Source organism: Equus asinus, chromosome 24 (genome assembly GCF_041296235.1).
Source record: "Equus asinus isolate D_3611 breed Donkey chromosome 24, EquAss-T2T_v2, whole genome shotgun sequence".
Lineage (NCBI taxonomy): Eukaryota > Metazoa > Chordata > Mammalia > Perissodactyla > Equidae > Equus > Equus asinus.
In genome coordinates, this window is record NC_091813.1 from 50,375,551 (window position 1) to 50,519,729 (window position 144,179).

A 144,179-nucleotide genomic window follows, 5' to 3' on the forward strand; every position below is an offset into this window, starting at 1 on the left:
GGTAAATAAAAATAGATTAAACACAAAACTAATTTTTTAAATGTTGATAAGATAAAAGGATCCCTAAGAATTAAACTGAATCTTTGATGAACTAAAAGGGTCAAAAGCTAAAGATGTAAAACTAAGTTCTTTCACGTCTTAAGAGAGGGGTCACAAGTTGAAAACCCTAATTAGAATTTCTTGGACAAAGATCTCCTGAGCTTAAAACTCAGGCTAGAAGCCTATACATTGTGTACCAATATTTTTTCAGACTAGAATATAGGCCCTTGGCTTAGCATGCAATTCCCTTCAAAACCTGGTGTTGGTATCCTCTTCCAACTTGGTCCAACCCTCCAGTCTGACCTCAGTGTATCTCCTGAGCCCTCATAATGGCCCATGCATGTCTGGGTAAGAGCACATACTATACTATGTTACAATGATTGGTTACTTATCCGTACTCCTCATTCATGACCATCTTGGAGGACAGAGACTGGATCTTCACAGCTAACATGGATTTAGTGCATAGCCATGCGCCAGATACTGTCCAAAGTGCTTTTATCATCTAATTCTCAAAGCAAGTCTGGTAATATCCCCATTTTACAGATAAGAAAACAGGTCAAAGAGGTTAAGTAACGTGCTCAAAGCTAACAACTAGTAACCTATATAGAGAATTCAAATCCAATAAGTCTAGCTCCAAAGCCTGACCACATAAGCACACCGGGCTTCCTCTATTATTCGTATTTTCATTCTGAGACCCTAACCCAGTGCCTGGCACAGAGCAAATGCTCCATAACTGTTGATGGATGACTGAATGAAAGCCAAAAGCAGTTCCTCCTCCACCATTCCCCACCTCCTTCTAGCTCAACCTCCATAGCAGGAGATTTACTGCAGAGACTAAAATTAAATTAGATTGCTTTCCCTAACTACACACTGACTAACTTGTGAAGGGAGACAGCTCAGAAATATATTACGTGGCAAGAAGATATCAGCCCAGAACTAAGTTCTCCACATAACCCACTAAGTAGTATTTGAGAGCTGGCTGTATTTGATAACACACACTTGGATCCAAATAGCTCAAGATCTTCATGAAATATTCATGGCTCTATGTTTATGAAACCCTCATTGCAATTCATAAATATTAACAATAATATTTTACCAAGAGCAAAAGAAGAAGGCTGATAGAATTAAGTGATTTGATTTGGCAAAGATCTATCAGTAAATCTCTGGCCAAGACGGAAATAGATACTATAAATCTGACTATGTAGTCTCAAGAGCGAAGAACTAGTTTTCTCCCACTAGCTCAGCATCTTGCTGTTTAACTACATTTTTTGCTTCTTCTTAGTTCCCTTTTTTCTCCTTTACCTCTTATCTCATTCCCACCCTCTGCCAAACCTAGGGAGTATGAAGTAGGAAAAGTACATCAACCCTGTGTGGAATGTGTAAGGAAGAAATTTCCTAAATTCCACAGAGAAAGATCCACTCTTTCATTTTCTGCTGCCCTTCTCTTTTCCTGAAACTACTTACTAGTTATAACAGGATTACTGAAAGCTGGCTGTGTAGGTAAATCAAGTGTTCTCTTAAGGGGGCCCAAAGGCAAAATTTTCTCTTAGCACAGCAGTCTGTCAGAACCATACTGAAATTCTAACATTCTGTATTTTCTCATCCATCTTACCCAAGAAACAGTAAGATCAACAAGATGTGAAGTCAACCCTCCACTGGCATTTTTCCAGCATGAACCAAGTAGTGTTTTCTTTCCTTAAAACCCTCTATGTAAGACACTGCCAGAATTTAAGCAAATCATGTCAAAAATGAAAAAGAAAATATAATTGTATCACTTATGCAGGAAAAGTACATGAATCTTTCTAAGTCTTCTTCACAATATTCGAAATTTGATTATCGTAGTAGAATGAACCTGAAGGACATAATTATTCTTTAGTCAACAAATTATCTTAAAATCATAATATTGAGCAGATAATAAAGTACAGATAGATCAACTGGTTTTCAGATCCACCAAGAAGCATCCATGTGATTTAGGTAACATTAAAATGTTAACATAAAATCAATATTTGACATATTAATATATTTAAATTTTATGCTGAAAATACATTAAATATTTAATGGAAGAAAATGAAAATATTCTGAAGTTCCAAATTAGGTAGAGTTAATACCACAAACAACATATCATTTTCACTGTTCCCTGAACTAAAAGTTCTAAAGCACAATGGGGAAAAAATTGTGTAATTTTTCACTGGTATGGTAATAATTTAACTCTCCTGTGATTGAAAAAATGAATTATGGTTAGTAGTTAGTTTTGTGAGTTAGTATTGAAAATGTTTTACTTTTTGTATTAATAACAATCCAAACACCTGTAATTTTTAAAAATTAATTTCACAGAAGTCTGTTCATACTTCTTTGTTAAAAAAGTCAATAAGCAAAGAAAGCAAGCAGAGATATATAAAAGTATTTCAATGCTTTTGAAATATAATTGGGCATGTGGAAAGATATTTAGTGGCAACATAAAAATACATACAAAAATAAGAGCTGAAATATTAGAATCTACATTTCAAAACAGGAACATTCGTGAGGGCTTTATGCCATTAACTCTACTTTGGTGAGAAGCACTCAAAGTCACTTGGATAATTACGGTTTGGTGAGAAGTGAACTATGTGATTTTGCATTTCTCTGAAACTGTAGGCACTGTGTTGTAATCTGTAATCAATGTCTTCACTGCAGGTCTGAGCATAGGTACTTACGACCAAGTGAGCTTCCTTTTAGTATTTTTTTTAACATGAACTGAATATTATATGAGAATTTCAGGTTATTTTTAAGGTTCTTTTCTTTGTTTCTTATAATCATAAGCCCTTTGGCAGCAATCTGGGACCCATCTGCTGGTTAGCTTGAGAACTCATGAAATTAATTTACCCTGTTGCTTTGATTTTGCTGTTACTCAATGTTGGCACCCATTCTCATTTGCACAACATTGCACATCTTGCACGATTTAAAATATTTTTAATGTACAGAGACAAAATCACATCTTTGATTTTATCTTTGTTTTTCTCCAAACTGAGTGCCATAAGTTTCTCTAAAATACAGGGAAAAGACAATTAACTTGAGACAATCTTATTTATGCCAAGTCTTTTCTTGAAGATTTGCAAATAATTCTGCAAGGATTTAAAGAGTTTATGAAGCAGTTTCATTTGAAGGAAAATATCTCTCAAATAACTAAATATCCCTTGCTTTTTATTATTTTTGCTTCTGAGTTTTCATTGCAAAAGAAGGGGAAGAGCTCCTGAGAAATCAACTAGGAGAGGATCTCCAGGGTTCCTACCAGCTCTAAAATTCTGTGGTTCTGTGAAAATAGATTGATGAAGATAATGCCCAAGAAAGATTTTATTGTAAAATCACTTCTGTCTGACTCAGGTCCTAAAAATTTGAACTAAGGATACTTTAAAGCCAAATAAGAAAGTTTCTGCATTATTCATAAGCCGATTAACCAGATAAAGGAAGAAACATTTCTGCTAAGACTTTGATAATATGTTTTCTTAAAATAGCTTTGTCTTTGTTTTCACTTTTCTTTCTTTTTCCCTTTTATTCTTTTTTACTGCTATATTCTTTGGGGGTGGTTCAGATGTCTTCCCCTGAAATATTAAAACTCAAGCTTCTTATCACCTCCTTGACACTTTTTTAACATGCTTTTAAATGGATTTCATAATTCATCTGCAATGAGCCATATTGTTTCATTTTGAACAATTAGACCTGACATCCATATTCAGGGAAAATGAACAGATATTTTACTTGGAATGCTTGAATTTTTTTCTTTCTTTTTTTTTTTTTTTTTTTTTTTTTTACTGTTTCTCTAGTCCAGGTTAAACTTATATTTCTAAAGAAAAGCTACCTATCAACTCACAGAATATTAGCAAACTAGATCAATCTTAGGGAAACAGGTAAGAAAATTCCACCATGAAGTTTTCACTAAAACAAGGTAAATGGTCCTGGAATAAGAGTGGATCAGTTCAAAATATGTTTTTACTGCATTCCAGACTTTGGTTCCCCAATAGACACAAATTCAATGAGCAAGATAGCAGTTATTCTTTCAAATTTGAGTCACAAAATGTTCCTACACTACATATTCCAGCTGAAATAACTTGCAACAGCCATCCTAACAGCACTCAAACAAAATCTAGTCTCTCTGATTTTTAGAAACACACACACACCCCTCTGCGTGCCACATTCACTGTTACCTGTTGCCTGTCCTCTTACACTCACAACCACATGTGGGGAAAAGCTGCCAGGCCGTGGATGTTGTCCCCATTCACCTCTTGCTCGTGCCTCACACTACTACAGTCTCACTTTTCATCCCACTTTGGTGAAAATGCACTCTTAAGGACCACTATGTTGCTAAAAGTAATGGAAAACTTTCACTTTCCAAGGTCTTTGCCCTCTCATTAACAAGCAATACAATTGGAGGCTCCTTAATTCTTAGCTTCCATGATAACACTCTCCTGATTTCCCACCCACTTCCCTGGCTGCTTCTTCTCTGCCCCAATTTAAGCGCTCCATGTCCTCAGGGACTAATGTTGGGCCCTCTTTGTTTCTCATTCTCCACTCTCTTTCAGCAGTCCCCTTTCCTCATGTGGTTCCCTTATGCCAATTTCTCCTAAACTTTCAGTTGGTTTCATACTTCTCTTCCGAGCTCCAGGTACAGATATTCAACTGCTTAATTAACACCTCAAGTTGGATCTTTCATAGCAACTGATTAGCTAAATGACACCTATGATCATCATTCCCCTTACCTGCTTCTTTTCCGTTGTTCCATATCTAGTTGCTCCTAGAGGACACATGAGGTCATCCTTGATACCTAATTATTCCTCATCCACATAACCAAACACTTATTGAGTGCTGCTGATTCTACCTCCAGATGTCTCACATGTGTTCATTGTTTTCTATATCTCCAGCCGGCCACTAATCTGACCCATCTCATCTCTCCCCCAGACAAGTGGTCCTCCTAAATTGTCTTCTCATATCCTTCTCCATACATTAGTAAAAATAATATTTTAAAAATTCAAATTAAATCATGCTACCAATTTTTAAACTTTCAATGTCTTCCCATTAGGATTAAGAATAAGATTACTAACCTAGACTACACAGCCCTCATGATTGGGACAGGACTTGGCTGGCCAATGTTAACTTGTGCCTTTCCCCCTTATTCCGCACACTCTAGGTGACACTCTAGATCGAGTGGATCTCTTTCAGGTCTTCATCTGTGCCATTCTCTTTGTCTTTGCAGACTCTTTATCTTTGTCATGCCTCCTTCACCCTGGAGTTAGTGAACATCTTCTCATCCTTCAGACCACAGTTAAACATCACTTTCTCCATTTCTCCCCAACTCCTGGACCTGGTTATGGGTACTTGTTATTCACTGCCACAGTACCACACATTTCTACTCCATAATACTCAGTGCAACCGTAGTTATGTAATTATTTGGTAATTTTTGTGGAATTTCCATGTGTGGTATGATACTATTTTAAGATGTTCATCGATGTTTTTCTCAGGTATTTTCTATTACACTTTGGTCCTTCCACATCAGGCTAGTAGTCAATGAGGCTTTTATTATCTAAAGGAAGGATTATTACAGTAGAAAATAGGAAAACAAGAGTCAAATTCTTGTTTTTTAAAATTCAAGGCTTTTGAAATGTAGTCATCAGTCTTCTGGTCTACCCTGTTCAACCCTACCATCCTAAAAGATGTAATATTCCAATGACAGGGGCAGAATGGAGCCAAAGGGATACATAAGAGGTCAATAGGGCCTTATTCTGAAATGTGAGGAGGAAGAATGTAAGGATTTCCAGATGGTTTGGAGAAACTGAGGGCAGTATTCCCAAGTAGAGTCTGAAAAGGAGGAACTCTTCAAGGTCCTTCCTGACACATGGTCTGGTGCGGTGTACAGCAGCTCCTGGCCATGGAAGCATCTAGGCAGAGGGGTCAAATGCTTCTTTTGGACCCAAGAAGAATGAGGAAATAGATGATAAAGAGCTAAGACCCATAAGTCACTTCGGATGGAACAGAAGATATCTCAGTGATGGCCACAGGGACAGCTAATAACCTGATATCAGCACTAGACAATTCCAACTCCTACAAAACTTTAACATAAAGTAAGCACTGGGTACTTAGGAAAAACTCCTAGAAATAACTGAGTCTTATTTTCCAACACCTGGTGGAATGGAAGTTTCAAGTAGACAATGAGCCATTCAGAAATTGAGTGTTCTGAGCCAGCCCTGGTAGTCTAGGGGTTCAGATTTGGCTCTCTCACTGCCACGGCCCAGGTTCGTTTCCTGGTTGTGGAGCCACACCACCTGTCTGTCAGTTGTCATACTGTGACAGTGGCTCACACAGAGAACTAAAACTAGCAACTAGGATACACAACGCTGTACCGAAGCTTCAAAAAAAGAAAAAGGAAATTGCTCCAATCTCTATCGCTAGAGATCGGAAATAATAGTTGCTTAAACAGCACAATGTTTCTCTCCTGTAGTAGAATTTCTGAGGTCAGCAGTCCAAGGCAGGTGTGGCAGCTTTCCTGTCATCAAGGACCCAGACCCTCCTGAGAAGTGACTTCCATCTATAAGATTTCTTCACTATCTAAGATGGCCACTGAGTTCCAGAACTAAAACATAACAAAAGGGGAGAAGACAAGAAAAGGTCCATGCCAGTTCTCTGTCCACCTCTTATGGAACAGTCCTAGAAGTGCTGCCAAACAACTTTTTCTTACATCTCTTTGGTAACCCCTAGCTGCAAAAGAGGCTAAGAACTGTGATCTTTTAGCTGGGCTCCAATAAAATAGGTTCTATTATTAAGGAGCAAGAAGAAAATGGGTACTGGATAGCAGCTGGCACACAGTAAATTAATTCTTAGCAAGAAAACAAGAAGGTAAAATTGGACTCTTAGGTTTATGAGCTAAGATTCATATACTCCAAACTGCCTCCCCTGATAGATGGTAAACTTACAGAAAGCAGGGTCTGTTTCTCTCTTGTTCACAATTTTATCCAAGCATCTCGCCCAATGTCTGCTACTCATAGGCAATCAATTATATTTGCTTAATGAATGGATAAAATAACTAAGGAAAAGGAATGGATAAATAAGGATACAGGCCTTCCACCACTCAGCATCACTTAAAATTTACTTGACACTATAATGTGCTGAGATAGCGTTAGTGCTGCTTACTGGATATTTCTGGCGCCCTACCTCTGGGTGCATAGTTGGCCTGCACTTCCCACACTCCTTGTGTCTGGGTAAGGCTATGTGATTGTGGCCATAGAGTTGTAAGTTGAAGGGACACGTCTATCTTCTGGGCCGGAGGACTTAATTGCCAACATAGACCCACTGAGCTCTCATTCCCACTGCCAGAGTAACTGACAACATAAGAGCTGGTGGATTCTCCATCAGCTTGGGTCTCTGAGAAAGGTGACAAGAAGCAGCCGACCTGCAGTGAGTATGTGGCACAGGCAAGATCATATTCCCTGGACTCACAGACTTACCTTCTCCAACATACAAATGCAACCTCTTTAATTTAGCCAACTGAGGAAACATTTTACTTTCTATGAAACACATTAAATTCATGATGTGGGTCTGCAAACAACTTGACCTCCAAAAGAGCGATGTCAACTTTTAAAGGTCAAGTTAAAAATAACCAGTTTGAAATAACTAGCATAATGAATAAATCCAGTGTGAATAAAGATAGAACACTTTGGGTAAAATATATTTTCAAGAAAAGGCTTTGCCTTAGTATTTTAAAGAACACAGAAAGAGAAACTTTTAAAAAAATTAAATAGTTGCATTTGAGCCAAGGTAAGTAATTGCATTACAATAAGTGGTACAATTAAAAGAGGTTTTTTTGAAATCCTTTTAGCTACATATATAAATTAATCATGTGTAATATACGTCCACATGCAATTGTGCAATATAAATATTATTAAAACGTATAATATAGAAATAAACATTTTTTAGAGACAAAAATCTCACTGTGGTACCTTTAAAGTATACTAATCTGGCTAATCAGCTTTGTTTCCCACTTTCTGAATCTACAATTAAATGTCTATTTTGAAGAAGGATTAAAAGCTGTGATATCTTTTACCCTGAAATTACGTGGACCATAAAAATTAAACGGAATTTGGTTATTATCAAGCAACTTTATCTTTCACAAATAGTTCAACCAAAGCCTTTATTCTAAAATCTCCGGAAATTATTACTAGACAATGTTTAGCTTCTTCCAAATCAAGCAATTTTAGTTGCTTTTAACCATTTTTCCCTAACATATGATTTCATGGTTGTTATGTTATATGCCTTGAACCCCCTGCACAGCAATAGACATAATGAGATACTTAGTCATGTTTCAGATTTGCTGCCCTTTTCTGGAGGGACTGACTGTTTTCCATGAGGGTGAAAAAGATGTTACATTGAAGTCTGTTGCTTTAGATGACTAATGGATAAACTAACCACCCAGGCAAGAAGACTAAATGGAAATAATTAAGGGTCTCTTTCCTTATAACTTAATCTTCTCACTCCTATGTAGACAGTGTCACGTGAGTGCAGACTGAAGTTAAACTTGTTAAGGGTTCTGAATTCAGGGTCTGCATACAACTTTTATTCTCCAGTTTATTTCTAAATGTAATAAACAATTTAAGAGATTTACCATCACTTCCTTAACATAAAAAGAGAAAAATCCGAAGGAGTTTAATGGTGCAATGTAGGCTGTGAAAATTAAAATATTACTGGGGTCATGGATTTAAAAGATTTGTAAGTGTTCTCTACCAAAATTCCCAGCTTTTTTTAAAATCTTATGACACTGAATTTTTGGATCATGTTGAAGATTACAGACCAAAACTTCTCTATGATGATACAACAAAAGACAATACATTTCCAGATGAGCCCACTGGCAATTCAAATGCCCATCCATACAAACCTCATTTACTTATCTTTTAAAGCAGCCTTTCTCAAAGGGAGAACACAACGACACAATTTGAATAAGTACACAAATTATTACCATTCTAGTTCACATAATGTGTCTTTGCAAAGAGTCCTGGAAAGTCACCACAGACACACTACTAGCCAGGGCATTTGGTCCAGAAACCACATACTCAACGACACCACGAAAGACGTTATTGCAGGTAGGGCATATTCTTGGCAAAGCCATGGATCACCAGCTGAGCCCACTTTCTCCAGGAAGCTCCAGCTGGGTGACAGTCGGCATTCTTCCAAGGGCCATGGTTTCCTTTGGGCCATCAGAGAATCAAAAGAGTTTGGGCCCCTTATGGTTCAGTCAATCCGTGCAGTCACCATGCAGACACAAGCTGGAGTAGAATGAGTGAATGAAGGGGCCCAGTGTGCTATTTCCCCATGGCTCGTTCTTTGTCGTCCTTTAAGATTACCCACTCTCACAGTCTACTTTGCAGATGGCTGGTCACCTTGACTTTATCTTTGTTTTTGATGACACAATATTCAGGTTCCACAACTATCAGGAGCACATTCTCTTTCTCTTTTGACCATAGGTAATGTAGACCTATTTCCTTCCTAACCTTCTTAAAAGAGGCTTAATGGAATTTTGAATTTTTCCTACTGCAAAAATTCTTAGGTTTTTGTCAAAAGAGATTTGAAATACCACATGAAATGATCTACTCCCATCCCTCACCACCGCCTCCAAATAACTGAATTACATAAATAAAACATTACATAGAAAGTGCTTTGCTACAATTTATGGGAGGTAAATTTAACAAGAGCTGACTCATTGTAAGAAAATTCAACTTATCTTTTCCTGATCCTTTTATTCTATACAGGGAAAGAAATTTATGTCAGTTTAAAAAAAATCTATTACTGCTTCTCATAACTGAATCCATTATTTTTCTCCATGATTCATCAGGTAAAAACAAGAATAATAGATTGCTTTGACAGAATCTTGAACATAAATGTCTCCAAGAATCAAACGTAGTAAGTTAAATGGGTTTCAGGTGATATTCAAACAAGAAAGGATAACCTTCCTTTTACATTTCAAAATCAAATCTTACTAAAAAATTTATTATTATTAGCTACCACAAAAAGACAATTATAGTAGTTGAATTTTCACAACAAAATGGCAATATTTCAATTCATTTCTATATACGTTCAAGCATTATTGAACTCCAAGCAGTGAACTTGTAGAAAATGAGCTATTTTCTTTGAATTTTTAATAACTGGTTATTTATAATTTGCTCCTTGATTGCATTAGACTCGATGACTTTAAATAAATAATTGAAGTTGTCCTATACATGGTCAACTAATTAAAAAGATTAGTGTTGACCTTATCTTACAAATATTTGCTGTTTATAAATGAATCAAGGGACTTTATAATCATTAGCTCCACATGACCCATTTTAGTTTCAGGACAGTTTGAGTGATGTATACACACCTACCTACTATATATATATATAATAGGGGATTTTCTCCTTAATAGACACCATCCAGCATCTAATCTTCTCTAATTTTATTCAGATAAGGCTACCTCCCAACTTGTCTCCAAGAAAGGTGAGCACATTCTCAGCTTCAGTGGCAAAATTTACTCTAAGCCAATCAGCACCTAACATTCACATTGTCTATAATTAGGACTGGGCATTTGACCCAATTTACCTGAACAGAAAAAGAATGATTTTTATGCAAGCTGAAAATGCAGAGAGAGAGGTTTCCCATTTTCTCCCATTAGATAAAGAGAAGAGGGTGTCCCAGTTGCTACTGATGGCCATCTGCAACCACGGGAATGAGGACAATGCTGATGGCAGAGGGGAGGGGAGGAAAGGACTGGGGTGTTGGTTAACATCATCCAACTGCTAATGGATTGTGCCTGGAGCCCGCTCTACCTCCTGTCTTCCAGTTAGAGAGTTTACAAATTTACTTAGTGCTTAATCCACGTTGGATTAGGGTTTTTATAACTGTTTAGATATGCTCTTCTTCCCCTTTAAAGAAAGATGACAGAATATACTCAAAATCTTGTTTTCTTCTGACTTGTTTCATTCATCTTGCTGAGCTTCAGAAGATCTTTGAACCATCTTTGAGAACTTTGTCTAATCATCTAATGAGACACAGAATGTGATACACCCTTTGCTTAAGGGGGCAGTCACATTCTTACAAAGTTTAATGCAAACTTAAGATGAGTAAAAATCCTCTTGTCCTACCAGACAAAAAATACAGTTTCATAACCAAAGTTAGACACTTTTCCTCCTCTCTAGATGGAAAGAGAGCTTGACCTGTTTTGTAATCAACTTAAAACTCTTGCTTTTATGCCAAAGGTACATTGTTTTAATTATTCAGAAATCCTAGGCCGTAACATCCTACTGCTCTCCTCTCATTTTCCGAAACTATTTTGATACCTATTTCTCAGATCCTGTGGGCTATTATATGTTTCTTGCATATTTCCATAGATAATAACTCATCAGCTTTACAATCTGATTCTTAACATTAAGAGATTAAAACGAATTTAGATGATTCTCAGATGACACATACTGAGGTATAGAAAAATTCCATCATTTCCTTCTACAAAATGAAAGAGATTTTAATTCTTTTTCTCAACAGCTGCTTCATTTGTTTCTGCATAGGAGAAAAAATATGTGCAATTACTCCAAGTACAATCAAGTCATTTAACATGGCTTTACCATCATTGTAGTTACAGGATATTTTAAAAGAGAAAAAAAATCTCAAAGCACAGGTCCTGCTGTGCAGCAAAGCAATCAAATTCCTTCATAATAACAGGCTGATGGGATTCAGCAATCCGAGGAATAATGAATAACCACTTTAATCAGTAAACAGGAAAATGCTACAACAGTCACTGAGTAAAAATTGACTATCATCTGTTGATCCTCTTGATCGGCATTTCAAACAATAAATAGAATTGTAAGTATCTTTTAAAAAGAAAAATAACTTTGTTTAGTGCCTTTCATCTTGTCAGGCAGTGAGGAGATGATGTATCATCTTAGATAGCCTGTCGTGTTGCCCAGTTAATAAAATGTACATATAATCTTTTTTATAATTCATGGCCAAATTACCCCATCACTTGAATATGTCAAGATAAACTCATTTTACAATTGGTTAACAGGGTCGTATTTCTGGACTGATTATTGAACTTTATTGCTACTTCATTATTTGATGTTCTTCTTCTGTGTTCATCTTACGAAGTTTTCCGTATCTGAATATGAAGAAGAGTCTGTTTCAAAATAATCCTCAAGTTTCCAATGCAGTGTCTCAAATGTTGGCCGCTCCTTGGGCTCTGCATTCCAACACTCCAACATGATGTTGTAGAATTGCAGTGGGCAGTTAGATGGTTGAGGGAGTCTGTAGTTTTGACCCAACATCTGGATGACCTGAGCACCTGTCATACCTGAAAAATATCAGGTGAAACCAACAAGAAACAAGTTAGAGCTCAGAGTCTTGAATTCATAGACACTTATGCTCTAGATTACAAAGCAAACTGATCTCTTTGGCTGACCTATTAGGTCTACCACCCCCTTCCCAGGCTGCAGAGATTAAACTAAATCCAGAGGCAAGTCATGTCTATAAGACTGTGATTCAGGAGCAAAGGAGAAGGAGGCAATAAAACACCTCATTAATGCAAATTATCATCATCAAATTTTATCTATTATGCTCCCACAGGCACACGGTGTGGTCAGCCTCATAACTCTGCCCTCCAAGTCTGGGCAAAGCAGTTAAAGTCACACCTAAGTAAGTGACCTGCAGCAGAAAGGCCCACTCCAGAATTAATTACTCACCACTATAAGGCATTTTGCCATAAGTAATGATTTCATAAAGAAGGATTCCGAACGACCACACATCGGACTTAATGCTGAATTTATTAGAACGAATGGCTTCAGGCGCGGTCCACTTCACCGGCAGCTTTATTTCGTGTTTAGATTCATAGATGTCTTCATTATCAACCTGTTAATGCATTAAGGAATCAGGCCAAGCTAAAGAGATTTTTTTTTTTTTACCACCCTCGTTCATCTGTAACCTGTTTCACATTAAAATTTAGAGGGAAAAGTTTCAAAATGAGCTTAGTTCAATTGATAATTACAGTAGGAAATTCCAAGTCTGGCACACAAGACTGAAAAATCCATGGGAAGTCATTAATAAAATATTATTTGAGAGGCTACTATGTGCTAAAAATAGCACTGGAAGGAGCACTCTACTAGATATGGGAGAATTCATGTGTGATGATATTGGCTTTACATCTGGTCTTTAGCAAATAAAATACTGAAAGTAAAGTCTGTTTTCTGATTTACTGCTGGTATTGAAGAGCCACTGACTTTGATAATTACTGTGTAACCACTTTCTAATATTGAAAAGTAGGACCGTATGATTTAAATTAATATATCGACTCACTGTTGTTCTAATTGATTTACAAAAAGAAAAGATGATGAATTCATGGAGATCAAAAGAGAATCATTTATTTGTTGTGTTTCATGTCCCAATCTTTATTTTTAGGGTACAATGTAGAAATAAAAAATTAAATTAGAGAAAAATACCTAATATTATATCTTCTATATCAGTTTCTTTTGGCCTGATGCCAAAAAGGCAGGAGAGGGGTGCAGGCAAGAATTAAAAAGCCAATGATTGCTGAAGAATTGCAACAGTATGCATATGAGCCTGGCATAAAGTGAGCAGAGGTGGGTAGGGTAACTGTAGAAAGTGTGCTGTTTTTTATAAGGGAAATAGCCGGACAAACCAAAGCTCCTGGTGCTGAAAAACAGATCAATAATTCAACTACAAACTTAGTTATATACTTTCCCACCTGGTTAGTCATCATTTTCTCTGTTTGTTTCTCTTTGGTGAAGAAATAGAAACAGCTGGTAGTTTGTCTATAAGGCCTTGGGCTCCTGAAGTGGTCTATGGACCACAGAACTTGGAGAAACATTGTTTTGAAAAATAACAGTAAATCTCTTAGTCTACTGTCTGTTAGGCTTTTGACCCATTACAAACCAATTAAAACGAAACCAAATCTACCTTAAAAACTCTTGCAAGTCCAAAATCTGCCACTTTGTAGATATTATGTTCACCAACAAGGACATTTCTGGCAGCCAGATCTCTATGGATGTAGTTCTGGGACTCCAGATAGGCCATTCCAGAGGCAACCTGTGCCGCCATGTCTACCTGCTGAGGCAGATGGATTTTTGATCCAGCATCATCTAGGGAAAAAGAGAAAATAAGAGATTTACTTTGGAGAACATTCAAACTATTGAAGTGAATTCTGAGAATTTTGATAACAAGCTATCAATGAGATTAAGCACCATAGCACTGATCTGTTTAGCAAAGAAATATAACCAATGTAAACCATTTCATTTCTTGTGAAGGGTTAAGGAGGTGACAATTTTCAGAGTCTAAACACATTCCAAGGCTGTGGCCTTCTCTTCTCTGAATGAGTATCAAACAGAGAAAGAAGCAATAGTGTCACATGATCCAAACACAGCTATAAATATCTGAAAGAGTCCAGCCACTGCCCTTTTCAATACCACATATTATTGACTCATCGCTTCATGGAAATTGTTACTTGGTTGCCTCTGGATTTCTTTCAAACACTGCATAGTTTGTTTTAGTCTTTGAATCTATAAAATAATGCTAATTTGCATGGCTGAGTCAATGAAAAGTTCTCATTCTTCCATCATATTGGTCTTAAAAACTAGCTCACTAACAAAATGAAAGGTCTATCAGTAGTTATAAAATGTGTATATTACATTTGTACTCCATTAAGCTTGATAACATTTTTTTAAATTTCTCTTTCTTAGCCTGTTATTCTCAGAATAGGTTGCTCATCACTCCAGGCAATGGACATACCTTTAATAGACATAGTTTCTCCTACTGCTGATCCTGTGTAATTAAGTACAAGAAAATTTATGTAGTAGGGTCAGTTTGATCATTAGTAGAGAGGTTAGTGTTATTTTATGGTGACTTTGTGAAATGAGGTCAGCCATCCTAGATAGTGTTTAGCCGCCATACTGTTAGTAGATACCTTCAGGTTTCTGGAGAATTAAAAAGATCTCACATAAATCCAAACTATTATTATCTCTGTCTGAATAAGCCAAATATTATGAAAAGTGCATTGGACTCATGTTCAAGAGTCTTAGACACAACTACCGACTTGAGAGGCAGCTATATATAGTTCAGGGGTTAGGAAGACTGGTTTGAAGCTAGAGTGCCAGAATGTGGACCAGGGCTCTTCCTCACATTTCTTCCTGACCTTGGGCAAGTTGCTTAACACTTCTGTGCCTCATTTTCCTCATCTATATAGTGATAATTGCAATTATCTTATGGTAGTAGTTGTTAAAATGAGAAATAATCAAATGGACATTAAAATGAGTCAATACATGTCAAGCACTTAACACAGTGCCTGGCTCCAAGGAGAACTCAGTAAACTCTACCTGTTACGATTACCATTGCTGCTGTTTAGTTAGAATTAAACAGTTTAGGATTTGTTAAACTAGAGATACATATGGATTACGCAAATAGAAATGCTGAAAAGAAGACAAGCTTACGGGTCTGGAGCTCATGGGAAAGACGCAGCTACAGATATGGATTTGACAGTCATAGTTTATGAATGGGAGTTAAAGTGGCAGAGACTACTAAAAAGTGACAGAATCATGAGAAACACCAATATTTAGGGTGGGCAGAGGAAGATAAACCTGCAAGAAAACTGAGAAGAATCAGCCAGAAGAAAAACATGAGAACCAGGAAAAAATATCATAACAGTTAAAGGTTTTGAGAAGAGAAAGGGCTGAATGGGAGTTGAGGACCTGAAGACAGCAAGAGGGGAGACATGAATTTTCAAAAACCTAGTCAAGAAGAGAAGACAACAGTGAGCTGATAGAGGAAAATGTAAGTCAAGGGAAAGCAATTATCATGAAATTCACAAAAGAAAGGAGTTGTCATTGACAATGTGACTCAGGGGGTTTCCGGTGCTGGCTGGTGCTGGCCATGTTCTCATTTTTTATTTGTGCAGTGGCTGCACAGTTGTTTATGCTCACTTTATAATTACTGTACTATATGATTTATGTACTTTCTACATGTATGCTTTTTTAATTAAAAAATGAAATAAATAAATAGAGTCAAGGGAAGTTTTTAAATGAGAAAGACCTAAGCACAGTGTGTATGTGTACATACATATATATATATATTTTAATCAAGCTGAATATTTAAATAGGATGTGAGGCAAAACTAACAGCTGAATGATCCGTTTGTCGTTTTCTTCCTGGGCATACACAGAAGACTATATTCCCCATTTTCCCTTGCGGTTAAGTTGGGCCACATCAGTAGTTTTGTGCACTGCAATGTGCGCAGAGATGTTCATCACTCCAGGCCTGATCCTTATATTATATCCCACATCTTTGTAGTTAGAAAGGATGAATTTTGAATCAGCAGAGTCACATGATGAAAGGAGTCTAAATCCCTGTGTCAGTGTTTAAAGAAAGCCACCTAGAAGACCAGTCTGACACATGTCAAAAATGCGTATTTTTAGTTACGTCACTGAGATTTTTGAAGTGTACGTTATAGCAGCTAACATTAATTATTCAGGCTAAAATGAGATATAAGCAAAAAGACAAAATATAATTTAGTGTGCAGCATAACGGCAAAGCATCGCTGCTGTGATGACCAAAACAGCTATGCCTTTTGATATCAAATTCACTCAATAAGAAAAGAAACGGGGGCCGCCAAGCAGCACAGTGGTTAAGTGTGTGCACTCTACTTTAGTGGCCCGGGGTTCACAGGTTTGGATCTGAAAATGAACCTATGCACTGTTCATCAAGCAATGCTGTGGCAGCATCCCATATACAAAATAGAGGAAGATTGGCACAAATGCTGGCTCACAGACAATCTTCCTCAAGCAAAAAGAAGAAGATTGGCAACAGATGTTAGCTTATGGCCAATCTTCCTCACAAAAAAAAAGAAAGAAAGAAAAGAAATGTAAAAAAGTTATGATAAACTGGTGACTTGTCCTGGGCTGTGTGGTAAGCACTTTCTAAAATGGTTCCCAATGATCTCCGCCTCCTGGTATTCATGCCGCATGAAATCCCCTTCTGTTAAGTGTGATCTGGACCTACTGACACTCTCTTTTTTTTAAACTTTTTATTAAGGTTATGATAGTTTACAACCTTGTGAAATTTCAGTTGTACATTATTGTTAGCTACTGACTCACTTTTAACAAATAGAATAAGGCAAAAGTGATGGGGTATCACTTCCAAGATAAGTTATCAAAGATTGTGACCTCGTCTTGTTGGAACTGTCCACTGTCTTGCTCTCTCATTTGCTCACTCTCATGAAGCCAGCCGCCATGCTGCAAGTTGCTCTGCAGAGACATCCAGGTAACAAGGAACATAGGGCAGCTTCTGGCCAACAACGAGCAAGGAACTGACTTCCTCAATCAACAGCCCCAAGGGGCCAACTTCTGCCAACAATCACATCAGGGAGCTTGGAAGTAGGTCAACCTCCCCTAGAGCCTTCAGATGAGTGGAGCACCTGCCAACACCATGGTTGCAGCCTTGTGGGAAACCCCGAGCTGGAAGATCCAGCTCAGCCATCCAGCTCAGCCACACCCGGATTCCTGACTACAAACGCCGTGAGATAATAAATGCTTGCCACTTCTAGCCACTAAGCTTGGGGGTAATTTGTTGTGCTGTGACAGATAATAGATACAGGTTGATGTTAGGAAAATAACATCCGTGCTATGCATATGGTTAAAAGCATAGCACTGTGGAGCCAGATTTCCTGGGTTTGAATTCCTGTCAACCACCTTGGATGAGTTCCATAACTTCTTCATACCTCAGTTTCTTCAACTGTAAAATGAGGACCATAATCACAATACTTACTTCATGGAGTTGTTAGAAGAATGAACTAAGTTAATATTTGTACAGGATATCTCAGTGAAAACATTAAGTGAACTGTCCATGAGAATGATGAACAACATGCTAGGACTTGATTTAGTAAGAAAACGAAAATACGCTGACATATATTAGATGTTCTATAAGTATTTATTGGAAAGAAAACAAGCCCAACTAAACTAAAAAAAAAAAAAAAATGCAGATATTTATCCTCTTTAAATTTCCATAAGAAATACCAGTCATCAGTTAACCTCAATGCTAAAGTTGTTTGACAAGCTTCTTCCATTTTGGAGAAATTTCCTACAAAAAAATATTCAGCCAAGCTTAGGGACTACACAGATGGTTCTATAGAAAAATATGTGTATTATTTCAACTATCAAATACAACATCTAATCTTATTATAGCGGCTATAAAAAGGTTTTCACTGACAGGCACAATGGTGAAGGAAATTGAATAACACATTTCCTACCCTGAAAGAATACAGTGGCCTAGGAACTGCCTAAATAAACCTCAGAGCAGACTTCTAATACAACGGCCAGATGTCAAAACTGATAGAAAGGTTCACAGACCTGTGACAACTTACATCCGGAGCAAGAAAATATTTTCAATTATGTTCCATTACTCAAGAGTCTTTCAGCTTAATAATATTTATCATGATGGGCTGTTTAAGAGTGGCAGATTCAGTTAGTGATAACTGCATTGAATTTAAACCCTCTTGATTGGGAAGGGATTGTCTGTAATGAGCATATCTTCATTACTCCTCCTGGCTACTAAGGATCCTGGCTAATGAAGGCCTTGGTAAACTTCACCCTGATGACCCAATCCAGAAGATGACAGGATTCATGCTCGGCCCTGAGTAAAACACATCAACAAGCCATGGAAATCCTCAGCACCAAAGGAGTTTGCAATGTGATAAGTGGATCTTTTCAAGCTGATACCAAGAGTCTCAAAACAAGCTCAACCCCAAGGCCCAACTGTATTAGGTTCAGGATGGCCCCAACTTAATCTCTCCATTAATATATTCATTCAGTCAACACATAATTAGTGCACACTTTCTATGTGACAGACGCTGTTTTAGTACTAAAACAAAGAAAAATCTCTGTCCTCATGGAGTTGTATTTTTCTTCTTGTTGTTAGTACCTTCAATTCAGACTCCTGGTGACCCTGTGTACAGCAGAGCAGAACCCTGCCCAGTCTTTTTGCACCATCCTCTCACTTTGCAGGGATATATTAGACAATAATCAGCTGTTATTCATAGGGTTTTCACAACCAATTTTTTCAGAAGTGGGTGGCCAGGTCCTTGTTCCTAGTCTGTCTTAGTCTGGAAGCTCTGTTGAAACCTGCCCACCATGGGTGACCCTGCTGGTAATTAAAATACCAGTGGCATAGCTTTCAGCAACACACAGCCACCACAGTATGACAACTGACAGATGGGTGGTATGGTCCCCTGAGCATGAAACAAACCCAGGCCATGGCAGTGAGAGCACTGAATCTCAATCACTAGAACACCAGGGCTGGCTAATTGTATTTTAGAAAATACTAAAAAGAAGCTAAATAAATAAGTCATGCAGTATAAGATGATTAACAGCTAAGAAAAGAAAACAAAAGGTAGGAAAGAATAATATAATGAGTCAGCGAAGGGAGATTAAATTTTAGAATTTAGAAGTGACCAGTGAAGGACTCACCATGAGAGGGACACCTGAATAAAGACTTTTGGGAAGTGAGGAAGTGAGCTATGTGGATAAGTAACAGGAAAAACTTCAGATAGAGGAAACAGCAACTGCAAAGGGCCTGAAGCAAAGTCCATCTGGCAAATACAGAGAGCAGCAAAAAGCAGTGTAGCTGACAGAGAATGAACAAGGGGAAAGCTGTGGGAGATGTGGTCAGAGAGGCAACGGAGAGCCAGGTCATGCAGGACTTTATAGGTGCTACAGAGAGAACCAATGGAAGGCATTGAAGCTTTTGAGCTGACGAGGGACATGATCTGATGTACACATTTTTGTGTGTGTGTCTGTGAGGAAGATTGCCCTGAGCTAATATCTGTGGCAATCTTCCTCTATTTCATGTGGGATGCTGCCACAGCATGGATAACAAGTGGTGCTATGTCCTCACCCAGGATCTGGAACTGTGAACCCCGGGCCGCCAAAGCAGAGAGCATGAACCCAACGACTATGCCACTGGGCTAGCCCCCTTGATTTACATTTTAACAGGACTTCTCCAGCTACTGTGTTGAGAAGAGACTGAAGAATCAAAAGAGAGAGACCAATTAGGAGGCTACTCAGAATCCAGGAGTTTATGGCAGCTTGGACCAAGATGAGAGTGTTGAGAAGTGGTAAAATCTTGGATATATTTGGAAAACAAGCCAAGGAGATTTGCTTGTTGGTCAGATATAGGACGTGAGAAGAAGGAGAGAGGACTCCAAGATATTAGGCTTGTGTGGTGATGTTATCAAAGATGGGAAGACCACAAGAGTAGCAGATTACTGGGGATAAGAAGAGATCAGGTTTTGGACATGTTGCTTTGAGAGGTCTAATAGACATATGTGATATAAATCAGGGTGGTTCATAAACATTTATTTTTTCCTCCCTTCAAGCATGTTAGAGGATTGTACTCCCCTACTCCCTTTGACTTGGTTTGGCCAAATGAAAAGGGCACAGAAGTTACCTCTGTCACCCTGGTCAGAAGCTGTAAGAGCCAGAATGAGATTAGTCACATCTGCTCCTGCCAAGGTGATCACAAGACCTGAGCCACCAGCCAATCTATTTTGCATATGTAGCAGGAGCAAGAAATAGACACTTGTGCTAAGCCTCTAGGATTTAGAGAGGTTTGTTACTGCATCATAGCTACATTACCCAGACTGATACAGTGTTCAAGTGGAGAAGTAAAGAAGGCAGTTGGATATATGACCGAAGAAATGGAGGTATATAATTTGGGGAATTGCTAATACATAAATGTTATTAAACAATAAGACTGGTTGAGATTGGCAAGGGAACTAGTGATGTTGTAAAAGAGTCCTGGAAAATTCCAAGATATTGAGAGATTTGGAGATGAGGGAAATCACGTAGATCGAGAAAAACCCACAGGAAAGATAGGAGGAAAAGCTGCGGACTGAAGCATCCTGGAAGCCAAATGGAGAAAATGTTTCCAGAAGGAAAGAGTGTCTATTGAATTAAATACTGCTGACAGATCTAAGGATTGAGAATTGACTATTCGATTTAACAGTGTGAATGTTATAAGTGACCTTGACAAAGCATTTTTGTTAGAGATGACCATGATGGCTTCTGTACTTTTCTCCCTGGGAATAAAGCAAAAGGGGTCAATGGCTGAGGTTGGTCTTTCTATGGTGGGTGAAATATTCAGATGCTGTTAAATGTGATGTCTTTATGCAAGGGAGCTAGGCATTTAACAGGCCTTATGTTTTTTGCTCTTCTTATCTAGTTTTGCAATTCAATATCACCAGCTTCACAAGCCACCCTGAAATCAGAGAATACTTTTATCTTTCTGATATCTTTGTTTATTATTCTCACCTCTCTTTACCTATACACATTCTATCGATCCCACTTTCAAATTTCAAGAAAATTTAGAAAAAGTCTCTTTTTTAAGCACGAATTATTCTCTCAGTACTTGATCTCCACTACTTTGAACATCTCATTTTAATGCTTATTACGTTGTTGCTTATTAAATTATTCATTTGTAATAAACATCAAAATTTCACAATGCCCTTAAGTCTTCTCTGGCTGTATGAAACAGATGTAGAAATAAAGCAGTACTTTATCTCTGCTTTTTAGTCTGAAAATTCTAATGTAACCTAGCAGTGGAAGTATTTTAAACACTAACAAGTACACTGTTGCCAAACACTAGCAAAGACATTCTCCTAAAGTATTCCACGCCTCCCAATTCTGGGCCATCGAAAATATTGGTCCATGACTGATAATGTTCAATTAGTTATCGTAGGAAACAAAGCACCATGCAAAACCTCTATTCTTCAATTTTCCACATTACACTTAAGTACTCCAATGTGCCTTCTGTGAACAATTTGTTCTTCCACTACATAAATATTTCCCCCCTTTGAGTACGTAGTGTATATTCTATTAAAGAGTAGTTGAGCAATTCAATGTTAAGACACTCATTCTCACAGATATCCACATAGTAAATATCTTTTGGGTTATAGAAGGCCTGCTAAACTGGCATTTATAGGAGTAGCTAGACCAAATTCCTCTTTTTTTTCCTTTTATTAAGTCTTTAGCTTACTTTGGAGATATTCTTGCAGACTTCCATGTCTCATCAACTCTGTAATAATATAAATTGGATCTTCTAAAGTGCAAACGGCATAAAGCTGGATAAGCTTTGGATGTCTCAGGTTCTTCATTATCTGTGCCTCCCTCAGGAAGTCATTTGGATCCATTGAACCTGAAACAAAAAGAGGGAGAAATCACTTTCTGTTATTGAAGCATTTCTATCCTCACAGCAGCCTGGTGGGAATCACCAAGATTGCTTCCTGCCTCTCAGTGAAGTAAGAGCATCAGTGTCACAAATCTCCAGATTTATCAAAGAAGAGAATCAGTTCAGCCAGGACAACCTAATTACTGACATGTTGGTGCATTGGGGGTGTGCAGCTTATGTGTTATGACCTGTAGGTGAAAAGAGGTTGATTCAGGTCCATACGAAAAATGAAGAAAAAGGAGAGACTGACATTCTAATTGATAAAGCAAGGCAGGCATCTTAAGAACACACAGAGAAGACATTCTATTGACATGAACACGGGAAGACACTGAGTGTTTAATTACTGCAGCCAGAGCTTTTTGGTCCAGGATCAAGGGAAGGCTGATAGCTGCCCTGTCCTTGGTACCCACTGTGGAAAGAGCTGGATGACAATCCTAAAGCAATGAAATTCTCCCATATTTGCATCCTTAATTCTGTAGGGACATACAGTATAGGCCAAGCAGAAAACGTTCAAGGGCCACCCCTCAAACTTAGTGTTTTTCTCACCAGTCTTATATGTCTAACTTGAAGCTAATATTCAACATATTCTCCTGTATTAATACTTCTGCAGTCAGAGTCCTAATAACTTGACCAAACGATAAGGGAGGCAGCCTTGAAGCCTATTTTAAAGGCTCATCTATAATTGAATTGTATGTAAATGGCTAAACTCTGACTCACCATGCAAAGTGCCAAGTAGTTAACATCAAATAAAACTAACAGGAGGAAGGATACCTGGACTTTACATTTCATCAGTAATTTTAAAATCTTTCACTTCTTTTAGGATATGATGTTTCAGAGGCATTACTGTAATTGAAGAAATACTCTCAGTTCACAGGTCAGTATTCACTATGGATAATGCAAATACCATTTCCACTGATGCTCAGAGACATTTGCATTCATCACCCTCTCGTTTTGAAGACTTCACAAATAATATTTGAACCCAGGCATGGATAAGCTTTGTCATTCCAAGCTAATACTCTGATTTGTTTATTAACATGCAGTTAAGACAAGTTACATGTGACCTGTAGATCATTTCATGTAAAGCATTTAGGCAGTTTAGCCTTTGGTAAGCCCTTCAAGAGTCTAGAAGTTCAGAATCCAGGCTTGATCAAATAGTGGATTCTGGACAAATCCTAGCTCGTTGTGTGATCTTGAACAAGTTAGCAAATGTTTCTGAACTTCAGTTTCTTCATCTGTAAAACATGGCTAATAATCCTACTGACATCACAAAATCATTATCAAGATAATAGCATTACCTGGCACATAAATATTCAATGACTTAACCATGATTTGTACTATTATTCATATGCATACTCTTAGGAAAACCAAACAGAGCAACAATAAGTATTTTTTCGCGGGCTGAGGGGAAGGGGCAAGGACTTAAAGAGAGAGAATAGAGGGAAATGGTCCATTCTCTTCTCCATCACTTTATGCTGAGCTCCTTCAACTCCATCTCAACCACTGGTTCGCTCCACATAATCAAATAGGATTAAAATCTTGGATCATAGTGGCAAAATGGAGCTGAGAATAAAAGAGGCCCAGAAACCATAATAAAGGACTGTTCTTGGCTGTTACAATTAGTTTGGCTTATGGTCAAACGTGGATATAATGAGATTCTCTCCACTCCTAAAAAAAATTATAATTCATGAAGCTTCCAGTCATAGCATCAATTATGATCATCATTCAGACAATTTATATGTACAATATGTTTCTGTGTTGATGCTTTGGGTGGCCATCAAACTCGTGGGATGCAGGACACTCAAATCATTGCCAAATCAGACTATCCATAAGAGCTGAAGCCACCGTACAGCAGGATCCTCTGCAGGTAAAGGCTGCTCAGAGCGCTCTGCGGCCACACAGGTTGCAGCTGACCAGCTGCACAGCGAAGGAGACCAATCTCAACTTGGCCAGTAATGCAACATTAAATATTAATTTTTGCCTGTCAAAGCTACTGTGGGAGATGATTTCAGGTTTGTCTTTATTGCATGGTAGTCTGCTAAGCAATAAATAGCTGCTAAGATTGATTAATGGCCCCAGTGAAGTGAAGACATTTAACCAATCACCGAGGCTGTTTGCTGCTATTACACTGTAAATCAATAATAATTATTCCTGTTGGAGAGAAAACTATCATGGCACTTTTTTTTTTAATATAAGAAATCTAATTTTTTGTTTTCTTTTGACCTCCAGAAGGCTTTCCTTAGAGAGCAATGTTAGGATGGATAGCTAGCTCCTTCTTTTTTGGAAAAGAATGATTAGATTGGACAATAAAGTTTAGTCTCAATTGTCAACAAGCTTCAGATTTAAAATCATGCAGATGCAGTGACTGTGCAAATCTCAGGTGCTGGAATAGATTGTCCCCCCCAGAGAACTCATGTGGCCTCTGGCCACTTAAAAGTGTTTCTCCATTGTTTCATGTGGCAGGAGTAAATGCCAAGACTGGACTCCTGAACTATCAAATATGCACTTCAGTAGACATATGTCAGCAGCCTGTTGAAGCTAACATTTATTAAAAACTCACTGCAGATGTTCTTGATTCAATTTGTCCTTATAAAACCCTATGAAGTAAGAACTAATATAATTCCCACTTCCAGAGGAGGAGATCCAAAAAGGTTAATACATTGTCTGAAGTCATAGAAGGCAGAACCAAATTTGGACTCAAGTTTATTTCACACCAAGCTTTGTGCTCTTACCTATTACACCAGAGAGTCTCAAACCTTCTCAGTTCACGGCACCCTCACTGTCTCAGTAACATTTTTCACGATGCCCCTAAGCCAAAATGAATACCTAACAATTCTACTGATTACTTGGTTAAATCCAAACAATTTAAGAAGAATTCCTGTCCTAACAATGTATCCATTTAAAAAAGTAATGCAGATAGAGTGAAAGCAAAAATAATATTTTATTTCATTCTTAACCACAATTACTTACTAAAGAGATGTAAGCATCTGCTGGGCACTGCACAATTTCCCAAGTCTTAGAAGCAGACAGAACACTGCGACCTATACTTCCTGCTCCACGTTGATTTTTGTGTGGACCTTACATGTGATCACAGCAGCCACCAAAAACCCAGCTCCACAAAGATATGGTGTCAGCAAAAGGAATGTAACATGATCTAATCCTGAAACTGCAAACTACCTTACTGTGTAGCAGTTTGTGCACTATTTAAGATGTTTACCTCAAAACGTTTAAATATCCTGCAGCATCCCTGTGAATTCACTGTGGTGCCCCAAGGTGCCCTGGCACACAGTTTGGGAATTGTGACGCTACATTCTAAGACCAGCCAGTAGCATCCAGGTGCTCAAGTTCTGCCACCAGGAGACTTTCTAAATCTCTAAGACTTCGGGACTAGGTAGATAATGGAGGTCCCCCAGAGAACTATATTCTAGCCTCTGGTTATTATTCTTATCTATGTTATTAGAAGTAGATATGAGGCTACTACCATAACATTGCACTTTCATAGAATGTCACTTCGCTGGCATGTGATGCAACAGTAATAGATGTGAGTTCAAATTCTAGCTCTGCCATTTACTGACTTTGTAATAATAATAATAGTCATAGTTTTTATTGGTGACTTACTATGAACCAGATATTATTCAAAGCATTTCCACTAAGGAGCTTATTTAATCTTCATAATAACTCTGCTTGTTTGGCCTTATTAGTATCTCTATTTTGCAAATGACAAAACTGAGGCATAGAGTAGTTTAAGAATTTACTCAAGATCATATGATTACAAAGCCTTAGGAAAGTTACTTAATCTCTCTAAATTCTCTTATCCCACCTTTGAAATGGAGGGAATAATGCCTGGCTGAATAAATATGGATTTTAGCATACTTTTCATTTCTACTACAGGAAAAAGGAAGATGGAAGAAAAAATAGTTCCTACATTTTCAAATATGAAGTCTTTTCGATGGGCCATTTTACCTTTAACCATACACAGTTAGTATTTAATAAAATAGTCATTCCCTGAATAGCTCCAAGGTTCTACTGATTTCTTTTTAAGTTTTTTCAGTAAAGACAGTATTTTTTGCCTAAGGCTAGAGGAAAAGAAGAGGAGAGGAACATTGAAGAATTGAATTCTAACTTTAGAGAAGAGATGCCTTTTTGAAAACTTGCATTGGAGACATTTTAAGACCTACCTGATTCCAGGAGCATACTCTTGCCTTATATTCTGAAGCCATGGCCACAGGTTATGGTTACCTGGGCCAGGGAGAGTGATTACAATACTTGCTTGCTGCCCATTGGCTGTCCCATGACCTCTTGGACAGTGGCAAGTTGAGCGTATAAAAACCAACATGTACCTTTTAGTCTTCGACATTCTCATTCTCATACCTGGTTTCAATGTTTTTACTGCTACTGGAGTGGTATTGTTCCACAGGCCTTCCCACACTTCGCCAAACTGACCGGATCCTAATCGCTTCAGAAGCTGTACAGAGTTGCGGTCTATCTCCCACTGGTCCACAGTTTTATATGACAAATCAAAGGGAGCTGGGACTTCTACCTGTTTCACAGAATAATGAGAATACTTGTAAGAAAAAAGTTAGATTTAACAAATTTAGAAGTGGAAAATAATAGTCTGGGTACTTTTAAAGAGAGACATCGTTTTTAAAAACAAAATACTGTAAATTTTATTCTAATTACTTTAAAATGTAAAGCAATTGTGGCAGAATCTGTGTCATTACCTTTCCAACCTGATCTCCTCCCAAATCCTGATAAGTCCGGCACTGTGCTGTCCATCTGTCCCACGTCACATCCAATGCCTCCCTTACACAGGTCTGGTATGGTTTCTCCCTGCCTCTTAGCCTAGCTAAGTCCTCCCAATTTCAAGGCCCAGTTGAAGTTGTACTTCATCCACAATTATTTCCCAAACTCTTGGACCTATAGCATCTACTATATGTATCATATATTTTCACATAGTTAAAATTTTCATCATTTTTCAAATTCATTTATTTGTTCATTCATTCATTTGGTAAATAAATATTTTTCAAGCACCAACTCTGTGCCATTCTGTAAACAAAACAGGCAATGCTTCTGCCCTCCTAGAGCTTATAGTCTAGTTTACCGTCTACTATTGGAAATTTATCTTATCTCCTCCAGCAAGTCATCAACATCTTGAGTGCACAGAACGTTGCCTAAACTTCTTTATAAACCCTTTTCACCACCAGAATTCAACAATATTGGTTAAACTGAGTATTTTTAAGTGACATATTTGTATCAGGTAAGCTACTTCCAATCATCTGGGTATAAAACATAGGACTGGTGGTCCCATTGACAGTATGTGAGACCTGAACCCTGACCAGGAGCTGAGGGCTTGTCCCACTGCACTGTATGACAACTACATAATTTTAAATACATTTAAGTAAAACATGCACACAACTGAATAACAATAGATGTCGATAAATTCTATTAATGTTATTTCCTCCCACCAAATAGGCCAGGTGAAGCAATCCAACTATTAGAACAGTTAGTTAAATGATATCTAGATGCAGACAAGTCAACCAGATAATGAACCTGGTAATTTAATACCATATTCTTGAACACAGATCTAAGTAAGAATTATATTCTGGCACTTTTTTTTCCTTCTGCCATATCATTAAGTGCACCCCAGGCAAGATACCAAATCAATGTCTTAGTGCAAAGGATGAATATTGTCTGTCTTCAGTGACTGCCTTAGGTCAGAGTTTGGCAAATTTTTTCTGAAAAGAATGAGATAGTAAATATTTTAAGCTTTGTGAGCCATATAGTTTCTGTTGTAACTACTAAGCTCTGTTATTACAGTGCAAAAGCAACCAAAGACAATTTGTAAACGAATGAGCATGTCTATGTTCAAATAAAATTTACTTATAAAAACAAGGGTGAGACAGTATTGGCCCATGGGCCGTAGTTTTCCTATCCATGACTTAGGTAATCAAATGATGTTTTTTCTGAACTGATATGTCGCATACAAATACTCCAATATCTGAAAGAAAAAAGTTAGCTTCAAAAATAAATGAACATAGTTTGAAAGCAGTTCACCTTTAAGCATGGTTTTCCCAGTTTCACGCATAGGCCATCACTTGTTTTCATGTAATGACTCACGAATTCATTCAGTGTTGAGAAGGTCTGTCTTCGGGTAAGGAAAAAGCCCCCTTCATCCAGCCTTCTGATTCTGTAGTGTTTCACAACCCTGCCATGTAAAACTGGAACCCAGAATAAGTCCTGTTAATAAACTTCTTGCCAAAGTCAAGCAGATTTATTTTGTGGTGATAGTTTCAATCCATGGAATAAAATTTTAACAAAGTCTATTTATTTCTCAACATTGTTTCAGAAAAGACTTCAGGAAGTTTACAGAGGACATATAACAAAATAAAAAAAAAAGAACTGGGAAATGACGTTAAAGAAAAGATAAAAATAAAGGAGTGAGGTTAGCACTAAAAAAACCTGTGCTTTGAGGCCTTAGTATACTTGATTAACACAAGACATAAAATTGACTCCATCTAGCACTGCAAAGAATGAAACAGTATCAGTTTCACATCAGAAATCACAGCATCCATGTGATAAAATCACAAGAGGTGTTTAGAAACAGTTCAACTCTTCCTGGTACAGAAACCAGGGACAATTTTCTCCCATGAAATCCTATAATGTGGACACTGAAATAGAATAAATAGTGTCCTCAGTACTTCCCTACAATAATATAAAGAATTTTAGAAGGCCATTCATGATACTGTCTCTCATGGCAGGCTGATAACAGAATGTCCTAGTGTAGTCCAATAAAAGCAATTCCACAGGGCCTAAAACCAGGCAGTCCATGTATACAGCTTTCCAGCAGAATTGCTTAATCCAAGGGTAAGTCCTGTAGCATCTAGAGGAATAAATGGACTGCATACCTTTTTTTCAAATTGTCTGACTTGTAGTAGATATTTTGTTGCTTTTGCCTGCCACTATAACCATTGTCCCTTCTTCTGTTAATGGCACCCAAATTTTCCTCAGAAAATTGTTGTTACTCTAAGAGTAGGTGGCCCAGAGGAACCTGGTGCCAATGCTAGGCCAAGGAAGGCAGAGTCAGAGCCAAGAAGACTTAATTCCATGGCTTGTTTTAGATATGCTGAATTCCTTGCTAAATACAGAAACTTATGCTTCGATGATCAGTCAAGTTGGAGCAATGCTCTCATGAAAAGAAAGGAGATGGAGTAGAAGACATCTCAATCCCAGCGTGGAGGTTAACTGAAGGCATGCCAATGGCTAAGACAACATTTTCCTCAAAAAATAATTGGCACACACCAGAATAGCTAAAAAGAAAAAAGACAGTATCAAGTGTTGACAGGAAATGGAATAATTGGAACTCTCATACACAGCTGATGGAAGTATAATTTTTAAAACCTCTTTGGAAAACTATTTGTCATAATCTACTACAGTTGAACACAGTCATACATAGAATATAGTAATTCGACTCCAAAGTTCATAATCAACAGACATGCACAATACATTCACCAAAACACATGTATAAGAATGCTTTTAGCAGCATTATTTGTAACAGCCTAAACATGGAAACAATCCAAATCTCCCTCACTATAGAAAGGACTGAAAGTGTTGTGTAATTGTCCAGTGGAACACTACACAGATTCATAAATAAACTGTAAATACACTCATTGACAGGAATGAATCTCACAAACACAGAAATACGGTTTCATTATTTAAAAGTTTAAATAAAACTATTGATATTAGGGATCAGATTAGGGTGTTGGTAATATTCCATTTCTTGACTGGGTGTGGGTTACATGAGTGTATTTCCTTTGTGAATGTTCATCAAACGAAACTCTTATGAAATGTGCACTTTCACTATGTGTGTCATACATCGATTTAAAAGAATATCAAAAAAAGGTTATTTGCTCCACTTCATGGACAAATGGAAATTCAAGTCCCCCAAATACTACATCATGGTGCATGATGAATTATTTCAGTCTGGAAGTTTTTAATGGAAGTGCTACCCAATTCTCCCTTGGATACTAAAATTTCTCAGTACTCATACAGTATTAAACTTTAAGCAAAGTAATTTTCTGATAAGCATTGTGAAAAATCTGGTTAGAAAACGTCCTCTAAAATAACTGAGTGAGTTGATCGCTGGTTTAGGGGTATTTATTATAAGCCAGAAAAATCCAGTGAAATATCAAGCAAAAATGAAGACTTTGAATGTGCGATATAAATTTAAAGGTAAGCCTTTCTATAACAGCATCAACAAATGTAATGTAACCAATAAACCAGACAAGCACAATAATGCAATAACACCTTTCCCCTTCTTCCCAATGCTCTTTGAATTGTACTCAGTGAGGATAACACACTCCTGCCCGTATATGAAAGCTCCAGCAAAGCTTTTCTTCTCACTTTTTGCTATCAGATAGCCCTACTTTCGCTTAAAATCACAAACATAATCTCAACTCAAACTTAGAATGTCCAGCCCAAGATATTGATCAAACACTCTACTACCTGATTTAATCTCAGATTTTCTCCCCTTCCACAGCTCAGGCCTGCTTCAGACTGAAAGGCAGCAGAGGGAAATGTGGGTGTGGGTGGCTTCCTCTGTTTCTCTGCCTAGGGTTCTTCCCTCCCTATCCCTTTGCCAGCCAGGTTTTGAGTATCCAGGTAAGAGCAGAGAGAGGAGGGGATAAAGGACGGGGAAGGCCTTACTTGGACCGGCAGCAACCTAGATCAGCTTCAGACTCCCAGCCTGGAAGATGTTCAAGCTGGCTCTTCTCTCAAGGAGACTCATGCAGGTAGCTTGGAGCTTTCCCATCTCTGCAGGACCTCCCCCTGCACTTCCCAAGATGCAGGTGTTTCCTAGGCTGCCTACACCCAATTGCCTCTCAGCTTCTGTTTCTGTGGCAGTTCACCCACCACTCTCTCCCCTATAGGTCTCTCTTGATTCTCTGGCAGAATCCCTCTTAGGCAGAACCCCAAACTCCTCCAGACCATTTATTTCTGGCCCCTTGGCACTTTTGCTCATGTAGGAGCTCCACTTATGGTCCTGAGATAATACTCACACCTCCCTTGTCCTAATCATTGCTGGGAGGACAGGTGGATGCCACAAAGAGCCTATATCCTACTGTTGCAGGCTGTGTTAGCCTTCTCTCACCCTGAGTCAGGCTCCAGGGTTCTATCTTCTCAAGTGCAGAGAGCAGAGAGCAGACTCTCAGCGTGGCCTTCCTGAAACTCCCTTCATTAAATCTAGAGTCCCACTCCTCCCGCTCAGAAGAAAGGAGAGATTCATAATGTGCCAATAGCTGTCTCTAAAAGCAAAACGCCCTCCCAAATCCTTCCTCCTTTCTACTGCTAGCACCTTTGTAAAATCCTTAACAAGTGAGGGATCCAAGAGCTGCAGTACCTGTCTTTGTAAGCTCTAGGTATGGGGACCTGGCTTTGGAATTTTACGTCTATAATATCTTGATAGCCTCAGTCAAAAATTCCATTTAAGGGCTGGCCCCATGGCCGAGTGGTTAAGTTCGCGCGCTCCGCTGCAGGCGGCCCAGTGTTTCGTTGGTTCGAGTCCTGGGCGCGGACATGGCACTGCTCATCAGACCACGCTGGGGCAGCGTCCCACATGCCACAACTAGAAGAACCCACAGCGAAGAATACACAACTATGTACCGGGGGGCTTTGGGGAGAAAAAGGAAAAAATAAAAAATCTTTAAAAAAAAAAAAAATTCCATTTAAGATTCTGTTATACTCACTTTTCTTGAACCAAACACTATGCTAAGCACTATATTACATTATCTCTTTTTATCCTCATAATAGTCACATAAGGTAAGTATTAATAAGCCCATTTTATAACTTGTAAAAGCAAGTAGGTGGTACTGCCAGGATTCAAGCTTGAGGATTTGTGAATCTAAGATTCCCTATAACCAGAGGGTTTCAGACAGTAGATCCAGTTGTCTAATAAGACATCTCCAGTTCACGACAATAAAATCATGTCATCTGTTGATATTATACATAGAAGACCCAAAAGACTCCACCAAAAAACTGTTAGAACTAGTAAACAAATTCAGTAAATTTGCAGGATAAAAAATTAATATACAAAAATTGCATTTCCAAACACCAACAACAAACTATCAGAAAGAGAAATTAAGAAAATAATCCCATTTACAACATCATCAAAAAGAATAAAATGCTTAGGAATAAATTTAACCAAGAGGTGAAAGATCTGTACACTGAAAACTATAAAACATTGATGAAAGAATTTGAAGAAGACAAACATAAATGGAAAGACATTCCATGATCAAGGGTTGGAAGAATTAATATTATTAAAGTTTCCCAACTACCCAAAGTGACCTATAAATTCAATGCAATCCTTATCAAAATTCCAATGGCATTTTTCACAGAAGTAGAACAAACAATCCTAAAACTCCCGTGGAATCACAAAAGACCCTGAATAGCCAAAGCAATATTGAGAAAGAAGAGAGCTTGAGGCATCACACTCCCTGATTTCAAACTATACTACAAAACTATAGCAATCAAACCAGTATGGTACTTGCATAACAACAAACACAAAGATCAACGGAACAGAATAGAGAGCACAGAAATAAACCCAAAAATATATGACCAATTAATTTATGACAAAGGATCCAAAAATATACAATAGGAAAGGAAAGGCTCTTCAATAAATGATGTTGGGAAAATGATGTTGCATGTGATGTTCAGCCACATGCAAAAGAATGAAACTAGATACTATCTTGCACCACTAACAAAAATTAACTCAAAATGGATTGAAAACTTGAACATAAAACCATAATACTGGGAGAAAACATATGGGGGAAGCTCCTTGACATCAGTCTTGGCAATGATTTTTGGATTTGACACCAAAAGCAAAGGTGACAAAAGTAAAAATAAACAAGTGGGACTATATCAAACTAAAAAGCTTCTGCATAGCAAAGAAAACCATCAACAAAATTAAAAAGCAGCCTATGGAATGGGAGAAAATATTTGCAAACTACATATCCAATAAGGGGTTAATATCCAAAATATACAAGGAACTCATACAACTTAAATAGCAAACAACACAATTAGAAAATGGGCAAAGGATCTGAATAGACATTTTTCAAAAAAGGCATACAAATGTCCAACAAGCACATGAAAAGGTGCTCAACATCACTAATCATCAGGGTAATGCAAATCAGAACCACAATGAGCTAGCACCTCACACCTGTTAGGGTAGCTGTCATCAAAACAACAAGAGACAACAAATGCTGGCAAGATTGTGGAGAAAGGGGAACCCTTGCACACTGTTGGCAGGAATGCAAACTAGTACAGCCACTATGGAAAACAGCATGGAGACTCCTAAAGAAATATAAAATAGAACTATCATATAATCTACAATTCCACTTCTGGGTATACATCCAAAGGGAATAAAATCACCATCTCAAAGAGATATCTGCACTTCCATATTCATTGCAGCATTATTCACAATAGTCAAGGTATGGAAACATCCTAAGTGCCCACTGACAGACAACTGGATAAAGAAAACATGATACAGTGGAATATTACTCAGCCTTAAAAAAGAAGGAAATCCTGTAATTTGCAACTACATGGATGAACCTGGAGGGTATTATGCTCAGTGAAATAAGCCAGACAGAGAAAGACAAATACTATATGGTATCCCTTATACATAGAATCTACTTTTTAAAAAAATGAATTCATAGAAACAGAGAGTAGAAAAGTGGTTGCCGGGGCCGGTGGGGACTGGGGTGGGGAGGACGTTGGTGAGCAAAATAGGGAAAGGTTAGTAAAAGGGTACAAATTTTCAATTACAAGATGATTAAGGTCTGATGATCTAATGTATAACACATGACTACAGTTGATAACACTTTTCATTCTCAGCAAGAAAAAAAGGTAAATATGTGAGGTGATAGAAGTTTTAATTAATTCAGTGGGAAATCCTTTCACAATGTACACAAATATGAAATCACAACATTGTACACTTTAAATGTCTTACAATTTTGTCAATTATTCCTCAAGAAAACCAAAAAAAAAAAATCATGTCACCTGCATACAGGAAAATATTTCACTTTCAGTTTTTGATATTAAAATACAAAGGACAGGAGCACATTTAACTCCTCCAAAATCAATATAACTTTCTTAAACTATAATATTTAAAGTATCTGGAACACATTCTTGTCATCTCTGATCTGTCAAGTTACAATTCCCACTGACTATGACTCTTGGGGCAATGTTAATTGCCCTCTATAATCATCACCAAATAGAGGGGTTTTATTAGAATATATAACTAAGCTCATAACAGATCCCTGTATGTGGATCAAAAGGCTAACAAAAAATCAAAGAGAGCTATAAACAATATTTGCCCCAATTCATTTCTCCATTAAGTAATAAAAATATTACAAGGAGGGGCTGGACCTGTGGCATAGTGGTTAAGTTTGGAGTGCTCCTCTTTGGCAGCCCAGGTTGGCAGGTTCGGACCCCAGGCACAGACCCACACCACTTGTCAGCCATGCTGTAGTGGCAACCCACATATAAAGTGGAGGAAGATTGGCACAGATGTTAGCTCAGGGCTAACTTTGCTCAAGCAAAAAAAGAGGAAGACTGGCAACAAATGTTAGCTCAGGGCTAATCTTCCTCAGCAAAAATATATATATATATGTATTCTTCTACATATATATTAGAAGTATATACATATATTAGAAGTATAAAGTTAGCTACATATAAAGTACACTTACAATTTATCTAAATTATTGGCCTGAAAATTCAAGCCTTGCCATTTATCAAAAAGAAAATTGCATAAATTATAGCTGAGTTGTCTAGCAAATTGATAGGTCTATAATTGGAAATGATGGGAAGCAATAAAAAAATTCCCCTTTTTTGACAAGATGGACCATATCAGTTCCAAATTGAAGTGGACTACATGGAAATTAAACAGCCTTAGGAATGCCTTTTTTGTTTTAAAGATTTTATTTTTTTCTTTTTCTCCCCAAAGCCCCCCGTACATAGTTGTATATTCTTCGCTGTGGGTCCCTCCACTGTGTCATGTGGGACGCTGCCCCAGCATGGCCCGATGAGCAGTGCCATGTCCGCGCCCAGGACTCAAACCAACGAAACACTGGGCCGCCTGCAGCGGAGCACGCGAACTCAACCACTTGGCCATGGGGCCAGGCCCAGGAATTCCTTTTTAATGCATCACAAAAGATCAAATGATTTCTAAGCTAGAGACTAAAGTCAATAGATGACTGAAGAGTTAAAGAACTCCCTGTGATTTTCTTAATAAGGGATGCAAATCACAATGATTGATATGGCTTTGGCAGTCACTATCGATTACAAAGAAAGCCTAAACAAATGTTTGCCAAGTATTTGTAGATAAAGGCTTAAACTCTCAACTGTAAAAACCAGTACTTTGCAATATATCTAGAGTTGTCAAGCACAATAAAAGTGATTTTGTTTAATAGAAAAAGCTATAGACTAGGGTATGAGAGATCCAGGTTACAACTTAACTAGTATATGACCAAAAACATGTCAATCTCACTGGGCCTCAGTTTCTTCATCATGAAAACAAGAGAGCAGGCATTAAGAAATCTCCAAATTTCCAAATGTTTCCACCTTAGTGGTCAAACATTTCTCATAGCTGTTGCTTTCTCTCCCTGAAGTTCCATTTCTTTTGTAGTCTTCACAAAAGTTAAGTAACTCTTATCGCAGGGCCTTGAGTATCACTTCAGTGTGTTTCCTATGAATCTTCTAGTAGCTAGAACTTTCCTTCAGGTCTCAGTTTAGATCCTCAGACCCAGTCTTCCCCAACTACCGTTTTGAATGTACCCCCTCCCCAGCTTCTTTCTTGATCAATACCTAGTCAGAGCTTGGCATAGAGTAACAACTAATAAACATCTGCTAACTGAGTGAATGATGTCACTAATTCTTGGATTTGCAGTGAAATATAAGCTTGCAAAATGTCTGCTGCAAAATTAAATAGGTAATTATACAAATACTTTCCAGACAAGACTTCCCTGGAATTTTGTTTTTAAAGAGAGGAAAACAAACTTAGCCACAGGATATAAATACTATTAGAGGACAATCATTCATGTTTATATTTGATTTTGTTATTTTTGCAACATAACACAAAAATAACTACTCCCTCTCTAACTGGCATCATGATTATTTATATGTAGTTCACTCAAGTTTTCAATCTAAACAAGACTGAAAGATATATCTAATTGAAAAACTAGACCACAGAAGCTACATCAAGGAAATTCAAGACATTACAGTCATGATGAAGGCACTTTCAGTATTGTAAACCTGAGTAATCAAATCCAAAATACATGATTGTTTTTTAAAAGTGGTTTTAATTTGTTAGTGGTGAGTCCACACATTTGAAAATTGTCATTCCTAATAAAGATTGAATTCAGGGGGTCTCAGAACTAGGGAGAAATGAATTTTCTATTTCTTTTCTGGTTCACTGTGATCTCAATTATTGAACCAAACCTATTCCAAATTCTACAGACTAGAAGTGAGTGATAATGCTTGCGTTATTCTTATTGTGAATTACTCTAAATTCAGATTAGTTAAGCCTTTTTGTAGTTGAACTACAAGAAATATAAGGCTAACTATAAAATATAATGGAATCATCCATCAACAAACTGAGTAGCATCATGATTGAATGAATTGAGCTAAAAGGCCAGGCATCCTCAGTGTCCACCTTGACTCTCATTTCTGCCGTTTGACCTAGGGGAAAATGCTTCACCCGTCAGCTGATTAATCTGCCAGAACATGTCCGAGAATTAAATGCTTCACCTGTCAGCTGATTAATCTGCCAGAACATGTCCGAGAATTAGGATATGATGCAGAGATGTAGGTAAGCCTGTGTGAGGAGTACAGTAAAGGCTCGTTGAATGTTGAAAGAATCCAACTATTTCTGCCCATCAACTTCTATAACGACCGTCTCATGGATCACCTGATTTTTTGGCCATCTTCACATCCAGAGTAACTGATTCTGGGGGAATCCATGTGATATCGATTGAGTCTCATGATTCCAGTCCTATTAGCCAGGCCCAAGTGCTTTTTAAAGGAGTTGATGGCAGATGTAGAAGCACAGCTTCTCCCCATGGCGAGATCTTATTCCACATCATCTCTGATGGTAGAAAAGAGTTTGTCTGCTCTGCACAAAGGAGTGCTGGGAGATTTTATCAAAAGGCTCTTTCAGAGAGTTTTGTCCCCATCTACCACACTGGTAACATGATATTCAGAACATAGTAAATAATTATGAAACCCAGGATATTCTAAAATTAGGTTTTAAAAAGACAGAACCTCCAGAAATTAGCTTTAGAATACAATATAAACATAAAGTTAGAGGCTGTGTCTGTGAGACACAAAGACAAGCTAGTAGGCTCAGTGAAAAACATCCGTATAATGAGCAGTTTGGCATTTTATAGGTAAATAAATGGTTGATTGAGCAGATTTTCATTTTTCAGCTGGTCTTCCAGCATCATCTGGGCATAGCCTTACTCCTACTGACTGATAATAATCTGTCCCCGTACTGAGTAAAACAATATGACTTAGATGATTGAGCAAAGGATGGAAAATCAAGAACTCCGTGCCCTAATCTTATTCTGCCAGTGATTTGTTCTTTGACCTTAGGCAAGGAATTTCATTTCAGTTTCCTTATCTAGAAAATGAGAATAATGATCTTATCTATATACCCCCCAGGGATAGTTTACGTGTCGTTATTCATAAAGGATGATAGATATTTCTAAATGTGCAATGTGTGAGTACTATATTAGAATATCAGTATTATCAAATAGCATTGTCAACAAAAGAGAGCCACTTGCAAAGTAAGATTTTCCACTCTTTACACAATAATGGCTACATAACATAGTAGCTGCCAAACATATTGAGTGAAGAAATTTCTATTAATTTTGTGTGAGAGAACTCTTGCACTCGTAAACTCCTGTTTATTTGGTTTCTCTTTGGAAAGTTTATTTGTATTTTCAAATATTCAATATTTTCAAAACTATTACAAAGATAATCATGATAACTCCTCCTATACCATTGCCTCAGAAATCATGCTAAGATAGGTCTACACCCATAAGTAAATAACATTTAACGGAGTTATTGTATTGTATCCCCCATTAAAACAGAATTCAAGACAACACTCACTGTATTTTGTTCTACAAAAAATAGTGTAAGATTCTAGTATGAGTAGTTTTGACCGGAGAAGGTACAACTGTCATAAAATATTGAAGTGGTATCATGTTGAAGAGTTGTTCTCTCCTTTCCTTGGAAAAAAAAGTCCACTACACCAAAGGGAACAAACTGAACTGACTCTTTTTATACATGCAACTTACCTAGTGGGTCCCCAAGGGCACCCGCCTCCCAGCCCAGCATATTCAGTGTGCGGTGGACACCGTCAGTAAGTTTGACTATTAAAACGTTAGGCTGAGGGGCCGGCTCTGTGGCCGAGTGGTTAAGTTCGCGTGCTCCGCTGCGGCAGCCCAGGGTTCGGATCCTGGGCGCGGACATGGCACCACTGGTCAGGCCACGTTGAAGCGGCGTCCCACATCCCACAACTAGAAGGACATGCAACTAAGATATACAACTGTGTACAGGTGGGGTTTGGGGAGATAAAGCAGGAAAAAAAAAAAAAGATTGGTAACAGTTGTCAGCCCAGGTGCCAATCCTTAAAAAAAAAAAAGTTAGGCTGAGTTAAGTGAAGAGCCACAAAGAGGATGCCTATTTCACGTGACTTAAAAAAACTTATTAAAAACGCTATTTGAGGATACATCTGAGAGCTCTCATGGCCTGAGGTCTTTTGGGATTGTTCCTGGTCCAGGAGACCAGCTGAGGTAACTTTATAGTCAAAGATGACATAATCGATTACCCTTACACACAAAACTCAACCATCTCTTCCATATTATATAGCACAGAAATCATGAGCCTGAACCATATATCTGTTCAAATATCTCGGATATTTTTGAGAGAAATATTGATCTTATCCTCAAGACCCTTATGGTCTAACTCATAAAAATAGGCCAACCCCTTATCAAAGCTGGCTCTCAAATTTTCAGAACAGATAACAGTTTTATTTTTTATACATATGATATCTTAAGAAGATGAGTATCACTTTAATCAACATTACTTAATTGTAACATTCAATATTTCGTCAGATAATTTAATTGAAAAGCATACCATAATTTCACATGAAAATAGCTTTTGCAGCATCTGATGTTACAAAGTCTCTGGGAAACAATTTCACTCTTTATTCCTCTTGGGACTTGAACTTCTCATTCAAGATTATATTTGCAATAAATCACCAGGAATTTACATACTTGGATTATATTATCTCAGTTTCCTACAGAAAATCCTTCCCTGGGTTAATATTTAATGTGACTTGAGAGCCAGTGCTTCTACTTTTCAAAACTTACCCTAAGGAAATAATCCAAATATTTACATGCATTTATTGAGTTATATTCCCACTTTATTCCAGAAAGATCCAAAGGTTTGCATAAATTATCAAAATAAAATAAAATTTAAAATAAATGGATGAAAGAAATAGGACTAAAAGGAAAGGAAAGGAAGATGCCTCCAGGAACAAGACTGAGATGCTTTATGGAAGGTAGTCTTTAGATTGTAATCCATGTTTGCTAGATGTGGGCCAAAGATTTGGCTCTCCGCTTTTCTGGCAGCCCATAGCCATGAGGGAAATACATTCAGTTACCTGATTGCCTGAAGAAAATATTAACAAACTGTTACTCAAAAAAAAAAAAAAAGAACCTACAATGAGAGAGAAATTTCTCACATAGGTCCTCGTAAAGAAATCACACCAAACGTAATGAGCAATATCATCATCAACATTCTTAATAGTAAATACACCAACACACTGTAAAGGGCTGGATCTTATAATATCCATTAATGTGGGCCCATTTCCAACACGAAATTCAATAAAAGCATTTGTATCGGATCCTAACCACGGTTCATCATCCAAAATAGGAAAAGCAATATGTATAAGGATGTTCGCTGCAGCATTTTTACGGCACTAAAAGTCTGTTAAATTGCAGTAAATCTGAAAATTGAGAGTTAAAAATATAATCATAAAAATTATGTTGTAACAAGAAAAAACATAAAATGTGTTAAGTGAAACAAGAGGGGTGCAAAATTAAGAGAATACTATAATTGCGAACATGAGGATATGTCTGGCAGCTCACATGCCCTGGAGCCCTTTACTGCGAAAGGAACCCTGCTGAGGTTCCTTGTGAAAACCTTAATTGCATAAGGGCAAAGATGATTAAATTTGCCAACATGAAAAGAGTTGCATTCGACTGGCAGATTTGCGAGTATTTTACTCCCTCTGTTTTCCAAACCAACTGTTATAAAGGTAGAGTGACTTTAAAATAAGAACATATACACAAAGCTTTCAGCGTTTTTAGAGGCAATATAAGAATTAACCACCTAAGACAATGTCTCCACATATTGCTCAAGACATTGTCTATTATGATACTTGATAGTCTTATATAAAGACACCCATGAAGTTATTTCTCTTTGAACTTAATGCTTGAAAGCATAATGCATCTCTTCTTACATAAACCAGTGAGAGAAGCACAGTGTGTCTCCCTTTTTGCCTTATCTGCCAGAGAACCCCTGGCTAAACTGATTTCTAAACTGCGATAATTATCTCCCATTAGAGGCTCAGCAAGATCTATTTCTCTGTTCTTTTTCATTGATTTTGTCTTTTTTTATGTTTAGCTTTATTTTATCCTCTGTTTCAGCAATGTAAGCCAACCTAAAACCTTTGTGGAAGTCAATAAACACATGCACAAATGAAATGATAAATAATCAAATAAAATGGCACATCCACCAAACATAAAAAAGATTTTTTTATTGAAATGGACGGCCCAACAAAGGAATAGGCTGGTTCACTGGGGTTTCTGTTTATGGGAGTTTTGATGTTCCTCTTAGGAGCTTCAAATTATAAAAGATCCCTCAGAAAGAACAATGTTAGACTAGACATTCTTTGCAAAGTCTATTATTCTATCAACAAAAAATGAATATGACATGTAAACGACACGAAATTTTAAAGATGAGTTAGTCCAAATCTCTCTTTTACTGATGAAGTCTGAAATAAACTGCTAGTTGTTTGCAAGGCTGGAATCCAAGTCTAGCTATCTAGGATGTCATATGAATGACAGTACGAACAGTAAACTCCTTTAACTATTTACTTCCTGTTTCCTGTTTTATAAAAACAGAAAGTAATAATTTACTAATTTTCCAGTACAATGTTTTAGGTCTCAGAGCTTTCTGAATGCCACATTTCCCCTCCCTCTCAACACTCTCCCACAACTCTCAGGAAGGCTTCTCCACGATGAAGGAGAACCTGGGGCCTGAATCCTCTCCTTCCTCCAGCCAGTTTCAATAATTACCTGACATGTTAAACAGAGTGAACTTGAAAGTCACTGAGAAATGTAATGCATGATAATTTAAATACCTTGAAATTCATTTTTATCTCCTTGTGAAAATACAAAGGACATTCTCATGTATTAGCTAAATTATTTTCACAGCAGAATATTGTCTCCTCTCATCTTTTTTTCATTGTTTTTACCTATGCAAGACAACTATTGGAAATTTGCTAATTATTCATTCACACTCCCAAAAGCAGATAGCTCTCCTTTTTGAAAATTTCTTCATATTAAGTGAGGACCCATGATATAAGATATGTTCCTGCTGTTTATTTCAGACATGTATTACATGAAGCTTACACAAGGCGGGGTCTGTTTATTTGGATTTAATTTCATTTGTCATAGCTCACTGCAAACATAGTTCAGGTCACGTTCAGGTAAACACTCCACATAAAGACAAACCATCTCCTAGTCACAGCTGGCACTTCAAAGGCTGGCCAATCATCTTCCTAATGACTCTGACTAGTTCAAGGGTGAACCAGGAGAAGTGCGAATACTCAGCATGACTCATCACTACCCCCAGAAAAACAGTTCAAAGTACATGTTCCAATGCAAGGTGGGCCAACGTCTCCATCTTTCCGTGCAAAAGGTAGCACTCCTTGTACATCATAATAAAAACTACTGGATTTTCATTGAGCACCTGCCTTAAAGTAAGCACTGTGCTAAGTGCTTTGCTATGTAATATTTCACTTAATTTTCATAACAACCCTATGGGATATGGATATTATTTTCACCATTTTACAGAGGAGAACCTAAATTGTATAGAGAGATTAAGTAATTTGCCCCTAGATACAAAGCGGGTAAACTTTGATTCAAAACCAGGCACTGAGACGGATTCCCCTACACCTACCATCTCCCTCCATCGCCAACCAGCAAGTGTTTTCAGGCAGCTCTCACAAGGCCCTGCTCACGGATCTGGAAGTAAACTTATCGCTACTATTTAATAATGACCTGATGATAATGCCATGGATAAGGTCTGTTTCTGCAACTGCAACCTTTTCAAGGGAAAAATAGGTTGAACATTCCCTCCTGGAAATATTTTACTCCATCTAATACCATGATTCCTCTTAGGCTTGCTCCTTTTCAGCTTCTCCCCCTCCATCTGCTCCTTCAATGTCAGTTCTGACCTGGGACATCATGTAATTCTCACAACCTGTTCTTGGTATCCTTGCAGACCTTCAGCTTCAATGACTGTAAGGAACATGTGCTGACTCCCCAGCCTCTCTCTGCAATGCCGCCTTCCTCTTGCCTTCTAGATCCCTGCAAGCACCTCAAATGTACCAGGTCAAAATTTTAATTCACACTATCTTATTCCCCAAGTTTCCTCCCCAGCTTAAATTCTTTATCTCAGTGAATGGCAACGCCGTCCTGAAACTCAGAGAGTAAAACCAGAGAACTGGAGGGAGGTGGGGGTCACCCTCAATTCGGCTGTCTTCTGGACTTTTCATCTCTGACTGGGCATTATGTTCCATTGATCTGTCATCCTCATTGCCACTATCTTGTGGAGTGCCCCCTCAGTTTCTCTTTCCTGGAATATTGTGGTAAACTTGTATGCTTCTTTCCCTGTCTCCAGTGTCACTGTCCTTCTTCCACAGTCACTGGAGTAGTCTTCAAAAGCACAAATTTGAACTCGTTATTTCCTAATTAAAGCTCTTCAAGTGTTTCCCATTGCCTAAAGTTCAGATGCCTTAACAGCGTTCTCTGCTGCATCCTATCCTCAAAGTTTAAATGCTTACCTGTAGTTCCCTGATTTCTGCGCACTCGTACAAATGCTCTTCCCTCTTTCTGTGCATTTGAAAAAACTATTAAATCCAACTACAATGCCATTTTATTTACATATTATAGACAAATTCTTTTTTCAAGGTCCAGCTCAGGCATCTTCTCCTCTATGTAGCCTCCTGGCTTAAGCAAGCAAAGAAGCTCTCTTGCTCCTTTGTATCCCACATACATGACTTCTGCTATCAAATTCATTCCACAGTATTGCTCCTACATATTTACACTGTATCTCTCCTACTGGACTTCAAGCCCTTTGATTGCATTTATTTATATAAGACATGAGGTCAATGAACCCTTCTCTCTTGGCCTTTGCCATGGCTTCCAATAGGTGGAAAATCCTTTCTCATCCCACTCAGGATATGGCCATGTGACTTGCTTTGGAGTGGGCGCAAACATAAAATATGGCACATCCTAGCAGAAGCTTTAAATAGTCTTAATAGTGTACTCCACCCACACGCCATCTTCTGCTCTCCACCATGAGAGCGCAATACGCCAGACAGCAGCTGCTCCTTTGACCTGAGTCCCAGAAGGAAAGACACATGGAGATGAGCCTAGGCCTGCCTACCCCAGGCAGAGCCAGCTGAGCACAACTAACCAACAGCCCTCATGTCACGTGAGTAAACTGCTGAGATCTAGGGGCAAAAGCTTACTTATAAAGTTCTTTTTAAAGAAAGCAGTGTGACTTCTGAGTAACATTTAAAAGAGCTAGCTGTGCTCACATCTCATGGTGTTACCTCAGGTGAGTAACTTATCCTATCAGGCCTTCAATTCCCCCGGTTACAAAATGAGTATTTTGACTGGATGATCTAAAAGTCTTTTCCAGTTCAAATTCCCTAATTCTACTAGTGAGCAAGGAACTTTACAGAAATAAATATAGGCATCATAACATTCGAATGTGGTAGAGAAAAATTATGATTTCTACTCTCCGAAAGATAAAGCTAAGACAAATTTAAGTATTTATAGATGAAACCTGAAAATCCTGGAGACTCATCATTAAGGCAGAGGCACATCCAGGGAAACCTGGTGGGTTAAACGTGGAGTGAGGTGCCTGACATTGGGATTCTGCTCTGTCCACTGGGCAGTCCTCCCACCCATAACAGCAGCTCCATTAATGTACCTAATCCTGTTGTTTACAACCTAAATTACCAAAACAAACCAAAAAAATGAAGCTATACCACAATTTTCAAATAGCAAAGAACAAAACCAGTGTCTTCTTCCTTCTACCCCACACAGCAATTATCATAGTTCCACAGTCCCTTCATTATGCCGTGACACCAAGCTAGGATCCTGGGACGAGCTCCTTAAAGGCTCATTATTGCTCAGGTTTGCATCCGAATGACAATAGCAAATATTCTTATTGCTTGTTTTGTGCCAGACAGTGCTCTAAGCACTTTTCATGTATTAACTCATCTAATCCAAACAACATCACTGAGGGGTAAACACTATTTTGAATCTCCACCTCGCTGGAGAGGCTAAGTGATTTGCCCGAACTCACACTGCTAGCAAAGGGAAGAACCCAAACCTAAGCAACCAGGCTGCAGGGTCCCCTATCTTAAACTTCAATACTGTTCACAGAAGCATCCAGCTGAAGCTCTGAGGACCTCATCTTCACAACCAGCATAATCTTAGCATAAAATTCTGCTTCCAGATTTCTTTCGAACTCCCAATGTAAGAAAGCTCTCCTCATTGCTACTCCGATGTATCATCATTCTGCATAGACAAAATGTTTTCCTTGATTTCAATTATTTGCTCACTCTTATAAAAACCAGAGTAACACAACAAATAAATAGGTATCTTGCCTATATAATGTGTCTTTTCTAATTAATTGGCATCTCCCCTCCACTGCCAACTAGAATGTACACTTCATGAGGGCACAGACTGTCTTGTTGGCCATTGCAGCCCAGTTCTCTGAATATTAACTGTGCATAATAGACATTAAATAAATATTTGATGAATGAATGAATGAATCACAAGTTCTTTAAGCCCTGGATCATCACTTTGTTCAGGATTATGCACATACAAGATACATAAAAAATGATGCTCACTATAATTACGTGGAAGCAGGAATATAATTTTTTGCTTTTTTCTTTTATGCTTTTCCTCCCTCCATATTTTCTCACAAAACCTTTTTAAAAGCACCTATAGGTGATAAGGAGATAGCTTTGCAGGGAGAGGAGATTTAAAGAAAGTCCTTGCCCTGATGAAACAAATAGGAAAATAAATTTAGTCCCTGCCAGGCATACACTTTTAAGACAACAGAATACCTTCTCAAATTGTAGTTCCCGTGCCAAAGTTTCTAATAACTTAATGCAAAGCACATTGTGAAAATGCATGAGAAATGACTTCATGATTGATGCGATGCTGATAAATAGTTATAAAGTAGCTAATATGCATATATCATTTTAAATACATAGTTTAAAATTAGAGCTACTAATTTATTAAATTGGATTGTATTCATTTCATTCACTTTTTACATCGTGAACGCGTTTTGTGTAACTATCACCACCACATAGAAACTAGATGCCTGAATCATTAAGAAAATTTAAATCTTGATCAATTTTTTGATATTAACAAAGTAAAACTACTGCCAGTTTGATGTGTTTTCATTTATACACAAGCTGCTTGAGATATTTTTAAACTGTACACTTATGTTCAACTAAAATCACATATCCTTTTGCTTCCTATAAATTAATGAGTCATGAAAACTAAAAACAAAACAAACAAAAACCTGTATTTTGTTTTCATATGGCATGTTATTTCCTGACATGCCACACGGGGGAGCAAGTGCCTGATTGGAAGCCCTCCAAAGGCTCCCAGTTGTAAAGAAAGAATAGGGAGCAGAAAGTAGAAGCCAGCTTGGTGTTTTGGTTTTAAAACAGAGGTATACATATAACATTCAGCATGAAGACACCGTCCCTGTTTGTGTAAATACCATATGAAATATGCTAGTTAGCCTGAATTTTACAGTATTTTTTCAATAATACATTTTTGCCACTTAGAGTAGCAAAAGAAATTGCTTAGATACCTTATTTGATCTAAGAATCAGGCAGCCTTGAGATGCAAATGTTTATTTAGTTATTATTTCCCCAAAGTATAAACTGACTAAATTGCTCACAACCAGTGGGAAGGGGGAACTGGAATATCTGTAGGGTCACTGACTTTCACTTCCAGAGCTAAGATGTCTTAATTTCTTGTTCAATCCAAAACTCAGCACCACGCCTTCTCAAATGTTCCCCCCTTCTTTTTTTTGCCTCCCTCTGTCTTCCACTGTTCAATTCTTCCTCTAATCCTTCCCCTTTTTCCGAGTTTGAGATCATGAACTTTATATGTTATCTTGGCCCAAGATCCAGAGAGACCCATGTTCAAATCTCAGTTCTGGCACTGTCTTGCTATCCAAAAATATAACCCATATTGAATTTATCATGATCACATTTATAATATATACAACTGAGTATCTTTGTTAGTTGTTCGAGCATATAGGTGGGAATGGATGAACAATATACAGATCTCTGTTTTACTTCTTAAAAGGTTCAAAAGTTCATAACAGAAAATAATTCCCCATTTTTAATCTAAACAGCAACATCTAATTTTTCAAAGAAATGTTCTTAAGAAGGGACATTATCTGAACAAAATGAAAAGGATTTTGTTCACACTATTTTCCATTTACTTTCATTCACTCTTAGGTACAGTGTTGATCCTTGTCTCATTTCCCTGTAATGACCTCCCTTATTAATCCCTTCCAGAAAATTAATTGTTCTCTTTCCGGGGTTCTTAAAGCACTTTGCATATATTGTCATAGTATGAGCTAGTTAGTCACTCACACAATTATGCCACATAGCAAACACAAATGAAAGTTCTATCATGAATGGTGGAATGAATGTATCTATGAATAAATGATTGTTAAAAAATAGTTCAAAATATTCCCCCCAATATTTTTGAAAATTGCTTTTGTATATAAAGACAAGGTGAGGCAAGATAAAAAATCAGAAGTGTTCTATTAAAACAATTCAAGTTTCAGTAAACAAACATTCATCAAACAAAATTTCTACATGCAAGACACTATGTTAAGTCCTGAGTACCGCACTCAAAGAAAGTAAAAACGAAGGTACTGAAGAGCGGCAGTGCAAGGCGTGATCATGTAAGAGCTGATGTTCATCTTGCAGGAAGCTTAGTTTGACTTAAGGGAGTAGAAAAGATTAGCTTGGAAAATGGGTTTTGGCAAGACTATGAAGGGCTGAAATGTCCATGTTGATAGGAATTTACGTGGTTTGCAAGGGAGAGTTATTAAAGGTTTTTGACCCTTGAAAATAAAAGAAATTAATGAGAAATAGTAACAAAATGCAATGCATAATCCTTTAGTGAATCAAAAATAAAGAGCTAGCAAAGATGTTTGGAGAGATTTGAGCATGAACTCTATTTCTTGGGTTTAATAATGGTATTGTGGTAATGTAGGAGAATGTTTTATCCGTAGGATTTATATACTAATGCTAAAGTTTTTACAGGTGAAGTGACATGTTATCTGCAACTTACATATTGATGTCTATAGAGAGACCTATATAGATGCATGAATGATGGAGAGAAAGAGAAAGTAAATGTCAGAAAGTGCTAACAATTGGTGAATTTAGGTGAAGGTATACAGTTATCTTTTCAACTGTATCTACAAGTTAGGGGAAAAAAGAAGAACACCACCCTATATGTTTATATTGAGTTTGGGTATTTCATGGTATGGAGAAGAATTCTGAGACCAACTCAATTTTCATTCTTTTGGAATTAATTTTTTTTCTGGATGCTCACAGAATTTTTTCACTTATCCTTGATACTGAAAAGATACCGTAGGTATCAATCCTTTCATTTATTTTGTTTGGAACATTGTGAATCATTTCAATCTGAAACACTGATTTTCTTTCTAAGCTCAGGAAAATTTTCTCCTACTATATATTTAACAATTGCTTGCATTTAATTATTCCAATAAATTTCAAATAAATGTTTTTCTCTCTCTCCAGAGAGCATTCAAGTTTGCTCTTTATATCCCCGAAGTAGCAATTTTATTGTGTGCTGTCTCCCATCTATTATCTTTTCATGTTGCTTTTACTAACTGATTTCACAGAATTTACGTTTCCTGATATTTTATCATTTCAAATCAAATGCTTTTAAAATTTTTCATCTGTTCCTTTTAGGGAATAGTTCTCAAAAGTATGAGATTTCTCTACATTTTAAGATTATTGTCTATCATCTCATGCTATTATTTTTTCCAAAACCATGTTTTCTAGAAAAAGAAATGGTTCTATGATCAAGTAGCTTGTGTTGAAAAGGTTAAATTTCTTTGCTGTAGGATCTCAGAGATTTTAATGTACTTTATCAAGTCAGGGCAGAGAGAAGGAATATGAGGTGTTCTTAAAATGCATTTAACTCCTGAACCCTCTGTTCTATGGAACACTTTTGGCTTATCAAAGGAGTTCTGTTCTAGAACATAAGTTGGGAAATTCTTTTACTGCATTTCCAGAATCTCCTGACATCTTCTTTTCATTATACTGATCCTTAAATGAAAAGCAATTTAGTGTTTAGGAAAAAACCATATGCACCTGTCCTCCTATCAATCTACTTGGATGAATGTGCATCTCCCTCTCTTAGCTCATACACAGCAGGGCTGCTAACACACCAAGCCTCTAAACACACTGCCAATGTCTAGCAAATGTTCGGCCCCCGTGGCTTTGCTGGAGGAGTGGTGGATCTTCTCATGCTCCTCTGGTACACCTGCTGACAGCGAGAAACAGAATTCAGTCCCTTGTAACTGCTATGGGCTGGACATTTGTGTCTCCCCCAAATTCATATGTTGAAGCTCTAATCCCCACTGTGATGGTATTTGGACACGGGACACTGAAGGTAATTAGGTTTAGATGAGGTCATGAGGGTGGAGGCCCCAAGATAGGACCAGTGCCCTTCTAAGAAGAAGAAGAGACCAGAGTTTTCTCTCTCTGCCATATGAGGATATTGCAAGAAGGCAGCCATCTGCAAGCCAGGTAGGGAGTCCTCACCAGACATGGAATCTGCTGGCACCTTCTTCTTGGACTTCCTAGGCTCTAGAACTGTGAGAAATGTTTGTTGTTTGAAGCCACCCAGTCTATGGTATTTATTATAGCAGCCAGAACAAAGACAGTAATGCTGTGTTGTTAACCAGAAGCATGTGTGAAAAACACAATCATAAGAGAGCAGTGCTCTTATTTCCTCCTTTCTATATGGTCAGCTTCACCCAGTTTACAACATAGTATCATTGCCTGTCATCCTCCACCCTCATAACGGTTGCTGTGCTGGTAGTTGCTGTTCCACTTGGATGTAAAAAAGAAGGGGCAACACCCAGATGCCTAGGGAAGGCCCGGATCACTGTGTCAGTTCCACACAGGAGGGCAGGGGCTGCTTGGTTTCCTGGTAGCTGCACCTCTCGCCTCTGTAAGATAGGCGCACACACTGAACACAGGCCAAAGCATCCTCCCACCTTCTTCATGACTAGCCTTGATCTGACGCAAAGGTCAAAATCTGTTCCAGCCATTTATATGTCAGTTCACCTACATTCACACTGAAGTTAGGCCCAGAGTCTAACAAATCACTGACAGATAGACTCAGTTCACAGGGCCACTCTGATTCTGTAACTCTGACGTATGTTCTTGAATAGAAAATAGAAGGATGCTAAGTCAAGTGATTGTTAGCTAGCCACTATCTTCATCTAGAAATACAACATGGAACAAAAATGTACATAAAGGATCAATTTAATTTGGCAAGTAATAAAATGAAAAGAAATAGATGGAATATGCCATGAATTACAAAAAGGTAGCAATTTCACCAACCTCCACATGACTTATCAACTTCCCACTTATTTGTTTCATATCCGGAATTGATTATTAAAAAGTTACATTCAAAGGGCATTTATATGCATCATTTCTTTGTTGTACTTTCCTCAAAGTAGCTCAGAATATTCATACAAAAAAGATTTTTTTAAATAAAACAAAGCAAGCAAAACCAGAAGAGAAAATTTAGATGAGGCAATATATGGTGTTCACAGACAAGCGAAAGAAGAAAAAAAACAGAATGCAAACTCCCTATAGGTTACTGTGGGTTCCAGAGATGCTAGTCACGGATTTTCGATAAGATGGTAGATTTCTCCATGAGCCAGTGCCCTAGAGAAAAAAGGTTCTTTGCCTGTGCATCTGTGTGTGTACGTGTGTATGCAGACACAAACACAGATATATGTATTACATAATAAAATGTTAATTTAACTTTATAGAGTATTTAAAACATTTGAAATATAATTTGTCAGTAGTAATGCTAAGAAAAGGCGGCATATACCATAACTCATGAAAAAGTCACTTACTATTATAGGCAATGATATTTGCAATTAAGCTGAACACAACTAAATTATGACTTTAATTAAAAGGCATTTTCTAAGATGGTACCAACATGTTTAAAATTTAATACATTTTATATGAGATACTGGAGTTATTAACATAAAAATTTCTTTCTGCAGCATGTGCACTTTTTAAAAAGCAAAACATCTTTAACCAATATCAAAATGCTCCCAGAATCCGTAGAAGTTTCACTGCATAATAAATTCAAGGAGCAATTTTTTCCAGCCATTAAATACTTGCCCTTACTTGGGATGTACAATTGTATTTACATTCATGGTTAATGGTAATAGAATTACTGACACACTCCTGTGGCCACTATGTCCACATGAATTTTAAATGAAGAATGAATGGTTGGCTCAGGGGACTGATAATGAAACACACAGCCTTTTGCCATTGGGCCAGCATCAGATTAGAATGAGTCAGCAGAGCTTGAAAAGTGTGGAGCAATAATGGTATCTCAGCGGTCGGTGGAAAGTGAGTTTGGGTGTGAACCCCACGCCAAGCAGAGACAGAGAGCCACACTGCAAATGTTACCCTTTTCCAATTTTGTCTCCTCTACAAAAGTCTTATTATCTGGAAACAACTAACCTGTCAAGGTAAGAAGTTGTCTTTCTAAAATAAATCTGAAACACAGCAAATAGGAGGATCATTTGTGATCTTAGATGGTCCAGACTTCAGAGGTTTAAGAGACAGTGGTCTTGTTTATCTTTCCTCCTGGTAGACTCCAGGGTAAAGAGATGTGTGCTTGAGCATCTACTGTTTTTCCAAAACTATACTGGAAACAATGGAGGTAGAGAAGAAGCATGAAACAAAAGCAATAAAATTATGTTTCTTCTGCTCAAGGAGTTAATAATCTAGTTTGAGGAGCACATTTTTACCTACAGTGAAAGAGCTACTTGTAAATATAAATGAAACTTTGAATATGTAAGTTCAACATGACGGATACTCACAAGGTCAACATGAAAGGGTGCACACCTTCCCTAATGAAGCTGCTGTTATTTGCATTACTTTCTGAATTGCCTTCAGAATTAATTTACAAGGCATGCAGAAATATTTGCAAAGCTGTAAGTCTGAGGTATTACTCAGGTTAATCATCCATATTATTCAGAAGGTTGCTTCAGATAATTCTGGCCACTTTCAAGTATCAAAGCGGCCCTTCATGAGCACGTAAGTGCCCCAGCTAAGGGCCTTTAACAGAAAGTGATATCCTTTCTGTAAAGACACTTCTACCACTTGTGCAATACTGAGCAATGGCAATCTCTTAACTTTGAAGTGTAAAACATTTATTTGGTTCTAAAAATGCTAGTATATTTTAAAATTAAATTATGTGGCTATAGAGTCATATCTTATATTCTCAAAAAGGAACTTCATAGCAATCCCAAAGAATTATTACAAAAGTTGTGCCCATTCCATGGGATCTACATTTTCACTGTGATGGAAATTTGTCATAGTAAGTACTCTGCCCCAAATCAGCACAAACCAGTCAAAAAAGAGGTAATGACTACCTGTATGTCCGCCCATAATTGCCTCAAACAAGTCTGAGCTTACTTCCTTTGGTCCTCTCCCCTCTCTCCCTGTGAATCATCTCCTCCTATACCTCATCTTGGCTAAAGTCACCACTGCCCCGCCATCTCTCAAGTCAGACGTCTGAGAGTCATTCTAGATTCTGCATTCTCTCTTATTTTACCCCATTTCTGATCAGCCACAAATTCTGGTTGGTTCTATCTTCTAAGTGTTTCTTATCTCCATTCCCTACTCTATTTGCCATGCCTCTGCCCCGATTCAGGCCATCATCTGTGGAGATGAGAGGGCTGTCTAGTAAGGAACCCCAGGAGCTCTTTCTGGACTGCATGGCAAAGGGCCCACTGAGCTTGCTCCAACATCATCCCCTAAGTCCAGCAAGGGCTTCCCTGAACTCAACTTCCCTCAGGTTCCATGGGTTTCCTCTTCCACAAAAGAGAAGCTACAATTTCCCACAGTGCCCAAAGTGCATAGGTGCTGGGCTTTCCAAACAACTCTGCAAATAGTTGATATCCAGACTCAGACTGCTTAGCACCAAAGCAAAGATTGCTATCCTTCTCCCAAGATCACTACCACACCTTCCCCATAAAAGAAAGAGCAACGCATGGGACTGTGGCTTTCTGGGGACAACCTGTGCTGGAGCAGAGCCTCAGTGGAGCCAGTTGAGCATGGGTCCCGTAGCCCATCTCTGCAGAATGCCGACCAACTTGCCTCCTTGCACCTGTGATTTCAGACAGCAGTGAGTGATGCCACTGTGTCTGTCCCTGTCACCCCTCCCCAGACTATTCTCTATAAATCTCTCATCAGTTCTCCATACTGCTGTCAAAGCTCAGACCAGGTCACTTTCTGCTTAAACTTTCCTTTGTAGAATAAGGTCCAAATTCCTCAGGATGATATGCAAGGCCCTGAAAAGTCTAGCTCCGACTTTCCTTTCCAGACTCATTTTCTGCCATTCTTCCCTTCCTCCATCCCTGATCCCCATGGACATACACACATACACACACCCCACACACACACCCCCTGTGCTATCTTTCATCTTTTCCACCCTCCACTCCACAAAACACTAGAAACTCACAACTCTGTGCACTTGTCTTACCAAGAATAATCCCTCCCATGTTCCCACGTTGCTACCTTGTAACACAAACTGGTACAGAACACAAATGCTCCCTCCTCTGTGGAACCTTCCTGACTCCCCCTCGGAGACGTGGCCCTGCCCTCTATTGTCTCCCAACAAGACAGCTGCATTATAATTCTCCTGCAAACCCAGCTCAGGAACAGTGCCTTGTTGCCTTTTCTAGTCTTCACCTAGCAAAGGCCTGGCACAAAGTAGGCACTTTGAATGTTGAAGAAATAAACAAACATGTAAATAAATGATATCATTTCCTAGATACATCATCCCGAATATTGTTGTTGAGTTTTTTTGCCTCATGTCCTCAATGTAGGCATTTTTCAACTATCTTCAATATGTCATCATTTGCTCTTGAAAGGGTTTCACTGAAGATGAGTCTGGAATTCTCTCTACCGCTCTGGAGGTTTTTATATGGAATTGCCTACAGTTAAATTACCATGTGCAGTGCAGGATCTCTTCTGAAAAACTCACCGGCAGCTCAATGTTAGTCCTCAAAGGGCATTTTCCTTAAAGTGTGGTTTAAACGATAATAAAAGTGCTTATGGGACATCGAGCATCAAACTAACATCAAAGGCAAAAACAATAATAATTTCCTTTAAAGTAATTGATTGAAGTCAAGAAATAGCCAAACAAGTTGACATGCAGTCAGAATTTTATAGTTTCCATCAGAAAAACAATTCACTACCAATGACAAATAACAGTAGGGCCACTAAAACTACCTGTCATGCATCTAATGAAGACAGATTCTCTGGCTCCCACATATAATATGTAATATCCAAAAGCGCTCCTGTAATTCACAGCTAATTAGTGTCTTGCCGTTATGAGAGGTGTCACGGCCCTAACTCTCTTTCCAGATCTACTCAGACCTCACAAGAGCCGACAGCCGTGCAAGGATCACAACAAGCCAATTAGCACCACCCAAACCTTGGGCTGCTGCTTCTCGAAGCCCATCCCAGCATCAATAAATCATGCTCCCTCATGAAGCTCTTCTGACAGCTGCAAGCCATTGCCACCCAAGGAATAAAGACAATACTTCTAAGGAAAACTCACATGGGAAAGACAGAGACAGAAAAGGGATATTATTTGCCTTCCTCTGGCAGCACAGCATTCAGCACAATTGAAGACCATCAATTCTGACTGATTAAGGAGACAACTACTCTAAGAAATAAATCTGTGAGTGGTGTATCTAAGGATCCTTAGTGGTAATCAACGGTCAGCAATTGGGTTGTTTGTTTGTTTGTTTTAATGTAGATATATTGAAAACCTCTTCCTTTCCATTTTCCTCCTGTATAGCCAGCCCTCCTTCGGGCTAATAAGCAAATTTTCCTTTCAGTTGAACATAATGGTCTGTGTTTACTTTGTCCCCCAGTGAATACACAGCAATCAGATAATTTGTTCGAAAGACTCTAAATTGTTTGACTCATTGAAAAAGAATCTATAATGATATGCTGCTTTCCAAGTAAGGCCTACAAATCTTCCTAAATCCACAAGCAAGCAGTAGAGTATTCTCAGTACTTAACAGCCAATATCCTTAGAATTTTGTTCCAAGCTTGTAAAGCTATTTTGTTCCATAATATTCTTCTTAGAGAAGGTTCAGAATAGTCACTGTAGCCCGGACGTTATTGAAAGATGTGACTCAGGTAATTCTACTTTCAGTTTGTTTTCCTTATGGAAATATTCTCCTTGCATATTTTTAACGCTAATCTAAAACATTTAATCTAGTTTTTGGCTAAATAATGACTACTAAATTTGATATGTAAATATTGGCAAAGTGAAACAAACATGGATTTATTTAATCAAGGAATTCTCTTACATCTCTTCTTATCATTAAGCATAGAGATTTCCAAAAGATTCATTTTTCTTCCTGAATATAATATTCTTATGGAAATCTTCAAATATTTATCTACAAGAATGTCCACTGCATCACATTGTGTATCAGCAAAATTACTAAAGATAATGAAAATATATAGAATATGAAACAGGTTAAATAAATGATGACACACCCATACAATGGAAAGTTATGTGGCTTTTAAAAATAATGATATAGAAGAATATTAAAGGACATGCAAAAATGTTCACAGGTTGTAAGAGACAGAAATAAAAATGGAGCCTAGATCCATATAATACATACATATATATTTATATTTATTTTTTATTTACAAGATGATCTCAATTTTGTTTTTCGTTTATGGGGGTGTGTGTGTGTTTGTTTAAATAAATGTACTTATAGGTTAAGCAAAGAAAAAAGCTTGCCAGGAAAGGTACTTCAATATTAAAAATGCATCTTCAGAAGGTAATATTCTAGATTACTCTTCTTTGAGCTTTTCTGTTTATATAAAAATATTCATATTACTTTGACAGTCAGAAAAAAGCTAATGTACATAATACAATATTCACTTATGTCACCTAGGTGTATTCAGGTGTGAAGGCACAGCCTGCTGGGGCATCAATTCTGAGTGGCTAGCACTCATCCTATATCAAATCATTAAATATTTTGGTTATCACCCTGGGTATAAACAAGATTAGAAAGGTCAGTGGCACATAATACTCAAGCACATTTCAAGAATGGCAATCAGAACAGCCTTTTCTAACTAGGTAGAGGTGGCGTTGAAGCCAAACAATTCTAGAATACCATACTGACTTGGTGCCAGAATAGGCTGAAGGAAGGACCCTCTGAAAAACCTGCCTCAACACCACTCCCCTTGATTCTCTCCAGCTCCAATCCATCTGCCCTGATATTTGGGACCACCAGGTGTGAGGAAGGAAAATGGGCACCAGATACACACTGTCTGGGTAGTTCAGGTCAGGTCAGAGTCCCCAGTACATGTGGGCTCAGGGTCTGCTTCAATATCACACTCTGGAGGCTGTCCTGACTGCTAGCAAGTGAGCCAGGCAGACACAATGAGGCTCAGGGGCATCGTGTATAACAGACATTATTGCAGGACAACAGGGATAAAGGGAGGCAAAACCTCTTCCTCCAAAGTGTTTACATCTAGTTGGAGAAACAGAGTACGTGTGTTTAAGGACATAACACACATGATGGGCCTGGACGACACAGAAAGCAGAACAGGGCAAGGAGAGAGCAGGTCTGACATGAGAGATGGACTGGAGCAGAGACTTTCTAAAGGACATTCTGCAGCACTGCAACACACCCCGAGAAACATCGATTCCCGAAAGCAGAGACATGCATATAAGTACCTGTAACTCAAAGATTATCTCAGGTCCCCTGTGCAGCTTCTTTCCTAGGACAGTGTAAACACCTACTTGCCTCTTAGCTGGAAAGCTACATTCAACCAAATTTTACGTGTCATGGCATTAATTAAATGCATTTGCATGCAGCATTTCAATTCACTTATCAGGCAAAAACAAACAAAATGCAAAAAAAGATATTGTATTGTGGCAAGATCAATTTTGACCACAATGTAGTTTTTGCTTCTTGCTTATCGTTTCCCTAGAAGCCAGGTTCCTAGGTAATGCAAAAGTGAGAAATCGCAGCCAATCCATGTGTTTTTCATTTCATATCTAGAGTGCATGTATTTGTTTATAAAGACTTCTAGCTATAGATAGAAATGTTTTGCTAATTTCTGTATTACTCTTGGGTAGTTCATTAGATTTAATTTGGGTACTATTTTGAAGATAAGAAATAAGACAAATTTAAATTAACATGTCCATGTTCACACAGCAGGTTCATGACTATAGACTCTCAAACCCACACTTAGATCATACAAAATAATGCCCATACCTGAGAGGGAGAATTCTCCTTTCTGGCTTTCGCTTTCTCTGATTAGAAAAGCACCCGTCTGATTTTCTGAATATAATAGCTGTTTTTCTGCATCTGCTCTCTTGATTGCTCCAAAGAACCACCTAAAAAGAGAGAGATGTAAACTCTAATTAACCAATCAACACTCATTTCTTAAGGAGCAGGAAATTTGGCGAGAACGTGTTCTAACATCAGAAATCTTTGATATTCTTTAGGGAAACTATTACTGGTATAAATGGTACTTTTGATAATCGAGATGATTTTTATGGATGTCTGTAACCCTTACCAGGAGTCTTTAAAAATGAAAAAATAGGAATTTGGCTGATGCCTGCTGCCACATCCCTTCTGAGCCCTGCATTCTGTCTGAGAGGTCCTTTGTCCTCCTTCTGTCAAATCCAAAGCCTCCGTGGTGGGCCTGCCACATAAGCCTGCCATGTTCCATGCTCTAAAATTGCTCATCATCACCATCCAACTGCCCACTGCCTCACCCACACCTCCTAGGTGTTAGGAGGCAAATGTTCCAATCAAAGCATTCATATATTTCACATTAAAGTAAAAATGTAGTTCTCTCAACACTAATTCCCTTCTTTCCCCACCTCCATCACTGGCCAACCCCACCATAATATGAGATGATCTTTCATGTTTAGGAAGAACTTATCAATATAAAGAACATTTTCATCAGTGGAGAGATTATGTGAAAAAGATACTTCTTCCTGGGAAGCATCTTCTTAGTGCCACCTCCACTTCTTACCTTTACCTCCTTATCCTTAACAGTCCAGAAATATAAGAGTCAGATACCAAACATGCAAGTTCGTGAATGTAATTAACCCAAACAAGAATTATGGATTTTAGTATCAGAACCAGTCTGAAATGGGTATCAAGTTGGTAGACAACAATGTGATAAGAAGAGGAAGCTGAGAAAGCCTGCTCTTCACTAAGGACCCCTCATGACAGGGTCATAAAGTTGATCTTTATCATTAAAGATGTTAGGTAAAACATTTATCTTTTCAGGTATCATCTCTTAAAACGTAGATACTCAAAGAGAGGAAATGTCAGCTTGAGGGAAGAAATACAGGCTGAGGGAGCAAATGCAGGCTGGGAGAGGAAATACAGGTCATCAAAAATTGTCTCTAGGGGCTAGCCTGGTGGCTTAGTGGTTAAGTTCAGGGTGCTCTGCATCAGCAGCTGGGGTCCACAGGTTCACCATTCATCAGCCATGCTGTGGTGGCAACCCACATATAAAGTGGAGGAAGACTGGCACAGGTGTTAGCTCAGGGCTAATCTTCCTCAGCAAAAAAAAAAAAAAAAAAAAAGGCTTCAATTGGTTTGACAGGTCATGGGTATTAGGGAATATGAGTCTCACTAAAGGTGACACAATTGGAAGGAAGAGGGGGAAGGAATTGAAAAGAAAGAAAGACAGAAAGACATTAAAATGTAAATATTACCTTCTAACAAATGCAAGGTGTTTGTTTACCATTTTCCCAATCATCAAACTGCAAATTACATGATATTAACTATGTTACTTGGGATATGCTAGGTTATGTTGGAGTAATGAACAACTCCAAATATCTCAGTGGTTTAAGACAGCAAAGATTTGTTTTTCACTCAGCTGCACGTCCATTGAAGGTCATCTGGGAGTCGGCTCTATGTCTATCTCTGTGTCTACCAGGGACTTCCCATCTCCATGCTTACATGATTGCCAAAGCAGGATTGGAAAATGTGGCAAATCACAGGATGATTTCTGGAGCTTCTATTCAAAACTTCTACTCAAGAATGAACCCATTGGCAAATAAGTCATATGTTTGTGCCTAAACGCAAAGAGAGAAGAAAATGCAATCCCACTATTGCCCAGAAGGTAGATAACTGGAAACATTTGGTAGACTACACTAATGACTACCAAGTTGATTCAATATCAGGGGCCAAACTGATGTCCATAGACTATTGTTTGTCCAGCTGAAATTGTGGAAGACATGGAGACATTCCAAAGTGGCCATGTAATGAATTCACAGAAAAATAGAAATGCATGTTTTCTACTACTGTAGAAAAAAGTCAGTAGAATAATGGAACATAATGAAAAACTCAGACAGACCCAAACATGCAAATTAGCGATGAAAGGATGGATTATTCAATAAATGATGCTGGTACCCCATTATAATACATATGAAAAAAATTAATTGATGCTACCTACAGCATACCCAATAACTCTACATTGATTAGAGACCCAATGTAAAACACAAACTTTAAAACTTTCTGATATTGGACAAAGGAAGATTTATTCGAGAAGACAAAAAAAAAGAAAAAGAAAAGACATACAAACCATAAACGAAAAGATTGATAACCACAATTAAAAGCTTCTGAAATAGCAAGAGTGCCATAAAATAAAATTAAAATACAAGCCACAGACCTGGAAAAAATATTTCCAAAGTATGTAACTCACAATAGAATTAGTATTCAGATTATATAGAAACCTATAATCAATTAAAAAAAGAACACAACACACTAGGAAACTTGGCATAGTATTTAATTGGACAGTTTACAGAAAAGGAAAACTCAATAACTAAAAAAAATAAGGAAAGAAGCACAGCCTCTATCTGTGCCAGTAATTAGGAATATTAAATATAAAAACAATCAAATACAATTTCACACTTTTCAGGCAGGACAAAATTTTAAACTCTCACTGTCAGATATTGGGCCAAATGTGAAAAAAGAACCTTTATATATTACTAACGGCAATATAACTTGGTACAACTAATTCAGAGAGAAATTTGGCAATATCTGGTAAAGCTGAATATTTGTATATGACTCAATTTCACTTCTAGATTATACACTATATGTGCTCAAGGAAACATACCACAAGAACATTCACTGAAGAATTCTAGCATTGGAAAATTGGAAACAACCTAAATGCCCATCACAGGGGAATAGATAAACCAATTTAGCTATGAATATAAAATGGAATACTATACAGGAGTTAAAACAAATAAATTGTTGACAGACAAAAGGAAGTTGAAGAATGATACATACCATTGTTAAGCCATTTATATGACGTTTAAGCAAATACATAAAAAATACTATACATTTTTTAGGGGCTGGCCTGGTGGCGCAGTGGTTAAGCACGCACGTTCCACTTTGGCGGCCCAGGGTTCACCGGTTCGGATCCCAGGTGCAGTTATGGACTGCTTGGCAAGCCATACTGTGGTAGGTGTCCCACATATAAAGTAGAGGAACATGGGCACGGATGTTAGCTCAGGGCCGGTCTTCCTCAGCAAAAAGAGGAGGATTGGCATCAGATATTAGCCCAGGGCTGATCTTCCTCAAAAAAAAATACTATATATTTTTTAGATACATGCATGCTTAGTGAAAGCTAACAGTTAAAATACTCGGGAATTTTTTTTTTAGACTTCATTTCTAGAAGTGGCAAAATTTCTTCACACAAATATTTCAAGTAAAGAAGCAACATGGACCAAATATCCTGATCAACCTCACACATTTTCCTGATTCTGAGTACATTGAGTATGCATCACCACTAAAATGTTTGATCAAAATGTAAATATGTAAACCATTACAAGACTTACAATTTACCTAGAAGACTAAATTCTTAGTAATATGATTACATCTCCCATATCATTATTCTCAAGAACAAATACTCCATTATATAAGTTTTATGTATATACACTATATTTGTATTTTGGATAATCAAGCCTATAAATGATGTATTTTCTCTGCCCAATATATATATAAGCAAGCAGTTTTTATAAATCGAAATTACTATATGTCTAATAAATGAATAGTAATTTTTTTTTTTTTTAAAGATTTTATTATTTCCTTTTTCTCCCCAAAGCCCCCCGGTACAAAGTTGTATATTCTTCGTTGTGGGTCCTTCTAGTTGTGGCATGTGGGACGCTGCCTCAGCGTGGTTTGATGAGCAGTGCCATGTCCGCGCCCAGGATTCGAACCAACGAAACACTGGGCCGCCTGCTGCCGAGCGCGCGAACTTAACCACTCGGCCACGGGGCCAGCCCCTAAATGAATAGTAATTTTGCTACATTTGTAGAGAGAAGCACTATGACAATTTTTTTAATCCTTTTCTGTCTTACCAATTCTGGATACTTGTACAAAGGATTGGTACAATCACTTTACAAGGCAAATCACGTGAGTAATGAATCCACACTAATGATGAAATGGATGTAAATATTTGACTGGATGCATCAGCTCACTTAATACCTGGAAGTTTGCTTGGCTGAGCTCCCACTAGGGAGTGAAGAATATAAATAAAAAATGTTTTCTGGATGCAGTGGCATTATAATGCCCTCTTTCATACTCAAAGATGATGCAACTGCTATAGACGGCCATCGCTAGCACATGTGCTGCTGTAGAGACTAACGGCAAATGATAGTTCTTTCCACCCTCGGTACATGTGAAAATTGTTCCCTAATGTGTGGCTGAGCCTCTGGTAGAACTGTCATTCTCTTCAGTTCTGCCTTTTCGAGCAACCCCTGCTGGCCGCATTCTGGAAGGACAGGCACACCCCAGGCCTGGTTGTCCACCACAGCCACTTTCAATGCTCTCTATGAGCTGTGATTCTGGTGTGCAGCACACAGTGAGTGCTGTGAAGGGAGCAGGAATTCCTAGGAGGGATGAAGCATCAGGGGAGAGTCACAAACACCAGTGATCCTCAAAGTGTGGTCCCTAGGCCAGAAGCATCAGCAGCACATGGAAATTTGTTAAAAATGGAAATTTGCAGGCTTCACTCCGTAAACACTGAATCAGAAAACCTGGGGGCTGGGCCCAGCAACCTGGGTTTTAATAAGCTCCAGGGTGAGTCTGGTGTATGCTAAAATTTGAGAACTACTGAGGTAGAAAAATAGTAAAAAAATTAGAAATTTATATAAGACAGCTGAGAATAAGTTAGAGTTTGGCACTTAATATGTGAAAAATTATCCAACAAAATGATACCACACACAGACACACACACACATACACATTTTATTGATATTTAATGGAAAAAATCTTTATTGCTATTCCATACTTGCCGTGAAAAGGATCTAGATTAAGAATAACCAAAAAAGAGAGAAGACCCATAAAAACCTGCAGTCTGCGAGAAGGAAATGCTTCAATTAGATGAAAATGGAGCAAAAAGTATAGTGTCTGTTTTGGATGAAAGGAGTATGTGATTGAAGTCGAAGACTTATTTTGCAAACATTTGAGTGTCTACTGTGTGTAAATTCTGTGGAACTGACTTAGAAAGATCTGCCAGACAATGTTGGATCAAAAAGGGTAAATTTCAGGAATATTATAGTTTCATTTATATTTTTAAAAAACAAAAATTGCATGTTCTTACTTCTCCGGAGATTAGTGAGAGATGACAAACATGATGACAAAGGATTTTCACTTTTCACTCTGCATTCTTCTCTATAATTCAGATGTTTACAATAAGATGTAGTTTTCTATCATTTTACAGTTTAAACATAAAAAAATAGAAAGAAGTCAATCAGGAATATGCTACAAAAACCTACATGTTGTAAAGATCTGGACTAGAAACTTTGGCAGTTAGAATTGAGAGATACAAGAAAAATCTTTAAGAAATGTGAGACACGTGATTATGAATGAGCGAGGAAACAGATGGAAGATCAAACACGCCATCGGGGTTTCAAATCTGGACGACTGAAGGACAACATACCCGGCAACACATTAGAAGGCAGAGAATAACCACGGTTATTCAGCATCTCATTGGGAAAGTGATTTATTCTCCCTGTGCCTGGATTTCCTCATTTGTTTACCGGAATAATAATAATTGCCCTGTAGACTTGTTTTGAGATCAAGAAAAATAAAACATGGGAAGTGTTTGATACCTGGCCACATTCATGCTCGATAAATAGCACCTATTTAAGAGAAGTAATTTAAGGAATAAATTACATATTTGCTTTTAAACATGTTGGACTTGAAGTCAATGACGGAACATGAGTGAATATGTGAATATGATCTCATTTCTCTGTGTTTATATTCAAAGTTTCCTCCTGAGCGACTTTTCTGTCCTGTATGCCCATTCTTGACTAGGACATGCTGCCACCAGGTGGCAGTAGGCCATTTTACTAACTCAAAAAAGGCTAACGAAAGCTATACTGTGATTAACTGGAAGTTCTTTCTTTTACAAAAAAGACAAAATGAGTCTTTTAAAAAATGACAGAATTTATGCAATGTTACTGAATAGGAACATTTAAATAATGCATATGATGAGGACTTTTAGGCTGGTTACTTTTAAAACTACAGATGAGAAGCAGGCTCCGAGGACTGGAATTTTGCTTGCCCTTTTGAGACATTTGCATTTGTGAAGGAAGAGGGGATGACCTTGTAGGGACCTGAAATTGGCCACCCCAAGATATGACTCTTTGGCATCGGGATTGTTTTGGGCTGATAGCTTTTGATAAACTGGGACAGGGAAGGAGGCCCTGGGGAATGGAACTTGCCTTTGTTGGGACACATTTACGTTTGTAAGGTAAATCTCTATCTGTAAAAGGTGCCTCCCTCTCTGTACCAGGAAGAAGAAGAGAGATGACCTTATCCCTAGAAACTCTTAATGGGGAAGGCAAGAACTTAAGTTGGTTGCTGTCTGGCAATCTCATGTAACTGATGTAGGGTGGTGGCTTCTGACCTTTACTTAATCCGATTTGATTCTTGTCTAAAAGTCATGGGATCACCCAATGACCAGACCGCACCTGCACTGATACCATTTTAACTTTTTTTCATGTTCTTTCCTTTGTCTTCATAAAGAGATGACTCACATACCTATGCCTTAAATTTAGCCCTAACCCTCAACTCGGGGCAGCAGCAGGAGCTCTGACTGCCCGTGGGTCCTGTCCCCACACACCAGCTCTGCCTGCCCATGGGTCCTGACCCCATGCCAGCGGGGGCAGCAGCAGCGGCTCGGCCTGCCCATGGGCTCTGTCCCCATGCCAGCGGGGCAGCAGAAGTGGCGGCAGCAGAAGCTCTGACTGCCCATGGGTCCTGTCCCCATGCTATTCCACACTATTCTCTAAATAAAAGAGCACTACTGCCAGATCTTGAGAGTCTAAGAAATCTTTCTTTCGACTCCTCGGCTCACCGACCCTGCATCACATATATCGATCAAAATTTAGAGAAATCAACTTGTAAATAGATGTGGTATCTCTGTTACTGTTTCCTCATTTTATCTAATAGAGTTTGACTCTGTCCACTCTGCTACCTCAGTGACGTGCACACCGCAAGTGCCTAAGACATTCATAATTCCAGTCCGATGTAGGTAATTCCCTTATACATTTTTTTCAAAGAGAAAATCCATCCCCAGTATCTGAGGGGTTAAGGTTTACAAAATTTAACATATAATTTCTTTTCCCAGTGTCTCCTTTAAAACCAAGACATTTGGCCTTAAACCCCAGTAAACAGACTCTGACAAGATAAGCTCCTAAAATCAGTCTCAGAAAAACACTTGGATTCTCCCAGAAACTGCAGAAAGGAAAGTGGGTAGATCAACTTCCATAACTACCCACAGGGAAAGTACCTGGGATGACTCCCACGGGGGGAACTCAGGGTTAGGGATGTGTTTATTGCTGTCATCACAGTTACACAGGATATAATGGGAAAAACCACCTATCAACCTCACCAGTGTGGCTTGGGAGGCATCAGGGGCACTAACATTTGCAAAACCCCCTCAGTCTGTAGGGGACACTCAGCATCACATTTAGCCATTTATCGTACCTGATTGAGGCTTGGAATTCTGGACCTTGAGCTATGGTGATTCGATATGACTCACCTGTGTCAGCAACACTGCCGGGAAAGCCTCTGTGAAGTTCCTTCCCATTCAGGTAATCCCATCCCTCCCCTTCCACAATCTCCTTGGGCTCAGCATCCCCCTCAGCCAGCAGTCAATGATCGCTGCCACTCTTTTCCCACTCACACAGCATGATAAGAACAAAGAAAAGAATAATAATAACGTCCATATGTATTTTGCTATTCATTCCTTCCTTTCCATTTCCTCCACTACAATCTTCATCCAATTCATCATCAGCACTTGGATGACGGCAATATTTTACCATCTGTTCTCCTGAGTATTAATAGCTTCTGTTTATACCACGAACAAGGAGTCAGACACCGTTGCTCAAGTTTAACAAAGAATATCTCAGTCTCTCCCTTGCTCACACCACTACCTCTGGATTAATCATCTGAAAGTACGACCTGGTACATCTCTCCAATACATACTGTGGGGACCTGAAATGGCCACCCCAAGATATGTCTCTTTGGCATCAGGATTATTTGAGGCTGATTGCTTTTGATAAACTGGGACAGAGAAGGAGGCTCTGAGGAATGCAACTTGCCCTTTGTTAGGACATATTTACATTTGTAAGGTAAATCTCTGTCTGTAAAAGGTGCCTCCCTCTCTGTACCAGGAAGAAGAAAGTAGATGACCTTCTCTCTAGAAACTCTTAATCAATACCAAAGGCAAAGACTTAAATCCGCATTTTATTGCGCCTGTTTCTGGTAAACTCCTGTAGCTGACTTCCCTCCCCCTCCCAACGTTGGCATTTCTTTAAGGATTAAGCATCTTTCCTTAGGCTAGGAACTGATTGCTGCTGCCTCACCTGTGACCCCCCAGCTCCAGACAAGCGACTTGCCTCCTGCTATGCACATCGAGATAGCAGACCCACTACCTGCTGTGTCCATCAAGCACTGTGCCGACAGGGCAATCTTGTTACTATTATGGGAGGGACATTTCAATCACATGTGAAACACCCTGTTTGGGGGTATATAACCACTATGTGCACCCCACTTCTTCGGTGCCCTTTCTTCCTTCGGGAAGAAAGGCCCCGGGCCATGGTTCCTCATAAAGCTTTGTTTAATTTTCTCTTGCTATTCTGTCTCATGTGAATTTACTTCGTTCTCCGGCCAGACGAACCCCCATTTGGGAAGAGGAAATGTCTTCCTCCCCTACAATACATAAATAATAAGTAAGTTTTAAGGGTTCCCTTTGCTTATGGAATAAAACCCTTGTTAACCTGGAATTTCAGGCCCTCCTCCATTTGAACACTAGCCATTTCTTCAACGTAATCTTCCCCACATCAACTCTCTGCTCCAGCTAAACTCACTCTTACCACTACTAAGTTAGTGGCACTACTTAAACTTGTCTACCCAGAATTCCTACAGAACTCAGTGACTACCTTTCTGGTTTGGCATGTAGCATACAAAAGCTAGTGCTGTGTTTTTTTAATTTCTTATTTTTAGATTATTCCCTGTGTTCGCTCAAGGCTGCAACCTCAAAGACTGAGTCTGTTAATAACACATATGCCTTTGGGAGCAGTTAAATAAACACTTGTTGATGAAACAATACATTATACCTCAATGTGGGCATTTTACATAGTCTTTTGGTTTATACTGGATGTTGAACTCTAGATAAGGCCTGCGTTCTCATATAATCTTTTATTTGTGCTTGCCACATAGCTCAGAGGGCAAAGCGCTTAAGGGAGAAGCTTTATCTGCTCCAGGCCAGTTGCAGCAAAGGTTCAAATGTGAATTGGTCTCAGACCACAGATTCCAATCTGATCACTCTCTTCTCCCAAAAATAACACTTACCTCTGAACACAAAGATCACAAATGAAGCTGACTTTTCTGTCCTCCAGAACACAAGCATATCATGGCTGCACACATGTCAAGAATGTGTGATAAAGCGACAGTTGCACATCTAGTATCTGAGATATGACACGAAGTCACATAGAAACCAGGAAGCTCCTTGCTTGGGTCATTTCATAAGGCCTTTTTGTTGCCCTTGTTCACCTCTATAGTCATCAGAGAAGGGGAATTTTGAAGGAATTTCCTTAGAGAGGAAGTAAGGTGAATTAATTGGTACTTTTCCCCTGGGGAAGGTGTGGTGCTGCCTGTGAAAGAATCTGATTACTACCTGAACCCACTTCCCTGAGTCTAGTAATCAAAAGGAGGCAATGCCTCACAAAATGTTTATGAAGAATACAACAGCGTTCGGATAGGCATTCGATCTCAGGGCAGTGTTTTTGCTTTACAACCATCCCCTATGTGTGTAAAAGGAAATGGGAGTGAATATTGATCTCTCTTTTAAAATAAAAAACAAAGTGTGTACGTATATAATGGCATTTCCAATCATTAAGCCTGAAAAAAAACTGTAAATTTTAACCTATCTACTTTGCTTTTGCACATTTGTGATAATGTTTGTCCTAGAAGCTAGAGGAGTGTGGGCGAGAGTTGAAAGCATTAATCATTAAATAGTTTCTATCTTTGTTACATCTAAAGAAAATAAACGCAATCAATCTTATAACTCCTGGGGAAAAGCCTTATTGTGCAAAACACCACAAATGTTCATTCTGATTCTTTATATGACTAAGTGTTTGAGTCGTAGTATTTCTTTTTACTAGTTATATGGTGCACTAATTTCAGAGGTGACAGTCCCACCTAGTTTCCTACCAAAAAAAAATAGTTATCTCCTTTTATGAATCATTTCCTTTCTCACCCCAAGAAGGAAAAATAAAAGGAATTTTTTAATTTACTTAATTTTAAAGAATTTTAATTTCCAGTGTCATTAATGGTATTATCTCACCCCACTTTAAAGCACTGAGTATTCTTTAAAAATCTACAAAACAACTTGTTCTTTGGGAATTACTTTCATGCAATAAGTAAGTTCAAACATTGAGTCTACTCGGCTGGTGGTCTACGTGTGCACCCTGATCCACATGGGTTAATAATGTCATACTTTAGATGTGACAGCCCACTCTGCATTTCCTGGATCCAGGTTTTTCTTACCAAAAGAAAAAAGGGGAGCATCTGTCTTCTTTTTGCCTATACCAGAGGTCATATTCAAAATATTTTATGGCTGATACAGCACATGCGCCCACCATCAGAATAGACACCAGCAAAACCAGGGGCTTATGTGTAAGTTTCAGCCACGGTACTATCACTTTAACACTAAATGATGCCCTATGCCATCACTTACCTTCATTAAATCCTTTATCCCAAATAAAAGATAATGATCATCTTAGAGGTATCTTAACTTCTCATTACCCTACAGGGTAATATTGTTATACCTTTCTACGTGCTTTATATGCAGAAATATATCCATAACACTTATTTCATACTAATTACATGGAGAAAAGATGGAAAAGCAAAAGAGCAAAAGAAGGGTATATTTATTTTCCTTTGAGAATCTTAGAGTATCAAGAAAGGAATGAAAGACCATTTTAATGGAGTAATAAACCAAAAAGAAAGGGATAAAACAAAGACAAAAAGAACATTCAATTGCCAAGGGTGTGCAGTCAGAGATATGAACAACAAACAGTGTGTCAGCGATGGACGACTACTTAAAGAAAATACACAATGAATAAGGATTGAAAGAGATGAGAAACCCCCAAAAATGAAGGACAAGGGCACGTGCACAGGTGAAGAACTAACAAGGCGTCTGTGAGCAGATTGTTTTGGTGGGCAATGGTGGGGGCAAGAGGGTCCATTAAAGCAAGAAGCAAGAAAACTAGTTCTTTGATGTTTACAGGTAATTCCATGTGGAAACTGCTAACACTATGGAAGAAATAGATTTTCAGCAAAATTTCAAAAGCCCATTGGGAAGATGTTGGATATTCCGTTTAAGATTTAACACAGAAGAGAATTTTAAGTTCTAGGCACACCAGCAAAAATGACAGAAAATTTTGCCTTGTTCTTTAAAAATTATTTAATGAACGAATTCAAGAGGTGAAGCTGTGGAGAACAAGGAAGAATTTTCCTATGGCAACAACACAGAAGAGTTTATCAGAATTTTAAAGCTGGAAAGAAATTTTTATGAGGGTCCATAGTAAACCTCTGAAACATTGTAAATGTGTTTAATGAGTACATGCATTTTTCTGGGAAGGGAATCCGTTGTTTCATTAAATTCTTAATGATTCCTGAACAGAAACTAGCCATCTCCTTCAATAAGGTAAGTGGTTCTTCCAGGATCACACAGAGCTGGTGACAAAGCATAACCACAGCTAACCACCATAAGAGTCCTTCACTCATTCATTTTTCTTTCAACAACACCTAATACGCACAGGCACAGGCACAGTTGTAGAATACAGCAGCGAATGCAACACACAAAAAGTCCTGCCTTGGGGCTGGCCCCGTGGCCGAGTGGTTAAGTTCGCGCGCTCCGCTGCAGGCAGCCCAGTGTTTCGTTGGTTCGAATCCTGGGCGCGGACATGGCACTGCTCATCAGACCACGCTGAGGCAGCGTCCCACATGCCATAACTAGAAGAACCCACAACGAAGAATATACAACTATGTACCGGGGGGCTTTGGGGAGAAAAAGGAAATAATAAAAATCTTTAAAAAAAAAAAAGTCCTGCCTTTATGGAGCTCACATACTAATGGGGAAAGGCAGACCATAAACAGAATAAACAGTAATACAGTGTGTTTGAGGATGATAAGTGCAAAGGAGGAAAAAAAAAAACAAAGTAAGGAAGAAGGACAATGCATTTTTAAAATCACTCAGTGGGTAGCAGTATGCAGCAGGTGAAATTCCAGAGTTTTCCTAAAATCAAAGTAATCAGGAGAATAAATAGAGCTGTGGATAAAACCTGGATAGATTCTTTGAGAGGAGTAGATGAGTGAGGACCATAATCCACTCTAGCATGGAAGCCAATATCCAGATTTCTCAACTGTGGCTTGGCAAAGATCTACTAGGATTTTTTTCTAATTAAGAAATAAACAATGTCCATCAACTTCACTGGTTTCTATTGCTGATGTTTATGGAAATGCAAAACATTGGAAGCTACAAGGATCTCCTCGGGGGATAGGGCTCTTTAGCCAAAGAAAAGTGAGCAATCTGTTTAACGGGAAGAATATTGTTTTATGGAAAATAATTACACAGAATAGAAATAACATTTCCAATTATAATGGAATAAAGCAGGATTTCTTCATAGATGTCTCTTAAATTCATATAAAAATCAATATGTTTAAATGAAATCGTCTTTCACTTTTGGCAAACACACAATGAAAAACAAAATCTCTATTGTCTAAAACTACTCCATACATGGCACAGAGACACACAAATACATGGATGTGGACATATGGATGTGTGTGTGTGTGTGTGTGTGGCCGCAGCTACCATCACAGATAGGCACTAGTTTCACTGTCTTTTTGGGGGTCAAAATGAAACAGGTGTTCCCAAGCAGACAAGGTGTGAGACAGACAGTCCACGGAAGGTCCGAAGGGGCACATATTCTCTTTTTTTTCTTCTCATTTCTTTTTTTTAACAATTTGGCCCTGTGCACCCAGCTACACACTAAACATTGCTATCATTAATAATTACCTAAAAAAATGCCAGCATTAATAACTGAAGGTTATTTATAATCCATGTAAATGCCACCCACTGGACTTTGAAATGGTAGAAGCTGAACATGTCCACAAAGCAGCTTGTTCTTGTCAAAAGGAAAGCCAGAAACAGTGCCAGAAAATACACCTTTTGTTTCAGTGTCAACAAGCTATTTGTCAGGAAACAAAAGGAAGGTTCTGCCAGCAGTGGTGGATTTTTCTGAAACCTGAAAATTAGTTTTCCATTTGTTTTTGGTTAGAATTAGAGAAAAAGGCAGTGGCACAAGTATATTATACCTCACTCCTCAGGACTGTCACGGAGAAAGGCTGTCTGAGAGAAGGAAAGGTGTCCCTCCCCATGCACCCCACCACACGCAAACCCGTGCTACTCAACTTCCCCCAGGGCCTCAGTTCTCCACCGCCACTTTGCCTAAGCACGCCCAGGGAGGGTGTGTACACGACAAATGCCACCGGGTGGGTCTGAGGGGGAGCTCTGGATGCTGCAAGTTCCCAAGGGCAGCAGAGAATTTTGAGGCAGGGAACCCAATGCTGCATTTTGACAAGCACAGCCCTGTTTTGTGAGGGAAGAACTTTCTCTGACATCTGCTGTCACCCACCCCAAAATTTTGTTCTCTCTGGTTTGCTCTGCCCTGCCCTGGACTCCACAGTCTTATTTTCAACTCATCCAAAACATCTTAAATTCACTCCAAATTTTAGGCAAAATTTAGGAAGAGCAAAGATTTATGTACAATCTAGAGTAGAAAACAAGTTCAAACACATATGAGAAATCTCTCTTCATAGAAATTTAACATCCTTTCCCCTGAAGAGGGAATTTCCCAAAACTTTCTCTTCTTTCAGGGCCCCCTGCCAGACTGCTAAGTCCCCTCTCTGCTTCCTTTCTCCTCCAGACCCGGCTTTTATAACAAAATATCTCCTGCTTTTGTATGCAAAGCAATTTGATTCTCTAACCTACCCTCATTCCAAACTAGATTCTGGGCCTCGGGAATACTCCCACAGACAAAACCAAACCAAAACCGTGTGGAGAAACTTTGGTAAGAAGGGGAATATTTATTTAGAAAAGAAGATACCACTACAAATTATTTAAAGATGCTTACAAATATAGTAAAATATTAATGAACTGCCTTCTCTATAAAATTTTCCCATTTTTGACTTCATTTTCTTTGATTCTTCATGTGACAATGATTTTGTAATACAATTTTCTATAGAAAGAATAAATGATAATTTGGTTTTGTGAAACATTTGATCAAATATTTTTTGTTTCTAGTTTAGAAAAGCTTCTTTAAGCTTCAGAATTCATTATTTGTAATGTCATCTATAATTTTAAAAATTAATAATGTTTTAAATAATATGTATTAATAATATATAATTTTAAATACTTATTTAAATATTTATTTTAATCTTATTTTGTGTTACTTTTTCAGAATTTTGATCCTCATGTAACCAAGACTACTGCTAAAGAACAAATAGAACTTAGACAAGTAAAGAACAAGGATTTTGTCTATGCTTCCCACAGTCTTCATGCCCATTGTTTATAATTAATTGAAATTAAATTTACAGCAATGATCATGTCATTTAAAAAAAAATCTTTTGGGGCCAGCCCAGTGGTGTAGTGGTTAAGTTCACACCCTCCGCTTCGTTGGCCCAGCGTTCACACATTTGGATCCTGAGTACAGATCTACACACCGATTATCAACCCATGCTGTGGTGGCATCCCACACACAAAACAGAGGAAGCTTGGCACAGATGTTAGCTCAGGGAGAATCTTCCTCACCAAAAAAAAATAATAATAATAATCAATATCTGCAATTAAAGGGGACCATCACAGATTCCCAGAGACATTAAAACAACAAAAAAGGACGATTGCTAACAACTATATGCAAATAAATCTGACAATTTGGATGAAACAGATATGTCCCATGATAAATACATCTTACCCAAACTAACCCGGAGAGGGAAAGAAAATCTTAATAACTTTACATTTGTTGAAGAAATTGTATTCATAATTTAAAAGCTTCCCACAAGGAAAACTCCATATCCCCAGGGCTTGTACCAAAACTCAAGGAAGAAATAACATTAATCTTACACACAAACTCTTTCACAAAATAGAGAAGAAATATTTTCTAATTTATGAGGCCAGAATTACCCTGACATCAAAACTAAAGCTATTTCAAGTAAAGAAAGCTAAAGATGAATGTCTCTCATGAGCACAGATGCAAAAATCCTTAAAATATATAAGTAAATCAAATCCAAGAATATACAAAATGAAAAATATATAAAAACTAAGTAGAGTTTATCCCAGGAAGAAAGTTTATTTAGATTTAAAAATCAATGTAATTGATCCTGTTAACAGACTAAAAATAAAAACTACATAATCAGCTTAATAAATGCAGAAAAAGCTTTTGAAAAATTCAACGTCTATTAGTGATTAAAAGCAAAAATACTTAGCAAACTTGAAATAGAAGCAAGTTTCCTCAATCTGAAAAAGGACAACAATGAAAAAGCTTCACCTAACATCATACTTAATGGTGAAATAAAGACAGAATAGAGATACAAGCAGTTAGTTACACAGCTTGAAGGAGACAAAGTTTGCTGTTAGATTCCAGGCAACCTAACAATCTACTAAAACAGAAGGCCAAGACTTCTCAGAAGAATGTGACGGGATCTAGATGCACTACCACAATGTCCTGTATTCAACCCAAAATTAGCAGTATTGCAAAGAAACAGGAAAGTGTGTTCCACACTTGGTGAAAAATGCAGTCAATAGAAACTAACTCCAAGTAGGCCCAGATGTTGGCTTTAAAGACGGGCAAAATCTTGAACAGACACTTCACAAAAGGAGATATAAGATTGGCCACTATACACAGGAAAAGGTGCTAACATCATTAGTCATTAAGGAAATGTAAATTAAAACCACAGTGAAATATTTCATACCCAGGAGAATGGCTAAAATGAAAAAGACTAAGAATATCAAACATTGGCAAGATATGAAGCATGTCTCATATGTTCTTGTAAGAGTGTAAAATAGGACAAACCCTTTGGAGAACTATTTGGCAATATTTTACAATGTTAAACATACATCTACCCTATGACACAGCAATTCCACTCTTGGGTATTTACTTAAGAAAAATTAAAACATATGTCCACAAATAGACTTGCACAAAAATGTGAATAGTAGTTTTACTTGTAATGAGAAAAAATGGGAAACAGCCCAAATGTCAATCAACAGGAGAATGAAAAAACAAATTGTGGTACAGTCATACAATGTGGTAGAGTCTACTAGCTGAACTAGTACTCAGCACTAAAAATCAAACTGATACAAGCAACAACATGGTTGAGCCACAAAAGCGTTATGTTGAGCAAAAGAAGTGAGACACAAAAAGGTAAATGTTGGGGCTGGCCTGGTGGTGTAGTAGTTAAGGTGGCACACTCCTCTTCAGTTGCCCGGTGTTTGCGGGTTCACATCCTGGGCATGGACTTACACACCACTCGTCAAGCCATGCTGTGGCGGCACGCCACATACAAAATAGAGCAAGACTGCCCCGGAAGTTATCTCAGGGACAATCTTCCTCAAGCAAAAAGAGGGAGTTTGGCAACAGATATTTAGATACTTAGGACGAATCTTCCTCACACACAAAAAAAGTAAATGCTGTATGATTGCATTTATATGAAGTGCCAGAATAGGCAAAACTAAGCTATGGTGATGGAAATTACAGCAGTGCTTGTTCAGAGGCAGGGGAAGAGGTGTGTCTGGGGAGGCACTATGAGGGAACTTTCTGAGGTGATGGCAATATTCTACATCTTAATTGTTGTGTTGTTTATATGGGTGAATACATTGATCAAACATCAAAATGTAAGCTTAAGATCTGTACATTTTACCGTATGTAAACTGTACTTCATAAAATTAATTTTACAAAACTATACTATGTAGTTTTTATAACACTAATATTTCCTTAGTCAGACTTGAAAACAACTAAGATGGCATTTGAGAAAACGATTCAATTGGCCAGTTTGACCTCAGAAATCTCCACTTCATAAAGTTTGTGTCCACGCTGCCATGGACACCTGAGAATGCCCTGCTGCCCCTCCTCCACTTATTAGACCTCCCCTTGTGAATAGAACTCTTGGCTTCCTTAGGTCCTATTCTCATTTAAGGGGTGTGTAAAGAAATGTGAGTCACTTGAGGATATTAATATCTACTCTCCTGGTAGGATATCCACCTTTTTAAAAAAGACCTTCCAGAGAGAGGCTTTAACCCAGAGGACAGCAAAAATGTCAGGCTCCATGAAAAGGAGAAACTGGGATTAGTGAGGCCCCAGAACATCTGTCAGATGATACCACATAGACTGCCACTGCTTCTTTGTTTATAAAGGTATAGACATATTCACAATTTTCAGGAACTAGCTGAGGCTCAAAGCCTGGAGTCAAGAGAGCAAATATCTAATCTGCAATATGTTATGCAACATTATGCTTCTGGTTAGCTAGTTTTTTTAGAAAGGAAATATTAAGACTGAGAAGTAAACAAAAAGTATTGTTTGCTTTCACTTTTATTTAAAAAAAGACTATAAACTTCATCTTAAAATCTATATCTGAAATCTATGCTGTATTTAACTGTAAAGAAATTATTTTAAACTTCAGTTCCAAAAGGAAACTCCTACCACTACTGGTGAGGTCATCATGAACATATGCCTGGACCATAAGCATATTTTCAAAGTAAGCCAGCCCTTTCCAGAAATAACAAAGCTTGAAGCCACATCTTTATAATTTTGACCTTTTAAAAAGACTTATTTGAAGATCCAAATACCAAAGTATGTGGTTATATCTTTCTTTGTTATCGTCTATTTCTCAACAATGTTCTTACCTATTACTACTCTTCCGTGTGTTATAATCCTTTAATAATATGAGTCATCCACCGTTGGTTCCGTAATCCAAGATAGTAAACACTCTTAGGAGAACAAGCTACTGTTCTCTGTTTATGCTTGACTCCAAAGTCTGCCATTTACTCACGGTGCATGAGTGTGTTTCACAAGTTGCATGGCCTCTGGCCTCAGCTTCCTCCTTGACATTTCTATTGGATGCCCCTTATTCCAGTAATCTACCCATAACTCTAGAAGCCGCAGAAAACTGGGGTCCTATCTTTCCACGCTCTTCCTTCCTTCATTACAGTACCTGCAGAAGAGGCACTTTATGTTGCTTTATAATGCTAGAGCCATCAAGAATATTTTTTAAAGACTCCAGCTATATAGACTATGACTAATTCATCCATATGTTCATTTACACAGTTTTTAACTTTGGAATCAAGATTACTGATTTCAGTTGAGAAGAGTGCAGTAAGCAATTTTCTACTTAAAACGCACTGATGTAAAAAACAAGGAGAAAATCTTCAGGATCAAGGGCTAGGCAAAGAGATCTTTTCACCAAAAGTATGATTCCTAATAGGAAAACATGATAAATTGAACCTCAGCAAAGTTAAAAACTTTTGCTCTGTGAAAGATTCTGTTAATAGGATAAAAAGATAGTCTACAGACTGAGAGAAAATATGCAAAGTATTTGCAAACCACATATCTGACAAAGGACTTATATTTAGAATATATAAAGAACTCTTAAAACTCAACAGAAGAAAAAAAAAACCCACTAAGAAAATGGACAAAAGACATAAAGGGACATTTCATAGGAGAGGATATACAGGGGGTAAATAAACACATGAAAAGACGTTCAACATCATTAGCCATTAGGGAAATGCAAATTTAAATCATAAGATATCATTGCCACTTATCAGAATGGCTAAAATAAAAAATAATGACAATATTAAATGCTGATGAAGATGCAGAAAAGCTGGATCACTCATACATTACTGGAATATAAAATGGTGCAGCCACTCTAGATAACAGTTTGGCAGATTTTTATAAAACTAAACATGCAACTACATATACTCAGCAATGGCACTCATTCATCCCAGAGAAATGAAAATTTAAGGTCACACAAGAACCTGTATAAGAATGTGAATAGAAGCTTTATTTGTAATAGTCAAAAAATGGAAATAATGCAGATGCCCTTCAGTGGGTGAATGGTTAAACAAACTGTATATCCATACCATGGAATACTATTCAGCAATAAAAAGGAACAAACTATTGATACACTGAACAACCTGAATGAATTGCCATGGAATCATATTGAAAGGGGGGAAAAAGCCCATCTCAAAATGAATGATTCCATTTATATAACATTTTTGAAATAAAATTAAAGAAATGAAGATTAGTAGTTGTCAAGAGTCAGGGACTGGGGCTGGGAGGGCTGAGGGTAGGGTGGTGAGAAGCAGGACCGTGGTTGGCCATAAAAGAACAGAAAAGAGCTCTTTGTGGTGATGGAACTGTCTGTGTCTTTTTTTTTTTTTTACTGAGCTAATATTGGTTTAAGACATTACATAAATTTCAGGTGTGCATCATTCTATTTCGATTTCTGTGTAGACTACATCATACTCACCACCCAGAGACTAATTACTGCCTGTCACCATACACATGTGCCCAATCACTCCTTTCACCCTCTTCCTTCCCCTCTGCCCCTCTGGTAACCACTAATCTAATCTCTGTGTCTATATGTTTGTTTGTTGTTGTTGTTATTTTTATTTTCTACTTATGAGTAAAATCATACAGTATTTGACTTTCTCCACCTGACTTACTTTGTTTAGCATAATACCCTCAAGGTCCAATCATGTTATTGAAAATGGTAAGATTTTTTCTTTTTTTATAGCTGAGTAGTATTCCATTGTGTATTTTTATCACATCTTTATCCATTCATCTGTTGATGGGCACTTGGGTTGTTTCCAAGTCTTGGCTATTGTAAATAATGCTGCAGTGAACATAGGAGTGCAAACATCTTTACACATTCATGTTTTTGTGTTCTTTGGATAGCTATCCAGAAGTGGAATAGTTGGTTCATATGGTAGTTCTACTCTTAATTTCTTGAAGAATCTCTATACTGTATCTTGTCTGTATCAATATTAATATCCTGGTTCTGATATTGCAGTATAGTTTTGAAAGATGTTACCATTAGGGGAAAAAGGGGTAATACCAAATCTCTCCATATTATCTATATCAACTGCATGTGAGCCTACCATTATCTCAAAATAAGTTTAATTAAAAGCTTTTTAAAGTTTTTAAAGACTGATGTCTACAAACTGCTCACTTTCTTAAAACTCAGAATGTAATCAGTTGTCCCACTTGTTTATATTTTAACGTGCATTCTTGTTTGAGAATAAAAGAGCTAGAAAGAAGAAATAGAGGTTTATTTTATTGATGCTGCAGGCATTAATGGTTGTGGCAATTACAAATTACTATGGCATGAGATGTCAAAATGACAGTTGTGTCAGGTACTGAAAAGTATTAAAATTACTAGTTGTAACTGAGTTCCTACTATCCTTAAGGAACAGAATCTGAATAGCAAGCAAAATAACATATATAGATAAAGGAAAAAATGAGAAAGAAGGACAAAGAGGAAATAAACATCCACTTCTAGAAAGACGGGAGAGAAAAAGCCACAGGGCACCAATCCTTGTACCCCAGTTTTCCAGTAAAAAGTCTAAAATCAGTGAGATGATGAACAAGACACACTGATTAGTAAGGAAATTCTAAGTGACTGAAGAAGAGATGAGCCTAGAGTAATTCTTGAGTTACGGTGCCCAGAAACTTGATGCAGTTGTTTTTTTTTAAGTAATCCGCACATCCATGGCCAAAGCATAATAGGAACAACTAGAGGAGCCAAAGTAGATCAAACATCAGCTACTATAAGAACATGATAGATAGATACACAGGTACATAGATGCATAGATACAGATTTAAAAGATAGATGACAGACTGTTAGGTTTGTTTTCACTGATGAAAAAGTGTCAAGAATGTGGATAAGGCAACCTTCAAGAAGCCAAGATCTTTGGGATTCAAGTTGGAGAGAGCTGGTTGCCTTCCCACAAGAGCAATCAGGAAAGAAAAAGTTTTGAGAAGCCAAAAGGTGAATTATTAGAGAAATAATTCTCACAAATTATTTACCAGAAGAAAGGAAATGCAGCATTCAAGTGAATGATGCCATAACTTGGCACCTGAAGAGATGGAGAAAGATGTGTGAATATGGGGCAAGAAACAAAGAGATGGAGTAGGGACATTATAAGGAGTTCATAGTAAATCTCCAGTAGTATTGGATACTGGCCATCATGTTTGCTTTATGTTGAGTGATGTGCTCCCGAAGGGCTAGGATCAGACCTTAAAGAGTTGACCATGGACTATCCTAAACTGTTAGATGTGTTGAAGAGAATAGTTACTAACTACTTCACATGGCGATTGCAAGGACTAATGAGAGAACATGTTTAAATCATCCAACAGTGTTCAAACACTCCACTCTTTAAGATGAAATAACTTCCTTCCACCATACAAAAACAGTCTCGAATAAAGCCCCTCAACAGAAAAAAGACAAGGAGGTATAATTTTTAAAGTGTCAAATAGGATGCTGGATGATAATACTTAGAATAATGAGTATCATTTAAGCAAATGAATATTATATAATGAATAATGAATATAAGCAGCCTAAATGGCCCATCAAGTCATAAAATTTAAGATTGGTTTAAAAAAACAAATCTAACTAGATGTATATTATTTGACACCAAAGGTAGAAAGATACAGAAATAATAAAAGTAAAATGTTAGATAAATACTTATCAATTTATTTTTTAATCTAGAAAAAAACATTAATTTAGAAAAAGAATTGAGAGACTTTTTAAAAGGGTCAAAATAAAGAGGTCATTATAATCGATATCAGTTATAATCGAAAATTAAAATATGCTAATATATGTTAAATAGAAAAAATCAAAATAACATAAAACAAGAACTATTTGAAATTAAAAGGGAAAACTGTAGATTTTTAATTCAGTATTATAGGTCTACAACAGATCCAATAAACAAAAATTGTTTAATGGCTTAAAGAAGGAAAAAAGAATATGATGAAAAGATTAAGATAGAAGACATCAGGAGAACAATTCAAAATAAAATAAAAACTTTGTTTTTTTAAAAAATGCTAATGTACAGGAGTGAGGTGGAATAGGTAGAGCCACCGATCAAAATGAAGTGTTCAGAGATAGGATCAGGGCTCAAGAGAGAAGCCAGCCAGTATCTAAAGGAACGAAAACTGAAAACCATTATAATATTCATAAAAAGTGTCCAAGGCAGGGACTGTGCAACATAAGGTCATGAGAAGATGGTGGGTTAAGGCACAAAGTCATTCCAGTCACAAGTGGCTGGAATGAAAATTAATGGTACAGATATTATGAATGAGTAGAATCCACAAACAGCACTACCTAGGGAATTCTTTTGGCTAAGTTCTTGAATTCATTGGAAGCAAGTTAGCAATACCATAGAGTGGCTAGGCGTCCACACCAAAAGAAATAGCATTTTGTGGGACACCTGAGGCATCATTCTCTCTCCCTTTCCCTCTCCCCCACCTTGAAACCAGAGAAATTCTTTGAGAGGGGCTGAGCTATGGAATGGCTGGCTCATTATCATCTCGCACTCTGTCCGCGCTATGATGAAGCAGGGAAACCAACTCTATACCCCACAAATCTGAATTATACCTTCTTACGAAGGTTCTGTGGTTCATAAATAAAAACTGATCATGGGAGGCCACTAAGAGATTCAATAAGTTTAAGAGTAAGAGTTTACATAGTGCTTTTTGAGATGGTCAGAAAATAAGACCCGGAATTAATAAAGTTAAACTAAAACAGACAACAAAAATACGAAATAATTGGAAAATAAAAAGTTTTCCTAAGAAAAATTAGGTTAAAGGAGACATTAAGAATATAATAGCAGAGTATTTTATTTCTAGGAGAATGATGCCAAGCAGAAGAATCCCCAGAGAACAAAAGGGGTGACTAACACATCTGGATTTGCATTCTAGCCCTGAGACTGGCTACTTCTCAGTTTCTTTGTCTACAAAGTGAAGATAAGAGTGCTTACCTCACATGGTTGTTCTGCAAAATAGATAAATAATCAATGTAAATAACTTGCAGAGTTCCTGACTCTTTTCTTATGCAATAAAACATTAGATCCCTTCCCAGACCCCAAAAGCAATACTCAGAGGTAAATTCACAACTTAGGAGGCTTTTAGCCTTAAAAGAGAAAGAGAATAAAAAACAAAGAATTGAACTAAGTGTGAGTCATGATTACACATGCAGTACCTAAATAGGTGCTCAATAAATATTTATAAGATAAAGGAATATTGAACTTAAAACTTTAACAATGACAATATCATTTACATTGGTACAACCAAAAATATAATACTTAGGTATAAATCTAACAAAATATATACAAGATCCACATGATGAAAACTATAAAACTCTGACGAATAAAATCAAAGAACTAAATAAATGGAGAAATAGTCCAGCTTCATAGATAGGAAGATTCAACATTGCCAAGATGTCAGTTCTTCCCAACTCAACCTATAGATTCAATGCAATCCCAATCAAAATCCCAGCAAGGTTTTTTTGGGACAGCAACAAACCAATTCTAAAGTTTCTATGGAGAGGTAAAAGACTAAGAGGAGCTGACATAAGCTGACTAAGAGGAGCTCAGAGGATTTTTAGGGCAGTGAAAATACTCTGTATGATATCATAATGATGGATACATGTTGTTATACATTTATTCAAACCCATTAAATGTACAACACCAGGAGAGAACATCAACTTAAACTGTGAACTTTGGGTGATTATAAAGTGTCAGTGTAGGTTCATCAATTGTAACAAATGGACCACTTTAGTTGGGGATGTTGATAATGGGGGAGGCTATGCTTGTGTGGGGACATGGGGTATGTGGGAAATTTCTGTACCTTCCCCTTAATTTTGCTGTGAATCTAAAACTGCTTTAAAAAATTGTCTTAATAATAATTAAAATAATAATAATAAAACCTTAACATTGTAGTATCTCATAGCACTCATTGCAGCATAATTCTGTCTTCATTCATTCATTGCATATTGATTGAGCATGGTTTTCAGCTCTGGGGATACAATAGTGAATAAAACAGACAATAATCCCTGTCATTAAGTAGTTTGTATTCTAGTGGAAAGGCAGACAACAGCAAAATAAGTAAATTATAACTATATTAGAAAGTGATAAGAAATTTTGAGAAGGTTAAAGCAGAAAAGAGATGGTAGAAAGCAGATGCAAGATGGGTAGTGACACCACTTTAAATAGGACAGTCAGAGAAGGCTTCACAGAGTTGAGCACATTTGAACAAAGAATTGAAGGGAAGAAGAAAGCCTCACAGACATCTATTGGAAGAACATTCTAGGCAGAGGAAAGAGAAAGTGCAAAGTCCCAAAGGAAGGAGTGTGCCTACTGTGCCCCAGAACATGGAGACCAGTGCAGCTGGGGCAGGGTGAGAGAAACAGAGAGCAGTAGGGTCCACATCTAAATTTCCAGCTCCATGAGGCAGGAATTATATCTTTCATCTCTACTTCCAATGATTAGCACAAGGCTTAACATTGTAGGAATCACTACATAAATGTTCATTGCCTAAATATTATCCAAAAATATTATCAATAATATTTTGATGTATTGATCATAAATTGATTGGTATATTGATGATAAATTGATAATATATTGATAAGTTACTGAATGGTATGAGTTGAATTATGTCCCCCTAAAGTTCATATGTTGAAGTCCTAACTGCCTGTACCTCAGAATGTGACCTTATTTACAAATAGGGTCATTTCAGATATAATTAGTTAAGATGAGGTCATACTGGAGTAGGATGGGCCCTGAATCCAACATGACTAGTGTCCTTATAAAAAGTGGAAATTTGGAGACTCAGACACACACACAGGGAGAAAGCCATGTGAACATAAAGGTATAGATCAGGGTGATGTGTCTGCAAGCTAAACCAAAGATTGCCAGCAAACCCCCAGAGGCTAGGAGAGAGGCATAGAACGTAGATTCTTCCTCATAACCCTCAGAAGGAATCAACCTGTCCACATCTTGATCTCAGACTTCTAGGCTTGAGAACCGAGAGAATGAATTTCTGTGGTTTAAGCCACCTGGTTTGCGGTCCTTTGTTACAGCAATCCTAGCAAACTAATAGACGGAATGAATGTTTCCTCTTGACAGAGCCCATACACAATGTTAAGGAAAAAAATAAGATCCAATTCTTAAATGGTCAAAAGACTGAAAATTCATTAGAGGAAAATATAGTTAGTAAATGAGCATATGGGAAAAGTTCAGATGTGTTAGTATTGAAAACATTTCTAAAAAACCAATTGTAATTTCGTGTTGATGAAAGAATTATGATACTGAGTAGTGACAATGGTTTTGTGAGAATATAACCATTCTACACGGTATCAGTGGAATCCTTTTAAAAAAATTTGTTAATAAGCATTAAGAGCCTTAAAATTGTTCATTACCTTTGGCTCAGTAATTCAGAATCTGGGAATCTATCCTAAAGAAATTATACAAAATATGTAAAAATCTTTATGTAGAAAGGTATTTGTTGCTATGCTATTCAAAACACTATAAAAATTAAAAATAGAAGAAAACCTAAATGCTAACCATTAAGAGAAGAGTTAAATAAATTATGGTACATTCACGGACAGGAATATTATGGAAATTAGAAAAATTAATATAAAGAATGTGTAGCACCATAAAATGCATAGAAGTAAAAAAACAGAATATGTACACTGATTACTTTCATGCAGAAGACATATGCAAAGGAAACTAAGAAGATATTTGTATATTTTTATATTTGTTATATATGCATATCACTTGGGAAACGTATTTAATAATATTCAAGAATATCAACATAAGACAACATATAATTAAGCGCCAAAAATACTTAAAAGAATTTCAGAGAAGAGGAAAACCACATCTAGTTAAGGGGAGATGTAATGTAGCAAGTGGATTTAAACCAAACACTTAACTTAAAGTCAGAGAAACAAGAAAAGGACATTCAGAACAAAACTCTTAACTTCTGTTCCAACCTCCACATCAGCTTCATTTGGAGAAGTAAGGAATCTGCTCAATGGCTCTATGTACATCTAAGCCAATCAGACTTAGGGTCCAAAGATTCCCATAAAGTCATGTGACCTCCAACTCCATCATCTAAATAACATTAAGATCAGCTAGTAGTAGATTCAGTTCAGGTTTCTTTCAATCCAATCCTTGGAAAATGAAACTGCCACAAAAACACATAATGATTATCTTTAACCAATTTATGTACAATTTCTGATACAATGGATAGGGAATAAAATTCATTTTAAGAAATGTCATGGCGGCTGGTCCAGTGGCATAGCAGTTAAGTTTGTGCACTCCACTTCAGGCCCAGGATTCGACAGTTCAGATCCTGGGTGCAGACCTACGCACCACTTAGCAAGCCATGTTGTGGCAGGCATCCCACATATAAAGTAGAGGAAGATGGGCACAGATGTTACCTCAGGGCCAATCTTCTTTGAAAAAAAAGAAACACAATGAAAAAAATGTTTTTTAAATAAAAAAGAAATGTCATGATCATTCACATGAAAAATTTCCCAAAATCTCAGATACAACTTTCTAAAAGATGATCACTGTGGCTTTTGATAGACTATTTAGTAAAAGATGTCAGTCTAACAAAGTAGTCAGTTGAACACTAAAATTTACCAATCTTCCCATTCCTTCCAGATTTGCAAATAGTGATTTCTTCACTACTCTATTCTAATGGAGCTTCACTGTAATTCTGAAATTATAACTAAATTGAGATGCAATAAGATATACACAAGAGAAGGTAATAGAGAAATTCCCAAAGTAAGTTTCCTTCCTTAGGGAGGAAGAATAAAAAGAATCTTGATGGAAGAGGATTGAAAGGAATCCTTTATTGAATTCTATGGTCTACGGGGTCAGGGACCATGTCTCATTCCTCAGACTCACTAATGATGTTGAGCAATGGTAGACAGTAAAGTTTTTTCTGAAAAAATCAACACAGTTAAAAATCATAAAGTTAAAGACTGATAAATAATATTTTGGTAAAAATTTTAAACTTTGTATTGCAAAAAAACACCACAAAGTCAAAAGGCAAGCCACAAACTAAAAACATTATTTGCAACATATGTCAGAAGAAAAGTGTTGCTTTCCTTCTAATTATCTCTTACCTATGAATAAGAAAAGATTAACATCCAAGAAAAAAAAAGGCAAAACTTGAATTTCAATTCATAAAAGGAATATTTGAAATAACCAATTGGCATTCTAAATATGTTCAATTCTACTAATTTTAAAAATTGCAAATTAATATGATAATACTACTTTTCACCTAACAGAAAGGCAGAGATGAAAAGGAAAAATAATACGAAGTTCCATTGCAGGTATGTGGTGAAGTGGTGAAGGATCACACAGTATATATAATAGATTTTGTTTTTCTTTAAAAAAATTTTATACAAACACACACATACACATATACAAATAATTCCATGATATATATAATTCCTACATAATATATATGCAATTCATATATGCATGTATATGTATATGCATGTGTGCATATACATAGAGAGAGAGAGAGAGAATTCCTAAAAGACTGATATGGGAAAAAAAGAATTTCTAAAAGAAGATATACATCAAAAATGTGGACAGTACTATCTCTAGACGTTCAGAAGAAGGAATTTTTTTTTCAGTTTTTTTTTTATTGAGTTATTGATAGGTTACAATCTTGTGAAATTTCAATTGTACATTAATGTTTGTCAGTCATGTTGTAGGTGCACCACTTCACCCTTTGTGCCCACCCCCCACCCCACCTTTCCCCTGGTATCCACTGAACTGTTCTTGGTCCATAGTTTTAAATTCCTCATATGAGTGGAGTCATACACAGATTATCTTTCTCTTGCTGGCTTATTTCACTTAACATAATTCTCTCAAGGTCCATCCATGTTATTGCAAATGGAATGATTTTGTTCTGTTTTGCAGCTGAGTAGTATTCCATTGTATATATGTACCACATCTTCTTTATCCATTCATCTGTTGATGGGCACTTAGGTTGCTTCCACGTCTTGGCTATTGTAAACAGTGCTGCAATAAACATTGGGGTGCACAGGACTTTTGGGATTGCTGACTTCAGGCTCTTTGGATAAATACCCAGTAGTGGGATGGCTGGATCGTATGGTAGTTCTATTTTTAGTTTTTTGAGGAATCTCCATACTGTTTTCCATAGTGGCTGCACCAGTTTGCATTCCCACCAGCAGTGTATGAGGGTTCCTTTTTCTCCGCAACCTCTCCAACATTTGTTGCTATTAGTTTTAGATATTTTTGTCATTCTAACGGGTGTAAGGTGATATCTTAGTGTAGTTTTGATTTGCATTTCCCTGATGATCAGCGATGATGAGCATCTTTTCATGTGCCTATTGGCCATCAGTATATCTTCTTTGGAGAAATGTCTGTTCATGTCTCCAGCCCATTTTTTGATTGGGTTGTTTGATGTTTTGTGATTGAGTTGCAAGAGTTCTTTATATATTAAGGATATTAAGCCTTTGTCAGATATATGACTTGCAAATATTTTTTCCCAGTTAGTGGGTTGTTTTTTTGTTTCAATCCTGTTTTCATTTGCCTTGAAGAAGCTCTTTAATCTGATGAAGTCCCATTTGTTTATTCTTTCTATTGTTTCCCTTCTCTGAGAAGGCATGGTGTCCGAAAAGATCCTTTTAATACTGATGTCAAAGAGTGTACTGCCTACATTTTCTTCCAGAAGCATTATGGTTTCAGGTCTCACCTTTAGGTCTTTAATCCATTCTGAGTTTATTTTGGTGAATGGTGAAAAAGAATGGTCAATTTTCATTCTTTTACATGTGGCTTTCCAGTTTTCCCAGCACCATTTGTTGAAAAGACTTTCTTTTCTCCATTGTATGCCCTCAGCTCCTTTGTCAAAGATAAGCTGTCCACAGATGTGTGGTTTTATTTCTGGGCTTTCAATTTTGTTCCATTGATCTGTGCACCTGTTTTTGTACCAGTACCATGCTGTTTTGATTACTGTAGCTTTGTAGTATGTTTTGAAGTCAGGGATTGTGATGCCTCCCGTTTTGTTCTTTTTTCTCAGGATTGCTTTAGCAATTCAGGGTCTTTTGTTGCCCCATATGAATTTTAGGATTCTTTGTTCTAATTCTGTAAAGAATGTCATTGGGATTCTGATTGGGATGGCATTGAATCTGTAGATTGCTTTAGGTAGAATGGACATTTTAACTATGTTTATTCTTCCAATCCATGTACAGGGAATGTCTTTCCATCTCCTTATGTTGTCATCCAATTCTCTCAGAAAGGCCTTGTAATTTTCATTATATAGGTCCTTCACTTCCTTAGTTAAATTTACCCCAAGGTATTTTATACTTTTTGTTGCGATTGTGAATGGTATTGTATTCTTGAGTTCTTTTTCTGTTGGTTCATTACTGGAGTATAGAAATGCTACTGATTTATGCAAGTTGATTTTATACCCTGCAACTTTGCTGTAGTTGTTGATTACTTCTAACAGTTTTCCGATGGATTCTTTGGGGTTTTCTATATATAAGATCATGTCGTCTGCAAACAGTGAGAGTTTCACTTCTTCCCTCCCTATTTGGATTCCTTTTATTCCTTTTTCTTGCCTGATTGCTCTGGCCAGGACCTCCAGTACTATGTTAAATAAGAGTGGTGATAGAGGGCATCCTTGTCTCGTTCCTGTTTTCAGGGGGATGGGGTTCAGGTTTTGCCCATTGAGTATGATGTTGGCTATGGGTTTGTCGTATATGGCCTTTATTATGTTGAGGTAGTTTCCTTCTATGCCCATTTTGTTCAGAGTTTTTATCATAAATGGCTGTTGGATCTTGTCAAATGCCTTCTCTGCATCTATTGAGATGATCATGTGGTTTTTATTCCTCAGTTTGTCGATGTGGTGTATCACGTTGATTGATTTGTGGATGTTGAACCATCCCTGTGTCCCTGGTATGAATCCCACCTGATCCTGATGTATGATTCTTTTGATGAATTGCTGAATTCTGGTTGCCAAAATTTTGTTTAGAATTTTTGCATCTATGTTCATCAGTGATATTGGCCTGTAGTTCTCTTTTTTCGTGGTGTCCTTGTTAGGTTTTGGTATCAGCGTGATGTTGGCCTCATAGAATGTGTTAGGAAGTGTTCCCATCTTCCCTAATTTTTTGGAATAGCTTGAAAAGGATAGGTATTAAATCCTCTCTGAAAGTTTGGTAGAATTCCCCAGGAAAGCCATCTGGTCCTGGGGTTTTATTCTTTGGGATGTTTTTGATTGCTGTTTCAATCTCTTTCCTTGTGATTGGTCTGTTCAAATTGTCTGCCTCTTCTTGAGTGAGCTTTGGGAGATTGTAGGAGTCCAGGAATTTATCCATTTCCTCTAGGTTATCCATTCTGTTGGCATATAGTTTTTTGTAGTATTCTCTTATAATCTGTTGTATTTCTGCAGAGTCTGTTGTTATTTCTCCTCGCTCATTTCTGATTTTGTTTATTTGAGCTTTCTCCCTTTTTTTCTTTGTAAGTCTGGCTAGTGGTTTGTCAATTTTATTTATCTTCTCAAAAAAACAGCTCTTTGTCTCATTGATCCTTTCTACTGCCTTTTTCGTTTCAATAGTATTTATTTCTGCTCTGATTTTTATTATTTCTCTCCTTCTGCTGACTTTGGGCTTCATTTGTTCTTTTTTCTCTAGTTCAGTTAGGTGTGCTTTAAGGTTGCTTATTTGGGATTTTTCTTGTTTGTTAAGATGTGCCTGTACTGCGATGAATTTTCCTCTTAATATAGCTTTTGCTGTATCCCGTATGAGTTGGTATGGCATGCTATCATTTTCATTTGTTTCCAGGTATTTTTTTATTTCTTCTTTAATTTCCAGAAGAAGGAATTTTTCTTCTCATTTTTCAGTGTTGTCTGAAACATTTTGTAGTGAGCATTTAATAGTTCTCATAATCAGAAAAAAGTAAACTTAGGTCCATTTTGAAAAAATAAAATATTAACAGCCAAAATTTTTAAAAAGGAAGCTCTGCTTCTCCAAGAACCACACCTCCAATCAATCTCTCACCCTGGGGTGGTACCTCTCTCAACCCTGCTGACTCAGACCATGGAGCCTGTCCCCAACAACACCATATCCTAAGGAAGAAGCAATATTTATAGAACAAGTATAGTAGAAAACTCAAGATTCATGTGGTAGGCATAATAAACTTGTTCAATAATGCAGCATTCAAAAAGAATCTTTAATAGGCACAAAGTGTATTGATGAATGTGCTTAATCTATTCAGCATTGTTCTTACATTCCATGTTTAAGGCACTTTACATTGTTAATTAATGTTAGTTAATATTACAAATCCTGTTAATTACTACTAAAATGTCAAGTAGCATTACAGCAAACACATATTCATTTATATTTCATGTCTGTGTTTAATTTCTTAGGAAAGGGACAAACATATTTGAGATGCAGAAGGTAATTTTACATGATGACAATACAGAATTGACTCATGCCACTTTTTGTGTTAGAGCTATTTTTAGATGTGCATATATTGCAATGAATTCATTAAGAAAAATTCCTCTTTGAAGATTTAAACAAAAGAAAAACAATGCAATGTCAAAGATTTTGAAATGCCTACGGCTGAAATCCAGACACCTGTTAATTATTGTATTATTAATAATACAGCCTTTTGTTGATATTATTAGAAGTACAAGAGACTATTTTGTTCAACTCCCAGATTTTCCCTTCTTGCACTCATCATTCTTGAGCAAGAAAGTCTGTGTTCTCAAGACTGTACAATGGAACATAAGCTGCCACTTACTAATGAGACTCAGTTTGAAATGCCAAACACGGATGAAACATCAGCACAAGTTAATTAAAAGGCCACTCTTCAATTCCAAAATCTAAGTGAAAATCTCTTTCCCACACTATCAATAGACCTGAAACTGGCTGTGTTCTCCAATATTCTTGGGATGAATGTACATCTATGTGGACCAAAAATGACATTTTCCCCTTTAACATCAAAATAAACAATTTAGGGGTAATTTGGCCACACCTTATAGATCAATGGTTCAGGACAGAGCAAGGTACTACATCTGTGAGACTACCTGCAAGATCCTTGGACTTTTAAATTCTATTTGAGTGAGTTGTTATTCTCCTTATTTCTTAACGTGCTTATTGAGCAATAGTAATTCAAATTCCAGATGCTAAAAAAAATTTTACAAAATTATTTTCAGTTAGACCTACATTCATCCCCCCCACCAAAAAAACATCTTGTGGCAAATGTAGAAGAAGCCAAGAGGAGAGAAATGAGAATCAAGTCAGAGACGTAGTGATGGAAATGGGATAACTGAAGGAGATTTGGGAGTTAACTCTGAGTGAGATAGGAAGCTGCTGGAGAATTTTGAGCAGAGAAGTAATTTTAATTTTTTGACATTTTAAGAGTCACTCTGCCTGCCCGGTTGAGCAGACTATATTTAGGGCAACAGTCGAATCAGAGAGGCCAGTTAGAAGAGTATCACACTAAGTCAGATTGAAAGACTAAGGTGGGTTGGACCATATGGTGGCAGAGCCTGGTGAGAGATGGTTGATTTGTGGTTATATGTTGAAGGAGGAGGCAAAACGATGTGATTGACTAGAAGCGAGGTATGAAAGGAAAATGGAAGTCAGCGTTTGGCCTGAGCCAATGGAGGCATAGTTGCTATTGACAAAGCTGTGGAAGACTCTGTGGGACTGGTTCATGGGAAGAATGTAAGAGCTCAATTTTGGAAGTGTTGGAAATGTCTGGAATTTGGAAACTTCCATTTGGATATAGTGATGTCAAGTAGATCATTGAATATACATGTCTCAAGTTGAATGAGATGACTGAGAAAGTGAAGGCAGACATAGAAGAGGAGCCAGGTTAGAGGACCCAGCACTCCGACATTCAGTGCTCAGGCAGAAGAGAATGAGGCAGCAAAAATGTCTCAGACAGTGGTGCAGGAGGAAACCAGGTGAGTGATGTCCTGGAGTTCAATAAAAGAAAGTACATTAAGAATGGTGGCAGTATCGAGTATGTTAAATAGTGTTGATAAGATAACTATAATAACAACTAAGGACTGACCAATGGATTTTGCAATGTGGAATTTCCCTGCAGACTTTTGATAAAAGTAGCTTCCTGGAGTGGCAAGAGTAAAAGTCTAATTGTGGTGGGTTCAAGAGAGAATTAGTCAGCAAAATCCAGATTGTGGGAAACTCTACAGGCAAAAAATAAATTTCAAGGAAATAAACATACAGGAGGGATCCATGTTAAACGAGGTTAAAAGAGATTGATCAACCAATTGTAATGTGTGAACTTTATTTGGATTCACAAAGAAACCACAAAGTAAATCCACAAAACTTTTGATTCAAACAGAGCAAGCAAAAAAAGAAAACATGTATAAGACTTTGGGAAGTTTCACACTGCCTGGATATTTGATGATATTAGGGTTACTTTATTTTTCAGGAGTAATCATCTTATTATAATTATGTTTCTTTATTGTTTGTTAAGAGTATTTCATGTCTTTTAGAGATGCCTACAAAAGAATTTACATATAGAATTATATGATGCCTAGGATTTGCTTCAAAATCACCCAGTGGTTGGGTGGGGGTAAAAGAAGTTTAATGATGAGATAAGATTGCCTTATGTTGGTAATTGTTGAAGCTGAGTGACGGTACATGGGGTACTGTTTTCTACACTTCTGTAATGTTTGAAAATTTCCATAGTAAAAACATTAAAAAAGAGAGAGAGAGAAGAAATATGACCCTGAGTATAAGCAACTTTTTCAAAGGTTTGTTCTAGGGGCTGGCCCCATGGCCAAGAGGTTAAGTTTGCGCACTCCACTTCAGCGGCCAGGATTCATGGGTTTGGATCCTGGGTGCAACCTACACACCACTCATCAAGCCATGCTGTGGAGGCATCCCTCATAGAAGAACTGGAATGACTTACAACTAGGCTATACAACTACGTACTGGGGCTTTGGGGAGGAAAACAACAAGAGGAAGATTGGCAACAGACGTTAACTCAGAGCCAATCTACCTCACCAAAAAGCACACCTTTAAATTTGAAAAAAAACAAAACACGTTTGCTGTACAGAAGAGGAGATTAACACGCAATAGCCAGAGGAGAAGAGGAGTTGAGTAGTTTTGAGTCAAGAATCTCGATTTTATTTGTTTGTTGCTGCATGGCTTTCCTAGAAGAAATTACTTATGAAAAATCATTTAATTTTTTACTAATTAAAATTTAAATTACAGTGGTGAACTTAAGAATTTTTATAAGAAATCAATATCCATATATTCAATTTCAGTTGAACCCACAGAATGTTTAAGAATCAGGCACATTCTAAACTTGCTAATGTTCTTATTCTTTTCCAATATGACCATGACCATTACTCACTCCTACCCATCCACAGAAAACATACTTTCAGAAACCTTCTACCTAATAGCATTGATTGAAAATTCTGCTAACATATTTGATTAGCAAAGAATTGTGCATGATAGTCAATACATTTGAATTAAACATAAGAAATGCCTGAATCAACAAACGAAGAAGCAAGGAAAACTGTCATTAATTCATGTAGCTATTCCTTACAATCAAATTTTCCAAGTCATTGACCTCATTACAGAGTTATTACTAAATGTTTTCCTTAATTCTCCACTGTACTGTTTCTTTTTTTTTTTTTCAATATTGGTGGCTAAGCTAATAGGGACTGAATTTTTGTGTTGCAACAACTATTCCCAAATACATAGTGAGCAGGTGAATGTCTGTTTCTATGGTTTCTATTTACAGTAGAGAAGACCATTCACAGAAATTGTTTGACACTTGTTACTTTCCTTTGTAACAGAAATTTAAGTATTGCCTTCTCTTCCCATTCCTCTCCTCATTCTCCGCCATCTTGCCCTCATTCCCTCTATTTCTCTTCATCTGGCTCTCTTTTTTCATGACGATTACCTCTCAAGTTCCATTAAACATGACTTCATTTCAGTTTTCCACTCTAGGAAATATGTCTGAACAGAAAAAGAACACACAGTAGGAGATCTGTCTGCTCTATTCTAGTAAGTTTGTCTGACCAAATCCTTTCTTTCTGAAAATCGATCAGCAATTTAAGAAGAAATGACAAAGTTTCCTTCTTTGCTTGAACAAAGCCTCTTTCCATGACAAATCCTCCAGTAATAGGGATAGTGTGCTCCCCTCTTTCAGCAGGGTCTAGATCCATCAGATAAGGTAAGCTCCAGGAATGCAGCGAACTTTGCCAATGACTTGGGTTGCCCTCAGAAAATACACTTACTTTCTGTTGGATCAAACTAAACCATTCATTATTTATACTCCTATTTCTTTACAACAGCCCAAAATTATAGCAACCAAAAGTTGCTAACATATGTCAAGTGGATAAAGACATGGGTTTGAAAACCAACTTAGGGTCATTTTTCTCATAATACCCCCTGGACAAAACTAAATCACTAAGTGTGTTCAATGATCTCTGTCAGTTGCAACAAGGCAGTTTGAAGGTTAAAATAAAATGCTTTTTGAAATATTACATCTTCCCAGAACTGCTGAGCAAAGATTCCTGGGAGATGTTCTTCCTTTGCATTTGAAGATTAGCTTCTGTTAAGTTACTTTCAAAGTCAAGTAAACTGAAAATATTCCTTTGTAAAGGAAAACAATATTATTTTGTCCATTAAATAAATAAAATAGCTTTACAGATAAATATCAGTCTACTTAGCTGCAAATGGAAACGTAGAGATAAGATGAGTGAAATAAGTGAGCTCTGTGCTAGGAAAAGGCACTGCTGGGTCTATGAGAAGATTATGTAAACCTTCCCCCATATATGTTCAGCTATTTATTCTTTTAACTCCTGAAAAAACAGTTTTATATTACACATGTGAGCATGTTGTCAGAATAAAAGTTGTTTTTATTAACATATTATATTAACACAATATCTCTTTGACTATTACATTCTTCAGGTTTGCCCTAATGGAGAATGTCAGACACACCCAAATGTGTCAGTTCTTTCTTTGTGAGACTTTCTGAATCACTTGAGCCAAGCAAGCCTATTAACTTCCTCTAATTCCCCTACAGAAGTCTTTTGTTTTACCACCTTGCCTACACAGCCAATGTCCATCAGCAAATGTAAAAGACTTCTTATATCACTATTAAGTTGCTTTAACCCAATTCACCCTCAGTAGAGGAAGTCAATTCATTTTTAGGTCCCTGAAGTCCCTTCCTTGGTCTCACTGTCTGTACGATAGGTATGTATAGTTTTCTGGGTTCTGAAGGAGAGAAAAATTCACCACCCCAAAATATGCCACTTTGGCAAGAAAGACGCTCTGATCCTCCTTTGACCCCATGAAAGCAAGAAATAAATCTCTCATGTAAAAGGTACCCTCCCTGTACCAGGAGAGTAGAAGGCATTCTTATCATCAGAGATAGAGAATTCAGGGCCAGCAAGGCTATATAAACAAACCATGTTACTTCCACATGAATTTACCACCGCAAGCCCAACTTCTCTGACTTGTCAATTCTTTACAAATTTATTGTTTCTTTGGTTAAGAGGTATAAAAGTTGTCTGCTCTGGTCACTTCTTTGAGTCTCATATTTTTATGAGCTCCCATACATACAAAATTTATTTGTTTTTCTCCTGTTAATCTGTCTGATGCCAATTTAATCAGACCAGTCAAAGAACCTAGAAGGGAAAAAGGAAAAAGTTTTCCTCTCCTACAGTTTTCTTTTCACACTGTAAAAGATAATCAACCCTAAAGTGTAATACATCATTTGGATGTATAAATGAAGGTAGAATGAGGGAAGAAAAGAGTGTAAGTTATTTGCAGTGACAAGGATTATCATTTTATTTTCTTCACTATGGACCCAACAGTAAAGCCTGAGTTGAAAAGTTGTATCTAGTTACAGTTACCTTAGTATAAACGCTTATGTCACACAAATGCAAAAGCTCCAGGGATATTTTTTTTAAACACAGTTAAAATAATATAAGCCAAGAATCATGAACTTCTCTACATGCCTAGATTTCTCTGACTTATTTTCATACTTAACACAGTACCCTTATCTGGTCTTCCCTCAACCACAAACCAAGCCATACTATCATCTGTCTGCTTATCAGTCCCATTTCTTATTCTCTTTAGTTTCTCACACATTCTCACTTTATGTGTTTTCCTTAAGCATTAGCTACATTTTCTTTTATTTTTGCTTATAGAATCTTCTGTAGGCTCCTTACATCTTCTTCTCTGATGTTTATTAAAAATTTATCTGCTCTTTTTACCCACATGTTAAACCATTGTCCCCTCCTCCCCTGCGTCTCTCTTGTTTTCTCAGCTCCTTGTCTTTCTCCTCCAATGCACATGGATCTCACGCAAGGTTGAGGCCCCTACTGAGGGCACTTTCCCGCCTCGCTCTGCAGGTCAAGAGATAACCAGAATGAATCCTACAGGTGTACACCAACTCACACTGACTGTGATCCTGGAAACAAGGAGAAAGGGCAGGGGTAGTGTCAATTCTCCAGCAGACAAAGATGTGTGCCTTGTTGCAACTGAAAAGAAATGAAACAAACAACGTAAGAGGCAGAGGAGACAGCACCAACCATTGGCAGAGCCAGGAAAGCAAAGTAGGAGCGAGGGAAAGGAGTGCCTAGGTAGGTTTTTAGCCAATAATCGTTAATTATATTCGATCAAACAAACTGTCACATTTGGCTTAGAATTAGTCTTTCAATCAAGCTCAAAAAGACAATTTTAAAAAACGTATTCTTTAATTAGTACATAGATGAAGATACAATGTTTTTATAATTTAAATTTCTAAAGCATAAAACACGTTTAGACTAAAAATTATTATTTATTTATTAAAGTAGGTTATAAGAACAGACCCCTACAAAATTCAATATATGTTCTACAGAATAAGAATAAAAAGGAATCCAAAAAACGAGAGAGGGGACCGGCCTAGTGCATAGGGGTTAAGTTCTCATGCTCTGCTCCAGCGGCCCAGAGTTTGTGGGTTTGGATCCTGGACATGGACCTACACACCACTCATCAAGCCATGCTGTGGCAGGGACCTACATACAACATAGAGGAAGATTGGCACAGATGTTAGCTCAGTGACAATCTTCCTCAAGCATAAAGAGGAAGATTGACAATAGATGTTAGCTCAGGGACAATCTTCCTCACCAAAAAAAAAAAAGAGAGAGAGAGAGAAAAGGAAGAAAATAAGCCAGACTTCAGGTCAAATATGGTTACTGTGAACAAGCATTTAACTGGACTCTGAGCTTCCTGGTAGCAAAGAGTAAAGAAAAATGTCACGTGTAATACATTCTTATTACCTGCTATAAAGAAATAAATCAGTTTTTCAAGAGAAACAAACTTTGCCTGTACTAATTTTATAACACAGGTTCTTATACTTTTTTAGCATGATTCCTCTAGAATATTTTAAAACCTATAACCCCTTGTCCTAAAAAGTTGCACAAATATACATCACACAAATTTTATATCCAATTTCAGAGAGTTCATGGACTATCTCAGGCCTCCCTCTGGAACCTCTGTGAGTCCATGATCATCAGGTTAAGGATCTTTGTCATTGGAATTTGGTGGAAGGGGACCTTAAAAGTCATCGTGGATAATGACAACATAAATTGCAAAAGCTATACGTTTTTCTGTCTTTCTTGTTTATGTTAGGAGGATAATATAAAAGGATAATTCAGTGAAAATCATTTTGTGAGGAAGGTAGAGTCAGGAACTATGTATGTTCAATCACACTATCTTCTTTTGACCTTTTGGCCAGCATATTTGCTACCCTTTATTTTTTGTGACATAAGCAACTTCTAATCATTTCTTTAAATGTTTTACAGAAGTATACCACCTACAATACTCAGATGAGTAAATCAAATAGCTGTTTATCATTTCCTTACTTTATTTTATAGTTTACTAACATACATGCCCAAACAATATATTATTTAATTTTCCCTATTTGTAGACTTTATAAAAATAGAATCATATTATATACAATTGCTTGAAGTTTTCTTTTCACTCAACATTATGCTTCCAAAATTCATCCATGCTGTTGCATGCCACTCACCTCATTATTTTCACTATTGTACATTTCATAGAATAAATAAACCACAATTTATCCCTCTCCTATTAATGAACATTTGGATTGATTCTAGTCTTTTGCTATTAGAAATTGAGTTGCTATCAACATTTTCTAGGAAAAAAAGTTTTACTCTGGGGATGGAGCAGAGAAAGCACTCATAGGCCCATTATTAGTAATAGTCTAGGTCATGGGCTAGCTGGTTATATGGATGTTCATTAACCATTATGCTTTAAAACTTCCTTTAAAGTTGCACATATTCTTTTGGATTTATCAAATATGTTTTTAAAAGAATGAAATTTTCAAAGCCTTTGATAAACTAGAATATTTTTTAACATTAAATTTTTAGGAAACGGACAATTGTGCTTTAAAAGATATCAGAAGTTTCATTAAGTACCAAAAGAATCATAAGTGAAAAATCATCTGTTGGGATTCTTTGCTCTCCACTAATTATCATGTAACTATTTTGCTTTCTACCATTTTACCGAGACCTACTAAATCAACAGTATGACTTTCCATTTTCCTAAACTAGTGCTTCTGTAAGCTAAGCTTTTGATAAGAGCAGAGTTCAAAGTGATTCAGCATCAAAACCAGTATCTGCCTGTTTTCCTATAAACTATTGCATAACACAGATACAAGATACCGAGTCACTTTTGTATTGTTTTTATCTGAAACATCACTGTATTCGCTGTATTATAACAGCCTGAAGCTAAGCAGAGGAATATCCTGTAAGTACAGGATACAATAGAAGACAATCAGGGCTTACTTTACCCACTCCCCATCTGTCTTCTAGGAAAATGCAGAGGACCGTGTATTTCCCGTTGTATCTAAAACCTTACTGGAAATAGGTGGATCTGTGTGCACTCTTTCCATTTTGTAAAACAACACTAGCACTATACCATAGGAAAGGAGTATACCATAGAAAAGCAGATGCAAGGTATATAATTAGGTCTTGAAGTATTTTGAAGGAGCTGTTAACATGACTTAGTATTTCCCAGTAAGTTCTGATGATGGTGATGCCTCTTTAGTATACTGTGCTCTCTCTCTCCTTTCCTTCACAGACAAGCTTCTTTAAAAGTTACATGTATTTGCTGCCTTTACTTTAAGACCCAGAACTGAGCTCAATCTTCCCACATGACCCCAAAATTTGGGAGTACAGCACCCAAGAGAAAAACTCATTAACTTTTCTGAGTATGGGAAGGCCAAACTGAGCTAACAATGAACCCTTAACCTATTCTCACTCTGCCCCAACCGCCAAACGCCAAACCTCCAAACACACCAGAGGATGTTGAAAAGCTACCAACTTTGATGCCACAGAGAGGGTGAAACCCTTTGGAAATCTCAACCAAACAGACATAGTCCTTAGGACCCTGCAGACTCTGTTCAGAGATGGAGGCAACTGGGTTCCACTGCTTCTTTTGCTTTGCTTTCTCTCAGTTCTGATTCCCAGGTTGGACCCAAGTCACATGTTTAAAGCCTTATCATACAGTACTTTTTCTATAGCTCAATCAGCCTAAGCCACCCAGTGCAGAGTCCCAGATAGAGAGTGAAGCTCCCCATTATAACTCTCCCTCTTTACTGCCTGCCATGACCTATAATTCCTTTATCATATTGTTTTTAGTATCACCAGTCATCTTCCAGCATATCTAATGGCCTTTACCTCTTCCTCATTACTTTGACCTTTCTTTAGCATTTGACCCCAAACCTCCTTCTTGACATTCTATCTTCTTATTTTGAAAAAGATGCTCTTTGTTTTTCTTCTACTTCTATAAATTCTTCTTTATTGTCTCCTTCAGTGGCTCTTCTTCCTCCCTGTATTAGTTAAGTTTTGCTTCTTAACAACTGTTTAGTTAACTCACAAATCTAAATGTGGGCAATTTAGGATGGGCTTTGCTGATCTTAGCAGGGCTTGATCATGAGTCTCTGGTCAGCTGATGAGTCAGGTAGGACAAACAGGACCTCTCTTCACACGGTCTTGCATCCTCCAGAAGTTTAGCTTGGGTTTTTTCATGGTAGTTGCAGAACTCTGGGAGCAGTAAGAAAGGAAGCCCCAGTGTGCATACACTTTTCAATCTCTGCTTTTGTCACATTTGCTCCTGTCCTATTGGCTGAAGCAAGTCTTGGCCAAACAGAGTTAGTGTCAGAGGAGACTACCCAAGAGTGTGGAGGCAAGAAGGTGTGAACACACGGGTCCTTACTACAATCTACACACTGCACTTACTCACCTACATTATGGGCATTTCTAAAGATTTGATCTTTGGTCCCCTTCCATTTCTTAGGGTCTCTCTCTATGGTTCTTATAACCCTTGTGAAGTCTACAATACTCTGTGGTTCTTATACTTCTGTGACATCTATAATACCTCTGCACAAATGCCTTCAAAAATCCATCTTTACAAAATAGACTTGTCTCTTTACCTCGATTTTGTATTTCTAAATTTCTCCTGGATATTTCCATTGAGATAACTTACTAATACTTCAATTTAACATGCCTAAAAGGGAATGTGTTGTCTTCCTTCCTGTTTCAACCATGCCCCTTCAATAAAAATTACTTTACTATGAAACATATGTTTCTCTTAATATTTCATCTGGTCCCAAATCACATATTTTTTTAATTCTCTCTCTTCCTCTTCTCCTACTTTTAATTTGTAGTTTTGCTTCTACTATTTACCAAAGAAGAATGTTCTTGGATTTATTTAAACTTTAGTTTCAATTTTCTCATCCTAAAAACAGTGATAAGAAAATTTGCCTTGCAGGGCTTATTATAAAGACTAAGTTAGCTTGTATGCACAGTTTTGCATGCTTAGCACATCAAAGATACTTGAAAGTGTTGATTATGCCCCTTACTCTAAGTCTTCTTGGTTTTTCATTCATGAAATATTCCTACTCTTCTTTTTTTAATGGTGCCACAAATTGAAATTAAGCCCTGTTAACCTCACACTGAGGACCTTTGGAACAATTTCCCTCTTCCTGCCCACCTTCTATCTTCTCCAAACCATTCCTACAACATCACAGTCTTTTCAATGCTCTGCTTTCCATTTATTTCCTGTCAGATAAAACCCAAACTCTTTAAACCAGTACACACGGTCTTTTCCAAAAGCTCATCCCAACCTCTCTTTCCAAATTTATTTCTCATTGCTCTCTCCATGAATGCTTCAACTAAACTATACAATTTATTATTCCCTGGACATACTTTTACTTCCCTTTCTCCATGTTCAACAACTTGTACTGAACTGTCTCATCAACAAGCATTGAGCGAATAAGACGATGCTTCCACTACAGGGAATTTACAATTTCAGGAGGAAATAGATAGTCTCACCTCCAGAAATTATAAATTCTCTGGAGCAGAAGCACTGTGTTAAATAGTTTTCCAGGCATGATACAGGAAACACAAGTATCTTACCCTCAAAGACTTCACAGTTTCATATGAAAGATGCAAGTTTTACAACTAGCCATTATATGACCAAAGCACTCTGGAGGTAGGCCAGAAGCAGGCAAATCTAAGTTTTATCATTTATAATCTGTACAGCCTTGAGCAGTTTACTTAACCTCTTGTAGCTTCATTTGTAAAGCTTCCTCCTCATCTGTAAATGGAGATAATAAAAGCATCTACCTCCTAAAGCTGAATATATAAGGTGATGCAAGCAAAGTTATGTGGCAAGTAACACAATAGTAAGCTCTCAGTAAGTGTCAGTTATTATTAACTATCGCTCTACTAACAAGAAATACAAAATCATAGAAAAAACAAATTATTAATTCTTCCTATGAAGGTTAGGAAAAGATTCTTGGAATAGGGTCATATGAGTTGAACTCTGAAAGTAAGGCATGATTTTCCCCAGACCAGGACTGATTTCTACTTCTGCACACCTTCATCCATGTATTTGTTTCTTCATTCATCCATTGAACAGTGATTTTTTTAAGTGCAAGCTACATGATAGATAGTTGTGTTACTCTTATGGCATTTATCAACATCTGTCTTATTCCTGCTGAGAATGAGAGAAGCAGCCCCTGACATCCAGAAGCTGGCCTGGCACTTATGACTAGGCCTTGGTGTTCTCCTGTTGAACATAAATAATCTGACAGGACAATCAACATCAGACAAGGCCACTCTGTGACCATGATGGATCACGACAAAAACAAGGTCAGATTACTCTTAATCATGTCTGAACACCCAGAAAAACAGGGACATTGTCCAACCACAAAAATGCCCCAACACCCACCTATTTTGGCTAATACAAGTGACTGTTGTTTCTTTACCGATTACAGCTTTAATCTCAAACTAGTCTTCCCTCCTTCTCAACAAGATTTACTAAGATTTACAATCATATAGTTACCCCTGCTTCTGGACAGCAATCAATCCAGAGCAAAGCCCCCCTTCCTTAAACCCTCCGCAAAATCACACCCCCGAATCCTATAATGCATCCTTTCTACCACCTTCTTACTGAGATGCTGCACTGTTGTCCTTGGTGTGTGTTCTCCTTCACTGCAACGAGTAATAAACAACTACAGGTGTGATCCTGGTGGGTTTGACTAAAGGGCACAGACATACATTCTTGGTTTATCTCCAGAGATTATAAAATTTTCTGGAGAAGAAGCATTGTCTTATGCATTTTGCTATCTCGCACTGTACAAAAACAGTGCCTTTAATAAAGTAAATATGTACAAAAAGTTTATTGAATAGATACATGAATCCCATAGACTCTATCTTCTTCAATGACTAGAAATGCTGGAAAGATTCTGGAGAAAGTATCCTGAGTTCTACTTCACAGAAATGACACAGGCACCCTCAAGAGATGATTTCCTGACAGTGACTTTGCAAGGAGCACAATTTTCCAGCTTACAGGATGATGTCCCTCCTGTAATGGGAATCTTGGTTTGTCATTACTAAATAATATTCAGAAATGGCAAAAAAGATATACGTGAGATCAGAAGAGCATTACAGTAAATTTAAATCCATCAATAATACTGGCCTTTAATAGGAATCATATGGAATTCTTCTGAATCATCAAATCATACAGCCAATGTTGTATGCAACATTTGTATTTATTTTGATATGATTCTAAATGTCTTTAAAATTAGATACTTAAAGTTCAAAAGTTCTTAGTAATGGCATTTCTTGAATTGCATTCTCATTTTACCCTTAAAAAGGCACAGAATTCATGAAAAACATCACTAATTGAAAAATTTAGTCAGAAGTTAAAGGCACTATAAAATTTGCCATACAAAAAAAAAGAAGACATACAGAAAAACATTGAAGAATCTAATGCTAAAATTAATTCAACTTTTAAACAGGAAAAAATATAACTGAAAAACTTTGTAGAAAAAATGACATCACGACAAAAAAGATCTTACACAAGGGACAGTCTATTCCAGCATGTGAAATTAGCTGTATAAGCAAGAAGGTGGGTAATCCAGCTCTACATTCGCATCTATGCATTTTAGCAAAATTCTTTGGTTACGTTAATCTTCAAAGAAACATCCACATAAGCTAATACTAAAGTTGCAGGCTTCAGGAAAATAGCCATAAGGAGGTATGAAATACCATCCACACTGTTATTAATCTGCATAACGACCTTCCCCAGAGAAACTGGCACGATCCTCCCACTGCCTGGAAGTTCTAAGAGCCCCCATTAAAAATGGGAGTCAGAGAATGCTACAGAGAAATTAGCAAGTCATTAGTAAGAAAAGCAGTAAAAAGAACATATAATTATTTTGTTTGGTAATGTTTTAGAACATAGCGAAAATTATTAATATTCAGCGATGGAGTCAAACTTTCAGCATGCACAAACTGACAAATATTTTATACATGTAATAATTTGAAATGATGTATGTTGGGCATAAAAATTGAAATTACAAATCCGGCCCCACAACATTAACTTTATAAATTGATTTTTGGCTCTCTGTCCAATGAAAAGCTCAGGTCAGTAATTCTTTTACTCTAAGTATCACCACAGTGGAGTTTAATATGTATATATGTGATTTTTAGATATCACTTCAACGAGATTCATAATCTGTTCCTGGCTTGATATTCATTCTACATTACAAAGAATATTCGAATCAGTCTGTGACCCCCTAAGTATTTTTTCCCCAGGGGTAGATTGGAGCCACTAATTTCTGGGAGCCTGAATTATGCTATTATGACTGTAAGTCTAAGCAAAAATTAAGGCTGGAACATCGCATTGAGAAAAGAGTGCAAAATATTCTGTGCCTTTAATGAGGAAACTCAGCAGATTTTCCTGGTGGGTAAAAAAGCACTCAGGGTGGAACAGCTGAAGAAAAGAGGTGGCTCTGTCAGCTCCTCTTTAAAGGATCTAAGATTTGTAGATCAGGAATCATTCATTTCATTATTCATTCCCCCAATCAATATTTATGAGTACTTAATATGCATAGGCACCACACTAAGCTCTGGGGCCCAAGGCAATGGCCCCCCTTGCCACCTCTCATATCCAGAGCTTATAGTCTCACATAAAATAAATAAGCAATAAAGACAAAGGATGCTAAAGGCTCTACGCAGAGACTCATAACGTGGTCTAGAATGTCAGGAAAGACTTTAGAGAGAGGAACAAACGAGGAGCGACCTGCAGGAGGAGTGAGAGTTAATCAGGAAAGGAGGAGGGAGAGGGTTGCAGGCAGGGAGAACAGTCCACTCACATGAAGCCCAAGACAGCAGGTGAAGGAGGGTATGGAACAAAGACTGAAAGATGCGCAGCGTGTGACAGACCTGTCACAGGAAAAGAATGTTGTGAGCTGAGGCTAGAGTGGGGTGTACAGTATACGATCCATTTAGGCAGAAGTAAAGGAGGAGCTGGCCAGCTACATAACAGGTAACGTTTCCTGGGCTTTTACTATACGTCAAGTTCTCCACAGTGCATGGCTGCCACACCCATAATCTCATTTATGTCACATAACGATCCTTTGAGATAGGTGTCATTATTATTCTCGTTTTACAGATGAGAAACTGAGGCAGAGGGATCAAATAATTTACTTGCTCAAGATCACATAGCTAAGTCATGACAAAGCCAGATTCAAATCCGAATCATCTGGGCGCATAGGCTGTGTCCTTAAACACACCACAGGCCAGATCAAAAAGGGTGACCAGTATTACATTTCAATTAAAACTCTATACCACTAATGCTTGAACCTAGTTGAAATATGTACCAGAAGAACCCAAAGATTGCCCTGATTTTTATTTATCATATAGATTCTTACTGTGGTATCGGTTTTTGGAACATCCAAAGAGAATTTTCTGAGCTGATAACCAGACAGAGTTAATTGAAGCAAAGTCTTGTTTGTTTGTTTTTCTCTCAGGAACCTTAAGACCTAGTGCACAGGACACAGAAGTTGCTTAACAAAAGTTAGTCCTAATTTACTGTATAAAAAAGGTTGTGTCTACTTTGACAACGTCAGTTTTGTGAGATGCTTGATTTTTATTCATTAAAAAGTAACATGAGGGGGCTGGCCTGGTGGCGCAGCAGTTAAATTCGCACATTCTGCTTTCTGTGGCCCAGGGTTCACCGGTTCAGATCCCAGGTGTGGACCGATGCACCACTTGTCAAGCCACGCTGTGGTAGGCGTCCCACATATAACGCATAGGAAGATGGGCACAGATATTAGCTCAGGGCCAGTCTTCCTCAGCAAAAAGAGGAATATCAGTGGCAGGGGTTAGCTCAGGGCTAATCTTCCTCAAAAAAAAAAGTAACACAAGGATGTATGTACAGAGACAAACCAAGAATTTAAGTGAATCCACTTAAAAGCAAACCAAATTGAAAAAAACAAACCAATAAAACATTTTTTCTTTTGTCAAAGAATGAATTTGGGGGGCCAGCCCCGTGGCCGAATGGTTAAGCTTGCATGCTCTGCTTTGGTGGCCCAGGGTTTTGCTGATTCAGATTCTGGGCACGGACCTAGCACCACTCATCAAGCCATGCTGAGGCGGCGTCCCACGTAACACAACCAGAAGGACTACAACTAGAATATACAGCTATGTACTGGGAGGTTTTGGGGAGAAGAAGGAAAAAAAAAAGAATGAACTAATCAAGTTAAAATTTCAGTTCTAATCTTTAGGACGGAAGCACCGTAGTTTATGAGCTATTTCACTCACAAAATTTTTTCCCTCATTAGTAATTTGTTGAAAACCTGAAAGAAAAAAATAATCAATACCTTTAATAGAAAGAGAGTGGTCCTGAATGGCATATTGCAGTTGAAACTTTTAAAGTATGATCAATTTTATCAATTTTCCTAGAAAAGGTTAAGAATGACTCCTGACTCGTTTTAATGACTCCATACTATGTCACTTCATTGTTCTCAAAGGTATTTTGAGATGCATGTAATCAAATTTTATTGATATGAATCAACTATTTAAACTTTTATCAATTATACTTCTACTTCAACTGTGATTTTAACTCAGTTCAACTGATTCCTCTTTTCCTCACTTCTATGAATTTGCCATTATTCTTATAAAGTTTATTTTAATTTATCAGTTAATTATCATTTTATGTAAAATATGACAATTTAGATAAAAATTCATTATATAACAAATTAAGGAAACACATATTAATATAAACATAGTACAGTTATATTTACATGAAAAAATCACATAATATTATACCTGAGATATAAAGGTTTTGATTAATTATTTTAGCAATATATTTGTCATATTGTTATTTTACATCATATGATAGGGAGAAGAGAATACACCATAATTCTATACGTAATACAGTCGTCTAATGATAGACTTTCCTAATTAACTCAAAACACCTAAATGTGCTTTTGTTGATTGAAATTATTTGTCCTAAAACTCTTATCTTGGATTTATCCACAACATTTAATTTGATAAACAGCAATATGTATACTTATAATGTACTTTCCTTATATATGTAAGCCTCTTTTTTACTTAGTTTCTAAAACTATGGTATTTAAGTATACTTTGTCTTAGAGGAGAGAAACTGGAAATGCATTATTTTCATTTTCCACACGTATGCATTTAGTCTTCCCTGGAAACTAGCACAACGGGAAAGAAATTAATGATCCGAATAAAGAATAAGTGGGGGACTGCTTGCCCATAGGTGATTTTCTAGTGACATAAACTACTGAAAGTAGACAAAATCTGTTATGTCAGATAGGTTTGTGTGTATCCTGATGCCTTTTTCTTTCTTTCTTTCTTAACAGCAATTTTTAGTTTTCAACCACATTCTTCCTCTACCTTTAATTAAGATTCAAAAGCTGGCTTCATATCCCAGCTAAGAAAGAAATCTACTGACATCTAGGTTGAAAATAAGTGGGAACACTGTGTACAACTTGCATTGGAGAGTTATTCAACTCAGCAGGATTCAATCACCAAATTGTGAAGTGCAATTCTATTCTAAAAAGGTGGCGAATCTTTCTGAGAATACACCACTTTATTTCTCCATGCTACTTTCTTCAAGCCAGACAATGGCCATGACCTTAAATTAGATAAAATCTTGCCAGAACTCTAGCCTGACACAGTAAAGAGGAGCATGAGTAGGGAAACATGCCCAAAACAGACGGAGAGAAATCCCACTCCTTTTATACTTCACAAAAGTTCTAACGCTTTTATCCCATAAGCATAAACTACCAACAAAACTACAAGTTACACCTATTTATTCTTGCTTTCTTTTTCTGGGTAACCCCTAAAATGGTGAATATGAGAAGAATCGAAAATAATCTACCTTTACGTGGTAATGAAGAGGAGAAAAAGCTTTCCACAAAATACTTCTGATCCTAGTCCAGTTTAGCATAAAAGTGAGTGGACACCACCTAAAGCACACTTAAACAATCAGGCACACAACTTTTAACTCTTTGTAGACAAATGATGCTAGGGCATAAATCATACTATTGCTGATCATTTTGCTTTTCATCAATATATTGCATTACTTGAACTTTTTTATAATAAAAGCAATGGAATTTAATGCCATTGCTCTTGGCTAAAATTTCTATGTAATTTCCATACTATTATTTTCTGGGTGAACTTTATATGTCTAAAAACTCTGTGAATAAAAAAGTTAAAGAGGGTCGTCCCAGTGGCATAGTGGTTAAGTTTGCTCACTCCACTTCAGTGGCCCAGGTTTCACAATTTTGGATCCTGGCGGCAGATCTATGCACCACTCATCAAGCCATGCTGTGGCAGCATCCCATATAGAGGAACTAGAAGGACTTACAGCTAGGATATACAACTATGTACTGGGGCTTTGGGAAGAAAAAAAAAAGAGGAAGATTGGCAACGGATGTTAGCTCAGGGCCAATCTTCCTCACCAAAAAAAAAAAAAAAATTGTAAAGAGAGTTCTGAGTAATCAAACTCTAAGCGTAAGGTTTTTGAGGGATTTCATGTTGAAGATGTGGAGAAAAACACTCATCCTTGAAAGGACCTAGGAATTCAAACTGAAGATAAGATAAATACAATGATTCTTCCTAGAGATAAGATAAATCATTGAGAATATGTTTATTATTTCACTAATGCAAGATATTTAGAAAAGGTAAAGCATTTCTAACTGGAATAATAATCAATTATTAAATTTGTTTATTTTTTTTGGCAATAGTCTGGTTCTTTTTTTAACATGTCTACTTTCTAGTATTAAAAAAACAAACAAACAAATAAACTAACCATATACTAAAACCTTCAACTGATTTGCCCTGGCACTAATAACTCCAGAAGTATTTGTAGTTTTCTTATTAACCCAAATCAAGAATAAAGACATATGGGCGGGCCACCCGGTGGTGTAACAGTTAAGTTTGTGTGCTCCACTTCGGCGGCCCAGGGTTCACCAGTTTGGATGCCAGGTGTGGACATATGCACTGCTTATCAAGCCATGCTGTGGCACACATTCCACATATGAAATAGAGGAAGAGGGGCACAGATGTTAGCTCAGGGCCAATCTTCCTCATCAAAAAGAGGAGGATTGGTGGCAGATGTTAGCTCAGGGCTACTCTCCCTCAAAAAGAAAATAAATAAATAAAGACATGTGGGTCTGGCCTGGTGGCATAATGGTTAAGTTCACACACTCCACTTCGGCAGCCAGGGTTCAAGGGTTCAGATCCCGGGTGTGGACCTACACGCTATTCATCAAGCCAGGCTGTGGTAGGGTTCCATATACAAAGTAGAGGAAGACTGGCACAGATGTTAGCTCAGGGACCATCTTCCCTAAGTAAAAAGAGGAAGATTGGCAACAGATGTTAGCTCATGGCCAATCTTCCTCACCAAAAATAAAGACAGAAAGAATAAAGACATAAACAGATGAATACTAATATACATTGCACTAAACTGGTCTAATTAGGAACTAGATGACTCAATTTTCATTGGTTTCCCATTGTCTCTCATCTCACACATATGATTATAAACGATAATCTTCACTTGTTATATATGAGCTCATTGTAAAATAAACTACACTAATTTTCACACTAATCCATAAAAAAATGAAGTATAGGTTTGAAAAAACTCACTGAAGAAAGACATTAAAAGAAGGTTTTTTGGGGGGGGGCCAACCCAGTGGCACAGTGGTTAAGTGCGCACATTCCACTTCGGCGGCCCAGGGTTCACCAGTTCGGATCCAGGGTGCGGACATGGCACTGCCTGGTAAGCCATGCTATAGTAGGTGTCCCACATATAAAGTAGAGGAAGATGGGCACAGATGTGAGCTCAGGGCCAGTCTTCCTCAACAAAAAGAGGAGGATTGACAGCAGATGTTAGCTCAGGGCTAACCTTCCTTAAAAAAAAAAAAAAAAAAAGAAGTTGTTTTTGTATAATTCCCCGGGTATTATGGCACTGTGTGGGCCACTTGGACACCCTCACTCAAAAGACTAAGTTAAAATCACTTATATTGAAATGGAGTGGAATTCTAGAGGCTACAGCTACCTGCACTAATAGTATTGAAGCAATTTAACCATTGGTGGCAAGAACCCTCACTAGTAACCTGGGTCACAGGTGAAGGCCATGGCATGTACTTAAAAGGAAACAAGTAGCCCATGCTGACCAGGAGGCAGAACAGTGGCATCTTCTGAGCCTCAGGTTTCTATTCCAGTGGATGTGAAGATCCCAAGAGAAGCCCACTAGACATCTAGGATGGTCGTGACACGAGGGACCACTACTGAGAACCAATTCCAAGAGGAAAGGTCAGGAGTTACGTGCCGAGGGAAAAAAGTATTCTTGGCTACAGATAGCCCCTGAGAATCAAAAAATAGCCACAATACTTTAGTTGCCTTATTTTACATTCGTTAGGGAAAGGGAATCTAAATAAGTAAGGACACTGTGCTTGAGCCTGTTACCCAGAATGTTATCACTTTTGAATGGCTTGTCTTGTTTCAGTTCATTGCTTTCTTCAGCATTTATAGTTCTGTCAAGTATGAATGCAGCTGAACCACTACATACAAAACATAAGAGCTCATGTTCCCAGACAATCAGGAAATCCAGAGGTCCAGGCGACCCCAGAGATCCTAGAGATGAGGAAACAGGCCCTAAGCAGTTAAATGAATTGAATATATTTAAAACTAGTAGACTATGAATTCAAGACACTAATATTAATATTATGATATTTATTCTAATAATATACCTATGTTACACTGACTATAACACATACATAATACCACGTCTTACATGGAAATCATATAGTAGTGAAAACACATAAATGCACACAAGTAAGCATTCAACGACTAAGTAAAGATATCTCCTATAGATTATCACAGAAAATAAATGTTCATACAGGTGATTTTCTCACTTGAGAACTGATCAATTTCATTCATCAAAAGCCTAGATTTCAATTCATTTCTATTTAGGCATAAAATAAGACCCTTCTTAATATTTATAGGCTCTTGGTGTTGGAAAGAATCTCAAAAATCACCAGACCTCCCTTTACATTTGGATTTGAGTCTGGAAGGCAGCCATGATGCTCCACGGCTCTTCCTCATCATCGTATTCCCTGGGCTAGTAAGGGATGCTGCAGCTCGCATAGAAAGAAACACTTACAAGAAAACGAGTGAATCCCCAGAGGTGCCTCGACTAAGGATCCATTCTATAAAATGAATCCATTTCCTGAGAGAGATGCCCAGTTTCGGATTTTATTGAACCAGGCAGCATCAAAGTTAGGGCCAATACAGTCTCCACTTGTTTCTCAACCCACCAGACCCCAAGTATCCACAGTCAAACCATGCTTTACCTACTTCATATTCAACCACCACAGCATAACCTTCCCCTCCGCCTGCCTTACTCCCTCACGCCCACTACTGTGCCTGGCACTTGCGTGGATGGATGGATGGATGGATAAGTGAATAAGTACATAAAATTCTCCTCTTTTGTTCCACTATAATTCATAGGACTTATTCAAATATCAGGGTAAAGTCTTTATCTCCTCCTCTGGGGAAATATTGTCACTCTTTTTATTATTTAAACTTACTAAATATCTGTAGCTGCTCAGTTTCCCATCATAATAAAAACCAAAAGATATCATAATTTAGGTAGCATAATTCCAGATCTAAGGTTCAAAGAAAAACGTCTAGTAATGATTTCACTGGGAAAACATAGTGAAAAATTAGCATCTTCTAAATGTTACCATCTATGTTAGCCTGGTGTCTGCCTATCAGAATGAAAAGGATTTAAGATTAGAGTTAGGGCTGGAGTTGATGCTTCAAAAGTTTAAAAAAAGAAAAAGAGCAGGACTTTAGATTTTAAAATGTGGCTGAAGGAAGATCTGTGATATACCCACAAATGAAGTACAGTTCTGTTAAAATGAGGCTGACTTATTTTACTACCAAAGAAAACGTCGTGTATTAACGGTGCCATTTGTTTATGCTGATGAAAATGCACGCAGGGCCTGTGGGTATACATACTGTACTAGAAGTCAGTTCAACAATAATTACCTGCAAGTTTCACTCTCTCTTAGCAGGAGAGGTGTGTTTCACTTAGAAGGTTCTTGCCAGTACTTCCTCATACTTCCTAGGCAGCTCTTTCAAAATTAGGGGGTGGCAGACAGGTAGAAAGGAAAACTCATCACCGGCCCTCAGAGTAGAGAGAGAAAGTGTGATTTGTACTACTCACGGCTCTGCCTGGAGGCTCCTGTCCTCAGCCACATAGTTCGAAGGAATATAGCCCTGCAGTTGCTGGCCGGAGCCATCTCCCCTTTTCTCCAAGTGCCTGGCGAACCACCAGCCCTCGTGGGAAGCGTCCAGGACTTGGAGCTTGTCACCAGCGCGGAAGCTCAGGTCCTCTGCAGTCCGAGCCTGGTAGTCAAACAAAGCCACAAAATAATGGCCATGGCTTCTCTCAGGCTCCTGACTTGGTGGCTGGGGAGCATCAGGCAGGGAGCGGGCCCCTGGGTTCTCAATCACCACGGGCTTGTCTGCCTCCTGGAACAAGCAGGGGAGACAGGGCTCCAAGTACGCCCGGAGCCTCAGGCAGACGTTGCCCATGGTGCACCTGTGCGGAGGAGGAGAGAGGGGCTTCTCCCTCTCCCCTTGGTCTCTGCTGATCCACTTTCTATTCCTCCACCAGGCAGCTTTGAAATCAGCACCAACTCACCAGGCTGCAGAGAGTGTGCAAAGCCCTGTTTTGCTACAGTCCAACAGACCTGGCTGCGGCAAGCCCTGCTTGGAGGAACTCACCGGCTTGCTTTCTGTGGCCGTAGCTGCTGTCCCAGAGCACAACCGAGTGAGAGCTGGGCAGCTGCTCAGTGGGAAGATGCCTTCTCTTCTTGTCTGCTTGGGAATCCCACAACAAAAATAAAACTCAGCAGGCTTTATTTAGACAAATGTCTGAGAACAGAAAAGAGACATCTTGCCTTTTGTCCCAAAGAAAAGTTAAGAAGAGAAAGATGTTAACTCCAGGTAACATCTCCACGGCCTGCCTTTGCCAGGAGCTCTCTCCCTGCTTCAAGTCCGGCTCTGTAGTTTGACCAGTCCTGACCCCCACTGCTCTTTTCTTTTTGCTAATGAATAACCAACCAGCTGAGGCTATTGCCTTTAACATCCTGAGCTAGGAACAGACTGTGATAATTTCTCCTTACTTCCTGGTTTCTTTTTGTCTGATCTAAACGAGACTGCCGTCCTCTCTACCTCTCCACTCTCCCTCACTCAAGAGAGACCAGCGCCCTCACCAGGGAGCCAAACTCTTAAAAGCAGCTGCCAAAATTCATACTCCTGGACAAACAGGCTAGCCCAGGTAGGTTTTTGTCTTGCCATGCTCCCGACACAGAAATTAAGGGCAGAGATTTTTTTTTTTCCTCCCACAAAGATGAGTAGGATTGTTTTGCCACCACTAGGGGAAATAAAAAGGCAAATGCAAGTGTTTAGGTATTTGTCACGGGACAAAGGGAAACTGGGAAGGAACCACTGAGTCCCTACCTTTTTTCCTCACCATGAATAGATTTGAATAGCTTCAAAGTATATTTACAGTCTGGAAAAATAAGAGAGCAGCTGACTAAAACGCTGAGAACCCAAAACACTGCTTTTTCCCACAGAGACATTTAATTTCCCATCTCTCATGTACTATTTCTGAAACATACACACACACACACACACACACACACACACACAGACTAGGTGATCAGAGGACAGAAAGAGTCGACGGGCTGCATGTGGCTGCTGTGAAGGCTCTTTCTGTTCAACTTTGACCTCCAGGTCCACACTAGTTCTTACTAACGTTGTTGGCAGGAGCTCAGGAACTAAAGAGAGCAGGACAGTGATCCCGACCAGCAGTGGGATTTGCTCTATTTCCTCTCGTTCAGGGCAGCTGTCTCACAACTGTGTGCCCTGGATCCCAAGAACACCTGGGCAATGAGTGTGGACAGTAGAACTCACTGCCATTTTCATTAGTAGAGAGCATTGCAAACTTGTTATGATATGTCACTTGTCTTTGTATATGACATTGATTAAAAAGTTTCTCTCTTGAAAACAATCTATCTAAATGTCGGTAGAGCCTTGAGCCTGGCTACCTGGCCCCAGTACAATCTAAAATTCCTGTTCTTTGTCAAACAACAAGGCATTTTTAGTAATCAGAATAATTAAACTCAACAAAAAGAAAAAGAAAAGAAGGAAGGAAAGAAAACCATAGAACCACGGTCTCAGCCCAATGTGCTATTACCTTGTACTAAAATCAGGCATTCGTGGTGGACAGATCCACTGGTTAGATCAAGATCTCATGTTATACTCCCAGGTTTCTCCAATCGTCTTCATAGTCAGAGTAGAAGTACCAATTTGGCAGGGATAGAAAAGCCAAAAGCTGAGCCAGGTTGGTTTGTTTATTTGTGATAAGGGACCTAAAATATAATTCCACATATAAAACAGGAGAAAATAGCAATTATATAATATTGAGAAGCCATAGAATATTTTTTTTCTCCCCAAAGCCCCAGTACATGGTTGTATATCCTGGTTGTAAGTCCTTCTAGTTCTCCTATGTGGGACGCCACCACAGCATGGCTTGATGAGTGATGTGTAGGGCCATGCCCAGGATCCAAACCCCGTGAACCCAGGGCTGCCGAAGTGGAGCGCACAAACTTAACCACTCAGCCATGAGGCCAACCCCTAAAATATTTTATTATAAACACAATATAAACTGTAAAAGTATAGAATTCTATTAACGCTCCTAAGCAGAGGCATAGATGCTAAGGTCTTTCTAGAGGCATCTACATGATCTAGAAATGAAATAAGATTTGGAAGAAACAAGAGAGATGTATTCAAAACGAATTTGTAAGTGGAGTCTGAGACTTCAAAAATGTGAAGTTTCTAAATTCAAACATGCCTCCGTTATGGTTATGACAAGGCATTCTGGAAAAAGACAAAGTGGCAAAGCACAGTCATGGAGCTAGTGATGAAATTGAAAAAGCGGCCAACCATCCAAAGATGTCAGGCGAGCAACGGCCTGAGAAAGCTGAGCCAAGGAGTGGGGAGAGAAAGGGTTTCCTTATGTCAATTGTTCCGGAATTCTGCAGTCACCCAAGCTTGAAACCTGCAGTCATCTTTTACTCTTTCTCTGGTTTCTTTGAGCTAATCAATCATTAAATTCTGCTCAGTCTTCCTTTTCATTTATTCCACAAATTCTTTTTTATTCCTTTTTAACAACAGCTGGGTACTGGACAAAAAAATAGAAGAATACTCTTCCCTAGATTATTCCAGAGGCCTCCTAACTAGTCTTTCTTCCTCCAGTTTATCCTCCTATGACTGAGTCATCTTGCACATCGCTCCTAGAACGGTTTTTATAGTAGTCACAATGCCAGAGGTGACATGAGTACTAGAAAGAAAAGCTACCAGTTTTGGAGGCTGTCTACGTGCCAGGCACTGTGCTAAGAATGTCATAAATGGTACATCCCTTTGTTCTCAGAAAAGAAAAGCCATAGTACTTATGAGGAAGGAAGTACTTTGGGTTTTTTAGAGAAGAAGAAACCGAGGCTTAGAGAGGTTAGGTAACTTGCCCAAGGTCACACAGCCACCAAGTGGCTGAGCCATGAGTAACACCCTGATCTCAGTCTGACTCCAGAGCCTGAGACTGTAACTGCTCAGTATTGATAACTCTAAGAAAAGCTAATGTCGATCTTCTGTGTAAAATCCTTCAAGGACCTGCACACGACTGGAATAAAACCTCAACTCTTCAGCAGGACACACGGCCCTGCTAACTCTCTAACCTTGTGGCCCTTCACTTCTGCGCACGCGCCCTGTGCTCAGGTCCACCAAGCCCTCTTTCCTGCTGCACCTTTGCTTCCTCCTCTCCCTGCTCCCCTGGGGACTTCCTTGTGATTTTTTCAGGCTGGGTTCAAGTGGCACCTTCTTGAAGTGACTAGAGGCCCCTACTCTGTGCACCCTGAAAATCTGGCACACACTCCTACTTGGTTACCTATGGAATTCCACTTGATTCCCTTACTTGTTTGCTTTCCCCCCGAGAATAAAATTTCCTTCTCTGAATCTCTGGTGCCTTGTACCACTTCCAGTATGTAAGTAGTAAATAGCCAAGAAGTATGTGTAGGAAGGAAGGAAGAGTGTGGGACAGAGGGAGGGGAAGAAGGAAAGAAGAAAGAAAAACAAGGAAGGAAGGGAGGAAGGACAGAAGGAGGAGAAAAAAGAAAACCATCGAGGTGAGATAAACACTTACGCCAGTATTCACAATTGACAGCAAAAGCTGTATACTGTGAAAAGTGCTGGGAGCGCAGAGGAGTGACTTTCTGTCTACTGCCTCTCAGTTCCCTTCTTTCCTCTCTTATTGCTTCCTGAAAGTTGGATTCCCTTGCCAGCCTCCTAATCCGGTTTTTCTGCCTGCAGCTCCTCTCTCTCCCATCCTTATAGCCAACTGCCACCAAATGAATGTTCTGAAATCACTCTCCTGCACAGTAACCTTCAACAGATCCTCATTGCCTGGAAGATATGGCTTGGAATTCAAAGCTAAAGAATTTGTACTTCACCCGATCTTTATCAGATGTACCTTTTCAACATCCTCCTTCCATTACTACTTTGTATTACCCCTTCCACTCAGCCAAACTGGTGTACTGTGTCTCCCAATATATCTTGTCCATTCCCACCTCTGATCCTGCCTCCTTTGCCATTCTTTTGCTTGGCATTCCTTTCCCTCCCAACAGACTCCAGCCTGCATTTTGAGGGCTGTATAAAAATCCCACATCTCCTTTAGGCCTTCCTTGTCCATTTCTGCCACAATAATTTTTCTCTTGCTTGAGTTTTTCTAACTCCTGCAACCCCCACACCCAATACACACAGCAGGTTAAGTGAATTTAATCATGCTCCTGCATCTGATTTGCTGAGCACTGCAAGAGAAAAATCCCACAGTTATTCAGTTTTACAACAAATTATTGGTCTCCAACTCCTGCTAAGCTCTTTTCACTGTTCCACTTTCTTTTACTTGCCAGTCCTAACAGCTGCCTTCTCTTCATTTTTTCATAGCACTATTCCAAATCGCCCACCATTCTTCTCAGGGTCTCTGTTGATACCCTCTTTCTCTGATGATGACCTTGTCAAAGAAATTCCAAATGTACTTTACGTAAGGTATAATTACTTTGACTTTTGTTATATGTACCTAAGACTAATCCTAACTGATATGCTTTTAATGACGGAAAAGGTAAATCTCATGTCTGTGTTCTTGATATTATTCCATGTGGAATCTGATTCCATGACTCAGCTCTCGTCTTGCTTTTCTTGGTAAATGCCTTCCTCAAAGCCTATAGTCAAGCTGAAGTCTCTTAAGCATTAAAAAGAAGATAAAAAGAAAAGAAAGGAAAAGGATAATAAAAGAAGAAAAATGTTAAATCCTTTATCCTACTGTAGGTATCACCCTGTCTCTCTCCTTTCTTCAGCCACATTTCTCAGAGAAATAGTGAATGTCTCCTTTTTCCCATTTTTCTCTTCCTTTTCCACTGATAGACTACAGTCTGGCCTTGTCTAATGCCACGTCACTGAAGTTGGCCCACTTGATGTCACCAATACTTTACATTTGCCAAATCAAATCACTTTTTTTCTATATTCATTACACTTGACCATTCTTCACTCTCTGACAAAGATAGTTGTCTAAACCTCCCACAGTGCTGTCCTCTTGATTTTCTCCTTTATCTGACAACCCCTCTCACCACCTTGCAGGTTGATCTTCCTCTATCTATCCCTCAGAGTTGATGTTAACTGGGAATCTTGGTGGAACCCTTGGCTGGGTTCTTTTCTTCCTCTATACACGCTAGTGGGTGGTCATGCCCTCTGCATCTATGTCTTCAACTGCTGATAACTCTCAAACCTCCACCTCCACCCTAGACTGATCTGCTGAGATCCCAACCTATATAGTTAAAGCCTGTGTACAACGTCCCACAGGCGCCTTAATCTAAATGCAACAGATACAAAATAACATTCATTATGATTCTCTCAAAAATACAGTTCCATGTATTTTTTGCCTTAGTCAAAATCATGTCAAATTAGAACCTTAACAAGCACCCTAAACCCCTCTCTTTTCCTTATTGCCTATAGCTGATCAGTGAACAAATCCGATGAATTCAAGCTGTTTAATATCTGCTTCCTCTCCACCCTGATGTTGCCTTAACTCAAAACATCTTTGGCTCTTTCCGACTCTTTAACAATCTCCAATCTTCCTTTCACCAGTTCCCTTCTCCCCCAGTCACCCTCCTCTGTAGGCAGAGATCTTACTAGAGGATAAACCTGCTAATACTGCACACTTAAAAGTGCTTTAATGAAAAGAAGAATGAAGTGGGAGTGATCAGTCTACCTGATAGCCAACACATTACACAGCCGCAGTAATCAAGACTATGTGGTATCATCAGAGGAAAAGACACATAAATCAACAGAAAAGAACAGAGAACCCAGAAAAAGACCTACACAAATATGCCCAAATGATTCTGCACAAAGGTGGAAAAGCAATTTAATTGAGGAAAGATAGCCTTTTCAACAAATGGTGCTGGAGCGATTGGACAGCCACAAACAGAAAATGAAACTTGACCTAAGTCTCATAGCTTACACAAAAATTAACTCACAAGGAATGATCGACTTGAACGTAAAATGCACAACTATAAAACTTTTAGGAAAAAAATGAAAGAGAAAATCTTCAGGATCTAAAGCTAAACAAAGAGTTCTTAGACTTAATACCCAAAGCACTATCCATAAAAGGAAAATTCATAAATTGGACTTTATCAAAATTAAAAATTTTGCTCTGCAAAAGACCCTGTTAAGAGGATGAAATTATAACCTACATACTGGGAGAAAATATATAAAGTATTTGCAAATCACATATCTGACAAAGGACTAATATATAGAATATCAAAGAACTCTTCAAAGTCAACAGTAATAAAACAAAATATCCAGTTTGAAAATGGGCAAAAGATATGAATAGACATTTCACTAAAGAAGATATACAGATGGAAAATAAGCACAAGAAAAGATGTTCCACATCATTAGCCATCAAGAAAGGCAAAGTAAAACTCTAATGAGATATTACTACACACCTATCAGAATGGCTAAAATAAAAAATAATACAACACCAAATGAGAATGGTAAGGATATGGAGAAACCAAACCACTTATACATTGCTAACGGGAATGTAAAATGGCACCGTCTCTCTGCATAACAATTTGGCAGTTTCTTATGAAAGTAAACCTGAGACTACCATACAAAGCATTTATCCCTAAGAAATGAAAACTTACATTCACACAAACTTATACACAATTGTTTATAGCAACTTTATTCATAATAGTTCAAAATGGAAACAACCAGATGTCCTTCAAAGGGTGAATGGTTAAACAAACTGTGGTACATACATATCATGGAATACTATTCATCAATTAAATGCACAAACTAATGATATACACAACAGTCTGGATAATCTCCAGGAAATCATATTCATTTTAAAAAGCTGATCCCAAAAGATTACTTATTCTATGATTCCATTTACGTAACAACATAACACATCTCGAAATGACAAAATTATAGAAATGGAGATTCCATTAGTGGTTGCCAGAGATTAAGGCAGAAGGAGAGGAGGTGAGAAGGAAGTGGCTGTGACTATAAAAGGACAACATGAGGAATTCCTGTGATGATGGAAATGTTCTGTGTCTAGGCTGTATCTATGTCAATATCTTGGTTGTATTATACTGTAGTTTTGCAAGATGTCATTATTGAGGGAGGCAGGGTAAACGGTCCATGAGATCTCTCTGTATTATTTCTATCAAATACAAATCTACAATTTTCTCAGAATTAAAAGCTTAATTTTAAAAAATTACCGCTCAATGGCTATCATTGCCTTGAGATAAAGGCCATATTTAAGATGGCATGCAAGGCCCTTCATCATCTCACTCCTACCTAATTCCAGTCTATTCCACTCTATACCAGTCAGAGTTCTTGCGCAAACTAAGAAACCAACTCTGGCTAACTTTAGCTGAAAAAGAATATATTAAAATAATTCAAGTGGTTCTCAGAATCAACAGGAGAACTAAAGGACAAAACCAGGAAAGCCAGCAAGAATAAAGGGAAGTTGGGTGGCCAGAACCATGAACAGAGTCTTGCCACAAGGACAACAGACTAGTGAGGGACTACCACCATCAAGGGACATTGGGCACTGCCACCGGCTCCACCACTGGCTCTATCACCAGCTCCACCACCACTGGATTCTAGACGACACTGTCCCCTCCCCAGGGTCTCATCCCAACTACAGCTGCCAGGGTTCAGAGAGAGCTTTTGTAATGGAAGATGGGACTCTGCCTCCCCAGTTCACACAGTTGCAGATTCCCCACACACACAGAAAAAAAACACCCTAGGAAGCCCTCTGAAATAAAAATAAAAATCTCAACCACATCTAGTTTTCCTCCAAACTCTTGCTCTGGACCCATATAAGTCTTAAGGTCCCCCAATGTGCCTAGCTTCTTCACACATGTTGGCCTTTGATCAAGCCTCTCCTTTTGCCTGGTATGGCTTCCCCCATTTCCTCTCTTTTCCTTTCCCTTAGTGTCCTCCAACTTATTTGGCAGTTAAATATAGGGATTCATCTTTTAAGAGTCAGAAAAAGTGTCTCCCTCTTTATTAATTCTTGCCTGACCACTTTACTAAATAGAATTGATGACTTATTCATTCATACCCCCCACCATACCTTACTCCCATTTGTAGCCTTTATCTCATATCTCTCTCACCCAATTGATTTTAACCTCTTTAAACACTTATTGCAGCCTTCTTTTGTTTCCAATACGGACACAAGGCCTAACGTCTAATAAATTCTCAAGAAATACATGTTGAGAGAAAACAAATGGACATGATTCATCTAAGACATGGTTTGTAATATCTTAAATAATTTAATGTGTTTATGCATAATTGTGTTGTTTTCCTCCAGCACATTGCTCTGTCCTTGAAGCTAAGTCTATGTCTCATATTTCTTTGTATCTGAAGGAGAATCTAGAGTGCCGTCCTGTGCATAGGAGATCTCCCTGCTTTCACTCTTGCTCCACCACAATCTATTCTCCAAATGGCAGCCAAAATAACCTTTAAAAATATAAACCGGATCTGTGTTTTTCACTAGCTTCCCACTCACTTAAAATAAATTCCAAACTCCTTATCTTTAGGTACAAAGCTCTGCCAGCCTGTCTCCAGCCTCCCCATTCCCCTTCATCTCACATTTCTCCCCATCTGGCTCTCCATGGTCCAGCCACACTGGCCACATTTCTGTTCACTGAGACAACAGCCAAGGCCTTTTTCTGACCAGTGACTTTTTACTTACCCGTCTTCCAGCCAAGAACATTCTTGTTCAGACCCTTCATGCAGATGGATCCTTCTGTTCTCAGCCTAGATAACATACCTTTAAAGAGGTTATCCCTAACCACTCTGTCAGAGAAACTACGCAAACAAGCTTCTCTCTTTGCATGTGTTGTGGGTTGAACTGTGCCCCCCGAAAAAAGATTTACCCTAGAATATGACCTTATTTGGAAATAGGATCTTCTTGACAAAATTCAGAGTCTTCCTTTGGCTCTAGTATAGCCTGGTACCTTGGGATCCTTTATCCGTTTCACCCTAGCCTTCATCAATCCCTCATTTAGTTATCTCCAGTGGAACCAAACACTGGCCTGACGTTAGAAGAAATGACAAGAATCTGTTAGGTGAACTAAAGGATATGAAATATATTATGGAGAGCTTAAATTATATACAGGGGAAAATGATGATGATAATGGTGATGGTGATGATAGTGAAGTGATAGCCTTAATATTGAAGCAGATGGTAACAACTTAATTCTACATTTGTTCCATTTTTCTTAGCCAGAGAGTATAATGTTTGGAATAGAAAAGAAGACCAGACATATCTCATTGAAACTCAAAATTTAAGGAAAAGCTATGATTATTAGAAGCCAACATGGACTCGAAAAGAAAAAACACTAAGATGTCAAATTAACCTCAATTTCTCTTTTCACATAGAATTGCTACAATTCTATGGGAAATTAAGGGAAATTTTTTCACTTACAGCAGCACTTAGGAGATATCAAAGCAAATGCTGAGTTTCACCACAACTCACTGTGACTAGCTAAAACTTTGACAGACATGAACTTTGAGAAGCCCTCGCATGCCAGATCCTGGCTGTCCATAACTGAAGCATCTTTCCTGATCAATGACAATGGACTACTTTAAACAGTCAACACTGAACACTGGACTCATTCTGTCCTATCCAGAAGGTGTATTTTCAATACTTAAAGGGAAGAACCAGGAAACGCTATTTGTCACACTTCAGAAACCATGACTTTTCCCTTCCATGAATACTCAGTGAATTTCTTTACTGATACGAGTTCCTTTGTTTGCAAGTAAATCAATTCAGTTTTGGAAAAGAAAACACTCTTTAAAGCTCTTTGTTTCATTGTTTGGCATTATCAAAGACATGAAATAGGCATAATATATCTAGATTTCAGCAAGATACTGAAAAATTATTCTAGAGATATCTGCAAAGGAGATTAGATTAAAAAAATTGCTTTCCAAAAGGGAACTAGGGATCCATGGTTCACCCAGGTGGTTTTTCCTTGCCTGTTAAACAGATACTTTACTAATCAAGGTTTTCATCTATCTAGCAGCAAAATTATTTTAGTTATCCTGAGGAGCTTCTCTAGTCTGTCAGAGACCATCACAATTCCCCAAAATAATAGAAAACCAAAGCATCTAGACATCTCTGTTTGTTTTGGGGTTTTTTTTCTTAAGCCCTCCTTTTTTGATATTTTGACAAGCTTGAGAGAGAAAATTTGTGGCTGGGTAGAATGAGCGTGAGCGTGTATATTATTAAAGTATGCTTCTTACTGTTAATCTTGTAAGTATTTTGGCTAATTCCAAACTCCATGTGCAAAGTAAGATTAGCAGAGCCACGACCCTGTTGGGATTTAACTCCTGTCAAAAGATTAATTCTTACTCAATATTGCCATGGCAAAGATTTTTCAAGTGTACTTTAGATAACAGTAAAGTTAGGTGGAATCACAACTAGCTGAAGAAATGGACCTGAATAGCATTGCTTGTTCATTGGCGTCCTCTGGATAGGGGTCTCTCGTGCACTGCCACAGAAATGCAACATGGCTTGTGGGTGAGAATTCCTGTTCCATTGGCACTCTTTGGGTCTGTGATCTTGGATAAATTATTGACTGCTTAGCCTCAGCTTCTTTGTCTGTAAAATGCTGACAATTCCTTGATAGTAACATGTACCTCATAAAGATGCTATGAGAATTAAATGAAAAAATGCATTAAAAGATCTATCTCACTGTCCAGGATATAGTAGATGGCCAATAAATATTAGTCGTTATTGTGAAAAGATCTAACTGAGCCACACTGGGTTACCCCTGCCTTCTCCGTATACCACTGAGAACAGCTGTAGGAAATTATCACATTCTCAGCTCACTTCCCTCCTCCAAACAAAAGCAAAATGCACACCACATATCCAACTCTAGAAGCATTGCCACACATATGGCTAAAACTATGGTTCTGTGAGCATGTGAAGGCGACAGTTACATTGCACTCTGCACAGGGAAATATCCTTAAAAATCTCTTTAAACATTCTTGCTTTTCCCTAGACTCTTCCTCCCCATGTGATTACTATCCCATCCATCATTTCTTAATCCTTAGTTTCCCCAGCTGTAACTCCTCCCCATCTCTCCTCATTCCTTTATTTGCATATTCCTTTTAGGAAATATCAATTTATTAGTTTGTATGAACTAAAATAAAAATTATACCTGCACTGCCCCCAGTAGATCAATTAAGTATTTTTCAATCCCGTATTTTTTTTTATTAAGATTTCATGTCAAGGGGCTGACCCAGTGGCATAGTGGTTAAGTTCACGTGCTCCACTTCAGTGGCCCAGGATTTGCAGGTTCAGATCCTGGGTGTGGACATAGCACCTCTCATCAAGCCACACTGTGGCAGCACCTCACAGAAAAAAAGAGGAAGACTGGCATACATGTTAGCTCAGCGGCAATCTTCCTCAAGCAAAAAGAGGAAGATTGGCAACAGATATTAGTTCAGGGACAATCTTCTTCACACACACACACACAAAAAGATTTGGTGTCAAAAGATTCCAAAATACCAAAATGCATTATATAATTTTAAAGGATAAAATAATTTTATAGAACACTAGAATGCTTTTGTTCATATCTACTAGAATGCCAAAGTATTCGGATGCTGTCTCTGCCTTTTAAGAGTATTACAAGCTCTGGCAGCTCAGGCATTATGCAAGTTTCCCTTTTCCTGGACCCCTTTTGGCTCCAAAGCAGTAGATGTGCCCTAGCCCCATGGGGTGGGTGGAGAAGTCTCTTTCTTGTTCTTGCTTTCAATATGGAAGGGCCTCTGAAACATCTGAGAATAGGTCTGTATGAGCCATGTGGGTTGACAGCATCATTAGCAAACAGACTGTGGGTGGGATTCACAACATCTCAGTTAATGAGAGAGGTTAGAACATATAGAACAGAAACCTTCTTCCCCAGATAGGCATGTAGGAAAAGGGGGCAGTTAGAACAAAGAAGTGACACAAAAATTGAGTCTTGAAGAAACAATGTTACGCAAGTGAAAAAGGGAGTGAAAGATAGAAAGTGTCCCAGGTAGAAGGAAGGTGAGTGTAAAGACTCAGAGGAAACTGAAATGCTGATGTGTTTTAAGAACGAAAGGCCAACCTCATCTGGTATTCCAAGAAGGTCTTATCCAGGTACAAAGCAGGCTCAACTCTGCTTAATTTCTCACACCAAACAAGAAAAGATTCAGGCTGGGAGACCCGCAGATGGTCAGGGAAACTCACTAGGGCTTTGGGCTACTTTCTGTCCCTCTCACCTTTAACGCAAAGCATAGCTGAGTGGCATTGATATCCACAAACCCGATCCAGCCCAGGTGCTTCTCAAACTTTAATGTTCATATTGTTAAAAAACAAAATTCAACCAAATGAATTTGAAGATCTAATTGGCTCCGTTAAATGATTCGTGAATTGGGCAACACGCCATGTAGTAACTAACAGGGCACTGGAAAGGTTTTTATAGGCAGAAGGAGGGTGGGAAAAAAGGTATTAGCACAAGAAAAGAAATGATTGTTTCAAGCCAGAACATCATCTTTTGGGGAGAAGAGGTTTTATTAAGCAAATTACCTCACTAGTACTAGTCAGGAAATTTCAGACTAACTGTTTGAAGGTCATATACCAAGGAGTGGCTGAAACTGTAATCAAGTCTTTGTTTTGCTCTCCTGGGGGCAAAATGACTCCATTTGGTGCCTATTATTTCTTTTTCCTTTTTTTTTTTTTTTTGGAAGATTAGCCCTAAGCTAACATCTGCTGCCAATCCTCCCCTTTTTGCTGAGGAAGACTGGCCCTGAGTTAACATCCGTGCCCATCTTCCTCTACTTTATAGGTGGGATACCTGCCACAGGATGGCTTGACAAGCAGTGCGTACATCCATACCCAGGATCCACACCAGCAAACCCTAGGCCACCAAAGCAGAACATGCAAACTTAACTGCTGTGCCACTGGCTGGCCCCTCTCTTTCCCTTTTTTTTTTTCTAACAATTATCCCTTCTGATCAAATTCTCAGCCTAACTGAGAGATGTGATGAAAAATCAAGGCCTTAGTGCCACTCAGCACTATAGCTTTGTAGTTCTCCCAGCTTTCATTGCTCTTCTGTGTGGTATTCACAAGCCAGGACTTCAAGTTCAGAAATTTTTAGTTGGTTTTTCTCTTCATTCCTTTTCTGATGTTCCAGTCTTAGGGAGATCATTTGCTGGGCAATTTAGTGGCTGCAAACATGCATTTAAAGCTTTTGAGAGAATACAAGGTAACAAGGGGATTTTTATTATAACTATAAGCAGAATAATTCCTAATGTTTGGAGTGCACTTCAGAGCCATGGTCCCCAAGACCCAAACCCATGAAAATCAAATAAGTCAAAGAAAGACCCCATTAAAGGAGTCACCCCCTTAAGCCAAATGGCTTGCTCTGTGATCTTACATAACTGAGTTTCAACCTACCCAGAAGTGTTAATCCAGGTGCAGCAGCTGGTATTGGCCACAGCACAGATACCTCCTGGTCAGCTAAACGATAATCAAGTGATATCCTATAATCAAGAACAACCTTGACCAAAATGTCTAAAGATTTTTGCTGGGTGGCTAATGTCTTAGCAACAGAAGCTGCAATATCTTCAAGAGTTAAGGAGAGGTTTCTTGATTATAGCCTTATTTACATTTACTCCTAACCAGGGAAGTAAGGCCCTGCCAAAGGAAGAAAACCCTGAATCATGAAAATCCTCTGGTACGTCCTTTCTAGAACAGTTAGGAGCACAGTTAGAAAACCTAAGAGGCATTGCTCAGCTGTGAACCAGCCATCTAGGCATTCATAGACCCAAGAAGAACAATAACCTCCACAGATAAAGATAAATCCTTTGGGACACAAACGATTTCCACAAAGGTGGCACTATTAAAGGATTCATTCAAAAGAATTGTTGCATTTACCCCTTCAAGCCAAGGGTCTGTTACATTTTCTCCTAACCTGAAATAAAAGGTTGCCCTAAATTCCAGAGGTTACCTCCCTTAGCAATGGCCTAGGAGATTTGGATGATGGTATTATCTTTGCAGGTCAATGCCAGAGAAAAGGAAAGAAAGAGGGGGGAAAAAAGGGTTTCTTGTTTAGTTAAAGCATGAAGTCATGATCCATCGTCCTGAGCAGAAACAGTCTATTTGATTCGGAGGTCTCCAGTCTTTGTACAGGACCAGATGTCAGTTGGGGCCTTCTTCAGTCGTGAGATATATATCCAAGGTTCAAGTCCATGAAGCTTGACTGCCATCTGGGTAGTGAGGAGGACCTGACATAGTCCCTTCCAAGGAACTTAGAGATTCCAAGGCAGAATCTAGTTTTTACATTCGTTCTCTCAACCTTGCCTGATGATTGAGAGTATTTGGGACAGTGATAATTCCAAGAAGTTTACAAGATTTTCATTAAGGCTTGTATGAACTGCCCAGTGAAATGGGTGCCTGAGAACCAGGAAGAACCAAGTAGCCATCTTGGATTTCCCATAGCCCCAACTGTTTGTTTAATTTACAGTAGTATGAAGAAGTATATTAACACTCCAGACCAGAAGGAAAATGACAAGCATCTAGAAATCAATCCTGAAGGCACAGAAATTCACAATCTTAATAACAGAGAATTCAAAATAGTTATCATAAAAAAATTCAATGAGTCATAAGAAAACTCAGGAAGACAGTTCAATGAAATCAGAAATAAAATTAATGAACAGGGGGACTTCCTCACAAAAGAGATTGAAACTATAAATAAAAATCAATCAGAAATGTTGGAGATGAAAAACAAGTGAATGAGATAAAGAAAAGCTTAGAGTCCTTAAATAACAGAGCTAATTTATGGAGGACAGAATTAGCAATTTAGAGGACAAAAACATAGAAACGCTTTGGATGGAGGAGGAGAGAGAACTAAGGCTAAAAAGAAATGAAGAAATTCTCTAAGAAATAACTGACTCAATTACAAAATGCAACATAAGGATTATAGGTATTCCAGAGGGAGAAGAGAAGGAGAATGGAGCAGAGCACTTGTTCAAAGAAATAACAGCTGAGAACTTCCCATACTTGGGAAAAGAGCTTGAATTACATGCAAAAGAAGCTACTATAACTCCTAACTACATCAATATAAAAAGACCTTCTCCAAACCATATATTAGTAAAACTGGCAAAAGTCAACAACAAAGAAAAAATATTAAGGGAAGCAAGGCAGAAGAAAATAACCTACAAAGGAACCACTATCAGGCTGTCAGCAGATTTCTCAGCAGAACCTTACAGGTTGGGAGAGAGTGGAATAATATGTTAAAAATTCTGAAAGACAAAAAGTTTCAGCCAAGAATACTCTATCCAGCAAAACTACCCTTCAGATATGATGGAGAAATAAAGACCTTCCCAGATAAGCAAAAGCTGAGGGAGCTCATCACCACAAGATCCCCCTACAAGAAATTATCAAGAAGTCCCTCATACCTGAGAGAAAAAAGGGGCTACAAAAACTGGAGCAAGGAGACAAATAGACAAAATTAGAAAATTTCAGCTCTCTATCAGAACAGGCTAGCAAACATTTAATTATAACATTAAAGATAAAGGGAAGGAAAACATCAAAAATAACTATAATCACTTCATTTTAATCACAAATTCACAACACTAAATGGAATAAGTTGTGACAACAACAAATTAGATGGAGAAGAGGAAAGAGATGGAAACCGCTTAGACTAAGGAAATAAGAGGCTATCAGAAAATGGACTATTTCATCCATGCGGTCTTTTATACAAACCTCACAATAACCACTAAATGAAAAATCAGAACAGAGACACGAATGATAAACAAAGAGCAAACCATCACAGAGAACCACCAAACTGAATTGGCAGCCAGAAATATATGGGACGAGAAACAAGGGAAATACCAAACAACTGGAAAACAAGTGATCAAATGGCAATATTTAATGCTTATATATCAATAATCACTCTAAATGTAAATGGATTGAATTCTCCATTCAAAAGACACAGAGTGGCTGGGTGGATTAAAAATCAAGACCCAACAATATGCTGCCTCCAGGAAACACATCTCAGCTCTAAAGACAAACATAGGCTCAGAGAGAATGGATGGAGGATGATACTCCAAGATAATGGTAAACAAAAGAAAGCAGGTGTTTCCAAACTTACATCAAACAAAGTAGACTTCAAGATAAAAAGGCCACGAGAGGCAAAGAGGGGCAGTATATAATGATAAAAGGGACACTCCACCAAAAGGACATAACACATAAATATATATGCACCCAACACAGGAACAGCAAAGTACATAAAGCAACTATTAACAGATCTAAAAGGAGAAATTAACAGTGACTCAATAATAGTAGGGGACCTTAATACCCCACTTACATCAATGAATAGATTATCCAAACAGAAAGCCAACAAGGAAACAATGGAATTGAATGAAAAACTAGAAAAGATGCACTTAATAAATATATATATAACACTCTACCCAAAAATAGCAGAATATCCATTCCTCTCAAGTGCACATGGGAAATTCTCAAAGATAGACCATACGTGGGGAAACAAAGCAAGCCTCAATAAATTTAAGAAGATTGAACCACATAAAGCATCTTTTCTGACCATAATGCTATGAAACTAGAAATCAACTACAAGAAAAAAGCTGAGAAAGTGACAAATATGTGGAGACTAAACAACATGCTACTGAACAACCAATGGATCAATCATGAAATTAAAGGAGAAATCAACAGATATCTTGAGACAAATGAAAATGAAAATACACCATATCAACTCATATGAGATGCAGAAAAGTAGTCATAAAAGGGAAATTCATAGCAATACAAGCCCACCTTGACAAACAAGAAAAATCTCAAGTAAGCAATCTTAAACTACACCTAAAAGAAGTAGAAAAAGTGGAACAAACAAAGCCCAAATTCAGCAGAGGAGGGAAATAATAAAAATTAGAGCAGAAATAAATAGAAACAAAAGAAACAGTAGAAAGGATCAGTGAGACTCAGAGCTGGTTCTTTCAGAAGATAAACATGATTGACAAACCCTTAACCAGACTCACTAAGAAAAAAAAGAGAGAAGCCTCTAATAAGTAAAATTAGAAATGAAAGAAGAGAAATTACAATGGATAGCATGGAAATACAAATGATTACAAGATAATACTATGAAAAACTATATGCCAACAAATTGGACAATCTAGAAGAAATGGATAAATTCTTAGACTCATACAACCTCCCAAAACTGAATCAAGAAGAAATACAGAATCTGAATATACCAATCTCAAGTAAAGAGATTGAAATAGTAATCAAAAACCTCCCAAAAAATAAAAGTCCAGGACCAGATGGCTTCTCTGGAGAATTCTACCAAACGTTTAAAGATTTAACACCTATCCTTCTCAAACTATTCCAAAAAGTTGGAGAAGACAGAACACTTCCTAACACATCCTAGGAGGCCAGCATCACTGTGATCACAAAGCCAGACAAAGACAACAGAAAGGAAAATTACAGACCAATATCGCTAATGAACATAGATGCAAAACTCCTCAACAAAATAATGGTAAACAGCATACAGCAATACTTTAAAAGAATCATACACCATGATCAAATGGGATTTAACCAGGGATGTGGTTCAACATCCACAAATTAATCAATGTGATACACCACATTAACAAAACGAGGAATAAAAATCTATATGATCATCTCAATAGATGCAGAGAAAGCATTTGACAAGATCCAACAGCCATTTATGATAAAAACTCTTAAAAAATGGAGTATAGAAGGAAAGAACCTCAACATAATAAAGGCCATATATGACAAATCCACAGCCAACATCATACTCAACAAGGAAAACCTGAGAGCCATCCCTTTGAGAACAGGAACAAGATAAGGGTGCCCACTCTCACCACTCTTATTCAACATAGTACTGAAGATTTTGGCCAGAGCAATCAGGCAAGAAGAAGAAATAAAAAAAATCCAAATAGGCAAGGAAGAAGTGAAACTCTCACTGTTTGCAGATGACATGATTTTTATATATAGAAAACACTAAAGAATCCATTGGAAAACTATTAGAAATAATCAACAACTACGGCCAAGTTGCAGGGTACAAAATCAACTTCCAAAAATTAGTTGCATTTCTATACTCTAATAACGAACTAACAGAAAGAGAACTCAAGAATACAATCCCATTTACAATCGCAACAAAAAGAATAAAATAGCTAGGAATAAATTTAACCAAGGAGGTGAAAGACCTATACAATGAAACTATAAGACATTATTGACAGAAATTAATGATGACATAAAGAAATGCAATGATATTCCATGCACATGGATTGGAAGAATAAACATATTTAAAATGTCCATACTCCCTAAAGCAATCTATAGACTCAGTGCAATCCCAATCAGAATCCCAATGACATTCTTCAAGGAAATGGAACAAACAATCCTAAAATTCATTTGGGGCAACAAAAGATCCCAAATAGCTAAAGTAATCCTGAGAAAAAAGACCAAAGCTGGAGGAATCACAATAACTGACTTCAAAAGATACTACAAAGCTATGGTAATCAAAACAGCATGGTGCCAGTACAAAAACAAACACACATCACTGTAACAGAATTCAAAGCCCAGAAATAAAACCACACATCTATGGACAGCTAGTCTTTGACAAAGGAGCTAAGAACACAAAATGGAGAAAGGAAAGTCTCCTCAATAAATGGTGTTGGGAAAACTGGACAGCCACATACAAAAGAACAAAAGTAGACCATTATCTTTCACGATACACAAAAACTAACCTAAAATGGATTAAAGACCTGAAGGTAAGATGTGAAGCCATAAAACTCCTAAAAGAAATACAGACAGTACACTCTCTGACATTAGTCTTAGAAGGATCTTTTCAAATACCATGTCTACTCAAGCAGCAGAAACAAAAGAAAACATTTAAAAATGGGACTTCATCCGACTAAAGAGCTTCCCCAAGGCAAAGGAAACCAGGAACATAACAAAAAGACAACCCAACAACTGAGAGAAAAAATTTGCAAATCATACATCTGACAAGGGGTTAAACTCCAAAATGTATAAAGAACTCATACAACTCAAAAACAGAAAAACTAACAATCTGATCAAAAAACGGGGAGAGGACATGCATAGACATTTTCCCAAAGAAGATACACAGATGGCCAATAGGCACATGAAAAGATGTTCAACATCACTAATTATCAGGGAACTGCAAATCAATACTACAATGAGACATCACCTTACACCTGTTAGAATGGCTATAGTTACCAAGACAAAAAACAACAAATTTGGGGGAGGATGTAGTGAAAAGGGAACCCTCATACACTCCTGCTGGGAATGCAAACTGGTGCAGCCACTATGGAATAATACTATGGAGATTCCTCAAAAAATTAAAAATAGAAACACCATACGACCCAGCTATCCCAATAGTGGGTATTTACCCAAAGAACTTGAACAATTCAAAGGGACTTATGCACCCTGTGTTCATTGCAGCATTATTCACAATAGCCAAAATGTGGAAGGAACCCCAGTGCCCAAGAACCGATGAATGGATAAAGAAGATGAGGTATATATACACAATGGGATACTACTCAGTCATAAAAAAAGACAGTATCATCCCATTTGTAACAATATAGATGGACCTTGAGGCTATTAAGTTAAGCAAAATAAGTCAGACAGAGAAAGACAAATACCATATCATTTCACTCATATGTGGAAGATAAAAAAACACATGGACAAAGAGAGCAGATTAGTGGTTACCAGAGGGCAAGGGAGTTGGGCGGTGGGCATAAGGGGCAAAGGGGCACACATATATGGTGACTGACAAATTATAATGTACAATTGAAAGCTCACAATGTTATAAGCTATTATGATCTCCAAAAAAATTTTAAAAATTATTAGTCTAATTTTCCTTAACAAAAACACATCGTCATTCATCATATCTCTTCTTACCAAATACAGATTCTACTTTCCTTGCATACAGAGTTGTTTCCTCCCTTATTTCTATAGTAGTCTGAATGACATATATTAATTAGAATTCTTAACTCTTAGAAGCCTTAATTTCCAGGGAAAGTAATAAGTATGTAACTCTGAGCTGTCTTTTACATTAGCATTCTGTGGACTGACAGACTTATAAATTCTTTCTATAATTTCTAGAAACGTGCTTTTTTACAGAAAATTTTTCAATGTGGCATATAACATGTTTACTACATAGACCTAAATATCTTTAAGTTTCTCTGCAATAGGAAGCCAAAAGTGGATAAACTTATGTTCAGTAATTAATGTTTCACTATTTTATCTTCTTTGGAAATGATCTAGATATTTAATACATTTTTATTATTTAATTTAACTTAACAAAACTCTAAAGTTTTAGGTTAACAACAGTTTTGGCGAAACCATTTAAGAAGTTCACCCAAAAACTTTTATCTCACTTATTCGTGTCTAAATCATTTGCTCGCAACAATTATGTTCAGATTACCCATGAAAACTTCATGAGACATTAGAGAAAATCAACCGTCATTCTAGGTTATTTGTTGCTGATAAATTTTGTAATAGAGATAATGTGAATTTCAGTAGTAAACCCAGGTAAAGAAAAAGTTGTTTATCTCCATTCTATTCAATGTTGATAAATTTAAAGACATCTGTTTTAATTAATCCAATGAACTTAAACTAGCCAGATTTACCAAAGACTATCCCAGATCATAAGAACTTTAAAATAATTTGAGTTATTTTCTGTATTTCTGAGAACTTTAGAATGCTCAATCCATACAAGTGCTTGAACTTTAACCCAAATAAATAGAGTTCTTTTCCAAATTAATTTTAGTAATACTATCCTGAGGTTAAAAAAATTACATATCCACAACATACTCATACAGAGAGACACAAACAGAAACCTTATAGTTACTAATATTCGTGAAGAAGACACTTCAGATTTTTCATTAACTCCATTTCCAAATACCTTCTCTATTTTTCCTTCTGATGAAAACCTTCTTCCTAAAGTTTTCATTTTAAAGAATGGCTCTTAGTTTCTTGAGAAGATGGGGGTAGAAAATCCACAAAAGGCACAGAGAAAGAATCCAAGTTGTCTCCAAGATGGAGTTTTGGGAGAATACTTGTCTATTATCAAAAGTGTTGGGTAATTTAAATTTTAAGTGCAAGACAATTCTGTTTCCCTTGTTCCAAACTGTCCAATATCTACAAATATTTGGAGATGAATAGGGGTAGTTTTGTGGTTGGCAAAAAGGACAGGTCAGCTTCAAACCACTTTCTAGAACCACACCTTCGGCCCCATAAAGATTTGATTTGTAAAAAACGACAGATAGGGTTTTTTGGAATGTTTTCCTTTCTCTCTGAGTACATTTAGCTTAGAGGAGAAGACAAAAATAAAATTACTACAAGGCTCTGAATAATTTTAGTTTCCCATAGCTGTTTTAGGGAATAACATAGCAATTTGCAAAAAAATCCTTCAGAGTTTAGTGAACTCTGGAAGGGGCCCATACAGGGGTATTTGAGTTGACATTGAAGAATCTGCATAGAGCCTTTGAGGGCAATCTCTTTTCCAGTGTCCCAGCTGATTACAATTAACACATTGAATTCTGGACCAGTGTTTTGGTAATGGACCCCTAGGAGGGTGTAATTTGGGAAGCCCAGTTCAGGTGTCATTTTAAATATCTTTTGCGTCTCTAATTTTTTGTCTTTTGCAACAAATATTTCAATGGAGCTATTTTACAATTTTGAAATTTTTTTGAGTCTTCTGTACACTAATTAAACTAGGCATCCCAAGGCTGGTCCAGTGGTGTAGCGCTTGGGTTCGCATGCTCTGCTTCAGCAACCCAGGGTTCATGGGTTCAGATTGGGAGCGGACCTATGCACCACTCATCAAGCCACACTGTAGCAGCATCCCACATACAAAATAGAGGAAGATTGCCACAGATCTTAGCTCAGTGACAATCTTCCTCAAGCAAAAAGAGGAAGATTGGCAACAGATGTTAGCTTAGGGCCAGTCTTCCTCACTGAAAAAAAAAAAGGTATCCCATTTTGTTTGTTGGATTTGGCAGTCCTTCCTTTTAAGTGCACTTTTTAAATGATCTTATCTATTTGGAACATTCCCCATAATGTCCATTTTTGTAAATATCTACAGCTTCTGGGACCACAGTTCGTAGAGAGAAAACAAGCAGGTGTGCCAGACGGTGGTGCACTCAACTCTTTGAATATTAAGAATCCCACTTCTTTTAGCTAGGCATTTGGGTTTTTGAAGCCACACTAATAATCTGGAGAGTGTGAAAATGACTGAACCAGAAGGCCCTGAGGAATGCGAACTGCAGACTGATTACAAACAAATTGAGAATCGCAGCTGACACCAACAGTTCCCAACATGGAATCTGGCAATCTGGAAACAAAACCAAAGGGCTAGGGTTTCTTTTATGCTTTTGAGACACCCACTTAGCAATGGCCTTTATTTATTCAAAACAAGACAAACAAACATGTGTACCTCAATATATCAGCAGTAACCAAGAGATGTTATTGCATCCTGGCCACAAGAAGGCCCTGTGCACACCATCAATGATTCCAGTGGAACATTGGATTAGAGAAAAGGATTAGACCAGCAAACCCCAAGGAGTGGGCACTGTCGACTGATTCCAAACAAACTGAAGAACTATAGCTGCCACCAGCAGTTCCCAGTGTGAAATCTGGAGAACGATTCCAAACAAACAGGAAGCTGCAGAATCAGTTCCCAATGCAGAATCCAGAGACAGAGCTAAGGGCCAGGGTTTTCTACCAGGGGAATTGAGGTTTGAAAGGCTAGGAGTCTGGTTCTGGATAGGGCCATCTGCCAGCTCAATTGGGCTCTAGGCAGAATCCTCTACCAGCTCAAACTGACCTGCCCTGTAAAGGAAAGCCAACTAGATTGGGAGCTCTAATGCAAACAGAGAGGGGAGCTCAAACTGAGAGGAACTCATGAATGGCCCTTTGAAATGGTGAGAAAGACTGAACTCAAAAGTGTTCACAGGGCACCACAGCTGTGTTTCCCCTTGTCCACGAATGCCATCAGAAGTTCACTTTGGATCCTGACACTGCCACCAAATCTGTTAAAAAAACAAAATTCAACCAAGTAAATTTGAAGATCTAATTGGCTTTATTAAACAATTCAGGGGCCAGCCCCGTGGTGCAGCGGTTAAGTTCACATGTTCTACTTCAGCGGCCCGGGGTTCGCCGGTTCGGATCCCAGTGAACCACTTGGCAAGCCATGCTGTGGTAGGTGTCCCACATATAAAGTGGAGGAAGATGGGCACGGAGAGGCTGAAACTGCAATTAAGTCTTGGTTTTGCTGTCATGGAAACAAAATGACTCCATTTTGAGCCTGGTCTGTCTCCCTCCCTCCTTCCCTTCCTTCTTTCCTTCCTTCCTCCCTCCTTCCCTCCCTTTCTTCCTTCCTTTCGTTCTTCCTTTTTTCCTTCCTTCCTTTCTCCCTTCCTTCCTCCCTTCCTTCCTCCCTCCCTCTCTTTCTTTTTTTCTTTTCTTCCTTCCTCCTTCCTTCCCTCCCTCCCTCCCTTTCTTTCTGCCTGCCTTCCTTTCTTTCTTTCAACAATATGAACATCCGGAGAGCATGTAAAAATCTAGACTGATTCAGTAGATCTAGGATGAGGCCTGGAAGTCTGCATTTCTAACAAGGTTCCAGATGATGCCCATGCTGCTGATTTGAGGACCACAGTTTATGAAGAGTGTGGAATAAAACGAAATCCAAAGACTGCTGAGAATCAGATGGACTGTGTGTGGCTAACCAGGACCTAAAAACAAAATGAAGTCAAGCGGCATGATGGGACAGGGATGCAGCCACATACTCTGTTCTTGGAAAAACCACAGAATGCACTCTTAAGCTTTCACTCTGCCAAAGTTCCTGATTTTACAAAACAAAACTAACAGCCACCTGGACCTAATTAATAAAACTATGACCTGCGCCAAGCAATCAGGACTAACCTGTGTTACATCCTTCATTTGCTTAAGTGGACCTGAGTGGGAAGCTGGTCAGGAACATTTTCGATAAAATCAGTCCCCTTTCTTTGTTCTACTGGAGTATACACCCCGTTCGCCGCCAAAAGCCACATAGCCCCATTTTGCAAACTTTATGAGCAATAAGGCTCTCCTGACTAAATTCTTGTGTTCCAGAGATTTTTGCTGATGGTAGTAAGAGTTTAGTGACTCAAATCAAAGCTTGTTTCTCTGAGTGGAATATCAGCAAATCCTCAACTAACAATCACTTATCTTTGAAGGTAATGTTATTGTCTAGTTTCTTAGACTTTTTTACCCTGGAGGAGATTTTAAAGATCATCTCATCCAATTACCTCATTTTAGAATGAAGGAAACAGCCCAGATATGAGAAGTAACTTGCTTCAGATCACAGAGGTATTGTTGATGATAAAGTCAGGAGTCTCCAGCACTACTGCCGAGGAGGGTCCTTCCTTTCCAACACACAGCTGCTCAAGAAGTCCAGTCAAAAGAAGATGCTGTACAATCCTCAGTTGGCATAGTTGGGAGAAAAGGACTCAGGGAGTGAAAGAAGAAAAAGATGTGGCCAAGGATCCTTTTGATGTGACCCTATCCAAGATCCCAGAAACAGGTTAAGTCGGAATTAGGGTAGGACTCGGCTCTTGATTCTCAGTCTAGGCAATTTATTTTGTATCCTTCTAATTATCACGTCTGAAAGTCATATAAACTGAACCACAGGCTTCCTTCCTTATAATGCTGTTTTCATGATAAAATAAATCTCATAGTATTTTTGTAGCATTTTTAGTATTTGCAAAATTCCAATAGTACTAACAAAATTGTGACCCAAGGGGAAAAAAGAATAGTGCCATATGTCTAATCAGTATTCTCTAATTAAAAGAGATATATAATATGTGTATTTCTGTTACCCAAGATATAAAAATTGTAGTCATTAGCAACAACAATAAGTGTACTGGTTCTTACTTATATATGCATGATTTTATATAGAAACAAAGAAAAAAATTCGTATACTGAACTCCCCAGATTTAGAATTTTCCAATGTCCATGCCAAATAATTGGGCAGAGCTTCAAGAATTTCTTGTCCAGCGAGGCCTTTTTTTGTCTCTTGATAAATAAGTAGTACACTTGGCATTCTTTATTTTGACATTGGACTATCTCTAAGTAACCACATTCAGATTTCTGCTGTTCACATTAATGGTTATTGTTTAACTGTTCTCATGTTTTTAAGCATTTCTTTTCATTTGTTTCTTGATTTAAAAGAAAAACAAATCCTAATATTCTCATAAATTTCTACTTTTTGAAGTCAAGGTTAAAGAAATATTTTGGTTAACTTGAAATAAATACCTCTAATAAACTTCCCAAAATAATGAAGACTCTAGTAAAAGAGTACATATGAATTGAGTTACAAATCCATTCTACAAACCTAGCCCCAAATGTATGACAAACCTCCCTCTTATCATTCTTCACTTTGGCCTCCAGCAGAGAGTCTGTCCCTAGCCACTGGAGGTCATCTGCTAAAACTCCATTGCCCAGTTAGTGTCAGATGCACTCAGAATTTAATCCAATTACAAAAACACTCATCTGCTAGTCTATCAGAGGCAATTGTATGTAACACTCATATTTAGAAGATTAAACCATGCTATTAATGGACCAGTTGGAGGAAGCATACTCTAGTGACGGTTATACAACAGTGGCCTGTCTATTGACAATTTTTTATTTTAGTAGCCCTTGGGGCTTACCTCCTTTGCTTTACTGAGTCAACAAATATTTACTGTGCTCCTACCATGTGTCAGGCACTGAGCTAGTTAGGGATATAAAATTACATAAAACAAGCATAGTCTCTCTTGTCTAAGGACATTACTGCAAACCAAAAATGTGACCAGACAAATACTGTCAGTGGAAAGGGAGATACAGATCTAAATAAGTTATAAATTTGTCTGGAAGTAATGTCTCCCTTTTTGACTTTCACAGTAGTTTTCTTCTTTTATAATTTATTCAACACATAATCATTGAACATCACCTACTAGGTATAAAGCATGAGATTTGCTCTTGAGAATATAGATGTGAAAAGAGATACAGTCTGTATCCTACATAGAATTTATAAACTAGTAGAGGAGACAGCATTACATAAATAGTTACAGAAATAATTGATAACCATTTGCTAAGAGCTGTGAAGCAGAAATACCAAGGGCTATAAGAGAACTATTGTACTCTGTTACACACACGAGTCTTTAGATCTATACTTGTTTCACCTTTGTATCATCCACAGAGCTTGGAAAACTACATTGACAAAATTGACACTTAAATGAATATTTGTTGAATAATTGAGCCCTGAATTTGAGAACTGGGTCACTTTTAAGGTCACTCCTTAAAAATGAAAATATTAATCAAAATGACTAGATATGGTACTTATTATTGCTGTTCAGGATATTTCCAGTTCTCTTCTTCTAAGAATGAGGTAGAGTTGTACTTTCCTATCCCTTTGAAGATAAATATGACCATATGACTTGCTTTGACCAAGGAAATGTTATTAGAACTGATGTGTATCACTTCTAAGTAAAAGCTTTTAGAGGAAGTGTGCAATTAAATGCATTTCCTCCCCCTACCCTGACAACAATATTCCAGATGAGGGGTGATCTACCAGCCTGCTTCCCTGGCTAAGCAAAACATGCAGCAGAGCCTCACTGACCAGACGGGTACATATAACCTAATTGAGAAAGAACCTTGGTTGTTTTAAGCCTCAGAGATTTTAAGGGTTGTTTCTTGTGGCACTTAACCCAGCCCTAACTGACTGATAACCTTCATAAAGTTAGACATCTGTGGAAAGCGTAATGGGAGTCAGGGAGATTATGTAGGAGAACATAAAATACGTAGACTTCTGATAAAAATAGAGTGCTTCCTAAATTTCAGCAAAAAACTTAAGGTGCTTTCTGAAAAGGGAAGTATCCCTTTGAAATGGATCCTAGAAAAATGTAATACATTTGTTATGAGGAAGTTAGTCATAAGGAAGTTTGTATGGATTTTGTGTGTATGTGACTGATAAATAGTAGTGAAAGAGAAGAGTGGACAAAAAGAATGTATCAATGTGTCTCTACTCTACTGTGATTTTTTTTTTATTTTGAGGAAGATTAGCCCTGAGCTAACATCTGCCACCAATTCTCCTCTTTTTTGCTGAGGAAGATTGGCTCTAAGCTAATATTCATGCCCATTGTCCGCTACTTTCTATGTGGGACGCCTGCCACAGCATGGCCTGACAAACTGTGCGTAGGTCCACACCTGGGATCTGAACTGGCAAACCCTGGGCTACTGAAGCAGAGAGCGTGAACTTAACCGCTATGCCACCAGGCTGGACCCTGTACTCTGATTTTTAATTGCCAGCTATTATTACAGAATTTTGGTAAGAATGAGAAAGGCTCCCACTCCAGGACATATTAGAGTGAAGTGTTCGTCTGTTTGGAAATAGTCAATTTCCTTTACTAGATTCTGGATTCACTAAGCAACTTTCTCCATTTTGGATTCCTGAGTGTATTTTACTGGCTTTGCCAAGTATACCTTTTATTAGGAATTCATAATTTGACAAATCATTCTTCTGTGAATTTGATTACCTAGAATGTATTTTATAAATTTGATCTTTTTGGGGTAATTTGATTTTTTAAAAAGTTATGCATTATTGAGAAACAGGCCCTGCGTGAGTGTTGATTCTCCTAAGGTACTGATGCCCCAAGACACTCAGTCTGAAACGGCTGTCAGCCTCATGTGACACATTTGGTGATGGAAGACAACATGGTCAGTGTCCTGACTAAAATAGCAACCACAGCTGGAAAGAGTTATATAGGTTGAAGTTATGAGATGTAAGAGAAATATTTACAGTAATAATCTTGAACTTAAAGTTAGACACGATACAGAAGTTAAACTGTTAAATCTTGAATTGTTAAAATGACTTCTACCTTCCTGCTATCACAACATATGAGGCAGAATTTTTAAAAAATAATCTTTCTGAACTGACTTTTAACATTTAATGTCTTTATTTTTTGCCATTTGTAAAACATTATCACTATGAATATTTTGAGAATTGTTACTAATACATTATGTATTTTATGAGAAAGGTGTTATTTCTCCATTTTATGATTCATAAACTTAACCAAATATTTATGTATAATTTTATTATGCTCAAAATCCCATTTTGTTCCAGTTAAATGCATTTTTCATTTTATACATAAGAATGTAAGAATAGGGCAAGAATTTATGTAACAGAAATTTGATGTGCAACGAACTTGACTAGAGAAATGACTATTCTCTTAAGTAATGTTTCAATAATTATTCTTTTTTTCTTTAAAGTTTTTTTGTTGTTTGCTTTTCTTTTTTTTTTAAAGATTGGCACTTAAGCTAACATTGGTTGCCAATCTTCTTTTTTTTTTCTTTTTCTTCTTCTTCTCCCCAAAGCCCCCCAGTACCTACTTGTATATTCTAGTTGTAGGTCCTCTGGTTGTGCTGTGTGGGACGCTGCCTCAGCATGGCTTGATGAGTGGTGCCATGTCCGTGCCCAGGATCCAAACCAGTGAAAACCTGGGCAGCCGAAGTGGAGTGAGCAAACTTAACCACTCTGCCTTGGGGCCAGCCCCCTATAATTATTCTTAAGGTATGACAAGTGTCCCTAGTATACTGGACAAATTTCAACACGGGAAAATCACAATCAACGGTTTATAAATTCTTAACTGGAAACAAAGAGATGTATAGATTAACAGGAAGCAAAATGCATCAATACAATAACAATAAATAAATTTATCAGAAATCATGTTGAAAACATTAAATAACAAAAACACTAAACTTATTAAAGATGAAAGGGGAAGTGGCACATGATCGATCATTACTTTTAAACTGTTCCAAGAGGACACTGCAGTCCATAGCTTATTTTCCTTTGTGCATAATATTATGTAGGAAACAATTTTTCAGTTCATGTAATAATATTTATACTGCACTTTTCCATTTAAATGTGTTCATAAATATTAATCAATTCCCACAACAACACTATGAGAAAGCTAAGAATTATCCAGAGTTGACAGACTGAGAGCTTAAAATGATGTTTGGCTATGATGCCAAGGACTGCTGAGAGAATTTATAAGAGAGCTAACAACGGAGTCCAAAATCCTGGCTCCTGGCTGCTGCCAGGCTGAAGGAAGCTGTCAGAGAGCTTTCTTGTCCTGTCCTGATTCCTGTCCTCCACAGTGACACCGGAGTCAAAAGCATTTGCTCCTCCATGACCCCTGCATGGTCAGCTATTGAAGATGCTTCTTCTAGCCTAGTTCTTGGTGTTTCACTGTTAGGTATCTCACTTCTGCTAGAAAGCGTTAGGAAAATTTTCAAATCTATAATTCAAAGATCTGCTTCAAGAAGTCCTCCATGAGTACGAATGACGGAAGTTCACTTAGAGCTTAGGAAGGAATACTGCATTCTGCAAAGCTAAAACCAGTCATACTGGTACTGACTTGTCTGAATTCTTCGTGACTAACACCTTTGTTTGCATGCTTTTAATGTTAGGGAACTTGTGGTTTGTATGTAGCTGCTGGTGACCAACTGTCCCGGTTGACCAGGGACCGAAGATCTCCTGGTACAAAGGGCTTTCTTTGTTAAAAATGGGGAAGTCCCAGGAAAATCCAAATGGTTAGCCACCTTACCTCTGGGTAATAAACTATGCCAGTGCTTCTTTGTTTATTTTACGTGACTGATGAAATGAACTTAACCAGTTGACTTACTTTGGCAGGTAATTAGATACATATGGGGCAAAACTAAATTCGAGTAAAAATTTTTTAAATAGTTATTTTTTACAAAATATACCTTTTATCGAGTGATAGCTAAATTTTCTTACATAGTAAAACTTCCTATACCTTATTCAAATTGCCATGTGCGAGGACCATCGGTACACATAAAAATCCATACTGAAAACTTCTCTTGAGATTCTTTCCTCCCATAGGAGTCAGCCTGGAGAGTTCTCACTCCTCTTGTCCCATTCCAAGGCCTCTTTTCATCTGGGGCCCTCAGCCATCCTAGCTTAGAGCCCTACTCGGGGACATAGCAAACTTCCTTATGTTCTCCAGGACCCAGAATCTGAGCAGCTGCCCTGTCTTATCTGCCATGGCTCCTCCCCATGTCATGCTATGCTAGAAGTTGTCTGCTGTTTGAGATTAGTCTTGCTCTTTACAACTTGGGAAGCAAGGAACACTCCTTGCTCTGGGGTCTCCCTTTTTTCCCCTCCCTCGTGAGTGCTCAGCCCGAGGGAGAGGAGCAGAGATCAGGCTCATTTCAATAACTTGGGGTGGTCTTAGATCTCATAAGGCCCCTCTGATTCTCTTCCTCCCACTCGCTTATTGAACTCTTCTTCCCATTTGCGAGAGAAACTGGGTCTTACATCGTAACCCATCATTTCTCCACTGTGGATGGAAGAGACCCCAGGTCCCCCAGGTTTTAGTTCTTCTACGGCTACTTACAAGAGTAAGCTATTTTTTTTTTTTAATCTTGTTATGCCCGTAACAGGACAGAAGAGTGACTGATGAAATGAATTTAACCAGTTGTCTTATTTCTGCAAATAATCAAAATTAAGTCTGAGCAAAAATTTTTAAATTTGTCATGATAAAGTAATGGCATGTGCAAAATTGTGACATAGTAAGGAACTTCACACTTTCTAGATGCTTAAAGAAGGCCATTCTGGCTGGATTGAGCAAAAGGAGGACAGTGGCAAGAGGTGAAAATGAAAAATAAAGGGATGAGATCTGCAGGGCCCTGTAGACTCTAGAATGTGAAAATACAATGAGATAATAAATATAAAATATTGGCCTATAACAACTCTTTACTTAACAGTGATTCCTTAACATTCCTTAACATTGATTCCTTCCTGCAAATTCCTTCTGCAGGGTAGAGCTTCTTACCTTCATTATTGTTTTCTCAGTGCTCTTAATTTTTCAGTATTTTAAATTTAGTTGAGTCACTTCACTTACATATTCCCATTTCCTAAATATCTTGTATAGCTGTTTTGGCTATGAATACCCTCATCAAAAGTTTATATGTCTACTGCCAAATAGGCAAAATTTTTCTGAAATATTAATTTTTTCCTCACAAGATGTTATGATGGATGTCTATATATCTGCATACATGCAGATTTATTTGTGTCCCATTTACATATTCAAATTTATAAATATTAAACAGCAAAGGTAAAAATTTTTAATTATCTTTAAATTATTCTAAAACATTCTGTTCTAGTCTGTTCCAAAGCAATTTGTACTTCATATATTTTAGTTTCAACTGCTGTGTCTTTTACTGGATTTTAAAAGTGATTTCACTATTAGACTTTTGCTATCATCTTTTTTAACAGATGAGAATGTGTTTTTGTTTTTTACCCATTTTAGTCTTTGTACAACTACACAATGATAAAGAAGCAAAGAGTATGAAATAACTCATAAACACCATCCCGAATTGCCTCTGGTTGGCCACTGACATATCTAAAGCCTTCGTTGCATTTATTTTGAGGATGAAAACTAGCATGTGAATTTAACAGCTCAAAGGTCACACATGGCAGGTCAACTCTCATGTGTGTTTTTCTCTGACTAATGTGCGCAGTGAGCTGGCTGCACAAATGGCCTTGCCAACCCAGGCAGTATTTATACTTCTGTTCTTATATAAGAGTCCTGTGCACTGATTCTCTAAATTAAAATAACAATAATAACATTAAATATCTTTCATTTTGCCAGCAATTTGAATCTGAACTTGTCAGAGAAAGAAAGGTGTTGATCAGAGCAAGGAAAGTAGGAAGACAATATTACAAATTATCTTGATTATATTGCATCTGCATTCTCTTAAAAAATTCATCTCCCAATTAATAAACATATTTTCAGATACCCAAGGATAATTTCAAATTTTCCATATATCAGATTTGCTATTTAAAAAATAAAAGGAATGAAAATTCAAAGGTTTAAGTAGTTAACACATTTAGATTAATAAAGCAATTCATGTAGAATAAAGGCGCATTACACATTCTACTTTTTATGCTTTTCCTGTGACATAGACGTTGCATTTACCTTTATCACAAAATAGAAATCTGAGGCTCAGAGGCTTTAAGTAACTCACCTGAGGTCACACAGTATGGGCCAAGCAGGAATTAGTCCCCAAGGCTTCTGATGCCAAATTCCCAGTTCTTTAAATGGCAGTGGGAGGAGCATTTCCCACAGGACTCATCTTTGACTCAGAAAACAAAGTCCTAGGACTCCAGTCCTTTCCCACCTTGGAGTGGCCAGGGCTGCCTGCCTTTCCTTTCACAAAGATTCCTGTTGAGTTCAGCCTGCTCTTCTGGCAAAGTGGTCTTTAAATCTCAGGGCTTCCTCACACACCTCATTCAAATTTGTAATTCGATTCTTATAGGTAGGTTCACAGTGCTGATTCAATTTGATCTCTCTCTAAATTATGGCCTCTCCCCTGATTTAAACTATAATGACTATAATTAACAAGACAAGAAATAACCAATGTTGGAGAGGGCGTGGAGAAAAGAGAACTCTCATACACTGTTGGTGGGGATGTACACTGGTGCAGCCACTTTAGAAAACAGTATGGAAGTTTCTCACAAAATTAAGAATAGAACTACTGTATGATCCAGCTAGTTCCACTTCTGGGTATTTATCCAAAGAACACAAAAACATGAATGCATAAAGATATATGCACCCCTATGTTCATCACAGTATTATTCACAATAGCCAAGACTTGGAAACAGCCTAAGTGCCCATCAGTGGATGAATGGATAAAGAAGATGTGGTATATATATACAATAGAATACTATTCAGCCATAAAAAAAGATGAAATCTTGCCATTTGTGACAACATGGGTGGACTTTGAGGGTATTATGACAAACGAAATAAGTCAGATGGAAAAAGTCAAATACAAT

The 144,179-nt window shown here is 37.8% G+C and overlaps 1 protein-coding gene across 1 annotated transcript; it reads right to left on the reverse strand.

Moving 5' to 3' along the window:
* Positions 1–8,610: 8,610 nt before the first annotated feature.
* FRK (fyn related Src family tyrosine kinase) lies at positions 8,611–111,795 on the reverse strand. The gene is made up of 8 exons (XM_014866152.3): positions 110,817–111,795; positions 57,321–57,442; positions 28,353–28,516; positions 26,670–26,838; positions 22,110–22,268; positions 13,993–14,174; positions 12,762–12,927; positions 8,611–12,373 (listed from the first exon to the last, which is right to left on the reverse strand). Exons 1-8 carry the CDS (start codon positions 111,185–111,187, stop codon positions 12,159–12,161), a joined length of 1,548 nt encoding a protein of 515 aa, XP_014721638.1. The 5' UTR covers positions 111,188–111,795; the 3' UTR covers positions 8,611–12,158.
* Positions 111,796–144,179: the final 32,384 nt, after the last annotated feature.

What these genes read in the sequence shown, in the direction of transcription:
- FRK (XM_014866152.3), bottom strand. Translation starts at nt 111,187, where the DNA reads ATGGGCAACGTCTGCCTGAGGCTCCGGGCGTACTTGGAGCCCTGTCTC. An exon ending in TGGGAAAACCATGCTTAAAG is followed by an intron (nt 26,839 to 28,352) that starts GTGAACTGCTTT and finishes TCTGTGAAACAG; the next exon opens with GTAGAAGTCCCAGCTCCCTT. An exon ending in TGGCAAAATGCCTTATAGTG is followed by an intron (nt 12,374 to 12,761) that starts GTGAGTAATTAA and finishes GATATTTTTCAG; the next exon opens with GTATGACAGGTGCTCAGGTC.